This window comes from Loxodonta africana, chromosome 10, assembly GCF_030014295.1.
Source record: "Loxodonta africana isolate mLoxAfr1 chromosome 10, mLoxAfr1.hap2, whole genome shotgun sequence".
In the NCBI taxonomy this organism is placed as follows: domain Eukaryota; kingdom Metazoa; phylum Chordata; class Mammalia; order Proboscidea; family Elephantidae; genus Loxodonta; species Loxodonta africana.
Window position 1 is genome coordinate 118,771,769 of NC_087351.1, and position 140,823 is coordinate 118,912,591.

The 140,823-nt window shown below is 53.9% G+C and overlaps 6 protein-coding genes across 7 annotated transcripts in view; 2 read left to right on the plus strand and 4 right to left on the minus strand.

Moving 5' to 3' along the window:
- The window catches only part of PLD4 (phospholipase D family member 4), a 10,142-nt gene extending 8,561 nt beyond the window's left edge, over nt 1–1,581 (plus strand). Inside the window, exon 11 of the mRNA XM_023546611.2 lies at nt 1–1,581. This exon is cut by the window's left edge and continues 824 nt beyond it. The gene's annotated coding sequence lies outside the window, so the exon portion shown is untranslated.
- Nucleotides 1,582–3,154: 1,573 nt separating this feature from the next.
- AHNAK2 (AHNAK nucleoprotein 2) lies at nt 3,155–37,639 on the minus strand. The gene is made up of 13 exons (XM_064291868.1): nt 37,574–37,639; nt 36,661–36,814; nt 33,540–33,673; nt 30,424–30,497; nt 29,328–29,481; nt 27,942–28,059; nt 23,885–23,971; nt 21,385–21,443; nt 21,194–21,292; nt 19,633–19,734; nt 18,706–18,856; nt 18,171–18,355; nt 3,155–18,072 (listed from the first exon to the last, which is right to left on the minus strand). Exons 1-13 carry the CDS (start codon nt 37,637–37,639, stop codon nt 3,898–3,900), a joined length of 15,558 nt encoding a protein of 5,185 aa, XP_064147938.1. The 3' UTR covers nt 3,155–3,897.
- A 6,687-nt stretch (nt 37,640–44,326) lies between these two features.
- On the plus strand, nt 44,327–51,541 carry CLBA1 (clathrin binding box of aftiphilin containing 1). Its single transcript, XM_064291869.1, has 7 exons — nt 44,327–44,572; nt 44,639–44,860; nt 44,912–45,820; nt 46,937–47,085; nt 48,440–48,569; nt 49,607–49,720; nt 50,704–51,541. Exons 1-7 carry the CDS (start codon nt 44,327–44,329, stop codon nt 50,869–50,871), a joined length of 1,938 nt encoding a protein of 645 aa, XP_064147939.1. The 3' UTR covers nt 50,872–51,541.
- A 12,032-nt stretch (nt 51,542–63,573) lies between these two features.
- CDCA4 (cell division cycle associated 4) lies at nt 63,574–86,011 on the minus strand. 2 transcript variants are annotated; one of them, XM_064293083.1, is made up of 3 exons: nt 85,942–86,011; nt 74,677–74,767; nt 63,574–66,458 (listed from the first exon to the last, which is right to left on the minus strand). In XM_064293083.1, exon 3 carries the CDS (start codon nt 66,451–66,453, stop codon nt 65,704–65,706), a length of 750 nt encoding a protein of 249 aa, XP_064149153.1. In that variant the 5' UTR covers nt 66,454–66,458; nt 74,677–74,767; nt 85,942–86,011; the 3' UTR covers nt 63,574–65,703. The 2 variants fall into 2 exon arrangements, with proteins under 2 accessions (XP_064149153.1, XP_064149154.1); XM_064293084.1 differs by lacking the exon at nt 74,677–74,767 and having other exon boundaries at nt 85,942–85,988.
- Nucleotides 86,012–87,202: 1,191 nt separating this feature from the next.
- LOC135232494 (basic proline-rich protein-like) lies at nt 87,203–99,282 on the minus strand. Its single transcript, XM_064291870.1, has 7 exons — nt 99,111–99,282; nt 97,588–97,655; nt 94,798–95,019; nt 94,618–94,735; nt 94,286–94,419; nt 92,833–92,861; nt 87,203–87,995 (listed from the first exon to the last, which is right to left on the minus strand). The coding sequence occupies exons 1-7, from the start codon at nt 99,280–99,282 to the stop codon at nt 87,203–87,205; spliced, it is 1,536 nt and encodes a 511-aa protein (XP_064147940.1).
- GPR132 (G protein-coupled receptor 132) lies at nt 94,996–117,339 on the minus strand. Its single transcript, XM_023546612.2, has 3 exons — nt 117,180–117,339; nt 105,362–105,474; nt 94,996–100,911 (listed from the first exon to the last, which is right to left on the minus strand). The coding sequence occupies exons 2-3, from the start codon at nt 105,366–105,368 to the stop codon at nt 99,794–99,796; spliced, it is 1,125 nt and encodes a 374-aa protein (XP_023402380.2). The 5' UTR covers nt 105,369–105,474; nt 117,180–117,339; the 3' UTR covers nt 94,996–99,793.
- Nucleotides 117,340–140,823: the final 23,484 nt, after the last annotated feature.

Here is a 140,823-nt window from a genome sequence, read left to right on the forward strand (position 1 = left end):
GGCGAGACCTGGTGCCCAGAAGTGGAGAAGGCCTGCAGTTGGGACGGGAGGGTGGCACGGAGCTGGGATGTGAGCCCCACACGCCATCCTGTGGTAGCACACCCTCCCCTGGGAACCACCCAGGCTCCTGCAGAGGCAGCACCCTTACCTGGGTTTGGCGATGTCGTTTCCACCCTTTTGTTACAAGTGCTGGGTCAGCAGCTGGTCTCAGCATCCCCTGGCCTTTCTCGCCAGATGGTTCCGGCTAAGGCCTCAGGGCCCACCCGCCCTGGTGGAGGCCCCCTGGCTGCACTGGGCTGAGCTCACGATGGGCTCCCTGCTGCTGAAGGGGTATCAGATGCCAGAAGCTGGGGGTGGGCACAGACCCTCTCCTACTCTCCCAGAGCCTTTGGGGCAGTCCTGGGCCTCCGTTCCCTGCCCTCCCCAGACCCCTCTGCTCCGCGGAGATTGGTGCAGACGCGGTGCAAATCCTTCTTCTGTGTGACCAGTGCCCCCCACTTCCCACATCTAGAGGACACGTCAGTCCTCAGCGCTTCATCTTTGTGCAAGTCCCCAAACCCAGCCTGCCCCTCCGCCCTGGGGCCTATGAGGGTCTGGAGAGCGTGCATGGGAGTGCAGTGCCAGCGACCCAGGCAGCCCTCTAGGGCCCCTGAGCTGAACTAGCCAGTCTGTGTGAGCTGCACTCATCCAAGCCCCCACCTGCTGTCCACTCTACTGGGCCCTCTGCAGCCCACATGCCCCTCAGGATAGGACACCGTCGCAGACCCCAGTTATGCCATGCAGAGCTGAACGTGTGGGCTTGCTCTCTGGTTCTTGGTCCTACACTGCACACCTGCCAGGAGCTCAAAGACCACCCAAAGGCTCCAGCTGGTGCCAGGAGGACTCTGGGCTTGGGCCTGACCCTCACTTCAGAATGGGGCTGGACTATGAGCCCAGCGGCCCTCAGCCAATGCAAGGCCCCTTGCAGGCAGACTTTGGGTCTGGCCACCGCCCTCAGTGGCAGCCTTGAAGGCTGCTCCAAAGCAGACCTCTGCAGAAGACCCAGCATGACGAGGTTTGGGAGGCCCCAAAGCTCAGTGATGTGACCCCTCCTGGGCTGTGGCAGACAGCCTCTAAGATGCCCCAGTGAGCCCACCTCCTGTGTTCATGGCCTGTGTAACCCCCTGCCGGAGTGCGGGCTGGGTCTTCAACTTGCCTGTAACATGGGGTATGGCCAGGGTGGCAGTTTCACCCTTTTGTCATTACGTGGCATGAGACCGTACCACCCGTCTTGCCAGGAGACTGTCCCTTGCTGGCTGCCTGTGACAAAACAAGCTGCCTCTGGAGGGGTCTGTGTAGCAGGGAGCTGAGAGCACCTCCAGCCAGCAGGAAGCAGAGGCCCCCAGCCCTGCAGCCTTCTAGGTCTGAGGGCAGCAGGCATCCTCAAGGCCTGGGAGCAGAGCTTCTCCAGGCGAGTCTCAGCTGAGGCAGCAGCCGCAATTGACCTGATTACAGTCTGTGAAGCCCTGAGCAAACCCCAGCCGAGTTCTGCCGGGACCCCTGCCCCACTGAAACTGGATGATAAATGTGTGTTGTCTTAATCTGCGGGTGTGTGGTGGCATTGTTACACAGCCCGGGAGCCATACACGGGACACTGTAGTGGACAACTGGAGGCCACCAGGAAGTCGGGGGGGGGGGTGCTGTGCTGCCCAGCAGCTCCACATGTGGTGTGAATAGCTGCTTGCCAGCCTCTAAGGGCCACTACCCAAACTGTGACTCTAGATTCAGAGGAGAAAGCACCCTGGACCAGGCAGAGCCACTGCTGTGCTCCCAGTGACCACTCCCTCCCTCCCCACTTGCGACTACCAGGCTGCCCAGCACTGTGTCCATCCCTTTCCAGAAGGCCCCTCACTCTCCAGCCTGGGTGATCCTCCCAACCAGCCATGGGAAAGACATGGCTTGCCCACAGTGGCACAGTGAGAGGAACCCGGGCCCCTGCTTCCTGGCCAGTGCTCCGGTCTCTCCGGGTAGCCCTGGGGTGGACAGACCCCTCTGGTCCCACAGTCCCCTGGAGAACTCACTCCAGCTCTTGCTGCCACACCCATGGCTATGAGAGACTGTTGGCAGCAGCCAGCCTGGGCTGGGAGGAAGCCGGGCCCCGTGCCCAGAGTGCTGCATGCCCACAGACCAAAGCGGGGATTTGACCATGCCATAGTTGTAGACAACCTCTTGAAGCTCACTCTGCTGCCTACTGTGGACTGTGATTCCCGTGTGCGGCCCAGAAGGAGGACTGCCATGGTGGAGAAAGCGTTTGAGGACGGGCACAAGCACCACCAGGGACACAGCCACCCCTTGGGCCACCTGGCCCCTTTGCCATCACCACTCCGCGTCCTTCCCATCACAGCACTGCCTTCTGGTTGTGTGTGTGTGTCTGCGTGTGCGTCTGCGTTGTGCATGTCTCTGTGTATGCATGTGTGTGTGTCTGTGTGTCTGCCTATGTGTGTCTGTGTGTGTGTGTATCTGTGTGCATGTCTGTGTGTCTGCCTTGTGTGTCTGTGTGTACATGTCTGTGTTTGCATGTGAGTGTCTGCATGTGTGTATGTGTCTCTGTGTGCATGTCTCTGTGTGTCTGTCTTTGTGTACATGTCTCTGTGTGCCTGCGTGTGTATGTCTGTGTGTGCATGTCTGTCTGCGTGTGCATGTCTCTGTGTGTCTGCGTGTGTGTGTACCTACGTGTGTGAGCGTGTCTGTGTGTCTGTGTGTGCACGTCTCTGTGTGTCTACGTGTCTGTATGTGCATGTCTGTGTGTGCATGTCAGTGTGTGCATGTCTCTGTGTGTGCATTCTGCGTGTGTGTCTCTGTGTGTTTGTGTGTGCATGTCTGCATGTGTGTCTCTGTGTATGCATGTCTGTATGTATCTGCGTGTGTCTGCCTAATAAATGTCTTCTAGATGAACAACGGCTGTGGAACGACCACTCTAAGATCCACCCTGGACCATTTTCTAGAGCAGCTTTGTAGAAGCTCTGGATGGGGGCGGTTCGTGGCGGGAATGCAAGGACAGAGAGGGCTCGACAGCTGCTCGTGGGGTGCACGCTGCCTTCATCCCCTCCTCCTGGAGCAGCCAGCCAAGCCCGTTATGCAGGCTGGCTGCGTCACGTCCATCAAAGGCTCAGGGGCTGCAGGGTGGGCTGTGCCTCCAGAGAGAAGAGTCACTCCCAGACCCTGGCGGCACCTCAGGACAGCCCAGTGTCACTAGGTCTGTCACCCGGCTGCCCCACACATGTGCACCACCACACAGATCATCACCAAGCCTGCCTCAGCAAGGACATTCAACAAAGGAATTAGATCATGTAAATGAGGAGGCAAAGGGATCTCCTGAAATAACGAAACTGTGTTCACCAGGAAGCGGCAGGGCGGATTACACCCCAAACCACATCTACACCCACACCATTACAAACCTTCCCACAAAGGAACAGGCATCAAACTCTCATGGAAGTGTGGGCATGTCTTTTGGACTTTATTTAGCAAAGACCTCTTCCCCAGCTGTGCTTCCAAGAGCAACATTACACTGTGGACTCTGGAGTCTTGTGGGGAGTCAGAGCGCCTCCCTTGCTTGCAAGGCTTTTGGGGAGCTAGGTACATTTGGGGTCCCATTTCAGGAGGACAATGTGATGGTTCCACCGACGTTCTCATCATTTCTCCTCCGTTCTTAGTCCTATGAACGGAGGCAGAAGGGAAGTGTTGTCAGGGTGGGGTGTGCCATACAGGTGCACAAGCTGTTTTCGGGCTTCTTCTGCGGCTGCCTTCAGCTAAGAATCCCACCGCTGGGCCCTCACTTGGTGGCAGGCCTGGGAGCAGACTCACCGCTGGCTTCTTCCTCCCGCTCCGGTGGGATCGGCTCCGTTCTTGCTGCAGGCTTCAGCTCCCTCTGGCATGCGAGGCCTCTGCCAGCCCACCTTCTTCCTTGTCTTCAGGGGAGAAGCTTTCACGTGCATCAAAAAAGTCCACTCCCTCTTCCTGGAGACTTTGGTCTGCATGCTCTGCTTCGTCTTTGGCACTTTTACTCTTCTTGGTAGGAGAAGAGGAGAAGCCTAATCTGGGAAATCGAAACCAGCCCTCCTTCTCCTGTTTTTCAGGCAGCTCTGCCCCTGGTGGCGCCTCAGGCTGCGTTGGAATGGGAGGTCTTTGGACATCATCTTTGGGATCGGAACTCTTCTCATCGGCGGAAGAAGAAAACCCAATGTTCGGAAGCCAAAACCGGAACAGACCAGAAGGCTTTTTACTCGCTGACTTCTCCTCTTGGCCCCCTTCTTCATCTGCCAACTGGGCGGCCACCTCTGGGCTGTCCTCAGATGGGAACTCGAGAATTTCCGCTGGCTCCTCATCGGAACAGCTGTCGGCACCCTGCTGGCTGACGTGAGCTTCGGACAGGCGTGCTTGCAGTCTCAGCACACTGACACTGGAAGAGATGATCTCAAATGGTTCTCCAGTGTCGGGCTGCAGGTCTGCAGAAACAGGGTCCACGTCCGGGGTGGCTTGCTTGGAGGCCTCTTCTGAGCCCTCTCCCACCTGAGAGCCGTGAATGGTCACGTGCACTCTAGCCTGTGTATGGGGCTCTGGGATTTTCGCCTTTAGCAAGGAAAATCCGTAAGAAGGTGTTTGGATCTCAGATGCGGGGACCTTTGACTCCCGCACAATCTGAGCAGAGAAGTCCTCGGGCTCTGACCACTCAGTGGATGCTGGCGTCACCCTGCTGTGCGCGGTAAATGCCTGGCCTTCTACCTGAGCACCCTGTGTGTGCACCCTAACCCTGGAGATGGGGGATGCTTCTAAGGAGTGAGTTTCATCTCCAGGCTGCTCTGTGGGGACCCTGGGGCCAGCCCTCAGGATGCTGGCGCTCCACGCATCAAGGCTTTCTCCTTGCAAGGCCCCCTCAGTGCCTGTCCCCAGGCATGGTACTTCTCTCACAGAGGGGACGAAGATGTCAGCGTCTGTGCTGGGGACACGGAAAGCAAACCGCGGTGCCTTCAACTTGGGAAACATGACGGTGACCACGGAATCCTCCCAGAGCCGGTCCATCTGAATGATGGAAACCTGGGCCGGCATCTCAGTCTGCGAAGTCTTCAGTTTCAAAGGCCCTTCAGCGTGGGCAAGCTGGATTTCTGCTCGTTCTTTCACACTGGTAGGGCTCTGGCCTTCAGGTCCTGGAGGAGCAGTCTCGCCTGTCTCCCCTGGGGGAGCCTGACCCTCTGGCAGTCTCCCACCAGGCTTCTGGAGGGGAAGGGAACCTTCACCAGGATGGACCCTGGCCTCAGGAGCAGAGAGATCAGCCTCAGCTGCTCCGGCAGTGGGGAGGGACAGATTCAAGCCTGGGCCCTGGATATTGTGTTTCAGGACATTTGCGTACAACTCGGTCTTGGAGGCCATCCCATCTACCTCGGCATCTGCGGGCTTTGGGGACACAGCTGTCTCCACTGTCAACCCATGGACATGGGCCCCCTGAGTCTGCACTCCAGCTGTTGTGTCCCCACCTTGAGGTCCGGGGCCCTGAGCCTCGGCTGCTGTTGTCTCACCCTTCTTGGTGGACGTGCGTTGGAAGCCAGGCAAGTGGAACTTGGGCACTCTGAACCAGCCATCTTTCGAGCCCACTGGCACCCCAGTGGCCTCAGTGTCCCCCTTGAGACTCTCCACTCTGCAGGTGTCGGCGCCCGGTGGTGCACTGGGTGGCGGGAGCGCCTGTCCCATTGTGGGGGCCATGCCTTCCCCATGGGGTGAATGCGCTTGGCTGTCCTTGAGCCCCACACTGCTCTCCTGAAGAGATGGGTCATGCTCAGGAAGAGGAGTGGCGGCCTCCACCCAGCTCACCTGCACCACGGCCTTGGAGGGTCCATGCATGGGTTTGGTGAGGCCCAAAGTGGGGTCCCAGGCCTCTCCATCCAGGGCCCCGCCAGCCGCACCCTCATCGTGGATGGTCCTGCCTGTGGCTGCCTCGGGGCCAGAAATACAAGGCTGGAACTCCTCCTGGCGCGCGCTGGGCCCACCCTTTGCACCCTTTCCCTTGGAGAACGGGAGCTTTGGCATGGCAAAGCTCGACTTTCTCATCCTCCCCTTCAGGCTGTCTTTCTCGGGGGGCAGATCTGCATCCACTTCCACCTGTGGCACGTGAATCCCAGTCGAGTCGCCAGGCTGATCCAGGTCTAAACTCAGGCCGAGCTCTGCGTCTGCAGAGCTGCACTCGGGGTCTCCTTGCAGCCCTGCCTCCTTCTTGGGAGACCAGCGTAGTGACGGTAGCTTGAACCTGGGCGTTTTGAAGGAACTCCCCTTTCCTTCATGCTCAGTGTCATCAGGGGGTGCTTCTCCCAGCACCACAGCTGCTGTGTCATCAGAGCCAGAGTGGCCCTCCAGCCCCATGCAGACGGGGGTATCAGCTGATGGAAGAACAGTGCAGGGCAGTGGGGACGCCTCGATTTTCTCAGCTACAGAGCACCCGCCCTCAGGAACAGCTGCTGTGAGGACTGAAAACCCAAACTTTGGTTTATGGAATTTAGGAAAAGTCACCCTTCCGTAGGTGGCAGGAGCCAGGGGGCCCCCAGGGCCTGGGAGAGTTTCTGTCAAGGACTCTGGGGCTCTGTCATGGGGCTGCAGCTCAACTAAGCCTTCATGGCTGAGGAGGGGTGTGTCGGTATGTGACACAGGAATTGTATCCAGAGGAAGCTCAGCATGCACAGTGGCCACAGGGAGCATCACCTGATACTTTGTTAGGGTGATGCCCTGGCTGGAAGGGAGGACGGAGGATTCCTCACGCGGAACATGGAGATCGAGCTTGGCTGATGGAAAACCAGCCAAGCCCACCTTGGGGACTGGCAGGGACCATGCACCACTGTCCACAACCTCCTCCTGGGACAGACCAGCTGTGACATCAGGGGGCGTGGCAGAGACATGCAGAGGAGGAGGTACCCCAGAATCCTGGTCGAGGGCAACATGGTCTTTAGAGGACTTCAAGTGCGGAAAGAAGCCTTTGGACACTTTGAAGTGAGGTTTCTTCACTTTGCTTTTCTCTCCATCTTTCCCAACTGGCAGTGCCATGGCCACATCCACACTGGGTTCAGGAACATCAGGACCAGAGGTACTGAGACCCAGGTCCATGGTGGCTGTGGAGACTGTCAACTCGGGACATTTGACACTTCCTGCAACCTCAGACGAGCCCATGGAAACCCTGCTGGATGACTTCCCAAATGAAGCCATGCTCAGGTGTCGTGGCGTTTGGAACCTACCATCCTTGACCACCATGTCCTTGTCTCCCCGGGACACATCACCCTCCACCATGGTATCTTGTGTCTGGATGTCCAACTCGACACTGGGCAGAGACACCTCCATGTCTGGGGTGGCCTTCTCCCCCTTAAGGTCTTTTATATCCACCGTGGAGCCTTTCAGGGCCACCTGCGTGGCCACGAAGTCCACTTTAGTCATCTCAACGCTGGGCATCTGGAACTTAGGCAGGTGCCCTTTGAATTCTTCTCCCATGGCCTGTCCTTTGAGCTCTCCCTTTGGCAGCTGGCCCTTGGGGAGATTCACATCCACCTCACCACCCTTCACTTCCACTTCAGCAGATGAGAGTTGAATGCTGACATCACCAGTCTTGACTTCTCCCTCGAAGGAAGGAAGGGACACGTCCACCTGTGCCTCTGGCAGAGACACATCCACTGATGCTTCGATGGACTTGCTTGACGCAGATATGCCAAAGGATGGCATCTTGAAGGAGGGCATTTTGAACTTGCTGTCCTTGGTCTTGACTTCCTCGTCTCCCAGCTTTACGTCTCCCTCCAACTTCATGCCCTCCAGGGATACCCTGGGAGCCAGGGCATCCACCCTGACCTTGGGCAGTGGGGCTTCTGCCCCGGGGAGGCTGATGTCCACCTTGGTGCCCTTCAGGTCAACCTTGGACATCTTGATGTCAGGCATTGGGGCCTTGGGCATGTGCCCTTTGATTGTAGCCCCTTCAGATTTGCCCTTTAGCTCTCCAGCTGCTACCTCCACCTCTGGGAGAGACATGTCCTGCTCAGCTCCAGGTAGGGTGATGTCAGCAGATGGCACTGTGATGCTCCCCTTGGCAGGAGGGATCTCTACTTCCAGGGAGGGCAGGGATGACTCCACACCAACTTTGAGCCCTGGCAAGTCCACAGAGGTTCCCAAGTCTTTGCTCGGAGCCAACACCCCAAAGGACGGCATTTTGAACTTGGGCATCTTGAACTTGCTGTCTTTCACAACTAATTGTTTGTCTCCCAGGGACATGTCACCCTCCACCTTGGTGCCTGGCACCTGGCTGTCCACCTCCACACTTGGCAGGGATACATCCACATCATGGGTGGCCACTTCCCTCTTAAGGTCTTTCAAGTCAACTTTGGGGCCCTTCAGGTCCACTTTGGGTTCTTTGATATCCACCTGAGGGGCTTTAAAGTCCACCTTGGGCATCGTGGCCCTGGGCATCTGGAACTTGGGCGTGTGCCCTTTGATACCACTTCCAACAGCCTCTCCCGTGAGCTCTCCTTTGGACAGCTGGCCCTCTGGGACCTTAATGCCCATATCGCTACCCTTCACTTCCACTTCGGCAGATGGAAGTTGAATGCTGAGGTCACCAGTCTTGATTTCTCCCTCAGTCGAGGGAAGGGACATGCCCACTTGTGCCTCCGGCAGAGACATGTCCACGGAGGCCTCAATGGGCTTGCTTGGCCTAGATACACCAAAGGATGGCATCTTGAAAGAGGGCATTTTGAATTTGCCATCCTTGGTCTTGACATTCTTGTCTTCCATCTTGACCTCTTCCTCTACCTTCTTGCCCTCCAAGGAGATCCCGGGAGCCGGGGTATCAACCTCAACCTTGGGCAGCAACACATCCACTTCAGGAGGGCTGATGTCCACCTTGGGGCCCTTCAGGTCCACCTTGGGCATCTTGATGTCTGGCATCTGGACCTTGGGCAGGTGCCCTTTGATCCTTGCCCCCTCAGTTATGCCCTGCAGCTCTCCAGCAGCCACCTCCACCTCTGGGTGGGACGCGTCCCGCTCAGCCTTTGGTAGGGCAATATCAGCAGATGGCACTGGGATACTCCCCTCAGTGGGTGCGATTTCTACTCCCAGGGAGGGCAGGGATGACTCTGTACCAATTTTGGGCCCTGACAAGTCCACAGAAGTTCCCAAGTCCTTCCTTGGAGCCAACACCCCGAAGGACGGCATCTTAAACTTGAGCATCTTTAACTTGCTGTCTTTGGTGGCCAAGTCTTTGTCTCCCAGGGACACGTTACCCTCTATCTTGGCACCTGGCACCTGGATGTCCACCTCCACACTTGGCGGAGCCATCTCCACATCTGTGTTTTCCACCTCCCCCTTGAGACCTTTCATGTCCAATTTGGGCCCCTTCAGGTCCACTTTGGGGCCCTTGGTGTCCACCTTAGGGGCCTTGAAGTCCACTTTGGGTATCTTGACACTGGGTATATGGAACTTAGGCAGGTGCCCTTTGAGTCCATCTCCCACGGCCTGTCCTGAAAGCTCTCCCTGGGGCAGCTGGCCCTCAGACAACTGTCCTTCAGGGAGCTTCATGCCCACTTCACCATCCTTCACTTCCACATCAGCAGATGGGAGCTGAATGCTGAGGTCACCAGTCTTGACTTCTTCCTTAGGAGAGGGGAGGGACAGGTCCACCTGTGCCTCCTGCAGAGATATGTCCACTGATGCCTCAATTGACTTGCTTGGTAAAGACACACCAAAGGATGGCATCTTGAACCTGCTGTCCTTCACAACTAAGTGTTTCTCTCCCAGGGACACATCATCCTCCACCTTGGTACCCGACACCTGGATGTCCATCTCCACACTTGGCAGGGACTTGTCCACATCAGGGGTGGCCACCTCCCCCTTAAGGGCTTTCAAGTCCTCTTTGGGGCCCTTCAGGTCCACTTTGGGGCCCTTGACTTCCACCTGAGGACCTTTGAGGTCCACTTTGGGCAGGGTGACGCTGGGCATCTGGAATTTGGGCATGTGCCCTTTGAGACCACTTCCAACAGCCTGTCCCGTGAGCTCTCCTTTGGACAGCTGGTCTTCAGGGACCTTAACACCCACCTTGCCACCCTTCACTGCCACGTCAGCAGAGGGAAGTTGAATACTGAAGTCACCGGTCTTGATTTCTCCCTCAGTCGAGGGAAGGGACACGTCCACCTGTGCCTCTGGCAGAGACAGATCCACCAAGGCCTCAGTGGACTTGCTTGGCGTAGACACACCAAAAGATGGCATCTTGATAGAGGACATTTTGAGCTTGCTGTCCTTGGTCTTGATGTCCTTGTCTTCCATCTTGATGCCTCCTTCCACCGTCACTCCCTCCATGGAAATACCAGGAGCTGGGGCATCCACCTCAACCTTGGACAGCAACACGTCCACTTCTGGGAGGCTGACGTCCACCTTGGGGCCCTTCAGGTCCACTTTGGGCATCTTTATGTCGGGCATCTGCACCTTGGGCAGGTGTCCTTTGATCCTTGTCCCTTCAGTTTTGCCCTTCAGCTCTGCAGCAACCATCTCCATCTGTGGGAGAGACACATCCAGCTCAGCCCTTGGTAGGCTGATGTCAGAAGATGGCACTGGGATGCTTCCCTCAGTGGGTGCAATCTCTACTCCCAGGCAGGGCAGAGACGACTCCCCATACATTTTGGGCCCTGGCAAGTCCACGGAGGTTCCCAAGTCCTTGCTCGGAGCTGATACCCCGAAGGATGGCATCTTGAATTTGGGCATCTTGATCTTGCTATCTTTGGTAGCCAAGTCTTTGTTTCCCAGGGACACATCCTTTTCCGGTGCCTGGGTGTCTACCTCCATGCTCGGCAGGGACATCTGCAAATCTGTTGTGGCCACCTCCCCTTTGAGGCCTTTCATGTCCATTTTGGGGCCTTTCAGGTCCGCTTTGGGGCCCTTGATGTCCACATGAAGGGTCTTGACGTCCACTTGGGGCATCTTGATGTCGGGCACCTGGAACTTAGTCTGGTGTCCTTTGAGTCCGGTTGCCACAGACTGTCCTGAGAGGTCTCTCTCTGGCAGCTGGTCCTTGGGGAGTTTCATGCCCAGCTCACCACCCTTTCCTTCCTTGCCAGCAGATAGGACTTGAATGCTAAGGTCACTGGTCTTGACTTCTCCCTCCAAGGAGTGGAGGGACACATCCACTTTTGCCTCTGCCATAGACACATCCGCTGATGGTTCCATTGACTTGCTGGAGGCAGACACACCAAAGGATGGCATCTTGATGGAGGGCATTTTGAACTTGCTTTCCTTGGCCTTGAAACCCTTGTCTTCCATCTTGGCATCTCCTTCCACTTTCACTCCCTCCATGGAGATCCCGGGAGCCAGGGCATCCACATCAACCTTGGGCGGCAACATGTCCACTTCTGGGAGGCTGATGTCCACCATGGGGCACTTCAGGTCCACCTTGGGCATCTTGATGTCGGGCATCTGGACCTTGGACAGGTGCCCTTTGGTCCTTGCCCCTGCAGTTTTGCCTTTCAGCTCTCCAGTAGCCACCTCCACCTCTGGGAGGGACACGTCCAGCTTAGTCCCTGGTAGGAAGATGTCAGCAGATGACACCGGGATGCTCCCCTCAGCAGGTGTGATCTCTACTCCAAGGGAGGGCAAGGATGACTCAGCTCTCATACTGGGCCCTGGCAAGTCCACGGAGGTTTCCAAGTCTTTCCTTGGAGACGACAGCCCAAAGGATGGCATCTTGAACTTGCTGTCTTTGACAACTATGTCTTTGTCTCCCAGGGACACATCACCCTCCACTGTGGCCCATGGTACCTGGATGTCCACTTCCATGCCTGGCAGGGACATGTCCACATCAGGGGTGGCCACCTCCTCCTTAAGGGCCTTCAAGTCCACTTTGGGGCACTTCAGGTCCAGTACGGGTTCCTTGATGTCCACCTGAGGGGCTTTGAAGTCCGCTTTGGGCATCGTAACACTGGGCATCTGGAACTTGGGCAGGTGCCCTTTGAGACCACTTCCAACGGCCTCTCCTTTGGACAGCTGGCCCTCAGGGATCTTAATGCCCACCTTGTCACTCTTCACTTCCATATCGGCAGACAGGAGTTGAATGCTGAGGTCACCCATCTTGACTTCTTCCTCCTCAATGGAGGGAACGGACACATCCACCCGTGCCTCAGGCAGAGACATGTTCACGGAGGCCTCAGTGGATTTGCCTGGTACAGACACACCAAAGGATGGCATCTTGAAAGAGGGCAGTTTGAACTTGCTGTCCTTGGTCTTGATGTCCTTGACTTCCATGTTGACATCTCCTTCCACCTTCATGCCCTCCGTGGAGATCCTGGGAGCCGGGACATCCACCTCAAACTTGGGCAGTGCCATGTCCACTTCAGGGAGGTCGATGTCCATCTTGGGGCCCTTCAGATCCACCTTGGGCATCTTGATGTCTGGCATCTGGACCTTGGGCAGGTGCCCTTTGATCCTTGCCCCTTCAGTTTTACCCTTCGGCTCTCCAGCAACCACCTCCACCTCTGGGAAGGACACGTCCAGCTCAGCCCCTGGTAGGGCAACGTCAGAAGATGGCACTGGGATGCTCCCTTCAGTGGGTCCGATCTCTACTCCCATGGAGGGCAGAGATGAGTCCATACCCACTTTGAGCCCTGACAAGTCCACGGAGGTTCCCAAGTCCTTGCTTGGAGCTGACATCCCGAAGGATGGCATCTTAAATTTGGGCATCTTGAACTTGCTGTCTTTGGTGGCCAAGTCTTTGTCTCCCAGGGTCACATCATCTTCTGGTGTCTGGTTGTCCACCTCCATGCTAGGCAGGGACATCTGCACATCTGTTGTGGCCACCTCCCCCTTGAGGCCTTTCACGTCCATCTTGTAGCCCTTTAGTTCCACTTTTGGCCCCTTGATGTCTACATGGGGTGCTTTGAAGTCCGCTTTGAGCATCCTTATGTCAGAGATCTGGGACTTGGGCTGGTGTCTTTTGAGTCCAGCTCCCAAGGCCTGTCCTGCGAGGTCTCCCTCAAGCAGCTGGCCCTTGGAGAGCTTCACGCCCACCTTGCCACCCTTTCCTTCCTTGTCTGCAGATGGGACTTGAATGCTGAGGTGGCTGGTCTTGACTTCTCCTTCCAAGGAGGGGAGGGACACGTCCACTTTTGCCTCTGGCAGAGACAAGTCCACTGATGCTTCCATTGACTTGGTTTGGGCAGACACGCCAAAGGATGGCAACTTGAAAGAGGGCAGTTTGAACTTGCCATCCTTGGCCTTGATATCCTCGTCTTCCATCTTGACATCTCCTTCCAGCTTCATGCCCTCCATGGAGATCTCAGGAGCCGGGGCATCAACCTCAACCTTGGGAAACGACATGTCCACTTCTGGAAGGCTGATGTCCACCTTGGGGCCCTTCCCGTCCACCTTGGGCATCTCGATGTCAGGCATCTGGGCCTTGGGCAGGTGCCCTTTGATCCTTGCCCCTTCAGTTTTGCCTTTCAGCTCTCCAGCAGCCACCTCCACCTCTGGGAGGGACACGTCCATCTCAGCCCCTGGTAGCATGATATTAGCAGATGGTACTGGGATGCTCGCCTCAGTGGGTGGGATCTCTCCTCCCAGGGAGGTCAGGGATGACTCCACACCCACTTTGGGCTCTGGTAAGTCCACAGAGGTTCCCAAGTTCTTTCTTGGAGCTGACACCCTGAAGGTTGGCATCTTGAACTTAGGCATCTTGAACTTGCTCTCTTTAGTAGCTAAGTCTTTGCTTCCCAGGGACACATCACCCTCCGTCTTGGCACGCTGCACCTGGATGTCCACGTCCACAGTTGGCAGAGCCACCTCCGTGTCTGTGTTTTCTACCTCCCCCTTGAAACCCTTCATGTCCAATTTTGGCCCCTTCGGTTCCACTTTGGGGCCCTTGATGTCCACCTGAGGGGCCTTGAAGTCCACTTTGGGCATCTTGACGCCGGGTATCTGGAATTTGGGCAGGTGCCCTTTGAGTTCGTCTCCCACACCCTGTGCTGTGAGCTCTCCCTGGGACAGCTGGCCCTCAGGCACCTGTCTTTCGGGGGGCTTCATGCCCACTTCACCATCCTTCACTTCCATGTTGGCAGAAGGGAGCTGAATGCTGAGGTCGCCAGTCTTGACTTCTCCCTTGGAAGAGGGGAGGGACACATCTACCTGTGCCTCTTGTAGAGATAGGTCCACTGATGCCTCAATTGACTTGCTTGGTAAAGACACACTAAAGGATGGCATCTTGAACTTGGGCATCTTGAACTTGCTGTCTTTCACAACTAAGTGTCTGTCTCCCACAGACGTGTCGCCCTCCACCGTGGTGTCTGGCATCTGGACGTCCACCTCCAAGCTTGGTAAGGACACGTCCACATCAGGGGTGGCCACCTCCTGCTTAAGGGATTTGAAGTCCACTTTGGAACCCTTCAGGTCCACTTTGGTTCCCTTGATATCCACCTGAGGGGCTTTGAAGTCTACTTTGGGCATCGTGATACCGGGCATCTGGAACTTGGGCATGTGCCCTTTGAGACCACTTCCAACAGCCTCTCCCGTGAGCTCTCCTTTGGACAGCTGGCCCTCAGTGAACTTAATGCCCACCTCGCCACCCTTCGCTTCCATGTCGGCAGATGGGAGTTGAATGCTGAGGTCACCAGTCTTGATTTCTCCCTCAGTCGAGGGAAGGGAGACGTCCACTTTTGCCTCTGGCAGAGACACTTCCACTGATGGCTGGATAGACTTGCTTGGAGTAGACACGCCAAAGGATGGCATCTTGAAAGAGGTCATTTTGAACTTGCCGTCTTTGTTCTTGACATCCTTGTCTTCCATCTTGATGTCTCGTTCAACCTTCATGCCCTCCATGGAGATCCCGGGAGCCAGGGCATCCACCTCAACCTTGGGCAGCAAAACATCCACTTCGGGGAGGGTGATGTCCCTCAGTTCCACCTTGGGCACCTTGATGTCTGGCGTCTGGACCTTGGGCAGGTGCCCTTTGATCCTTACCCCTTCAGTATTGCCTTTCAGGTCTCCAGCAGCCACCTCTACCTCTGGAAGGGACACGTCCAGCTCAGCCCTTGGTAGACTGATGTCAGAAGATGGCATTGGGATGCTCCCCGCAGCGGATGCAGTCTCTACTCCCAGGCAGGGCAGGGCTGACTCCACACCCACTTTGGTCCCTGGCAAGTCCACAGAGGTCCCCAAGTCCTTCCTTGGAGCTGATGCCCCAAAGGATGGCATCTTGAACTTGGGCATCTTGAACTTGCTGTCTTTGGTGGCCAAGTCTTTGTCTCCCAGGGACACGTCACTCTCCACCTTGGCACCTGGGACCTGGATGTCCACCTCCACACTTGGCAGAGCCACCTCCATGTCTGCATTTTCCACCTCCCCCTTGAAATCTTTTATGTCCAATTTGGGACCCTTCAGATCCATTTTGGGGACCTTGGTGTCCCCCTGAGGGGCCTTGAAGTCCACTTTGGGCATCTTGACCCTGGGTATCTGGAACTTAGGCAGGTGCCCTTTGAGTCCGTCTCCCACAGCCTTTCCTGAGAGCTCTCCCTGGGGCAGCTGGCCTTCACGCAACTGTCCTTCAGGGAGCTTAATGCCCACTTCACCATCCTTCACTTCCATGTCAGCAGATGGGAGCTGAATGCTGAGGTCACCAGTCTTGACTTCTTCCTTAGGGGAGGGGAGGGACAGGTCCACCTGTGTTTCCTGCAGAGATATGTCCACTGATGCCTCAATTGACTTGCTTGGTGCAGACATGCCAAAGGATGGCATCTTGAACTTGGGCATCTTGAACTTGCTGTCTTTCACAACTAAGTGTTTGTCTCCCATGGACACGTCACCCTCCACCTTGGTGCCCATTGCCTGGATGTCCACCTCCATGCTTGGCAGGGACACATCCCCAGGCACGTCGCCCTCCACCTTGGTGCCTGGCGCCTGGATGTCCACCTCCACGCTTGACAAGGACACGTCCACATCAGGGGTAGCCATCTCCCCCTTAAGGGCTTTCAAGTCCACTTTGGGACCCTTCAGGTCCACTTTGGGTCCCTTGATGTCCACCTGAGGGGTTTTGAATCCCATTTTGGGCATCTGGAACTTGGGTATATGCCCTTTGAGACTACTTCCAATGGCCTCTCCCGTGACCTCTCCCTTAGGCAGCTGGCCCTCGGGGACCTTAATGCCCACCTCGGCACCCTTCACTTCAATGTCAGTAGATGGGAGTTGAATGCTGAGGTCAGCTGTCTTGATTTCTCCCTCAATCGAGGGAAGGTAGACATCCACTTTTGCCTCTGGCAGAGACACGTCCACTGATGGCTGGATAGACTTGCTTGGAGTAGACATGCCGAAGGATGGCATCTTGAAAGAGGGCATTTTGAACTTGCTGTCCTTGGTCTTGACATCTCCTTCCACCTTCACACCTTCTCCAGAGTACCCAGGAGCCCGAGAGTCCACTGAGACCTTGGGCAGCGACAGGTTCACATCAGGGAGGCTGACGTCCATCTTGGGGCCCTTCAGGTCCACCTTTGGCATCTTGGTTCCTGGAATCTGGACCATAGGCATGTTCCCTTTTAGCTCAGCTCCCTCGTCTTGGACCCTGGCGTCTCCCACTGACACCTCTCCCTCTGTCATTTTCATGCTGATGGCCTCTCTACTTGTGTCCACTTTCCTTGCTGGCAGCTGTGCCTTCACTTCCACAGCTTGGATGTTTCCCTCCAGGGAGGGCAGGGATGCTTCCACATCAACCTTGGGCAAGGACACATCCACAGAGGATGCCACTTCTCTGCTGGGGGCTGACACCCCGAAGGACGGCATCTTGAACTTGGGCATCTTGAACTTGCTGTCTTTGACGACCACATCCTTGTCTGCCAGGGACACATCACCTTCCAGGCTCACACCATCTGCTCTGCCTCCTGGTAGTTTTATGGATGTTCTTCGTTGTTTGTCGTCATGTTTGTGTTCTGTTTCCAGTCTACTGGCTTTCTCTTGTGGCCTTTCTGTCCCAGCTGTGACCTGGCTGCCTCTAGTTTCTTGTGGATGTTTTGCCCCAGGTGTTTTTGGTTCCTTGCTGGGTGACCATCCAAATGAGGGCATTTTGAACTTGGGCATTTTTAGCTTTCCCTCGATGCCCTCCACATCTTTTTCTTCGGCCCCGACTATTCCTTCAGCCTGCTCTGCTCTCTGCCCCTGTCTTCTCTGATCCCCGTGTTCTGGCAAGCCCTCCTGGGGTGTTCTGGCCCCCAGGCTCTCTTCTTCCCCCTCCACTTCCACCCTGGGCCCAGGCCCCTCTCTGGAGAGCCTTCCTGGCCGTGGCCCCAGCTGGGGTTCAGAGATGCCTGTTTCTGCATCCAGCACTTTTTGTTTGGAGACCCCAAAATGGGGTGTCTGCAAATGGGGGATGCGGACCCGGATTTCTGGTGGGCTGCTCTGTGTGCCACTGGCCACAGTGGCATCTTGCAAACACAGTTTAGCGATCCCGACTTCTAGCCCCCGCACTGCATCCCCATTTCCCTCCAAGGCCTGCTCGGGGGCAGGGCCACCCCTGGGGCCCATCTGCCCATCTGCTTCCTCTTGGGCCCTGTCCTCCTTGGTCTTCTTTCTGAGTCTGGCCTCAGGGCCTGACACCTCTTCTGGCAGTCGCTCCCCAAAGCCGCTGGGCTCCGTGCTCAGCGAGACCCCTGTGTCCAGGGTTTCTGCCTCCTCTAGGACTCCTGGAACTGGCTCCCCCTGGGCCCCTTTGCCTGGGCGCCCCGAGCCCGTCCGGAACCGCAGGCTCAGGAACTTCCTTGTGCGCCGGCCACCCTGCAACTCCTGCTCCTCCCCTGGAAGCTGGGCCTCCGTGTCTGTGCTCGTGGGGGACACGTCAGGGGCACCCCGCTCGTAGGCCTCCGAGGAGCTGTGTGACCGCCGGGGCCCCTGCCGATACCTGGGCCTCATTGTTTGGAATTTTGGCCAGGAGAGCCTCTCCTTCTGGGGTCGCCGACCGCGTCCCTCCCTGGCCTTGGGAAGGAGACTGTCTTGGTCCCCACCTCCTTCCAGTGTCTTTATGGGGCTCTCTGTACACCCATCGGCGACCTCCTTGTCCTGAAAGACAAGACAGGCAGGTCGTGGGTGCCTGTACCTGAAGACAGAGGCCTGGGCTGCGGACCCCATCCCAGCCTCGGCCACCGAGCTTGCCTCACCTGCTTCTCGGGTCCCTTTGGGCCGTGCTGAGCACCACTGTGGGCCCCCTCCTCATCCTCTCTGTCTGGAAGTTTCCGTTTGATTCTGAACTGCACCTTGTATGGCTCTGAGTACTGAAGGATTTTGAGAGCATCTTCATATTTGATGTTGTCAAAGAATATGGTCGTACTGAGTAGCTGGTCCCCTGGACAAGGAGAGAGCTGCCCTCAGGCCTCTATCCCCCTCGGGCCTCCGTCCCCCTGCCCCCCAGTCTCAGGCCGCTGGAAGAAAGGGTCTGCAGGAAGGGGTGCATGAAAGAGAAGGGGGGCTCCTCCCAGTGTGGGCCAGCTCCATTTAATTTCTGGGCAACAAGAGAACGCAAGGTGGGGAGTACAGGGTGGGAGGAATGACCCCATTTCACAGGTAAGAACATTGGGGCACAGCAGGTGGGACTCCAGCCTGGAAGGGCCTGAGGGGAGGCTTGGTGTGGTCCCCATTCCTCTGCAGGTCCCTCCTGGGGAGTGATGGGGACCCCAGGATGGGCAGGCACAGTACCTTCTCTCAAACTGAAGAGCTTGGCAGCCGAGGACTCCTTCAGCACTTGCTTGACGAAGATCCCCTGGTCCCCACCACCAGTGACACTGTAGCCGCTGGCTCCAACCTCCACCTCGGTCTTCAGTGTCACTTCTGTCACCCCCTGCACGGACTGGAGCAGAAGCACACGGTGGCTCCCACGCCTCCCCTGAGGACAGGGGCCCTGCCATCTGACCAGTCTCCCTTGGGGGACACCAGTTGCGGGCAATCTCAGGTAGGAGCTGCTTCTTCTTGCCCCCACCAGGCCTAAGGAGCAGCCTGACCACTGGCCACAGGACTTGAGCACAGGAGGCCAGCGCCTTCCTTCATGGCTCTTTGCTCACTGTCCCCAAACGCTTGAAGCACCAGTTCCATACTGGGTGCCTGGTGCCCAACCAGACAGGACGTGAACCCGGAGGGTGTGTGTGCTGAACAAGCGCACCAGGTGACCTCAGTATGTATGGAGCAGCTTTGGCGTCAGGGCAGGCACCAGGGAAACAGAGCAGCTGCCTGGGAGATGACAGCCTTATTGCTGGATATGCGGCAGGTCCTAGCACCTTGTGTGGCCTTAGGTTCTGAGAGCACCTCACCCCTTAGCGCAGCAGCGGGCACCAGTACCATCCCCACCATGTAGACGAGAAAACTGAGGGCCACACTCCCAGGTGCACCTGACCAGGAGTCTGGGCTCTGAACCTCTTGGTAGAAATATCATGGAGAGAAGGATCTCAGAGAAAGTCAGACTGCCACCCTCCTGGGGTTCCTACCCCTAGCCCGACAAGGGGCCCAATACCCTTCCCCAGGGCACCCTCTGTCAGCCTCCTGGACGCTTTCCCTCCCCCTGATCCACCAGCCCCTGTGGATGGAGGTCTGTGGGTACTCCTCCCTGATGCCCAGCTCCCCAACACCCACCTCTGGACGACTCATCCTGGAGAAAGTTCGGGAGTCTCCTGAGTCCCGCTTCCACCAAGATCTCCGTCTCCCTGAAGAGCCTTGCCTGCCCGGGGTGTCTTCCTGCAGCCATAGACATACGGAGTCACCACCTGCCCAGCAAGGGGAGGCTGGGTGCCAGGGCTAGAGTCCCCAGCTCAGAGACTCCCAGAGCTGCTGCAGGCCACCGTGTGCAGAGGGAGCTCGATCCTCTCACTCAGGAAGAGCAATGCACAGCCCTTGAGCTTCCTGGTGGACCCCAACCCACAGCCCCCAGCTCCCACACCTTCTGGGAAACCCCTTGGCAATTGGGATCTTGCATGGAGGGAGGAGACACAACCTTGCTTGCTGAAAGTGAAGAGGACTTGAAGCACTTACTAATGAAGATCAAAGACCACAGCCTTCAATATGGATTGCACCTCAACATAAAGACAACAAAAATCCTCACAACTGGACCAATGAGCAACATCATGATAAACGGAACAAAGATTTAAGTTGTCAAGGATTTCAATTTACTTGGATCCACAATCAACACCCATGGAAGCAGCAGTCGAGAAATCGAAAGACACATTGCATTGGGTAAATCTGCTGCAAAGGACCTCTTTAAAGTGTTGAAAAGCAAAGATGTCACCTTGAAGACCAAGGTGCGCCTGACCCAAGCTATGGTATTTTCAATCGCATTGTATGCATGTGAAAGCTGGACGATGAATAAGGAAGACTGAAGAATTGATGCCTTTGAATTGTGTTGGCAAAGAATATTGAATATATGTCAAAAGAATGAACAAATCTGTCTTGGAAGAAGTACAACAAAGTGCTCCTTAGAGGCAAGGATGGCGAGACTGCGTCTCACATATTTCGGACATGTTGTCAGGAGGGATCGTCCCTACAGAAGGACATTATGTTTGGTAAAGTACAGGGTCAGCAGAAAAGAGGAAGGCCCTTAATGAGATGGATTGACACAGTGGCTGCAGCAATGAGCTCAAGCCTAACAACGATTGTAAGGAGGGCACAGCGTTGGTCAGTGTTTCATTCCGTTGTGCATATGGTTGCAATGAGTCGGAACCGACTCGACAGCACCTAACAACAACAACGACATGGAGGGAGGTGAGAAAGAAATTCAGACTGAACCAAAACAAATCCTTTAGTAAACACTCCTCCCCAATCCCTTCCCCCAGCACCTTTTCCAGAGGCAGGTGTGTATGTCACACATGAGTGTGTGCACAGCCACCTGCCTGTCAGCCACAGCCACCACCCTTGCTGCGCCCCTGACACTGCCCCCAGACAAGAGCATGAGGTCCCTTCCCCGGCAGCGCACGCTCCTGAGCTGCAGGGTGGCTCCACCTCCACTGTCTCCTGGCAGCAGAGGAGTCGGGGTGGTCAAATGAGCAGAGCTAAGGCCCAGTGGGCAGCGGGCAGGGCAGGGTGGCTGCACAGACACACGTGTGAGGTGCCTCCACAGGGTGATGCAGGAGGCCATGTAGCCACCTGTGGCCCCTCACGTGGGTTTTCCCACTGCCTGTGGGTCTCTGTCCAGCAGCCTTACCCGGAGTCCAAAGCCGGCACCCTCAGCTGCACATTCATAGACAGGTGAGGATCCCTGTGGCTGTGGCCGAATGACCTCGTCCACAGGCCCTTCAGTCACCTGGAAGGAAGGGAGACTCTAGTTACCTGGGCCCAGGAACAGACAGGGGCAGGGCAGGGGAAGGGCGTGCTGCCCCCCCAGGCCTCACTTACAGAGTGGTCCTCTTCAGTTTCTGCATCTGGTTCCTCTGGCTGCAGCTGCCGGCCAGACACTGCAGAGAGAGAGGCTGAGTTAGTGGAAGCAGGCCAGCGGGTGGCCCAGGTGTCGACTTGGGGGTAGGGACCCATGAAGGCGGTGTGGCCCTATGCTGGACAGGTGAGAGATATTAAAGAAGACCTCAATCAATGGAAGAACATAACATGTTCACGAATTGGAAGACTCAATATTGTTAAGAGGTCATATCTCCTGAAATCGACCTAGCAATTTAATGCAGTACCAATAAAAATACCAGCAGGCTTTTTTGTAGAAATTGACGAGTTGATTTTAAATTTTACATAAAAATGCAAAAGAGTTAGAGCGATGAAAACTACTCAGAAAAAACAAAACTGGAGGACTTGACTAGGTGATTTTAAGACTAGCTGCAAAACTACAGTAATCAGGACACTGTGGTATAAACATCTAAATCAACGGAGCAGAAGAGAAGGCCCAGAAGAGACCCATGCTGACATGGTCAACTGATTTTTGACAAAGCAGCCAAGTTATTTCAATAGGAGAACTGTCTTTTCAACAAATGGTACAGGAACAACTGAATATTTACTTGGAAAAATGAAAACTGGACCTCTACCTCACATCACACATAAAAATTAACTCGAATGAATATAAAACCTAAAGCTTCTAGGAGAAAGCCTTTGCCAAGTTTGGGGAGATGGAGACTTCTTAGATAGGGTTCAAAACATGTGTAAAAGGAACACTGATAAATTAGACTTCACCTTAATTTAAAACTTCTCTTCTTGGAAGACACTGTGAAGAAAATGATAAGGCAATACATATATCTGGCAAAGGACTCGTATTCCAAGGAAGTACAGTGAGAATCCCCCTTAGAAGCAAGGATGGCAAGAATTCGTCTCATCTTCTTTGGACATGCTATGAGGAGGGACCAGTCCCTGGAGAAGGACATCACGCTTGGTAAAGCAGAGGGTCAGCAAAAAAGAGGAAGACCCTCAGTGAGATGGACTGACAAACAGTGGCTGCAACAATGGACTTAAACACAGCAGTGAGGCAGTGTTTTATTCTGAAACCGGCTGCTCAGCCATACTGAAAACCCCAATCGACACCCCGTCTCCCCTCTCTTTGTCTTGCTAACCACAAGCTTGTTTTGAGCAGGAAGTCGCAGCAGGTAGTGGCTCCGTTCACTGGCTAGCCCTAGTTACACCTTGAAGAGTGCACAGATTGAAATCACATCCTTCAACTGACCACCCCCCCGCCCACCCCCAAATATAGGCATGGGAGGGCTAAAGGCAGAAAATTCCGGGTACCAAACCCAACCCCCTGACGCCATTGGAAACAAAAAGCTCCCCAGCCCCCTTAGTCAGCGAGCACGTGGCCTTAAGGTCACTAGACCCCACGTGCTCCTTGTATGCACAGACAATAAACTTGCCACTTTCTGTTTCCATTGCAATCAGTGTCTGCCTTATTTCAATTGGGCTAATAAGACAGGACAAGGACCCGAGTGGCCTTCGGTTACACTTCGAGTCACTATGAGCCAGAACCAACTCAATGGCATCTAAAACAACAATCCAAAAGAACTCTAAAACTCAATAGAAGACAAAAAATTCAATTAAAAATGGGCAAAGATTTGAAGAGGCACTGTACAAAAGAACATATACAAAAGGCCAATAAGCACACACACAAAAAAATGGTCAACATCCTTAGCCGTCAGGAAAATGCAAATTAAAACTACACTGAAATACCAGAATACCATTGAAATACTAAAATGACTTCAATTAAAAAGATGGACAGTGACAATTGCTGAATTGAATGTGGAATAACTAGAACTCTCACACACTGCTGGTGGAAAGATAAAACAGAACAATCACCTTGGAAAACAGTTCGGCAGTTTCTTATAAAGATAAACTTATACTTACCATTCCACCCAGAAATTCCACTTTTAGGTGTTTACTCAGGAGAATGAAAACACAAAGACACAAGTGTTCACAGAAACTTTATTAATAATATCCAAAGCCTGGAAACAACTCAAATGCCTGTCAACAGATGAATCAATAAACAAATTGTGGTCTACCCACACAGTGGAATACCACTCAGCAATGAAAAAGGACGATCTACAGATACATGCAACAATATGAATGAATCTTAAAAGCGTCATGTTGAGTAAGAGTCCAGACCCGAAAAGAGTGTATAATGTGTGCTTCCATTTTTATGAAGTTCAAGAAAAGACAAACCTAATCTGTAATGACAAAAAGTAGATCAGCATTTATCCAGAGCAGGGACGGGGAATTATAGGCAAAGGGGCATAAGGGAACTTTCTGGAATGATGTAACGTTCTATGTCTTGTTTGTGGTGGTAGTTACATGGCGTCCACGTTTGTCAAAAATCAAGTAACCATACACCTAAAACAGGTGCATTTTATTACGTGTTAATTATACCTCAGTAAAGACCTGATGATCTGCTCCCCTAAAGATTACAGCCTAGCACCTGCCACACCCCCTGAGAACCCAGAAGACACGCCTGGCCTCCAGCCGCCTAGGCCATGCACCAAGACAATGTCCTGGCCCTCAAGATCTGGGGGAGAGGTGATAGGGCAGGGGACGGGTCTCCCCAAGGACTGGGCCCACTTCAATCAAGGCGTATCTTATTGTCCATCTGCAGTGGTAGAACAGGGGTGGGTAGGCTTCTGAAAACCAAGAGTCCAGGTGCATGTGGGGGGAACTAGCGGAAGGGTGCAGAATGAGGCAGGCCTCGCCCTCACTGCTCTGCTAAGGGCATCTGGTCACTTTTGTTTTCAACCCTAAGCTTCCCCAGATCAGTAATGAGGACAACAGCATTCCACCCATTCTCTGTCCCAGGGAAAGATGATGGAGGTGACGAATAGAATTTATAAGAGATGCTGTCCTAAATGCAGTATGGCACCCTGGAGTGGATCTTAGAACAAGAAAGGATGTTAGTGGGAAATCTGGAGATCTGAATAAGGCCTGGATTTTAGTAAATAGCAATGGACTAATGTCAGTCGTGGCACAGGACGGGGCAATGTTTCGTTATGATACATGTAGGTCGCCACGAGCCGGAGCCTCGTCGACAGCAACTAACAACAACAACGTCAGTCTCTTGGTTTTGACACGTGAACCATGATCATGTAAGATGCTGGCATTGAAGTAGGCTGGGTGGAGAATATACCAGAAATCTGTGTACTGCCTTTGCAACTTTTCCTGTAAATCTAAAATTATTCAAAAATAAAACTTTATTTAATTAAAAAAAAAAAAAAAAAGATTACAGCCTAAGAAACACTATGGGGTTTCACTCTGTCCTATGGGGTTGCTATGAGTCAGAATCGACTCAACAGCAGGAAACAATAATAAATAAATAAAACTTGTAGGATGCAACAAAAGCCGTATTTAGAGGTAATTTTATAGCATTAAATGGATATATGAGAACAGAAGAAATACTAAGAATCAGTGATCTAAGAATTGATCTAAAAAAATTAGGGAAAAAAACCCCCAGCAAATTGAAACAAACAATAAAAAAGATAGACTGAAAGCCTTAACAAAGAAAAATCCAGAAGTTTGTTTTCTTTGTTTGATGGGTATAAACCCTACAAAAAAGAGACTCAAGAGACTAATAAGATTGACAAATCAGTGGGAAAAAAAGAGAGAGGGCACAATTTATCAATATTAGAACTGGAAAAGAGGACATCGCTTTCTTTGAAAACACAACTTACCAAAATGGACAGAAGAAGAAATGGAAAACCTGGATAATCCTATGGCTGTTAATGAAATAGAACAAGTAATCAAAAATTTCTCTACAAAGAAAAATCCACACCCAGTTAGTTTCACTGGTGAATCGCTCCAAGCATTTAAGGGAGAAATGACACTAATCCTCACAAACATTTCTAGCACATAAGAAAAGAGAGGGCTCTTCTCCTCTCAGGTTACGTGGCTAATTAACAAAAAAAAAAAAGAAAAAAATGATCAAGAACAATTACAGACTAATTTCTCTCTCAAATACAGATGCAAAAATTCTAAGCAATTCATTAGCTAACCAAACCAGTAATATCTAAAAAGTATGATACATCATAATAGAGTTGGATTTATTCCAGGAAAATCAACCCCACATTACAAGAATAAAGGAGAAAAACAATACAATCGTCTTAAATTCTGTAAAGGCCTTTGATAAAAATCAACAACTTTTCCTTGTTCTAAAAAAATTTACAATAAAAGGGAGCTTCCTTAATCTTGGTAAAGGGTACCAAAACAAAACAAAACACCTACAGCAAACATCATGCTTAATGGTGAAATATCGAAAGCTCTCCCAGGGAGGAATTACGAAACAGAAAGCCGGCTGACATCAATTCCAAGCGCAATCATACATTCAGTTCATGGAAACTGACACAAGCTGATTGTAAAATCCATATGGGAATGCAAAGGGTGAAGATCAGCAAAGAGAATCCTGAAGAACGAAGCTGGAGGACTTACATACATTACCAGATATCAAGACCTATTACATGGCTACAGTACTTAAGAGGATGTGGTATCCGTGCAAGGACAGAAAAATAGACCCATGGAACAGAACAGAGATTCCAGAAACAGATATAGAGGTAGAGGGAGCTATGGACATAGAAATGGATAGTCTTTTCAATAAATGGTGCTGGGGCCATCGAACACCCATATGGAAAAATATTCATCTTCATCCCAACCTCAACCATAGTGAAAATCTATTCCACGTGGGCTGTAGATCCAAAGCTGAAGGCTTAGCGATAAAGCTTCCAGATCAGTGGAAATGACCTTGGGGTAGGGAAAAAATTCTTCAACAGGACACAAAACACACTCGCCATAAAGGAAACGACTGGTAATTTGGTCTATGTAAGAACTTCTGTTCATCAAAAGACACCACTCAGGGAGTGAAAGGCCAAGCCACAACGGGACAAAGATATTTGCAATACATTTATCAAGCAAAGGACTCCCACCCAGAATACATGAAGAATTCCTACAAATCAAAAGAAAAAGACAGACAACGCTAAAGAAAAATGGGCCAAACAAAGAGAAGGTGACTCACAAAAGGGGACATTCAGCTGGCCAGTAAACACTGGGCATCCTTAGTCATCAGGGGAATGCCAATTAAAGCCATGACGGCGAGGTGCTTCTGCACTCCCACAGGGATGCTGCGATGAAGAAGGCCGACAGACCAGTGGTGGAAGCGGCCGGTGAGCTGGTGCAGTCGCTTGGGAAAACTGGTCGTCTACGAAAGCTTAACATATCCTTCTCCATGGCCCAGCAGCTCCATACCCAGGTATACACCTGACAGGAAGGTGTAGGTATGTGCTCCAAAAGACATGTCCAAGCATGTCCATCTCAGCACCGTTTGTTGTGGCCAGAAACCAGAAAGACTCAACGTCCGTCAAAGTAGAAGGACAAAAATGAATGATGGGGCATTCGTCTAGGGGACTATTGGACGGCAGTGCCCACGAATGAAGCGCTTCTGTGCGCAGTGTGGATGAATTTCAACCCGGGGAGGGACGGCTTCCTTGTCCACACTCAGGCACAACCCAGCGAGTGTGAGGAGGCAGAGGGTAGACCCAGGTGCCTCTGGGGAGCGGGGCAGAGCAGGCAGAGCAGGGTCTCCTGGCTGATGAGGTTCTGCTCCACTCGGCACTGGTTACGCTGTGGCTCCACTTAGTGAAAATGCGTCAAGCTCTACGTTTAGGATTCGTACACTTTTTCAATAAAAAAGTTTTTTAAGTTCTACATAAAATCAAAAAGAGGAAATTACCAACTTCGCACCAATAAATTTGAAAGTGTAGACGAATTAGACACGCTGGTAAAAAGCACACTGCCAAAACTGCACAAGAAGAAATAGAAAATCTAAATAGTTCTTTAATGAGTTGAAAATCAAATTCCTCATTTAAAACCTTCCCACAAACAAAACTCCAAGCCCAAATTTCTGTGAACTGCATTAAATATTTAAAGAAAAAACAGCACCAACTTACGTAAACTCCAGCCTGGGCCCCAGGGACACCCTCCTGTACTGGTCGCCTAGCTCCCTACCCCACCCTGCCCTGACTGGGGGACAGAGGAGCCCCCTGGGCTGCTGAGCCTACACCTGGGGGGTGGGGCCGGCCCCTTGGGAGGAGGGCAGGAGTAGCCTGTGGAGCCCAGAAACTCTGCTCCCCTGGAGCCTCCCCCTGAGTGAGAGCCCACAGTGAGGCAGCCCCATGGCAGCAAGGCATGTCCCTGGGAGAGGGCCCACAGTCCCATACAGTTCAGAGAAAAAAGAGACCCCTCAGAACCCCAGGGAGGGTAGGGGAGGCTGGCGGGAAGCCGGGGGAGTAGGCTGGTGGGGATCTGCCTGGCCCGAAGAAGCCGCACCCCCAAATCTGCTCCAGCAGAACCCCGTGGGTGTAGAAGGCAGGGGTAGGGAAGGTGTTGACAGCTCAAGGCCGGGGGTACACCCTGCAAGGGGGGCCCTGGAGCAGGTGTGAGGTGAGCTGACCACATGTGACCCAGTTCCGTCCTCACCCACCCTCACCAGCAGCACCCACCTGGAGGTGAAGACATGGAGGCTCCCCAGCGGGTGACCAGAGCACCATATGGCTGGGGAGGTGCCACCTGTGTGTGAAGCTCTGGGCTCCTCTGCCTCCCCTCAACCAGACCCCCAGGCTGGAGGGAGCCAGACAGATGCACAGACAAGAAGGAGGAAAGTCCCCCAGCCCCTCCCCGCCAGATCCGGAGTCCTGTCAGCTGGGTCTGACCTGGCGCCTCCTCCCAGATCAGCTTTGAGAACAGCCCTGGGCACCGTCCCCCGCGCATGCCTGACAATGACCTGGCTGTTGACAGAGAATGTGGAGGTGCCAGGCAGAGGTGGCCAAGCAGGTTGGCTTGGGGCCCCACCCAGTCTCTCCTGCAGCCTGCCCAAATGCCCTTCCTTGGTGGCTCAGGGCCCTGCTGTGGACGTGCCCCCCGAGCCCCCCAGCACCCACAGCCTCTGAAACCACTCCTGTGGTGCAAATAGGCACCCCAGGGAAGACCTCGGGGAGGGATCCTAGTTCAGCCAAATTTGCTCCAGCTTGAGTGAGTTTCAGGGTCCTATGGGGGGGGGCAGGGGGGCAGGGGAGGGGGTGGGTACTGGAACTCTCTAAGGTTAGGCTGGGGGAGGAGTGAGAGCTAAGGAGGTTTGACACTGACCTGGGGGGTGGGGTGAGGGAGGTGGTATGCGGAGCAGAGAGAGGGCTTTCTGCCCAGGATGACATCCTTCACACACACCTCAGGGTCCAAGGTGAGGACTGTCCAACCACCAGCCAAGTGGGGACTCTCCAAGTGTCCAGGGCCACCTTGGGGGGACGGGGCCCCAGGCATTCATCCAGTCTGGCTGCCCCGGCCCAGCTCTGGCTTCCAGGGGGCCAGATGTAGTGGCACCTTTGCCGTCAGAGAAGTGTGGAATGTGGGGCCCAGCGGCACAATGGCAGGAAGGAGGCTTGCAGAAGGGACCCCAGATGGTGGCTCTCAGCTCCTCAGATGGTCTGAGAGGCCTCTCCTGGGTGGGCAGCACTGCTCCCTTGGGTTTGCAGGTGTGTGCCTGTGCGCCTGTGCCTGGGGGGATGCGTGCATGTGTCTGTGTGTGCCGGTGCATGGGGGGACGTGTGCACGTCTGTGTGTGTGTGTGTGCCTATGCATGGGGGGATGTGTGCACATGTGTGTGCGCCTGTGCATGGGGGTGTGTGTGCCCGTGCATGCGTGGTACCTGTACACAGAATTGTGCACATGTATGCGCCCATGCACAGGATGTGTGTGTACACGTGTGTGCCTGTGCATGAGCGTGTGTGTGCATGTGTGTCGGAGTATCCCTCCACCCACCAGTGGACAGTCCTGGGAGGCCCGGCTGGCTGGACTAGGGAGCTGTGGGAGTGGGGAGGCTGAGGCAGGCTCACGCGACTGGGCACGCTGCCCTCGGGCCCAGAGCGTGAGGCCCACATGGGACACATGCGCACTTGGGCACACACGTACGCCCAGCCTTGCCCCACCCTGGAACTTCTGGAGGAGAGCGCTGGGCTCCAGCTGGCTGTCACAAGACCTTCACACTTTCTGCAGCAACACCCACAGGCGGGAGGCGTGCCTACCCCTCCCAGCTTCTCTCAAGATAATTTTCCCAGGATGGCCTGGGCAGAGCCCAGTCTCCTGGGCTCTGCCCCTGAGGCTCCAGGTGGGCTGGGGTCAGGAGGGGGCACCAGCTTTGAACCTAGGCCTGGGGGGGGGCTCCCTCCTCCCCTGCCAGCTGAGCAGAGCCCACCAGGGTTCGCGTATCTCCCTCCAGTCACCACCTCCCTAGCCCTGCTCCCCTCATCTGCACCCAGGCCCTCTCTTGCCTGTGTCCTCTGCCAGGCTCACTCCCAGCCTGAGCCTAAGCCTGGCCATGGCCTGGCCCCCAGAACAGCTTGCTCCCCGAGTGCTTGGCCCCCTAGAACCCACACACAGTAGGTACATAGCAAATGCTGGTGCAGGGGTTGGGGAGAGGGAAGCAGGAGCCACCCAGACTGCTGGAATGGAAGCTGGAATTGCCAACTGGATGGAGCAGTTGGGTCAGGTCATCTCATTGTGCACCTGGGGAAATTGAGGCAAGGCAGGCCCGCCAGCCCACCAACTCAGAGGGGCTCAGCAGCTGAAAGAAGCAGCCCCCACGCTCCCATTCCCCAGACAGGACCAGGCTGCCCAAGCCTGCATCTCTGTCTCCGGGAGGACAGGCCAGTGCCCATATGCCCAGGACAGTGACCCGTGGCAGACCGGCCCTGTTGCCCAGCCCCCAAAGCCCACCTCTGGCCTCTCCAGGGAGGCAGGCCTGGGTGGGGCCTCTGTCCCAGGGTCCCCGTCCACCCAATGAAGACAGGGTCCACCATTTGATGGCCCCCTAGGCCTCCTGGGCACCCTTAGGGATCTGTATACCCTGGGCTGAAACGACCCTGCTGCTACCATGGGGTCAACCTCACCCCGGGACCCAGGCTCCTTCCACACCTGGGCCACTCTTCCCACCTGTCCGAGGGTGGGGGGATTCCTGGCCACACCTCGGACACCTGGCACTCAGCCTCACAGTCTGGGGCCTTCCCCTGGGTCCCAAGAGAGGGTCTGAGACAGCTCCTCCCCAACACCCCTGCCTAGCCTGACTGACCCTCTCGTCTGCAGATACCCCACTCCCAGCTGAGACAACTGACATGCCCCCTCCAGCGACAGCAGGGCAAGGAGCTGCCCACCACTCTGCCCGAGCCCCCACGTGTGCTGGCCCCACTGGTGTTGACCCAGCCCACACAGACCTGCTAGGAGAGGTGGGCAAGCGTCTTCAGGGAGTCTGGGAGGGGGCCAGGGTGCAGGACTGGGCACAGAAGACAGCGTAGCTGCTTACCAAGCGAAGTTCTCCTGACTTGGCCAGAAGTGAAAACCTCTGGGCTCTTCAGCCTCCTGCCAGCCCCTGCCTGGCCTTCCCCCTCTGTGGCCCCTCCCTCCACTGCCCCTCCCTCCAACTCCTCCGCAGCAGGCTCAGAGCCCAGCCCAGGCGCCCTGCCCATGGAGGGAGTGGGTGGGTCCCCCTACAGGCCCAGGAGCCTGGCCAGGCCCCCGGCACTCAGCTTCATGGAGCTGGGGAACCTCCAGCCCCCAGACTGCCCCCTGCCCCAGCAGCCAACTGCAACGGGAAAGGCTGGCCCCGCAGGACATCTGAGTCAATGTGGCCCAGCCCAGTGTGGACAGACAAACGTGAGACCACGCTTCCCTGGGCCTCAATTCCCTGTGGGTACCGGGGCAGAGTCCCCGAGCTGCTCCCAAGGGGTGCAAGGAAAGGCAGGTGCAGCCCAAAGCCCCCCAGGGAAAGAGATGGGGACAGAGCCGGGCTCCAAGGAGGCCTGTGTTCACCTGCCACCCAGGACCTCAGGGGGACATGGCCCCTGAGCTCTGTTGAGCCCCTACCCAGGCATAGCAAACTCAGCAAGGGGGCCCAAGTGATGGGCTGTATCCACCTGGGGCCAGGCTGCAACTGTGCGGGGCAGGGCCACGGCCCTGTCCACTGGACTGCACCCCTCCAAGGCAGCATTCCGGGCCTCTCTACCTAAACTCTGGCAGCCCCCACCCCTCACAGCTTCAGGGCATCAGATGAGCTGCGTGTGGGAGGGGCCCTGGGACCAGCATTTTTAACAAGCACCCCTCAAGTCAAGTGGTGGCCAAGAAACACACCCCGAGTTGGGCGACCGCAAGTCCCCTGCTCCCCAGAGCTCCGGCCACCTGGCCTGCCATCTCCCTATAGCCCCCAGGACTTTACTCCAGCCCCACATTGGTCCCCCCACCCAGTCCAGGGAGGTGCAGGCAGGCCTGGGCAAGACCTCTGGGGCGCTGCAATCTGAGGATCTCCTTCTGCTGGAATCCCAGCCGTCTCTCCCTGCGCCCACAGCTGGGCGGGGTGGGCACTGCAGCCTTCCAGCAGGCCCGAGCAGGCCCCAGCCTGAGGACCTGGCCCAGGGTTCCAGGGGCAGCGGGACTCCAAGCCCAGCCACGGGGTCTCGGGGAGGGCAGTGGCCCACCGCCACTCCTGACATCAGGCCAGGGTCAGCAAGGCAGACACAAGGACAGTGGCTTCTCAGGGGCGCTGGAGCCAGAGACACCCAGAGCTGGCTGGGGTGTGGCTAGAGGAGTGGGCCTCCATGGGCAGCTGAGGCGGGGGCAGGTGGTACCCCAGATGGAGTCAGGGGACCCAGCCCCAGCTGCCCCTGCTCCCTGTCTTCCTGGCCTCCCAAACAAACAACACAAAAAAAGTTGCCATTGAGCGGATTCCGACTCCCGGTGACCCCATGTATTAGAGTAGGACTGCTCCATAGGGTTGGCTGTCACCTTCACCAAAGTGGTACAAACAGTTTAGCATGCACGCACACACACACGCACACGCATGCACACACGCGCACACACATGCACACACACATACATGCGCGCGCACATGCACACACAGCGCGCACACGCACACACTCGCGTGTGCATACACACGCACACACACATACACGCACGTGCACACGCACACAGATACGCGTGCGCACACGCGCGCACATATACACGCGCGTGCACACACACGCACGCACACACGCACTCACCCAAGTGCACACACACGCACGCACACACGCAGGGCTGTGACAGCCGAGTCGACTCCACAGCAGCCAACGACAATCCTGACGGAAGCGGACCAACAGGCCTTTCCGGAAGGCGCCACTGGGCGCGTTCCAGCTGCCAACCCTTTGCTCAGTAAAAGTCAAGTGCAAACTGTTTTCGGCACCCAGGGGCCTTTGCCCAGCCTCCCACCTCCCTAAAAAGTGTCCACATTAAAACTTAACAGTCACCAGTGTGGAGAACAACTCTGTTCCCAGGACGGGGCCAGGCCCGCTGAGGCCCTCACCCACCCCAGGGTGGCCACACCCCGACGGTTCTCACCTGGAGCTCCCTGTTTACACCTCAGCCTTTGCCCAGGGCCTGTGGAATGCCGTGGGGGGCTGGCAGGGGGTGGGGTCGTGGGCGGAGCCTTGGGCAGGGACACTAATGCCGACATCCCCCCATTCTCTCCTGAGCCCGGTACCCCAACCCAAGCCAGTCAAGCAGGCAACCCCCACCCTCCTGAGTCCACAGCCCACCACTGTTGCCTGGACCACCGCCTCAGGGTGGCCGGAGGGAGCCTGCCTGCCCACTGCAGAGCCAGCCAGGTACCCCTGTGCAAACCCCTCCCGAAGCCGCACCGCTGCCAGTGTTCCCAGCCTGCCTGGGATCCCCTTCTGCCCTGGTCTCACCGCTCACCTCTGCTCCCCAGGCAGACCCACTATGCCCCCCACGCACCCCCGTCTGCCCCAATGCTCCCAGCTCAGACCCTGGACTCTCCGTTCCGTGACCCTGAAGCAATCCCTCCCCCCTAGCAGCAGTGCCAACAGCGGTCAGGGTGACAGTCCCACCAGCTCCTGGTCATCAATCAGGTGGGGCTAGAGGGTGATGCAGGTGGGTGGGAGGCACTCCTGGTGGGAAGTGAAGGGCTTAGGCTGCCGAGGGACTCTGGCTCAGGACGACTGTGACCTGGGGGCCACCCTCACACCCTGTCCCCAGGCTGGTGTCCAGTGCCACTGGGGACCCACTTGCTGGACGCTTGCTTTGGGCTCAGTGGGAGGGCAGGTGCTCGGCATCTGGAGGGAGGGGCAGTGGGGCAGGGCTGAGGGCTTGAGGCTGGAGGCCTGCTCTTTCTGCGCTTCAGGGTCCAGTGCCACGAACCCTGAGAGCCAGGTGGTTGCCTGAGTGCAAGGGGCAGTCATGGCCCACCTTGCCTGGACCCAGGCCCTGCTGGGAGTCCCGTGGGAATTTGGGGTGGGGCGGTGGCGGCCAAGCGGTGGGGGGAGACAGTGAATCAGCTGGGGCTAAGCAAGGCCAAGGCTGCGCATTGCTGGGGGTTGTGTCATGGCCGGCCGGAGAACTGGTGCTACCAAAGCAGGGCTGACCAGGAGGGGGCAGTTCGAGTGGGGACCCACCCTGGGGAGCCATCCTCTGCCCAGACCACAACGGGGGCTAGCTGGGCTTGCAGGTCTCAGGAACCAGGGCACCAGCCATGTGAGTGGGCACAAAACATGCACATCTGGGTCCCTCGGAGACTGCAGACACAGCGCCACCCGACCACCGTGGGGCAAGCAGGGTTCCCCAAACAAAGGGGCCTTGACTTGGTTGAGTGGGCTGAGTCACCACGGCCTTCCCGCTCTGTGGCCCCCGTGCAGGGTGGCCTGTCCAGTGCCCAGTGGGCTGGGCTCAGCTTAGGATTAGGTCTTCTCCACTCAGCACAACTCCCCCCGTGTGGAGAGGGAGGCCCAGTGAGGGGCCCCCAGGCGTTCTGGCCTCCTACCCAAGCCTCTCTAGGCCTCAGCCACCCTCTCTGAGATAGACACGCCCGGTACAGTGCTCAAGACCCCTTCCAGGACTCCAGCCCCTGTCAGGCTCTGCAGGCTCTGAGCCCAGCCCCCACCTAAAGTTCCACCTTCACCCCTGGGGCCTGGTGTGCTACAGGGAGTCCCCCACAAAAGCTCCCTGTGGGAGAGGCCCCACTGTGGCCCCCCTACACACACTGGGGTCACCGAGGCCTCGTCTGGTCCTGGGTGGGCCACGAGCTGAGCCCAGAAACCCGGCAGCATGCAGGAGGGGCGGTGGTTGTAAACATTTCTGCAGCATCTCGGGAAGCCACACCACCCGCCCCCAGCCCCACCGGACTCCTGGACACAGCTCCATTTGTCCATTTTAGAAAGTGCTTCTGAATATTAAATATTAATCCCAGCAGGCGGCTGTTGGCTCCGGGCCGGACTGTGGCTTCCCGAAAAAGAAAAACAAAAGGAAACCTAGGCATGGAGGGGGCGGGGGGAGAGCTTGGGGAGGACGCCCCTAGAGGCTCCCAGCCGCCACCCAGACCCGCAGTGGAGAGGGTGGCTGCCCTTAGGGTGAGGTGGGGGGCCAGGGGAGGGTGGCCCACACCGGAGCCCCCTGGGCCCACAGACCTGCCCTCCCTCAGTCACCACCCCTACCCCAACAGGCCAGGGCAGTTCCCCAGACCTGGTCTCATCTCATTCCTTCCCTCTGAGGCTGCCCTAAGACCCCTGGGCTCCCAGCACCCTCAGAACACAGCCCCCTCCCAACAGCCTGGCCTGGCCTCCTCTCCAGACCTGCATGCAGCTCCTGGTCTCTGTCTGGCTGACCTTCCTCTCCGAAGTCCCCCTGGCCAGGCTGGACACCTTACCGAGTCCTCTGTCCACCCCAGGCCCCCTGACCCCAGCAACTGGTGCCTGCCTCACTCATGCCGGGTATGTAGCCCCCTAAGTCTCACGCGCTCCCGGAGACACAGACAGACGGGCAGGTGGACACCCACACCTCACATTAGCCCAAGCATAGGGTCTGCCTCCCTGCCCTGCCCCCACCAGGCAGAGAACCAGGCCTGGAGATCTCGGGTTTTCCCTCCTGCAGTGGGTAGCAGGGACCCCCAGATTGCTAGAGCCCCGCCTCCACCTGGTCCTACATTGCCCAGGCAAGCCAGCCCTGGCCTGAATCTGGCACACAGAGGCCCTTGACAAGGAGGGGTGGAGTAGGAGGACAGATGTGGATGCAGGAGAGTGGGAGGCTGAGGGGAGCTGGGGACTTCCTAGAAGAGGCAATTCCCAGCCTAGCTCAGGACGGAAGGCTCAGGGGGGCGGAGCAAAGGGAAAAAAGAGTCAGGGGTGGGGCATGGTAGCTTGAGGTCCAGCCAGCTCTGACCCTCCTGCTGGGCTTTCCCAGCCCCCATTTCAAACCTTGCCCAGGGAAGGGCACCAGGGGTGCACAGTCTGAGGTTTCAGACGGGAGCCAGGCCAGGCCACCTAGCCTCAGTTTCCCCACAAAGGAAAGAGCTGGGGGTACTATTGGGAATACGGGTCCCACAGTCATGGCTTCTGAGAAAATACTTCATTAATGGGCGGGGGCGTTCTCTGGGGATCCCAGGTCCAGGGCGACCTCTCCTGCCTCCCCATGGAGGCCCATCTCTGCCACGGACACTTCTAGGCTGGAGAGGGGCATGTGAGCTTGTCCCCAGGGCTAGCACCCGTGGGTCTCCTGCCTGGTGGGCAGGGCCAGGCAGAGCCAGTATATCACCCCTCAGTGTGGTCTTGTCCACCAGACCCCTGTGGAGTCCAGAGAGGCCCAGCTGGGTGCAGGGCTCTACCCCTCCTGTTTGGAGCCTGTGTCCCTGTCTGCAAAGTGAGGACCTGACCCCCAGCGTGGGTGATCGCGGGGAGAGTGATCAGGGGGCAATAGCTGGGGTGCTGGCACTTGTCCTACCATTTCCCACTAAAAACCCAAATCTCCCACTACGAAGCTCTAATTCCCTGCCATGGTGACTTCATCCACACCTGCCAGCACCAGACCCCAGGCTCCCAGCAGCCCCAATGTGCCCGACCTGCCCAGCCCTGCCTGCAGGGGGCGCCAGCCCCACACAGACAGAGGGTGCCTCCGAGGCTGCCCCCACATGGCAGTGTCCTTGGGAAATGCCCTTGAGATGTGGTGGCCCCACTGCGAAGGAGGCTGCACCAGATTCCCCCCCTCACCGGGTGTCACCGCACCTGGGACTGCCCCTCCCCTGGGCTCTCCCTTCACCAGCGACCTCTCCTCACCTGGAATCTCCCCTCACCTGGGACCTCTCCTCACCTGGGATCTCACCTCACCTGGGACCTCCCCATACCTGGGACCTACCCTCACCTCGGACCTCCCTGTACCCAGGGAGGGCATCTGGGGGTGGGGTGCTAGGGAGGCTCAGGCCAAGCCAGGGTTTGCAGGTGCAGGGCAGGGCCAGGGCCAGGGCCAGGGCCAGGGCCCAGGACAAGCTTTGCCCCTGAGTAGGAGCCAGGCCTCCCTGGAGACAAGAAGATTGGGTGTAAAACCCAGTGTCCAACGGGGTGAAGTAGCTAGTATACTAACAACAGTCAGGAAGCCTGGGTGTTAGCCCTGCACCTTAGGGAGCTCCCTTCCCAGGGGGGCCTCCTGAGACCAGCCAGGAAGGTTGGGGGCCAGAGGGTGAAGGACCAGGGCTGGTCAGCTCGAGCTGGACTGCCGCCAGCTGGGCGGATCCCGGCGCCTGCACCACTGGGTGTTCCCGACGCAACCACCAGAGGGTAGCCTCTGCAAGCAGACTGGCTGTGGAAGATGGCTCTCTCCCTGGGCCTGGGGCCCAGGCAGGCTGTGGAACCTGGGGTGCATTGGGGACCTAGCATGGCTGGCACAGGAGGGTAGGTTTGGACTGGGGAGAAGGACGACAGTGGGGAGAGCCTGCCCATGCCTGCCCTCTAGGAGAGGACTGCTTCTGGAAAAGGCCTGACTTGGAATCACGTAGTACCATTGTCAGAATGCATATTCCTGGGCCCCAGCCTACGAAGGTGAGGGAGGGCCTGCCCACAGTTTCCGATGCTGCAGGTCTCCTGCCAAAGCCACAGGAGCCACTGGTCTTGCTCCTCAAGGGGAGCTAGCCCTGCAGGCTGGAGAAGAGGAGGGGCTTCCTGAAAGGCTGGGAGGTACAGCAGGCACAGGCCTCTTCAGAGGCAAGAGTGTGACAGGATGGGCAGCTCCGGGGGAGGAGGAGGCTGGTGTGCAAGGGCTCCACAACCCATGCCCCCACCTTCTCCTGTGATGCCACTGTGGGTCCAAGCAAAGGAGGTGGGGGTCCACTGACCACTAGGGCCATCATTCTCCTGCTGGCTTCTGAGGCTTCCATCTGACTAGGGGGAGGCCGAAGCAGGAGGATATACGGGGACCCTGGAAAGGCCGTGCCCTCGCAGCCCCATCAGAACAAGCCCCCACTCTGCCTTACTGGTGACAGGAGGGGCTGTGGGAGACCCAGCAGCCACCTGAAGCATCAGGAGTGAGATCCAGGCCTGTACCAATGCAGCCTGCTGTTGGCCAGGTGCCCTGGGTGTGGCCAGGCTGCCGCAGTATTGACCCATAAACAGAGGGACTGCCCCTGCCCCGCCCCACCCACCCTCTCAAATGCTGAGACACACAGGCCCTGGAACCAGGCCCCAGTGCAGGGACAGATGGCCAACCTGACAGACAAGTGCACTGGGCACCCACAGTGTGGCCAGAGGCTCAGAGAGAAGAGTACTGACCATTCCTGGGGATCACCCCATAGGCAACACCTGCCCTGCCTTGCCCAGCACTAGAGGGCCGTGTAGACTGATCTCTGACCCACTCAGACCTGTACCAAGCTCCTGAAAGCACAGCCCTGCCATGGCCACCACCAAGCTGTGTGACCCAGCCACACTGCAGCCACACCTGGGACCCAGACCCAGCCCAGTCTGGCAGCCCCCAACCGAGGCCAACTGCCCTAATGCCCATCCAGCCGTCTCCCAAAACAGGTCAGAAGGCCGGCCAGGCGGCCTATCCCCAGAGTCCTGGTGGTGCACAGCCCCGCGCCCCACGCAGACACACAGCCCTGCGCAGGGACACAGAAGCATGTCCGCAGGCTGGGCTTCACGGGACAACATCCCAGAGGGTTACAGCCGGTGGACAGAGACAGGGACAGTGAGCGGCAGAGACAGGGGCAGGGAGCGCAGAGTGAGTGATGGACTCAGAGGCCGGGGAGACAGACTGGGGGGCGGGAGGGGGACGGAGACAAGCGAGAAATTAGATGCAGGAGGGGAGACCCGCGAGCAAGAGCCGGCGGGCGGGTGCCGAGCGCCCACCGCCCGCGCCGCAGCAGATCCGCACTGCGCCCCGGCCACGCCCCGCGCGCCCCGCGCGCCCCGCGGAGCCCACCCGCCAGGAGGGGAGCGGGCTGCAGGCGGGAGGGCGCACCGCTGCCGGGGGCTCCGGGCCAGGTGGGCAGCACCAGGTGGAAGCAGTCGCACATGGCGGCGGCCGGCGGTGGGGCCCGCAGCGGCCCGGAGCGTCCAGCCTCAGATCCCGGCTCCGACTAGGTCCGGCTGCGGTCCGGGGGCCTGGCGGGCGGCGCCGCGCCCTCCTCTGCTGCCCTGGCGCTGCCGCGGGCGGCCGGGCTCGGACTGCGGACGGAGCCCGCAACCCGCGACCCCGCTGGCCCCAGCGGCCGAGCCCGCCCACGCCCCGCCCCCGCCCCGCCCACGCGCCGGCCACGCCCCGCGCCGGCCACTGCGGGGCTCGCGCGAGCACAGCGCCCCGGCCTCACTCCGCCCATTGGCCGCCGCGCAGTCTCGACCCGCCCCGGCCCCGCCCCTGCCCCGCCCCGGCCGTCCGGCCCCGCCCACGGCCGGCCAGCCCCGCCCCCGTCTCGCCCCCAGACCCACCCCACCCCCGGCCCTCTGCGGGCCAGCCCCGCCCCGGCCCCGCCCCTCCCCGCTAGACCCCGCCCCACGCTGGCTAGCCCCGCCCCCGTCTCGCCCCCAGACCCACCCCCACCCCCGGCCCTCTGCGGGCCAGCCCCGCCCGGCTTCCCTAACCAGGCTTTGCTGGGTCGGCGAGTTGAGTTCGGACCCCTGCCGGGAAAGAGCCTGAGCCCACCACCCGGTGAACCGTCGTCCTCACCTCCCCGCTCAGAGCCCCGCATCTGGCCCCGGGCGGGTGGGTCGCAGGAGGAGACCCTCCCACCGCAAGCTGGGTGCAGACTGGAGGGTTCGGGCGGCGGCGGCTTTGAGCTGGACTCGTGAGAATGGATGGGGCTCTCTGGGGACAGGGACGGAGGGGGATTCCACGTGGGGCCGCAGTAGACAGAGGGTGTGGGCTGAGACTGTGTTCAGGGGGACAGGGTGCCCTGTGCCCAGCGCCCCCGCCGTGTGCTGTGCAGGTGGGGGTGCCAGCGCAGGGGTGGGCTGAGCCGCGACCTCCAGCGCCAGGCCAGACCCATGAATTCAGCCTTTCCACCCTTCTTGTTAAGAGCCTGGAGGCACCCCCAGGAGGACTGGACAAGGGGACTGGGTCGGTGGTGCTGGGCCAGACAGACACACGCACACTGACACGCACATACATACTGACGCACACTGACACGCACTGACACACAGTGACACACCGATGCACACACTGACACGCACTGACACCCACATACACACTGATGTACACATGTACACACACTGACACCACACAGTGACACACACTGACACACATACACACTGATGTGCACATGTACACACACTCTCACACTGATGCACACACAGCGACACACGTACACGCTGACATGAGCATTCACACACCATTTTTCCTGGAGCGGAAAGAGACCAGGCTGCGACAGGAAGGCCACACATGGCAGGCACACACACACTCACAGACAAGATCACACACTCACACGAATGCACAGATCAGATGTACATGGTCATGTCCCTCAGAGACAGCCACACATTCACATGTACACACAGGTGCACACTGCCATTCCAAGACACCCTCAGACACACTGACGTGCATGCACAAACTCAGGTTCAAAGAGCCCAGAACACCCCAGCAGAGCCCCAGGTGAGCCTGCCAGGTGGTGACTCACACCTAGTTCGTTATTGGGCTGCAGTCTGGCGAGCTTCCAGCCTTAGGTCGGGTGGGGCCGCGTCACTGCTGGGAAGAGGCTCTGCAGCCGCCCCCTGGTGCCCTGGTGTGATGGCACACAGGCTTCAGTGGGGACACGGCACAGTCTCAAGCCCATGTGTCTTTTTCTGGGGCTAGAGACCCTGCCTTCTCCCTCCCTCTCTCCTCTGTCAGGGGAGGCAGTCACTCCTGAGCACAGGGGTGGAGAGCTGCCAGCATGCATGGGTGTGCCTGGGCATGTGTCTCTGGGTCCATGTCTGTGTGTCTTCTATGAGCCTGGTGTGGGGACCTGGGGGTGGGGGCCTGGGAGTGGGGCAGCCTGGAACCAGGACCCTTAGGGCATAAGCTGCAGTGTGCCCCCCCACCCCCCACCCCATTAGGTTGCGACCTTGGTAATGTCATGTGGCCTCCTGGGCTCCGTCCAGATGAAGTGGCCTCACTCTATGTGACATTTCCTGATGGTCTGACTTTGTGCAAAGGGCGATGTCGGCGCCCTGGTAGAAGTCGGGTGCGGGGTGGGGGGCGTAGGGGATGGGCGTGAGGGTGGGGAGGAGGATCTCCTTTTCCCCTTCAGCAAAACAGGCAGAGGCCACGAGGTGGTGAGGACTGGATGAGGGGTGACCTCAGTGCTGGGGTACCAGTGAGACACGAGTGCTGGAACACCACCCTCAGGAGAGGACCTCACCCCTCGATGTTGGCTTCTCACCCTGGACTGCAGGCACCCTCTCTGAGTGTGTCCCTTGGGCTGCCCACCCTTCCCTCAGAGGCATGCCCAGGGCCTGGCCTTGATGCACCCAGGGTGAGGAGCTGGGGTCACTGTGGTCTCTGTCCTCTGTGGGGCCACCTTCCTGCTGGGTCCTGGGGGGCTGGGCCCAGGGCTGGCCCCTGAGTCTCCGAACACCTGGTCTGGGGCCCTGGGCAGGTCCCTGCCCCCTCCCCGGGGCTTGGATTCCTCTTCTGTAGGTGGGGTCCTGACACTAGCTCTGCTCATGGTGAGAGAGGAGGGGGCCAGCCAGGAAGATGCCTGGTGTTGGGGGGGAGGTCCACGACAGGCCTGGTCCCCACAGTCCCTGCACCTTGCATGTCCCTCCACCTGGAAATCCCTGCCCCTACCCCACGAGACCCTTCAGGAGCCCCCACCCACCTCAGCAGGAACACAGCCATAGCCACCATAGCTGCCACACTTACTGGGGACGGAGCCTGCTGCCCTCCCGGGAATCCTTTGACCCCGGGACACACCTGCGAGGGTGCAGACTGGCTGGTTGCCCCATCCCAGCTGGAGGCCATGAGGAGGGGTCTCAAGTGGCTGCTGAAGGAGGGGACAGCCCCTGCCCTCGCCCAGCCCCTGTGCAGTAGGTGGTCCCCTGGGGCCCCTGGGCTAATGCCCTCTGGCCAGCCAGTGTGGGGGTGGAGGGTGGGGAGGGGAAGGCAGCGAAGCAAAGCAAAGCAGGCCAGTAACCTGGCCCCCATCTTGGCTGAAGCTGTCTGGTAGAACTGGGGACCCTGCCCTGAGGGCCACACCTGCCACCACCCTCCAGGGCTCTCCCCTAGGTTGGGGGAACAGACCCTGTGGGGTGTCTTCCTAGGCCACACCCCTTACAGGGAGCTCCCCGCCTCCACCTGCTGTGCTAACCCTCAGGTGCCGCCCCAGGGTCCCATGGGTTCACCTCACTCCAGCCATTTCTGGGGGCCTGGTCCCTTGGGCAATATGCCGCTGGCACTGTGGTTAGAAGCTCCTTTGCCCCATCCTTGACTCTCCCTGAGACCCAACTCCCAACCAGCCATTCTGGGGGGCAGGTCTCACTCAACGGTTCAGCCAGGATCCCTCTCCTGCCCACCAGGGCCCCTGACTGCCCACCCCTGACCCCAGGGAGTGGGGCCCTTACAGCCAACTGTACCTGCCTCCTCCACGTGCCCCTGCCCCACCGCAGAGCCCTGAGCTGCTGGCCTTCCTGCAGGCCCCTACTTTCCCGTCATCACTCCCAGCTCCCCAGACCCCCTTGGGAGGATGCCAAGCTGGGCAGGCATGGCACTGGGCCTAACTCAGGACTTGCTGCCCCCGCACCAAGTGAGGACGTGGGCCCAGCTCACAGCCATCCCCAGGCACAAAGGGCCCCACCCATAGGTGGGGCCTGCAGACAGCTTTTCAGGTCCTCAGGCTTTCTTCTGCTGGCCCCTCCCTGGGCCCGCCATGACAGGGACACCTGGAGAGTTTGGGACCCTGCTCTGCGGGTCCTAACTGGGATGGGGTCTCGGGTTTGCCCTCAGGGCCTCGGGAGGGGCCTGTGGCTGCCAGCAGTCTCCACTGCCCCGCCGGTCCACTGGCTGCCCTCCGCCTCTTGGCAAGCAGGGACACCCAGAGCATCAATGATTGATGCCTCCAGCAGCAGTGCTGAGTGAAGCCATGGCAGCTGCCTTGTTCCCGGAACCTTCCACCCTGCGGTCACGGTGCCTCTCGCCCCTCCCCTGGGAGAGGAGGGGGGAATTGCTCCATGGAGAGCTGGTCCCAGCCCCAGCTCTGCTTCGGATGTAAGTGTGTGGACATGGGCCTCATTTTCCCCACCAGTACATAAGGATAACACTCCCCCTACCCATTTCCAGCTCCCTGGTTTGGGGGATGGTCAGGACAGTGGATGAGAGGTCCAAGGAGGGGGAGGGGAGTGATGGCAGACAACTACTGGGCTGACCTACACCCTGAACCCTAGTGACCAAGGGGCAAGCTGAAGCCAGGGACTGAGCTGGGGCAGAGTCGGTGGCTGGTCACTGTCCAGCAGGGCTTACAGAGCCCCCAACCTGCCCCGACCGGCTGTGTGGGCCAGGTTGGGTGGATGGAGGAAGAGGAGCCCTGACCAGCCAGAGGGACCACAATGGCGGGGGGGTGGAATTCCTTTGTGACCTCCAGCCCTCAGCCATCACGTGTCACTCAGACATTTGGATCACCCTCCCACCTGGCGAAGACAGGTCTCACTGACACCTCCCAACACCAGCTGTCCCTCCATCCAACAGGGGACTCAGGTCACACGGTGGTGGCAGTGAGACAGCAGAACCTGCACGCACCCTGCCTTACCCAACTGTCTGCCTCTCACTGAGCGGAGCGGGCAGGAGGCTTCGGGTCAGAGTCCAGAGAGTGATCTCATCATGCAATTTTTGAAATTAAAATTTTGGGTAGTTTTGCTGAGAAGGAAGGGGGGAGCGGGTGAGTTATGGAAGCAGGGCAGGGCCCAGGTAGGGTCCTAGGAGAAGGGGGTGGGATGATGCATATTCAGGGAGGTTAGGGCAGGGCCAGATGAGGTCAGCCTGGGGGAGGCAACTGGGATCACACATCCAGGTCAGCTTCGGGAAGACGTGGAGGGAGGAGGGGCCTGGAATGCCTGGGGGGCTGGCAGAGAGGCCGGGCTCACTCCTTAGTGACCCTGGGGGTCTGCAGGTGGGCCGCCCTACAGAGAGTGGCTGTCCCTGCCCTGCAGCAAGGTCTGGAGGGAGGGGACGCCCCCTGCCCTACAGGCAACAGACTAGGGGCTGGGTGCAGCCTGGGGCATCCAGTCCAGTGGAGAAAGCATTACACGGCTGCACCGGGTCCCTGCTGCAGCGATGCAGGATGGGAGGCCAGGCTGGCAGCCTTCAGAGGCTCAGGAAGGCGTCCTGAAGCGAGTTGCCAGGATCCGGATGCAGAGCGGGTGGCTGCGCACTGGCCGTGGGGGCAGTGTCCCAGGACAAGGTGCATGCGGGTGTGGGCCGAGGCTCCGATCTGCTGGGGCGGTGGGGGGCCTGCTGAGGGGTCCATGCCCCAGGAGGGGTGATGGGCGAGGGACCTAGGGGCGCTAGGGGCTGCTAACAGTGCAATGGAAGCTGCTGGCTGAGGAGCGCTAATGAGTAAACAGGGAGGTGGAGGATGTGCGGGCCAGGCTCGGGGTCCGCGGTCGAGGTCCTGGGGTCGGAATCGGGGCTTGGGGTCTGGGGTCGAGGTCAAGAGGTCGGAATCGGGGCCTCGGGGTCCGGGGTCGGAATCGGGGTCTCGGAGTCGGGTCCCGAGGTCGAGTTCTCGGGGTCCGGGTCCGAGGTGTCGGGGTCTCGAGGTCGGGGTCCAGGGTCTGAGTGCTCGGACGCGACCCTCTGGCTGCAGGGAGAGCCCGGAGCGGTGGCGCGCGGGGCGGGGCGGGGCGGGGCGGCCAGGGGCGCGGCCTGGGGCTGACCACGCCCACAGCGGAGCGCGCTGACGTCACAACGTCGGGGGCGGGGTAAGCGGGGACGCCGGAAGCGGGGCCGGCGCGGCGTTGCCGGGCAACGGGCCGCGCGGCTGGAGGCGGTGGGGCTCTCGCTCTGCGGCCGCTGCGCCGCTTCCGCCCTGCTCGCCCGGTGCGGCGACGGCGGCGAAGGTGGGTGCGGAGCCCGGGCCGCTCGGAGCCTGCCCAGGGGCGCCTCCGGGGCCGGCCGGCTGCGCAGACCTGGCCCTTAAGCCCCGCGACGGCGAGCCTAGGGCGCCGCGCCCGTGAGCGCCCCCAAACCCCGCTCCGCGGACCCCCTCTGGGCGCCGCCCCCTCCGCCTCGAAGGGCCGCCTGGACCCTCGCCTCTGGCCCGAGCGGACCCGGGCCCTCCCCTCGCTCCGCCCGGCGCGCTCCCGGGAGCTGGTTGGTGGAGCCGAGGGCCACGTCCTCCCGGGTCCCCTCTGGGACCCACCCCTGCGCCCGCCGTGTCGCCTGGGAGCTCGGAAGGAAGCCAGGCAGGCTGCGCTCCCCGGGCGGCGGGGCCAAGGAGGCCACCCTCATCCTTGGGCAGCGTGGGCATGGCCGCCCCTCGTGGGGCCACCACGGTCCCCCCAGGCGCTGCCCAGCAGACAGGGCGAGGATGTGGCCACCCCGGGCAGCTCCAGTGCAGTGGTGTGTACGTCTCCTGAGCACTTCTTCCTCGGGTCTCTCCCCGCCTGGTGGCACCAAGATGCAAGACCCGTGGCAGCTAGCGCGGGTGCCTGGCCCCCGACATCCTTTTCTTGGTCCTCAGAGTCACCTCAAAGGGGGAGCAGGTGAGCTTTCCCTCCGCGAGGGCCCTGGGACACTAAGTGATGGCAGGCTTGAAGGGCTGGGGCTCCCCTGGGACCAACTTCTGCCGGAAGGGCAGGCCAAGCTCGCCAGGTCCAGCGAGGGCTCCTCTGCCCGCACCTGTGGCTGTCCAGACCCAGGGGAGCATAGCAGTGCCTGGGGGGAGTTTGAAGGCTTTCGGGAATCTTCACCCAAGTCCAAGCAGTTCTCTCAGTCCCTTGGATTCCTGGAGAAGTCCTCAGAGCCTCCGCTGCCCAGAGCTGCTTCTGACCAGGAGGAGCAAGGTTCTCTCCAGCCTCACCAGGGTGGACCTGACCAGACAGGCAACGCTGCTGTCATTCCTTCTGAGGTATTTCCAAAGTACCTGTGGTCACCCTGCCAAGTGAGACATGCCTGACAAACTCCGAGGCTTCAGTGTGACTGCCAGCCCGCAGGGCCTGTTGCTTTCCAGGCCTTCGTCCCTGGCCAGAGGCTGGCCACCCCACACTGGGGGGAGATGCACACCTGGGTCCCTTTCTCTGACCACTTCTCCCTGGACCTGCCCACTCTCCTTCCTTCCTCGCACCTCCATTCTCTAATCCTCCCTCTCTCTTGTGGCCCCAAACCAGGACACACAGAAAACGTGCAGTGCCGAGTCAGCACACCCCTGCTCTGCCCTTCATGGGGCCAAGAGCCTTGTCTTGTAACGGCCGCTGGTCTTTTTCTGTCTTCCTCTTCCTTCCATTGCTCCCCTCTTTCTGTCATCTCTTTCCTTCCCAAATGGTTCCCCCAAGATCCTCTAAGGACAGAAGGTAAGAAGTAAAACGAAAAAAGGAGCCAGGAGTGCTGCTGGTTGGTAGGGCTGGTCTGTGTGTCTGACCATCCAGTGTTCCCCTGGACCTCTGACCAGACCCAACCTTAATAAGGCCAGCACTGCCCTCATACTCTGAAACAGAATTTCTCTAATGTGACGTGTCAAGGAACAGTTTGAGGATAATGGGAATTTCACAAGAAACACGAGGTGGATGTGCTTCTCTGCACCAAGTGTATGAATACATAAAGCACACACACACGTCAGACACCCACCCACACTGCGGTGCACCTTCCCGCCCCTTCCCAGACGATCCACCCTTCAGGGAACTCACACTACAGCCCTCCAGCTCCCCCTCCACAGCAGCCTCGGGCCTCCTCAAGGTCAAGCTCATGTGGATTGCTTAACCAGTTAGCACGTGGGCACTGCGCCAACGTCTGCATCAGTGCCTGTCTTCCTTCCATGTGTCCCTGATGAGGTTACAAGTGTTGGGCCCTGGCCCCATTTCCCCAGAAGGCCTGTGGATTTTATGGCGTAATTTTGCACAGCATGGTGACTTTTAGGAATGATTGTGTCATGTTACAGTAGCCCAGCCACTTGAACCAGAATCGTGCACTTGGAATAACACATGCGCTTCTTCTAACTTGGGTGTTTTTTGGTTTTTTTTTTTTTCAGTCTATTCGCAGCTATGAGAAAATTTTTAAGTTTGCTTTTCAAGAACTACTAGTCGGGTCGTCACCTGAAGGTGTTTCCACCTTAAACCATTGTTTGGAAATGAACCATGAAGAAACAGCTGACCTGGGACCTACACAGGAGCCATTCTGGTAATCAGCCTAACTGGAGCCGACATTTCTCACAACAGCTCGTCCTTCAGACTGGGGCTGGTCAGCCGATGCAGAGGCGGGTGGTCTTCCCTCTGTAGGTGGTGCTGTCCCCCTGGCCCTGTCCTTGTCACCTCAAAATGTCCCTTGCTCCTGGCAGCACCACCCTTCACCGCTGAGCCTCGTCCAGCCTTCCCCCCGTCCCCCCGGGGGGAAGACTGGCCTGAGTGTGAGCTCCCTGTACCTCTGCTGTGTCTTGAGGAGAGGGCTGGGGAGGCAGAAAGACCTTGTGGGCCTGAGCAGTGGATCCGGGGCCTCTGAGGGCCTGGCCAAGTTGGTCCGCAGCCTCAGTGACCCTCAGCCACAGTCAGAGAGAATAGCCCTGCAGCAGCAGAGGCCACCCCAGGGTTCTGCCCCCAGGGCCTTCTCAGCCCCTAGGGTCAGCCTGTGCTGCCTGTGAGACGCAGCTGTTTGCAGAGGGCCGTTTCCTAAGGCCACACTTTGACCTAAGCACTGAAAGAAGCGTGGGTAGCCATGGGTACGTGTGGCCGTGAACAAGAAGCAGCTCCAGATGAGGCTTCAGGGCGGGAGAGCAAGGTGGTGGGTCCTGGCCGACTTGCTTTCTCAGTGGACTGTGCTGGGGGACTGCCCAGGTCTGAACAGACTGGACTTGGTCAGAGAGCCAGGCAGGGCATGCCCCAGCCGGGGGCCCCGAACGGTGGCCCAGCAGCACAGATCTCAGCAGTCTCAGCCTGAGGCCCAGAGGCCTGGGCAGCCATGGTGACCAGCTGGGCTGGGTGTCCTTGTGAGCCGGGTCTGTGTCGGCTTGGGGTGGAGTGGGACACAGTTTACGTGCAGTGGCAGGGGCTCTCCTGCTCTGTCTCCCATGGTGGTCACCTGCATGCCTGCCTTTCCTTTCCACTCAAAGGGTCTCCCTCAGGCAGAGCTGCCCTCTCCCTATCCCCTCTGAATGCCCCTCAGCTCCTAGCAGTGGTGTCCACAGAACAGACCACGCCCAGCACGGCCCTAGGTAGACCCGGCCCTAGATACACCTGGCCCTAGGTAGACCCCTGACCAACGGCTCGTGGGGCTGACGTTGTTCGGAGGAGGCAGCGGTAGTGGTAACAAAACCTGCCTGAGTGGACATCCCGTGGAGCACAGGGAGCGGGATGAGGTGCGGGGACCTCTGCAGGAAGCGAGGGTTTGGGGTACGGTCTGCACAAGAAAGCCCAGGGCTCTCCAGCAATCTTGCTGCCGTCTGGACTCGGCTTTGCCTCCCACGTGAGGCACTCCTTCACAGTGGATTCTGAACAGACTGTGCCTGGTAATTAGGTTTAATTACTACGTGTGTTCCCAGTCCCGAGTCTCGAAAACTCTGGAGAGCTCTTCAGAAGCCCCCTGACACGTCTACTTTCCGGGGCCTCTGGAACGAGTCCCGCTGTCGGGACAACTTCTTCCTCGTTCTCGGAATAGATGCTGCTCAAAAGGTATTTGGTGCTGAGGCAGGGCTCCTGGAAGAACCCCTCCCCCGAGAGTGTAAAGTGGGGGACCTGCACACCCCTTCCTCAGAATCAGGAGGCCAGGGCGTGGGGAGCCCGAGAGGCATTGGAGGGGCGGGGCCGTGGGGGTGGGGCCTGTGGGGCACAAGAAGGCAGCCAACAGGGTGGGGGGAGACTAGCGCAGGGGCCTGGGGTGGACGAGCCCTGGTGGGGAGTTGGCGGCGGGGGAGGGGGGGAGCCTGGTGTGTGGCAGTGACAGTGCAGGTAGGAGCTTGGGGCTTACCCAGGTGTCGGTCGGGGTGAAGCACAAGACCCCTGAAACCTGTCAAGGCCCCAGAAGGAACCCCCTAACATCTGAGAGAGGGGCCCTATCCTGAGGTGTGGTCAGAGTGGGGACGGAGCTTGGGCAGGAGTAGGGCCAGGGAGGCTGTGGCACCAGAGAGTGGGCCACAGGGGACCCTCCGAGGGTGTGTCTTTCCCTCTGGGAGGTCCACTGAGGGAGGCAGGTGGTCAGTGTTGCCACAATGGCGTGGAGGGCTCGGTGTTCCTGGGGCTCTGCCCTGCCACCCCAGCAGGGGCACTTGGGCTGCACCAGCCATCTGGGTGCAGTGAGGCTGGAGGGGAGGGGGCTCCTGTGGGGTGAGCCTGAGCCTGAGCAACAAAGACAGCTGGAGGGGGTCTCTGTGGAGAGTGTCTGAAGAAGGGGTTCAGGGAGGGGTCAGCTCCAGGTGGACGGGCAGGACTGATCCTGGAGGTGCATCAAAGGCCTTTCTGTTGCCATGAACAGAGATCTCCAGTTTGGGGGAGGGCAGTGATGGGGGTGGGGTGAGTGCAGGGCTGAGGGGTACACTGGGATGGAGACCAGGATCCCCAGAGGAGCCCGAGTGCTTGCTGGTCACTGCCATCTGTTAGCGAGGTTCAGGGGAAACGGGGAGCAACCCTGGGGTCCCCCTTCAGCCTGTGAACCCTAACCCTGACTTCTGAGTTGGCGGGCCAGCTGGCGTGTGACAGCATTTCTCCCTCAGAGCCTCTCGAGGGGCGGGGGCCCCGGCTTGGAAGGTCTCGCCCTCACGGAGCCTGAGGAGCCCCAGGGCGTCACCCCGCACTGGAACCCCTGCAGTGCCCTGATCCAGACCCAGGTGAGGAGCACCTCCCCACCCCCGCGCTGCCACACGGGGACCAGGCTGCCCGGCGAGGGCTGGGACACAGCCAGCAGAAACCCCAAATCTGACTCGGCTTCCTCCTCATGTCGCACGCCCTGGAGGCCTGGACGGGGGTTCGGGGGGGAGGTTCCCAGAGCAGCCTGCACCTGAGGCCCTGAGTCCAGGGGGGTACTCCACACGCTCAGGAGACGGTCTCCACCCAAGGAGCTGGCTTTGGCTGACAGTCACCATGTGGAGAGTGAGTGGGGGGGACAGGCACAAGGCTGCTGCAGCAGCCCCCAGGAAGTGCCAAGGGCTGGAGCCGTGGGGCGGTGAAAGCTGCATCTTTGCACCCTGCCCCTGAGATGCAAGCAGGCCCTCTCAGCAAGCCTCCACAGGCAGAGGAGAGCAGGCGTGGCTGGTTCTGGGTGGTATGGTGCAAGCGGGCTACTTCTTGCAAACAGGGCAGAAGCCAGGGAGCATGGTGAGGCTGCAACTGTGTGCGCCAGGATGCCAGGGACAGGCCCTCGGTCACTGGCAGCACAGGCCTCTCCCAGGGTGCCCAGGGCTCTGTGCCATTCTGCTTTTTGGACAACACCACAAGCAGGAGGAGATACAGAGCAATGAGATGAATAAAGACGTGAGAGCATCATCATCCGAGACCCCAAGCACTGGGGGAGCGTCTGCCAGCAGTCATTTAGCAGACACACCTGGTCAAGGGGCAGGGGCACCCCTGTGGGTGAGCCGCAGAAGGATAGTTAGCTCAGGGGCCAGCGCTGCTGCAGACCTGGGCCCCTAGGTCATGGGGAGAAGCTGGAGGCCTGCGAGAACTGGGGAAGGGAGCCCTGAGGGCCTTGGGGCATGGGGGCCAGCGTTCCCCTGGGTGGGGTTCGCATGTTCTGCTTGGAGATCCTCCTGAACACCCTGCACTGACCATCTGGGCACGCTTGGCTTGACTGCTGTCCTTTCTTGATCCTCAGCTCTCGGGGACCCCCAGCCACAGACAGGGGGCCCTGATCACATGCAGCCTCTTCCTGAAGAAGACCCCCTTTCTGGGGCACATGCAGCACCTGACATCACCAAGGAAAAAGAAGCTGTTCACTCCACACAGCCTTGCCAGGATGCTGTTTAAGAGTGACGTGTGCTGAGCGCAGAAGGGGCTTCATGTCTCCTGAGGACTGTCACTCTGTTGCTGCCACGGAGCCACATCAGCGTCCCAGGGTCCCCGTGGGTCCATTCTGGGTTCTGTCAGGATGGAGCCACTATTGGTGCGTCACTGGGTGCTGTGGAGCAGAAGCCCACACCCAGAGGGAGCGTGGGGCACTGGGTGTCGGTTGGGACCTTCCGCCCAGTGTCAGCGTTGCCCCGCACCCCGGGAGACCTGTGACAGACCCTAGAACCCAACTGCCCCGGGGGCCCTGTGGGGCACCACCTCATCTTGGTCAGCTCCTGTGAGAGTCAGGAGGGAAGGGCAGTGGGAGAGAGCTGGTCAGTGAGCTCAGAGCCCCCTGAGTACGTCCCTGTCCACTTAGCACCAGCCAGGCTCTCAGTGGCACGCTCAGGTTCGTCCCCCAGGGTGGCATCTGCTGTTTACTCTCACAGGTGCCTCTGCCTGCAGCTCTGGGTGGGTTTTCATTGCTGTCAAGGGGCTGCACTGGCTGCTTCACACCCTTGGGCACTCGTTGGTCTGAGCTCTTAGGGGCCTAGAGGGCACCCATGTTCCCTGGGCTTCTGCCAAGGAGACAGTTCTCTCCTGGTGCCCATAAGCAGGTGGCATTGGCTTTTGTTAAGTTTACAAAATAAAATGGCCTGGGCAGACCTGTGTTCTTGCTCTTCATTGCTGCTCTAGAAGGACGAATGCCCAGAAACCCGACATTCCGTCTGCCACCCCCACAGGTCACCCCCTTAGCCAGGCCCTTGGGGTCACAGGTCCAAGGTGGCTGTCAGAGAGAGCCGAGCGGGTGGAGTACTGGGGTGCCTGTGGCACAGGGCCATACCACCCAGCTGCCTGTCCAGGAGGCCAAGCTGTGCTGGCCCAGCCCAGTCACCAGAACCATTGGTGTCTTGTCCAGACCTGAATGAATAGTGGCAAGGAGCAACCCATCTGTTCTGATGGTGTTTCTTATCCTGAAAGGGGGAAGAAGCCACTAACCCTGCCACACACTGCCAGCCCCCACCCTGGCTGTGCGGAGTCACCGTCCTGTACGAGGGCACTGAGGTTCATATTAAAGGAGAACTTGGATTTTTTACCTGGTGCCAGATGTTTGAGAAATCTGCCTTAATTTTTCATTTTCAATCAGAAAAGAATGGGAGTTGGAAACTGATTTTCCAACAATGCCAGTTCCTTCAAAGGGTGGGCAGCCCACCTGTGGCCTTCAGGGACACTGCTGTGGTTTCCTGACCTGTGGTTTAGAAGTTAAACTTTAACAATCCAACGTGTCCCACCCTGGATTCTGCCTCCTCCCACCCAAAGGTTCAAACTCAGATTCCTGAGATCCACCCAGAAGAAGGCAGAAGAGGAGGAACAAATCATAAATAAAAAAGAATAGAAAACAAATACCAAGATGAGAGACTTAAATGCAACCGTATCAGTAACTGTGTCAGATACCAATGGCCTTCCACATAAGTCCTGCCAGCTGATTTTTAACCAAGGTGCAATTCAGTGGAGAAGGATTCCAAAAACTGACATCCATATGCAGAAAAATGAATCTTGACCTAAACTACAGTCCTTATTCAAAAATTAACTCATATTTGATCATAGATTTAAATGTAAAACATAAAACTATAAAACTTGTAGAAGAAAATCTTTGGGACCCAGGGCTAGGTGAAGAGTTCTTACACATGGCACCAAAAAACATGACTGTCTTAGTCATCTAGTGCTGCTATAACAGAAATATCACACGTGGATGGTGTCTTAGTCACCTAGTGCTGCTATAACAGAAATACCACACGTGGATGGTGTCTTAGTCACCTAGTGCTGCTATAACAGAAGTACCACACGTGGATGGCTGTCTTAGTCACCTAGTGCTGCTGTAACAGAAACACCACAGTGGATGGTGTCTTAGTCACCTAGTGCTGCTATAACAGAAGTACCACAGTGGATGGCTTAGTCACCTAGGGCTGCTGTAACAGAAATACCACAGTGGATGGTGTCTCAGTCACCTAGTGCTCCTATAACAGAAATACCACAGTGGATGGTGTCTCAGTCACCTAGTGCTGCTATAACAGAAGTACCACAGTGGATGGCTTAGTCAGCTAGTGCTGCTGTAACAGAAATACCACAGTGGATGGTGTCTCAGTCACCTAGTGCTCCTATAACAGAAATACCACAGTGGATGGTGTCTCAGTCACCTAGTGCTGCTATAACAGAAGTACCACAGTGGATGGTGTCTCAGTCACCTAGTGCTGCCGTAACAGAAATACCACAGTGGATGGTGTCTCAGTCACCTAGTGCTGCTATAACAGAAATACCACACGTGGATGGTGTCTTAGTCACCTAGTGCTGCTATAACAGAAGTACCACACGTGGATGGCTGTCTTAGTCACCTAGTGCTGCTGTAACAGAAACACCACAGTGGATGGTGTCTTAGTCACCTAGTGCTGCTATAACAGAAGTACCACAGTGGATGGCTTAGTCACCTAGGGCTGCTGTAACAGAAATACCACAAGTGGATGGTGTCTTAGTCACCTAGTGCTGCTGTAACAGAAATACCACAGTGGATGGTGTCTTAGTCACCTAGTGCTGCTATAACAGAAGTACCACAGTGGATGGCTTAGTCAGCTAGTGCTGCTGTAACAGAAATACCACAGTGGATGGTGTCTCAGTCACCTAGTGCTCCTATAACAGAAATACCACAGTGGATGGTGTCTCAGTCACCTAGTGCTGCTATAACAGAAGTACCACACGTGGATGGCTGTCTTAGTCACCTAGTGCTGCTATAACAGAAATACCACACGTGGATGGTGTCTCAGTCACCTAGTGCTGCTATAACAGAAATACCACAGTGGATGGTGTCTCAGTCACCTAGTGCTGCCGTAACAGAAATACCACAGTGGATGGTGTCTCAGTCACCTAGTGCTGCTATAACAGAAATATCACACGTGGATGGTGTCTTAGTCACCTAGTGCTGCTATAACAGAAGTACCACACGTGGATGGCTGTCTTAGTCACCTAGTGCTGCTGTAACAGAAATACCACAGTGGATGGTGTCTCAGTCACCTAGTGCTGCTGTAACAGAAATACCACAGTGGATGGTGTCTCAGTCACCTAGTGCTGCTATAACAGAAGTACCACAGTGGATGGTGTCTCAGTCACCTAGTGCTGCTATAACAGAAATATCACACGTGGATGGTGTCTTAGTCACCTAGTGCTGCTATAACAGAAATATCACACGTGGATGGTGTCTTAGTCACCTAGTGCTGCTATAACAGAAATACCACAGTGGATGGTGTCTCAGTCACCTAGTGCTGCTATAACAGAAATATCACACGTGGATGGTGTCTTAGTCACCTAGTGCTGCTATAACAGAAATACCACACGTGGATGGTGTCTTAGTCACCTAGTGCTGCTATAACAGAAGTACCACACGTGGATGGCTGTCTTAGTCACCTAGTGCTGCTGTAACAGAAATACCACAGTGGATGGTGTCTTAGTCACCTAGTGCTGCTGTAACAGAAACACCACAGTGGATGGTGTCTCAGTCACCTAGTGCTGCTGTAACAGAAATACCACAGTGGATGGTGTCTTAGTCACCTAGTGCTGCTGTAACAGAAACACCACAGTGGATGGTGTCTCAGTCACCTAGTGCTGCTGTAACAGAAATACCACAGTGGATGGTGTCTTAGTCACCTAGTGCTGCTATAACAGAAGTACCACAGTGGATGGCTTAGTCACCTAGGGCTGCTGTAACAGAAATACCACAGGTGGATGGTGTCTCAGTCACCTAGTGCTGCTGTAACAGAAATACCACAGTGGATGGTGTCTCAGTCACCTAGTGCTGCTGTAACAGAAATACCACACGTGGATGGTGTCTTAGTCACCTAGTGCTGCTATAACAGAAGTACCACACGTGGATGGCTGTCTTAGTCACCCAGTGCTGCTGTAACAGAAATACCACAGTGGATGGTGTCTTAGTCACCTAGTGCTGCTATAACAGAAGTACCACAGTGGATGGTGTCTTAGTCACCTAGTGCTGCTATAACAGACATACCCCAAGTAGATGGCTTTAACAAAGAAATTTATTCACTCACAGTCTAGTAGGCAACAGGTCCAAATTCAGGGAGTCAGCTGCAGGGAAAAGCTTTCTCTGACAGCTCTGGAGGAAGGTCCTTCTTGTTAGTCTCCCCTTGGTCTGGGAGCATCTCAGTGCAGGCACCTCAGGTCCAAAGGACGCACTCTGCTCCCAGCACTGCTTTCTTGGTGGTATGAGGTCCCCACTCTCTGCTTGCTTCCCTTTCCTTTTATCTCTTGTACGATAAAAGGTGGTAACAGGCCACCCCTCAGGGAAACTTCCTTTACATTGGATCAGGCATGTGACCTGAGCAAGAGTGTTACATCCCACCCTAATCCTTTTAACCACAGGCAGAGATTATGAGTTATAATGCATAGGAAAATCACAAAATGGAGGACAACCACACATGGCCTGACCAAGTTGACACATTTTTGGGGGACACAATTCAATCCATTACAATGATCCATGAAAGAAATTTGAAAACTGGTAAATCAAACTTCATCACTATGAAAAACTTTTGCTCTGCTAAAGACTTCTAAGAGGATAAAAAGACTGGGAGTAAATATTTGCAAACCACATTATCTGACAAAGGACTAGTATCTAGATTATATAAAGGACAGTTAAAAACACCTGGTTAGAAAATGAACAAAACACATGAGCAGACATTTCACCAACGAGATGATGCAAATGGCAAATAAGCTCATGGAAAGACTTTCCACACAGGGACCAGCACTTGGGGTTTAATGATCTGTGGGCGCCACCTAGAAATTCTCAATTTTATCTTTGAACTTACTTTGTGAGTAACATCCGAAGGGACAACTGGAATGTGTTCTAGGGCTCAGAGCTCAGCTTATGAAGTCCCACCTCCCGCCGCCGCCCCAGGACAGATCCTAGGTCACCTGCTCCCCCATCCCTGGTAGCACCCTGAGGGTCCACCCCCACCCAGTGACCAATGCCGCCCTCTGCCTCTAGTGGAGACCCAGGAGTGGGTGCGGGGAGGGTGCAGGGAGGGAGAGGGAAGGGTCAGGGCATGGCGGCAGCTGGCTCTGCCCAAGCTGGTGAAAGCATAGCACATTCAGGGGCAAATCAGTGGGGTAAGCTTCTCGCCCACCCCGATCATGTACTTCAAGTACTGGCATGGAGGCTGGGTGTTGCCCATCTGCCAGGAGTTGAGACACCTGGCCCACGAGAAGGGGAGGTGCCTAGTTTGACCTCCCAGCCCCAGCAGGGCCCAGCAAGTTGGTGGGAGGCTGGCAGACAGTGGGATGCCCACACCAAGTCATGGGCCAGTACCCCCAGGTACCTGTGAGGGTCGGCACTGGCCCTGCAAGTGCCCTCAGGCTCGACAGAGCACATTAAACAGCAGGTGAGAAATACGAAGGCAGCTTGAGAGACTGAGGAAGGAAGGAGGTAGCTTTATGTTTTAGGACCTGCTTTTTGAAAAAGGGGACTCGCATTTTCATTTTGTACCTACCCTATGAATTTTGTAGCTGCTGCTACCATGATCCTTTAGGGAAATGCAGATGAAAACCGTGCCTGCACACACCTGTTAGAACGACAACGTGAAGGAGTGACACGACCACACACTGCCAAGGATGCGAAGACTGGGCCTCTCATACACTGTACAGACATCCCAGCAGAGTTTGGTAGTTTCTTCAGAAATTAAACATACATGTACCATAGGACCCAGTAATCACACTCCTGGGCATTAATCACAGAGAAAGGAAACCCTGTATCAGAAAAACGTGTTCACTAATGTTCACAGCAGGTTGATCTGTGATGTCCAAGACTGGAACCAACCCAAACAGTCTTTCAAAGTCAGCTGACCTCTCAGAGGCTGGCAGGTAAATGGTTAAAGTGTGGCTCATCCATGCCATGGAGGCTACCCAGCAATAAACAGGGATGATGCACACAGCACCTTGCATGGTCTCCAGGGCGTTGTGCTGAGTGAAGGCAGCCAGTCTCAAACAGTTACGCCCTGCATGGACCGGAGCTGGGGGACAGACTCATGGTTGCTGGGAGAGGAGGGGCTGGGGTAGCCACATAGGAGCAGCAGAGAAAGTCTTGTGGTGATGGAACGCGTTTGTATCTTGACTGTGGTGTTGATTCCACATGTGTGACAGAATTGCACACAAGCACACACACACACACGCTGTGGACTGCACACCCTCAATTCCTAGTGTTACTATTGTACCGCCATTATTTAAGTTGTCACCTTTGGGGGAAACGGTGCAGCGAAACAGGGCCTCTCTGCACTATTTTTGCAATTTCCTGTGAATCTATAATTCTTTAACAATAAAAAATAATAGATACATAACCAAAAACCAAACCTGTTGCCACTGAGTTGATTCCGACTCATAGTGACCCTATAGGACACAGTTGAACTGCCTCATGGAGTTTCCAAGGAGCACCTGGTGGATTCGAACTGCTGACCCTTTGGTTAACAGCCACTTAGCCACTATGTCACCAGGGTTTACATCCATCTATCTATCTATCTATCTATCTATCTATCTATCTATCTATCTATCTATCTATCTATCTATCTATCATCTATCTATCTATCTATCTATCTATCTACCTACCTACCTACCTACCTACCTACCTACCTATCTATCTATCTATCTAATCTATCTATCTATCTAATCTATCATCTATCTATCTATCTATCTATCTAATCTATCTATCTATCTATATCTGGAGATACACATATCTCCACCCCTCTGTCAGTCTGTCATACTATGGTGGCTTGCGTGTCACCCAGCAGGGTCACCTGCGGTAGACAGATTTCAGCTGAGCTTCCAGACTAAGCCAGACTTAGGAAGAAGGGCCTGGCGGTCTACTTCTGAAACGAATTGTCCAGTGAAAACCTTATGAATAGCACTGGAACACTGGTATAGTGCCAGAAGATAAGTCCCTCAGGTTGGAAAGCACTCAAAAGACTGGGGAAAAGCTGCCTCCTCAGAGCAGAGTTGACCTTAATGATACAGGTGGAGTCAACCTTTTGAGATGTTCATTTGCTGAGGTGACTCAAAATGAGAACAGCTTCAAACATCCATTAATAATTGGAACACGGAATGTACAAAGTATGAATCTAGGAAAATTGGAAGTTGTAAAAAATGAAATAGAATGCATAAAAATAAAAATCCTAGACATTAGTGAGCTGAAATGGACTGGTATTGGCCATTCTGAATCAGACAATCATATGGCCTACTATGCCAGGAATGACAAATTGGAGAGGAATGGAATCGCATTCGTTGTCAAAAAGAACATTTCAAGATTTATCCTGAAGTACAATGCTGTCAGTGATAGGATAATATCTACACACCTACAAGAAAACTAGTTAACACAGCTATGATTCAAATTTATACACCAACCACTAAAGCCAAAGATGAGAAAATTGAAGATTTTTACCAACTTCTGCAGTCTGAAATTGATCAAACATGTAATCAAGATGCATTAATAATTACTGGTGATTAGAATGCAAAAGTTGGAAGAAGGATCGGTAGTTGGAAAATATGGCATTGGTGATAGAAACAACGCCGGAGATCACATGATAGAATTTAGCAAGACCAATGACTTCTTCATTGCAAGTAGCTTTTTTCGACAACTATACGCATAGACCCCACCAGATGGAATACACAGGAATTGAATCGACTACATCCATGGAAAGATGATGCAGAAGCTCAATACTGGGAGTCAGAACAAGGCCAGGGGCTGACTGCGAAACAGACCGTCAACTGCTCATATGCAAGTTCAAGCTGAAGCTGAAGAAAATTAAAACAAGCCCATAAGAGCCAAAGTATGACCTTGAGTATATTCCACCTGAATTGACAGACTATCTCAAGAATAGATTTGACGCATTGAACACTAATGACTGAAGACCAGACAAGCTGTGGAATGACATCAAGGACATCTTACACAAAGAAAGAGGTCATTAAAATGCAAGACAGCAGGAAAAGATCAAAATGGATGTCAGAAGAGACTGAAACTTGCTCTTGAACGTAGAGTAGCTAAAGCAAAAGGAAGAAATGATGAAGTAAAAGAGTTGAACAGAAGATTTCAAAGGAAGGCTTGAGAAGACAAAGTATTATAATTACATGTTCAAAGAGCTGGAGATAGAAAACCAAAAGGGAAGAACACACATGACATTTCTCAAGCTGAAAGAACTAAAGAAAAAAGTCAAGCCTTGAGTTACGATACTGAAGGATTCTATGAGGAAAATATTACACAACACCAGAAGTATCAAAAGAAGACGGAAGGAACACACAGAATCACTGAACCAAAAAGAATTGGTTGACGTTCAACCATTTCAGGAGGTAGTGTATGATCAAGAACGGACGGTACTGAAGAAGTCTAAGCTGCGCTGAAGGCATTGGTGAAAAGCAAGGCTTCAGGAATTGACAGAATACCAACTGAGATGTTTCAACAAACAGATGCAGCCCTGGAAGCACTCATTCCTCTACGCCAAGAAATTTGGAAGGCAGCCCCCTGGCCAACCAACTGGAGGAGACCCATGTTTGTGCCCATTTCAAAGAAAGGTGATGGAAAAGAATGCAGAAAGTATTAAACAATATCATCAATATCACACACAGGTAAACTTTTGCTGGAGATCATTCAAAAGTGGTTGCAGCAATACGTCAGCATGGAACTGCCAGAAGTCCTAGCTGGATTCAGAGGAGGACGTGGACCAAAGGGTATCACTGATGTCGGATCTTGGCTGAAAGCAGAGAATACCAGAAAAATGTTCACCTGTGTTTTACAGACGATGCAAAGGCATTTGACTGTGTGGATCATAAAAAAATTATTGATAACATTATGAAGAATGGGAATTCCAGAACACTTAATTATGCTCATGAAGAACCTGTGCATAGATCAAAAGGCAGTCATTCAAACAGAACAAGGGAATACTGTGTGGTTTAAAGTCAGGAAAGGTGAGAGTTGTATCCTTTCGCCATACTTATTCAATCCGTATGCTCAGCAAATAATCAGAGAAGCTGGACTATACGAAGAACATGGCATCCACATTAGAGGAAGACTCATTAACGGCCTTTGATATGCAGAGGGCACAACCTTGCTTGTTGAAAGGGAAGAAGACTTGAAGCACTTATTGATGAAGATCAAAGCCTACAGCCTTCAGTATGGATTAACATAAGAAACAAAAATCCTCACAATTGGACCAATAAGCACCGTCATGATAAGTGGAGAAAAGATTGAAGTTGCGAAGGATTTGGTTTTACTTGGATCCATAAACAACGCCCATGGAAGCAGCAGTCGAGAAATCAACCAATCCATTTCACTGGGCAAACCTGCCGCAAAAGATCTCTTTAAAGTGTTAAAGAGCAAAGATGTCTCTTTAAGGACTGAGGTGTGCCTGACTCAAGGAATGGTGTTTTCAATCACCTCATACGCATGCAAAAGCCGGACAATGAATAAGGAAGACCAAAGAATTGATGCCTTTGAATTATGGTGTTGGCAAAGAATACTGAATATACCACAGACTGCAGAAGAACAAACAAACCTGTTTTGCAAGAAGTATAGCCAGAATGCTCCTTAGAAGCAAGGATGGAGAGACTATGTTCCCCATACTTTGGACATGTTATCAGGAGGGACCAGTCCCTGGAAGGACATCACGCTTGGTAAAGTAGAGGGGTCAGTGAAAAATAGGAAGACCCTCAAAAAGATGGATTGACACAGTGGCTGCAACAATGGGCTCAAGCAAACAACTGTGAGGACAATGCAGGACCAGGAAGTGTTTCGTTCTTTTGTACACAGGGTTGCTATGAGTTGGAACTGATTCAATGGCACCTAACAACAACATTGTAGGGGAGGCCTCCTGGCAGATGCAGGAGCAGGCAGCCACCTAGTTGCCTAGCACCCCAAGGCTGTCTGGTCCTCTGGGGACCCAGCGGGCAGCTGCTGGCCGCTCCCAGGCTTCTGGCCACTTGTCCAGGGGCCACCTTCTCTCAGCTTGCACACAGCTCTTCATTCTTCTGCGGAAAACACCTTCACCAGCTTCCTCAAAAGAAGCCAACATTTATTTAGGAAAATCCATTTTATCATCAACCAAATGTGTGATCCTGGCTTTGCTCTTCAGCCCAACAATGCGTAACAAGCCTTGTGGATACTTTGCGGGAAACGTGGACGGCAAGTGGGGACTGAATTTTCTGGATGTGACAGTGGCATATGGTCACGTTTCATACAGGCTGTACGTGCAGACACTTAGGTCCATTCAGAAACAGGTAAAATCAAAGATGGCTGCGACTTGCTTTAAAACATCCCAGGAAAAGTAAAATTGGGGTACGTGGTGAGAGGAAAGCGAAGGCCAGGACGCTGTTAGCTGCTGAAGGTACCATCGGGGTTGAGGCTCTTCTCCGTATATTTAAAAGATTCATAACAGAGGGGGATCCAACCCCAGTCTCGGGCCCCTCTGTCACAGGCTTCCTGGAGCTTTCAGCTAATCCTGACTGCCAATCCACTGGTTTTTCTAACTTCAGGCAGCAAACTGAAAGAACTGTGACAGGTTCCAACTTTCTGTGGGCACTCCGGAGTGGGTGCCACCGAGGTCCTGGGGTCCTCAGTGGGACGTGGCCAAGCCCAAGGGACCCAAGGACTGACCACCTCCATTTGCAGGAGACTGACCCGTGCAAGCTCGCCAAGTCCCCTCTGGCCCCAGATGGCCCAACCTCCACGAGGCAGAAGACCACAAGGACTGGTACCAGGCGGTGGGCAGCCTTAGAACTGAGGGTTTGTCTCCCACAAGCCCAACACCAGTGCAGATGGGGGTCAGGTCCCGTGAGGCCCCAGGAATCTGCCTCAGAAGGGCAATCTGATGAAGGGCAGTGCTGCCCAGCCAGCGGGGGTTGATGGGGGGGTCGGCATCTCAGTTGGGCTTCATTCGCAGTTAGATCTTTGAGACCACCACTCACCAGTCCTGACAGGGTCACAGAGGCTTATCCTTGTTAACCTAACTCCTAGAAATCCACACCTCCCTGCCCCCTCCCCTCCGTGCCTCTTGACAACACTGAGCAGACTGAGGATGGTGTACTGTGCAAGGCCTCCAGGCATGTTTTAGGGTGTTATTTGTAGGGTCTTGTCAAAACACCCCCACGAGCAGAGCACGCAGAAGAGAACAGGGACATTTCCCCTGTAACCACCACCGACTGCTGCCCTGCAAGCCACCTCACTCAGGAAGTGAAATCCTGGGAAGGACCTAGCACACTTGCTGCAGATGGAAATTTCTAGAATCCCTGGACACAAATTTTGACAGACCTCATGAAGGCAATAGCCCTAGATATTGAGACTGCTAGCATGGGACCAGCTCCGCCATCATCTGACATGTGTGGCCATGGGAGGGCGGTGGAGGGGCTGGGGAGGTACAGACATCACCCCCTCACCCCACAGTTGGCCCCACCAGCACCTTCTGACGGCTCCTTAAATGAATCTGGTCACCCTCCCCAACACCCACTCGTTGGGCGTTACTGCTGGGCATGACTAAAGCTTGTCTCAGGCACTGCTCCCCAGCTCTCTGTGCCCACAGTGGTAGGCCGGTGGACACCCGCTCCACAAAGGAGCCACCACCCGGGCACCCGGCCTCGCCAAGGGGGACTGCAGACAGGAATCCAGCTACCTTCAGTGTCGATTAGCTTGTCAGGCCCATCACACAGGTCTATGTGGGTCCTTAAACAGAGGCATGATACCCCCTTTCCTTATCAGGATCCTAAAGCCACCGCTTTTGTAAGTCACAGTCCCTATTTTCCGCTCTCCGCACCTCTACCGTCGCCCCTGCAGCCAGGCTGCTAAGAGACACAAACCTGACGCTGAGGAAACGAACTGGTATCAAGAACTCTTCCTGGGAAGCACAGGAGAGCCAGTCCCTTACAAACAGAAATGTTACAACAGTGAAATGGAGACCAATCAGGGATCTGTCTAGAAAATGAAAAACATTAAGAAATGTTTATTTTATATGTAACAGAATTTCGTTTGCAAATTCAACTACATACCAAGCCTTCAAATAATCTGCCAAATTTCGACGATTTTTCCAATAAAACTGATAACATGAAAAAAAGAATATACATTATAGCTATCTCTGAAACTGGGCAGATGTGGTTTTAAAATGACCTAACTGCCATAAAGTGCAGAATACTGCTTCAGGTTCACTGGTACAAACACTTCCAATTCTTCTCCATGAGGAAAACCTTCCAGTCAGAAGGAAGCCATCGATGGACGGTGAGACCAGCATTTCTTTCACAGAAGCGCAGACAACCAGAGCACCTTTTCGGTCCCCCCAGGGCTGCCCACTCTGCAGCCCCTCGCTTTGCAGCGTGCCACCCAGCCCCACCACAAGCTCTCACGGGACCTGGCCTCATCAGCGTGAAGCGTGTCCCCGCTCAGGTCTTCTGCTCCAGGAACAGGGGAGGGGGTGCAGGGGTGCTGAACAAGGCCCAGGGGAGCTTAGCTCTGGAGCCCCGTGTGGTCAGGAAAGTAAAGAGAACCCCACTGCCCTTTAACTCATGCAGTGATTCTTCTTCCCCTCAGCAGAGTAACTAACTGTTATACAACACAGCTGAACTGGAAAGATCCTCTCCGGGGTCAGCACACGGCAGACAATCAATGCAGAGCTTCTTTTGTTTGTCAAATACTTTTAATTAACGTTAAGCGTTTACATCACCGATATTAAAGAACGGCCATATGCACAAAGGAAAACAGCTTTTTCGGCTAAGGGGTGGGCAGGGCAGAATGCGTGTGAGAAACAGGAAATGTCCATATGTGGACCGGGGAGTAGTCCTTGTCAACCGGCAGGGGGACTCAGAAGGTGCACCCCAGCTCACGTCCAGGGTGAGTCCATCCACCCCCACCACCCATTTGCCCTCTAGACTAGAGGCCCACACACACATGGATCTGAGCCTCTTCAATTCCAGGCTTAACTTTAGTTATTAAGTTTGGTCCCAGCACCAGTCTGATGCAGTAAACCTGGGCATTTTCACTCCCTGGGGCATGGGCACTTGTCAACTCAGCAAGCATGAGTCCTCCGTGGCCAGGCCGGCTGAGGACACTCTACGAGTGCACAGTCCCCACATGGAGCAGGACGGTGGGTGGGGGCACCCTCAGCACAGGGTCAGCCGTGGGCAGGACGGGGCCCTCCAGGAATGAGATCTCGAAGAGCAGCCAGCAGCCAGCGGCCAGGATTCCCAAGTAAACAAACATTCCACTTTTGCCTTCAATGACAGACAGTCCTCTCAGTGGCATTACATATAAATAGGCACAAATAAGACCCTCCACAATCTACAGGAAGTTTCATAGCTTCCCAAGGACACTCAGGAGAACACAGGTGTCAACTCTGCCTGTGACATGCGTGATGGAGAAGCACACATGGTCGACTCCGACTGTGACACGTATGATGGAGATGCACACATGGTCGACTCCGACTGTGACACGTATGATGGAGATGCACACATGGTCGAGACTGACTGTGACACACGTGATGGGGACACACACACGGTCGACTCTGACATGCGTGATGGGGAAGCACACATGGTTGACTCCGACTGTGACACACGTGATGGAGACACACACGATTGACTCCGACTGTGACACGTGATGGGGACGCACACATGGTCGACTCCGACTGTGACACGCGTGACGGGGAAGCACACAGGGTGGACACTGTGACATGCATGATGGGGAAGGGCAGTTGACACCAGCTGTGACACACGTGATGGGGAAGCACACACGGTCAATACCGACTGTGACACACATGATGGGGAAGCACAGTCAATACCAACTGTGACAGGCATAATGGGGAAGCACACACAGGTCACTACCAACTGTGACACGCATGATGGGGAAGCACACACAGTTGACACCAGCTGTGACACATGTGATGGGGAAGCAAGCACGGTCAACACTAACACGCATGATGGGGAAGCACACATGGTCAATACCAACTGACACACATGATGGGGAAGCACAGTCAATACCGACTGTGACACACATGATGGGGAAGCACACATGGGTCAATAACAACTGTGACACGCATGATGGGGAAGCACACACAGTCAATACCGATTGTGACAGGCATGATGGGAGATGCACACATACATCAAAGAAAAATCGTGATATTGTTACATGGTTGGCTGAGTGGAGGTGTGGAGCTCGTAAAAAACCTTTAAACCTTAAAAAAATGAAGTACGCCAACTGCCATTGCTGAGGCTGTGGGGTTTCTAATACAGCAGCAGGACAATTATAGAAAAATATACTTTTAAGAAAATAGCTGAAAAATCTAAACAGATAACAAGTATAAAAAGTTTAAAAATATATCTTAAGACAAAATATTGCCCAAAACATATAAAACTTAATTTTAAAAAATCCACCTATCTAACTAATGAGGTTGGGTGCGGCCAGCGGCTCCTGTCCTCTGCAGGGGCTGCAGCTGGGATAGAGAAGGGGCGGGGTCCAGGCAGTAGGGATTCCACAAATGGCCCAGAAATAAAGCAGGCTTGAGGATGACGCCTGGTGCCCACTGCGCTCAGCCTCTGCCCTGCTACGGGTGAAAAGGGACCAGACCAGGGTGGAGGCCTGCAGCCTGCCAACGACAAGCTGTCCCAGAACATTCTCCTAACCTAACCGAGCGGCTGCAGGGTGTTGGGAAGACCCCTCACAGAGCCGAGCGCTCCAGGTGTTGCTTCTGGGGTGCAAACACACCTGTGGGGCAATCTGGAGGTGGGCTCACACACTCGGTCGGGTCCTGTCTCAGGTCTCCACCAGGATCTCCACGATGTGGTCGAGCTCGCCCAGGTCAGCCTTGCAGCCAGGGCCAGGGGGCGCAGGGGCCAGGGGCGTGAAGCCCTCAAGCGTGTCACAGGGGCCAGCCCTGGAGCTGCCCATCATGCCCGTCAGCACTGTGTCAAGGTCATAGTAGGAGCTGTCGACATCCGAAAAGAGGTCCTCCACGGAGCTGGGGTTTTTACTTTCCAGGGTCTCAAATATCTGATCCAGTGACTTCTGGAAGCTTCCTCTGTTTTCTCGGGAGCTGTCCAGGTCCCAGACGCTGCTGGGAGGGTGTTCCGGTGCCTGTGCTGCCGTGACCGCGGGGGCATCACAGGTCAGGTCTGGAGCCTGGTCCTCTTTGAAGCCTTTGGGGAAGGTGCTGTCCTCAGGACCAGGCTTCCCATGCTCCTGCTCCTGTGCTGATCGGCACAGGATGTCTGTGGAGACGAGGCGGTCGAGCGGCGCCAGCCCCGCGCCCTGTGGGGCCACCATGCGCCAAGCCCCGTCCTGGGTCATCTCCTCCTGAATCTGCCGCACCGTGTTGGCGATGAGGACTGAGCGGCAGAGGTTCGGCTCCACCAGCATGTGGCACAGCTGCAGCTTCACCAGGGACATGTCCAGGAGCGACTGCCGCTGCAGGTCATAAGGGGCGACAGCCCGGACGCCGGCCGGGGGCCCATCCGCCTCCTCCTCGTTGTCAAAACACTTTCTCTTTAGTCCTCTTCCAAACATTTTGCCTGTTGAAACCAAGCAAGAGGCCACTTAGTGCAGTTCAGATGCTCTCCCCCAATCCTAGTCATCACCCATCAGGGAGAGAGGAGAAAGAGAGATCACCCATGGCCAAGGCCCAGACCCTGGAGGCGGAGCCGAGCAGGTGAGGCAGGAGGACAGACGTCCCCCTCAGAACAGTGATCTAACTGTGCACACATCTGTAGTGCAAACACAGTCAAATCAGCCAGTAGTTTTACCAACTACAGATCTCTACGCTGTATATTTTTTTCATTAAAAAAGAGAAACGAACCGGATCCCTTCCCGGGAGGACAGTCAGCTGACACAGCCACCCCAGCGTGTTGGTCTCAAACGTCTTTCACATTCACCTCTCCAGTGTGCAAAGGTTTGAACAGGTGCCCTCTGCTTTACCGCAACGTTAGGTCCAATTCTGCCAGCCCCGAAACCTCCAGTCTGGGATTAGCTTGCACAAACTCGGCCTCAGCTCACTGCCTCTGCCCCTTTCACACCTCTCTAGGGGGCTGCCTCCTGGCCAGTGCTGTGTGACAGGATGCAGCTAACAGAGGTGCTGTCTCTCAGAGCGGGACTCAGAGCACGGTGGTGCTGGCTGAAAATGCACATTCCTGGGCCTCAACCCAGACTATCTGAAGCAAGCATGGGGGGGGGTACCTAGAGCCCCAGCTGGAGGACCGACTGGCACTGTTATGAAGGTACCTGTCCAATGCACGGCCCAGCAGCAAACCCCAGCTCATGGCCAGTGTTACATATGGAATTGTGTCTCCTTTAAAATTATGTGTTGTAAAGCCTAATCTCTGCCTGTGGGTATAACCTCATTTGTGAATGGGCTGTGTTGTTATGTTAATGAGGTAGGCTTAGGTTTCCTCAAAGAGGATTAAGCCAAACCAAACCCACTGCATCTAGTCAATTCTGACTCAAAGTGACCCTAAAGGACAAAGTAGAACTGCCCCACAGGGTTTCCAAGGAGCACGTGGTGGATTCGAACTGCTGACCTGTTGGTTAGCAGTCCTAGCACTTAACCACTATGCGACCAGGGTTTCCCAGTGAGGATTAGGTCATGCTTATTATGTTAATGAGGCAGGATTAGGGTACATTTTGAGATATAAGACCTTAAACAAGAAAGCAATAGAACGAAAGGATAGCTATCCAAGACGCTCATCGAACCCCATTTAAGATTGATACAAAAAGAAAAACACCAAGACATATTATCATCAAACTCACCAAAACCAAAGATAAACAGAAAATTTTAAAAGCAGCCAGGGAGAAAAGAAAGGTTTCCTTCAAGGGAGAATCAATAAGAATATGTTCTGACTACTCAGCAGAAACCATGCAGGCAAGAAGGGAATGGGACGACATATACAGAACACTGAAGGAGAAAAACTGCCAGCCAAGGATCATATACCCAGCAAAACTCTCTCTGAAATATGAAGGCGAAATTAAGATATTTACAGACAAACACAAGTTTAGAGAATTTGCAAAAACCAAACCAAAGCTACAAGAAATACTAAAGGATATTGTTTGGTCAGAGAACCAATAATATCAAATATCACCACAACACAAGGTCACAAAACAGAACGTCCTGATATCAACTCAAATAGGGAAATCACAAAAACAAACAAATTAAGATTAATTAAAAAAAAAAAATACACATAACAGGGAATCATGGAAGTCAATAGGTAAAAGATCACAATAATTAAAAAGAGGGACTAAATACAGGAGGCATTGAACTGCCATATGGAGAGTGATACAAGGTGATATAGAACAATACAAGTTAGGTTTTTACTTAGAAAAATAGGGGTAAATAATAAGGTGACCACAAAAAGGTATAACAACTCTATAACTCAAGATAAAAGCCAAGAAAAACGTAACGACTCAACTAACATAAAGTCAAGCACTATGAAAATGAGGATCTCACAATTTACTAAGAAAAACGCCTCAGCACAAAAAAGTATGTGGAAAAATGAAATTGTCAACAACACACATAAAAAGGCATCAAAATGACAGCACAAAACTTATTTATCTATAATTACCCTGAATGTAAATGGACTAAATGCACCAATAAAGAGACAGAGAGTCACAGACTGGATAAAGAAACACGATCCATCTATATGCTGCCTACAAGAGACACACCTTAGACTTAGAGACACAAACAAACTAAAACTCAAAGGATGGAAAAAAATATATCAAGCAAACAATAAGCAAAAAAGAAGAGTAGCAATATTAATTTCTGACAAAATAGACTTTAGACTTAAATCCACCACAAAGGATAAAGAAGGACACTATATAATGATAAAAGGGACAATTGATCAGGAAGACATAACCATATTAAATATTTACACACCCAATGACAGGGCTGCAAGATACATAAATCAAATTTTAACAGAATTGAAAAACGAGATAGATACCTCCACAATTACAGTAGGAGACTTCAACACACCACTTTCGGAGAAGGACAGGACATCCAGTAAGAAGCTCAACAGAGACACGGAAGATCTAATTACAACAATCAACCAACTTGACCTCATTGACTTATAAAGAACTCTCCACCCAACTGCTGCAAAGTATACTTTTTTTTCTAGCGCACATGGAACATTCTCTAGAATAGACCACATATTAGGTCATAAAACAAACCTTTGCAGAGTCCAAAACATCGAAATATTACAAAGCATCTTCTCAGACCACAAGGCAATAAAACTAGAGATCAATAACAGAAAAACTAGGGAAAAGAAATCAAATACTTGGAAAATGAACAATACCCTCCTGAAAAAAGACTGGGTTATAGAAGACATCAAGGAGGGAATAAGGAAATTCTTAGAAAGCAACGAGAATGAAAATACTTCCTATCAAAACCTCTGGGACACAGCAAAAGCAGTGCTCACAGGCCAATTTATATCAATAAATGCACACATACAAAAAGAAGAAAGAGCCAAAATCAGAGAACTGTCCCTACAACTTGAACAAACAGAAAGTGAGCAACAAAAGAATCCATCAGGCACCAGAAGAAAACAAATAATAAAAATTAGAGCTGAACTAAATGAATTAGAGAACAGAAAAACAATCGAAAGAATTAACAAAGCCAAAAGCTGGTTCTTTGAAAAAATTAACAAAATTGATAAACCATTGGCTAGACTGACTAAAGAAACACAGGAAAGGAAACAAATACCCCGAATAAGAAATGAGAAGGACCACATCACAACAGAACCAAATGAAATTAAAAGAATCATTTCAGATTATTATGGAAAATTGTACTCTAACAAATTTGAAAACCTAGAAGAAATGGATGAATTCCTGGAAAAACACTACCTACCTAAACTAACACATTCAGAAGTAGAACAACTAAATAGACCCATAACAAAAAAAGAGATTGAAACGGTAATCAAAAAACTCCCAACAAAAAAAAAGCCCTGGCCCGGACGGCTTCACTGCAGAGTTCTACCAAACTTTCAGAGAAGAGTTAACACCACTACTACTAAAGGTATTCCAAAGAATAGAAAATGACGGAATACTACCCAACTCATTCTATGAAGCCACCATCTCCCTGATACCAAAACCAGGTAAAGACATTACAAAAAAAGAAAATTATAGACCTATATCCCTCATGAACATTGATGCAAAAATCCTCAACAAAATTCTAGCCAATAGAATCCAACAACACATCAAAAAAATAATTCACCCTGATCAAGTGGGATTTATACCAGGTATGCAGGGATGGTTTAATATCAGAAAAACCATTAATGTAATCCATCACATAAATAAAACAAAAGACAAAAACCACATGATCTTATCAATTGATGCAGAAAAGGCATTTGACAAAGTCCAACACCCATTCATGATAAAAACTCTTACCAAAATAGGAATTGAAGGAAAATTCCTCAACATAATAAAGGGCATCTATGCAAAGCCAACAGCCAATATCACTCTAAATGGAGAGAACCTGAAAGCATTTCCCTTGAGAACGGGAACCAGACAAGGATGCCCTTTATCACTGATCTTATTCAACATCGTGTTGGAAGTCTTAGCCAGGGCAATTAGGCTAGACAAAGAAATAAAAGGTATCCGGATTGGCAAGGAAGAAGTAAAGTTATCACTATTTGCAGATGACATGATTATATACACAGAAAACCCTAAGGAATCCTGCAGAAAACTACTGAAACTAATAGAAGAGTTTGGCAGAGTCTCAGGTTATAAAATAAACATACAAAAATCACTTGGATTCCTCTACATCAACAAAAAAAACACCGAAGAGGAAATAACCAAATCAATACCATTCACAGTAGCCCCCAAGAAGATAAGATACTTAGGAATAAATCTTACCAAGGATGTAAAAGACCTATACAAAGAAAACTACAAAGCTCTACTACAAGAAATTCAAAAGGACATACTTAAGTGGAAAAACATACCTTGCTCATGGATAGGAAGACTTAACATAGTAAAAATGTTTATTCTACCAAAAGCCATCTATACATTTAACGCACTTCCGATCCAAATTCCAATGTCATATTTTAAAGGGATAGAGAAACAAATCACCAACTTCATATGGAAGGGAAAGAAGCCCCGGATAAGCAAAGCACTACTGAAAAAGAAGAAGAAAGTGGGAGGCCTCACCTTACCTGACTTCAGAACCTATTATACAGCCACAGTAGTCAAAACAGCCTGGTATTGGTACAACAACAGGCACATAGACCAGTGGAACAGAATTGAGAACCCAGACATAGATCCATCCACGTATGACCAGCTGATATTTGACAAAGGATCAGTGTCAATAAACTGGGGAAAAGATAGCCTTTTTAACAAATGGTGCTGGCATAACTGGATATCCATTTGCAAAAAAATGAAACAGGACCCATACCTCACACCATGCACAAAAACTAACTCCAAGTGGATCAAAGACCTAAACATAAAGACTAAAACGATAAAGATCATGGAAGAAAAAATTGGGACAACCCTAGGAGCCCTAATACAAGGTATGAACAGAATACAAAACATTACCAAAAATGATGAAGAGAAACCCGATAACTGGGAGCTCCTAAAAATCAAACACCTATACCCATCTAAAGACTTCACCAAAAGAATAAAAAGACCACCTACAGATTGGGAAAGAATTTTCAGCTATGACATCTCCGACCAGCGCCTGATCTCTAAAATCTACATGATTCTGTCAAAACTCAACCACAAAAAGACAAACAACCCAATCAAGAAGTGGGCAAAGGATATGAACACACATTTCACTAAAGAAGATATTCAGGCAGCCAACAGATACATGAGAAAATGCTCTCGATCATTAGCCATTAGAGAAATGCAAATTAAAACTACGATGAGATTCCATCTCACACCAGCAAGGCTGGCATTAATCTAAAAAACACAAAATAATAAATGCTGGAGAGGCTGCGGAGAGATTGGAACTCTCATACACTGCTAGTGGGAATGTAAAATGGTACAACCACTTTGGAAATCTATCTGGCGTTTTCTTAAACAGTTAGAAATAGAACTACCATACAACCCAGAAATCCCACTCCTCGGAATATACCCTAGGGATACAAGAGCCTTCATACAAACAGATATATGCACACCCATGTTTATTGCAGCTCTGTTTACAATAGCAAAAAGATGGAAGCAACCAAAGTGTCCATCAACGGATGAATGGGTAAATAAATTGTGGTATATCCACACAATGGAATACTACGCATCGATAAAGAACAGTGACGAATCTCTGAAACATTTCATAACATGGAGAAACCTGGAAGCCATTATGCTGAGCGAAATTAGTCAGAGGCAAAAGGACAAATATTGTATAAGACCACTATTATAAGATCTTGAGTAATAGTAAACCTGAGAAGAACACATACTTTTGTGGTTACGAGGGGGGGAGGGAGGGAGGGTGGGAGAGGGTTTTTTATTGATTAATCAGTAGATAAGAACTGCTTTAGGTGAAGGGAAAGACAACACTCAATACATGGAAGGTCAGCTCAATTGGACTGGACCAAAAGCAAAGAAGTTTCCGGGATAAAATGAATGCTTCAAAGCTCAGCGGAGCAAGCGCGGGGGTCTGGGGAACATGGTTTGAGGGGACTTCTATGTCAATTGGCAAAATAATTCTATTATGAAATCATTCTGCATCCCACTTTGAAATGTGGCGTCTGGGGTCTTAAATGCTAACAAGCGGCCATCTAAGATGCAGCAATTGGTCTCAACCCACCTGGAGCAAAGGAAAATGAAGAACACCAAGGCCACACGACAACTAAGAGCCCAAGAGACAGAAAGGGCCACATGAACCAGAGACCTACATCATCCTGAGACCAGAAGAACTAGTTGGTGCCCGGCCACAATCGATGACTGCCCTGACAGGGAGCACAGTAGAGGACCCCTGAGGGAGCAGGAGATCAGTGGGATGCAGACCCCAAATTCTCATAAAAAGACCAAACTTAATGGTCTGACTGAGACTGGAGGAATCCCGGCGGCCATGCTCCCCAGACCTTCTGTTGACACAGGACAGGAACCATCCCTGAAGACAACTCATCAGAAATGAAAGGGACTGGTCAGTGGGTGGGAGAGAGACGCTGATGAAGAGTGAGCTAATGATATCAGGTGGACACTTGAGATTGTGTTGGCAACTCTTGTCTGGAGGGGGGATGGGAGGATAGAGAGAGAAGGAAGCAGACAAAATTGTCAAGAAAGGAGAGACTGAAAGGGCTGACTCAAGAGGGGGAGAGTAAGTGGGAGTAGGGAGTGAGATGTATGTAAACTTATATGTGACAGACTGATTGGATTTGTAAACGTTCACTTGAAGCTTAATAAAAGTTATTAAAAAAAAAAAAAAGAAAGCAATAGAAGCAGATGGGGGAACAGAGACACCAAGCCACGTGAAGATCACCAAGGACCAGGAGCTCAGAGACAAAGACCTTTCTCCAGAGCCAACAAAGAACGTTTCCCCTAAAGCTGGCACCCTGAATTTGGACATCTAGCCTCCTAAACTGTGAGAAAGTAAATTCTGTTTGTGAAAAGCCACTCACTTATGGTATTTGTCACAGTGGCACTGGATAACTAAGACAGCCAGGGAGGCCCTGCTAGGGGCGCCAGGTGCTGAGGGCTGGAGTCCCACCACGGCTGCTCTGCCACCAGGCCCACCGACACAGATGCCCCGAGTAAAGGCCCTGGGCTGTCAGCCCTCTTCAGGCCCTGTGAGCACTTTCACGAGGGGCCAGCGGCTGAGACTAAGGCGGCAGTGCACCAGCAGACACGGCGACGGCCGAGGTTTGGCCCCAGCAGTTACTCCAGAGGAGCGTACAGTGCTTCAAGAGAAAAAAAAGGTCCCATCTGATGAGGCAATGACAAAGTCTAATTATACCAGATGTCCTGGACTACAATCATGTGACCTTCAAACTGTTTTTTTCAGGTTTGACACACACATCTACCTTTAAGTACCTTTGAATAAAAAAAAAAAAACCATTGCCGTTGAGTCGATTCCGACTCCTAGCGACCCTACACAGACAGAGTAGAACTGCCCCATAGGGTTTCCAGGGAGTGCCTGGTAGATTTGAACGGCCAACCTTTCAGTTAGCAGTCGTAGCTCTTAGCCACTATGCTACCAGGGTTTCCCCCTTTGAATGGGCAGCCATAAAAACAGGCCCCGTGCTATCTGATAACTATTAGGAATTTCAGAGTGCACATGTGAACCATTCCCCCTAAGGTGTAAGTCAAGACAAATGAACCGAAGAAAGGCACGTGACTCCACAAACATGGATTTGGACCCACACCACAGTCATCCTCACCACAAAATCCAGGCCCTCAGCGTGTCCTGCAGGCTTCCTGACATATCCCCTGGCCGTCTAGCTGTCCGTCCAGCCATCCCTGTCTGTCCATCTGGTGGTCTACGCTGCTCACCTCTGCCCAAGCAGCAGCCCTTTCCCATCCAAGTGCCTCACCTGGCCCATGGCTGTCCCTACTCCCTCCAGATGCCAGGTGCCCCCTACTGGACAGTCCCAGAGAAGGGCTCTCAGCTGCTGGCTCAGGTGAGGGCCAGCTCCTGGCACGTGAGGTCACTCCCATGTGTGCGGCACGGTTGAGCCCACTTCACTAGGGGACTTACCAGCGACATATCTGTCCTCAGATGTAAAAAGTGGAGACTGTTCTTTTGAAACAATTCTAAGTTGGGAAACCTTAGGGGTGAGAACAACAAAGCAGACAGGAGTGAGGGCTTTAGTTTCTTACCTGGTGTGCGGCTGGAGGATTACACGAGCTAACTCAGGGACCCACTGGCCAGCAGGTTGGCCCTGCTTCCAGTAGCCCAAGGAGGACCTTTCTAGAACAGGAAAGAACAAAAACAAAAACCTGTTGCCATCAAGTTGATTCTGATTCACAACGACCCTACAGGACAGAGTAGACCTGCCCCACAGGGTTTCCAAGGAGCAGTTGGTGGGTTCAAACTGCCAACCTTTTGGTTAACAGCCGAGTTCTTAACCACTGAGCTACCAGGGCTCCTTCTAGAACAGAAAGGAAAAAGCAAAGCAGTGACCCATAAGCTTCTCTCCTTTCATGTTTGAAATACAGCTACCATGTTTATTTTAAATAATTTTTATTCATAAAAGTGGAATCTTAAATATGCAAATTTTAGGATTTCTGTTAAGAAGCGCGTAGGCTGCTGCTGACTGCTGGACATCATGTTTCCAAGTGCTGCGTTAGAACTGGGGGCAAAGGGTGATCCCGCACTCGGCCCAGGGACCAGGAAGGGAAAGGCCTGCAGGGAAGAAGACCCACCCTGCTGCCCCCACCCTCCCGGAGCCTCCTCCACCGCTGGCCTCCCACCAGCCCCACCCTCAGACACGGACAAAGCCCCCACCCGCTGAGTCTCCACACTGTCACAGGGCTCACCTCTCAAAAAAAAAAAACACCTCTCAAGTCCTGGCAAAAACGTGTGCCCAGATGTTACGGCAGCTCTATCCCTAACAGCCCCAGACTGGAAACTACCCAGGTATCCTTCCTTCAGTGTGTGAATGGTGAACAAACTGTGGTCCATCCACACCCTGGGTGCTACTCAGCAAAAAAGGGATGAATGATTGACACACAGCAACGTGGGTGGGTCTCAAGGGAGCCATGCCGAGTGAAACAGTCCCCAGCAGTTACAGACGTGACTCCGTGTCCACAGCATCGGTGGCTGCCAGGGGTCAGGGATGAGAGCAGGGCTGGGTGGGTGACCTCTGTGCTGACAGGACAGTTCTGTACCTGACTGTGGTGATGCCATGAAGCCACACGTGTGCTACAAGTACAGAGGACTACACACACCCCCCAGGGCAGGCTCTACCCTAAGTTCTGTGAGAGGCCAGTGCTGGGAAAAGCAGGTACGGGGACCTGCCTGGGGCCTTCCCACACATTTCTGGGGAACCTCCTGTGGGTCATTAATCATTTTAAAAGAGGAAGTTACAAAGTACTAAGCGTCACAGCTGATTTCCCTACACTTGTCAGTGTGGCCCAAGTCTTCAGCATTTCTGCAGGATGTCCCACACATGCCAGCTTACCAACTATCTTAAATCAAAGTAAGCATTTACCACCAAAACACACAAAAATATTTCACTTCCAATAATAAAAGAGGAGCCCTGGTGGCACAACGGTTAAAGCACTTAGCTACTAACCAAAATGTTGGCAGTTTGAATCTGCCAGGCGCTCCTTGGAAACTCTATGGGACAGTTCTACTCCGGCCTATAGGGTTGCTATGAGTTGGAATCGATTCGACAGCACTGGATGGTCGGGTTACTAACCAAAAGGTCAGCAGTTCAAACCCACCAGCTACTCCACGGGAAAAAGACGTGGCAGCCTGCTTCTGCGAAGACTTCCGGCCTTGGAAATTCTATGGGGCAGTTCTACTCTGTCCTACAGGGCCGCTGAGTCAGAATCAACTTGATGGCAGTGGGTGCTTCTGATAATAAAATATGCATTTTTTTTTTTAGCTTGGTTTTTTTTTTGTAAATTACTAGTTCAAAAATCACTGGTTTATATACTCAGAAGTGAAGGCAAGAACACAAACGGAATCCTGTACACTAATGTTCGCTGCAGTCAAAAGGTGGAAAACAACCACAATGCCCATCAACAGATGACGGATAAACAAAATGTGGTATACTACATACCCTAGTGGTGTAGTGGCTACAAGCCACGTCTGCTAACCAAAAAGGTCGGCACTTCGAAGCCACCAGGCGCTCCTTGGAAACTCCAAGGGGCAGTTCTACTCTGTCCTATAGAGTCGCTATGGGTCGGCATCGACTCGATGAGAATGGGTTTGGGTTTGGTACATACACACAATGGAGTCTCACTCAGCCATAAAGAGAAATGAAGTCTTTACGTAGGCCACAACATGGACGAACCATGAAAACATCATGCTGAGCAAAATAAGTCAGTCACAAAAGAACAAATTCTGGATGATCTCACTTATATGAAAGAAGCAAACATACAGAAACCAAAATTATTAGTGGTTACTGGGGTGGAAGGAAGAGGGAAGGTCTGCTCAGGTACAGTGAGTTTAAGTTTGTGGTGGTGGAATGGTTTGGAAAAGAAGAGCGAGAATGGTTTCACGACTTGAAGAATGGATCACTGCCACGGAATTGTACGAGTAGAAGTTGCTGAACTGGCATATGTCTTACTGTGTATATGGCCCAGCAGTCCCCCAGGGTGGGGAACAGAAGATTCCAGCACAGTCCTGGCCAGATTCTGAGACCATACGGCTGGGATGGCTGGGCCAGCCCCAATCTCGACCTGAGTCCTGGCCACCATCATGGCTGGACCTCTAGCCACCACCACCTCCAGAAGTGGGTCCACAGCCTCAATTCCAATTTCCGTAACATAATTAGGTCCGCTTTGAAACGCTTGACAAAAAGCCCCAAAAAACCCACTGCCATTGAGTCGATTCTGACTCATAACAACCCTGTAGGACAGAGAAGAACTGCCCCATAGGGTTTCCAAGGAGCGCCTGGTGGATTTGAACTGCCAACCTTTTGGTTAGCAGCCACAGATCAAAGAACAGGGAAAGATGGAGCAAGCACAGTAAAACCCTGCACAGTGCTGAGTCAGTGATGGGCACATGGAAGTTCGCTATCTAACTCTTGGGCTGGTCTGAAATTCCTCATGAATAATTACTATTACTTTCAAGTACTTTTGCTACTTGGAATGAAATTCTGGCACTTTCTTTTGCTTGGAACTATGCTCCAAAGGCACTTGAGGGAAACTTCGTACGAGACTTCCCGAGACAAAACATTTACTCTTCCAAAAAAGAAAGCAACTTTTTATTCTGATCTCCATTTTAATTATAAAATATGCTAAGACTTGAAATACAAAGCAGTTGTATAAAAGTTTATAAGGCAAGGATAAAAACAAATAAGTGTAAACTGAGCAACACCTTGCTCAAAAACTACAGGGTTATAGAAGAAATTAAGGACAGAATAAAGAAATTCACAGAATCAAATGAGAATGAAAACACATCCTACCAGAACCTTGGGGACACAGCAAAAGCAGTGCTGAGAGGTCAGTTTATAGAAATAAACGCACACATACAAAAAGAAGAAAGGGCCAAAACCAAAACATTAACCCCACAACTCGAACAAGCAGAAAGAGAGCAGCAAAAGCAGCCCTCAGGCACCAGAAGAAAGAAAATAACAAAAATTAGAGCAGAATTAAATGAAATAGAGAATAGAAAAACAACTGAAAGAGTTAATAAGACCAAAAGCTGGTTCTTTGAAAAGATCAAAAAATCAGTAAACCATTGACCAAACTGCCAAAAAAACAGGAAAGGAAGGAAATAACCCAAATAAAAAATGAGATGGGTGATATCACAACAGACCCAACCGAAATTAAAAGAAATCATAACAAAGTACTATGAAAAACTGTACTCTAGCAAATTTGAAAACCTAGAGGAAATTGACAAATTTCTAGAAACACACCACCTATCTAAACTAACACAAACAGAGGTAAAACAACTAAATAAATCTGTAACAAAAGAAGAGATTGAAAAGGTAATTTAAAAAACTCTCAACAAAAAAAAGCCCTGGCCCTGACAGCTTCACTGCAGAGCTCTATCAAACTTTCACGGAAGAGTTAACACCACTACTACTAAGGTATTTCAGAGCATAGAAAAGGACGGAATACTCCCAAACTCATTCTATGAAGCCACCATATCCCTGATACCAAAACCAGGTAAAGACACCACAAGAAAAGAAAATTACAGACCTATATCCTTCATGAACATAGATGCAAAAATCCTCAACAAAATTCTAGCCAATAGAATTCAACAACATAAAAAAGACAATTCACCATGACCAAGTGGGATTCATACCAGGAATGCAGGGATGGTTCAACATTAGAAAAACAATTAATGTAATCCACCACATAAATAAAACAAAAGACAAGAACCACATGATCTTATCAATTGATGCAGAAAAAGCATTTGACAAAGTCCAACACCCATGCATGATAAAAAAAAAACTCAGCAAAATAGGAATAGAAGGGAAATTCCTCAACATAATAAAGGACATTTATACAAAGCCAACAGCCAATATCATCCTTAATGGAGAGATTCTGAAAGCATGCCCCTTGAGAACGGGAACCAGACAAGAATGCCCTTTATCACCACTCTTATTCAACATTGTGGTGAAGGTCCTAGCCAGAGCAATTAGAGAAGATAAAGAAATACAGGGCATCCAAATTGGTAAGGAAGAAGTAAAAGTATTCCTGTTTGCAGAGGATATGATCTTATACACAGAACACCCCAAAGAATCCACAAGACAACTACTGGAACTAATAGAAGATTTCAGCAAAGTATCACGACACGAGATAAATGTACAAAATCAGCTCTACACCAACGAAAAGAACTTCAAAGAAGGAATCACCAAATCAATACCATTTACAGTAGCCCCTAAGAAAATAAAATACTTAGGAATAAACTTAACGAGGGACGTAGAAGACCTATACAAAGAAAACTACAAGACACTACTGCAAGAAACCAAGAAAGACCCATGTAAGTGGAAAAACATACCTTGCTCATTGAGAAAACGTCAGTTCTACACAAAGTGATCTACAGATACAATGCAATCCCGACCCAAATTCCAATGGCATTTTTTAGTGAGATGGAGAAACAAATCACCAACTTCACATGGAAAGGGAAGAGGCCCCAGAAAAGTAAAGCATTACTGAAAAAGAACAAAGTGGGAGGCCTTACACTATCTGATTTTAGAACCTATTGTACTGCCACGGTAGTCCAAACAGCCTAGTTCTGGTACAACAACACATACATAGACCAAAGGAACAGAATTGAGAATCTAGATGTAAATTCAACCACCTATGAGCAGCTGATGGACACCCTGGTGGCGTAGTGGTGAAGTGCTATGGCTGCTAACCAAAAAGGTCGGCAGTTCAAATCCGCCAGGCTCTCCTTGGAAACTCTACGGGGCAGTTCTACTCTGTCCTATAGGGTCGCTATGAGACGGAACTGACCCGACGGCAGTGGGTTTGGTTTTTGTTTTACGAGCGGCTGATATTTGACGAAGGCCTAAAGTCCGTTAAACGGGGAAAAGACAGTCCTTCTAACAAATGGTACTGGCATAACTGGTTATCCATCTGCAAAAAAAATGAAAACCCATACCTCACTCCATGCACAAAAATGAATTCAAAATGGATCAAAGACCTAAATCTAAAACAATAAAGATCATGGAAAAAAAAATACAGACAACACTAAGAGTCATAATACAGAATACAAAACATAATAATACACAAATACTAGAAGAGAAACTAGATAACTGGGAACTCCTAAAAATCAAGCCCCTTATACTCATCAAAAGACTTCATCACTGGAGGAAAAAGACAACTTACAGACTGGGGAAAAATCTTTGGCTACAACATATCCGATCAGGGTCTAATCTCAATATACTGCAAAACTTCAACCACAAAAAGACAAAAAACCCAATTAAAAAATGGGCAAAGGATATGAACAGCCACTTCACCAAAGATGACATTCATCCAGCTAACAGATACATGAGGAAATGTTCACGATCATTAGCCATTAGAGAAATGCAAATCAAAACTACAATCAAATACCATCTCACCTCAAAAAGGCTAGCATTAATCGAAAAAAACACAAAAAAATGCTGCAGAGACTGGAACACTTCTACATTGCTGGTGGGAATGTAAAATGGTACAACCACTTTGGAAATCGATTTGGTGCTTCCTTAAAAAGATAGAAATAGAACTACCATACGATGCAGCAATCCCACTCCTTGGAATATATCCTAGAGAAATAAAAGCCTTTACACGAACAGATATATGCACACCCATGTTTACTGCAGCACTGTTTACAACAGCAAAAAGATGGAAGCAACCAAGGTGCCCATCGACGGATGAATGGATGAATTATGGTATATTCACACAATGGAATACTACGCATCGATAAAGAACAGTGAGGGATCTGTGAAACATTTCATAACATGGAGGAACCTAGAAGGCATTATGCTGAGTGCAATTAGTCAGTTGCAAAAGAACAAATATTGTATAAGACCACTATTACAAGAAATGGAGAAACAGTTTAAACAGAGAAGAAAACATTCTTTGATGGTTACGAGGGTGGGAAGGGAGGGAGAGGAGCATTCACTAGCTAGACGGTAGACAAGAATCATCTTAGGTGAAAGGAAGGACAGCATACAATAGAGGGTAATTCAGCATAACTGGACTAAACCGAAAGCTAAGAAGTTTCCTGAACACAACCAAACACTTCGAGGGACAGAATAGCAGGGACGGGGGTCTGGGGACCATGGTTTCAGGGGACATCTAGGTCAACTGGCAGCACAAAGTTTATTAAGAAAATGTTCTGTGTCCCACTTTGGTGAGTGGTGTCTGGGGTCTTAAACACTAGCTGCCACCTAAGATGCATCAATTGGTCCCACCCCCCCTTGGAGCAAAGAAGAATGACGAATACCAAAAACAGAAGGAAAATATTAGCCCAAGAGACAAAAGGGGACACATAAATCAGAGACTCCATCAGCCTGAGACCAGAACTAGATGGTACCTAGCTACTACTAATGACGCCCCTGACAGGGAACACAACAGACAGTCCCTGATGGCGCAGGAGAAAAGCGGGGTGCAGAGCTCAAATTCTAGTAAGACCAGACTTAACGTTCTGAGACTGGAGGAACCCCAGAAGCCACGGCCCCAGACTGTTAACCCAGAATTAAAACCACTCCTGAAGCCAACTCTTCAGACAAAGAAGGCATAAAATACTTGTAAAAAGTGTACTTCTTAGTTCAACAGATATGTGAGACTAAATGGGCAGCTCTTACCCAAAGGCAAGATGAGAGGGCAGACGTGGATAAGAGCTGGTTGAATGGACACGGGAAACCCAAGGAATGTGTGGTCACAGTACAGGGACAGCAACTAGGGTCACATAACAACGTACGTATAAATTTTTGTATGAGAAACTAACTTGAGCTGTAACCTTTCACCTAAAGCACAATTAAAAAAAAAAAAAAAGTGGTAAAGAGGCACCACGCCAGGAAGAAACATGGCGACCAAAAGTGGGAAAGAGGCACCACGCCAGGAAGAAACATGGCGACCAAAAGCAAAGTCACCTTGTAAAAAATAGCTTTTTATCCAAAAAAAAAAAAAAAGTTTATTCAGCCATGTAATATATGAACGCAGACACAGATGTCAAATAATACCCGAGTGTACAGAATAAAAACAGGAAACCCTACTTCTCCTTTACCCTAATCACTGCACTGCAGTTTTGTGCCACTGTGTTGATTCTGACTCATAGGGACCCTACAGGGCAGGGCAGAACTGCCCCATAGAGTTCCCCAAACTGTAATCTTTCCGGGAGCTAGTTTTTCTCCTGCAGAGCCACTGGTGGGTTCAAACCACCAACCTTTTGGTTAGCAGCTGAATGCTCACCCATTGCACCAGCTGGCTCCTTAACCATGGCACTACCCATAGGTAAATACTTGTAACAGATTATTATGGATCTTTTCAGATCCTTGTTCTATTCATTTGTGTCTACTTATGACTGTATTATATACAAATATACACATATGTATACCTACATATTTGTATATAATACAGTCATGATTAGACACAAATGAATAAAAAAAAAAATACATACCAAAAAATAGGTAAACAAACCCATTACCACTGAATCAATTCTGACTCACAGCGACCCTATAAGACAGGGTAGAACAGCCCCATAGGGTTTCCAAGGGCAGGCTGGTGGATTTGAACTGCCGATCTTTTGGCTAGCAGCCGAGTTCTTAACCACTGTACCACCAGGGCTCCATTTATATATAATACACATATATATTTTACATAAATGCTAAAATTTTTAATATTGTGAAATGTTTCAGACACAGGAAAGTATAAAAACGGTCTAACAAGAGCATATACTACCATCCAGCTTAAAATTTAAAACCTTCCCTGTTGTGCACCACCATCCCCAAGCACAGCAGCTACCCTCAAACACAGAGATAACTACTATACTGAATTTAGCCATTATCATTCTGTGTGGTAAGAAAGTTAACTATTCTCAAATCTGGGCTTTGCCCTAAGCGTCTGTGAATGTCATGCCTGTTTTATCTTTGTTTGCCTGGGTCCTTGAGTCATATTAGGTAATCAAACAATGTAATTTAGAGTAGGGACTGGTCACAACGGCTAGTCCAACAATGTGATTTGTTGTGGGCACTTTAGGTCAGGTAGTACCACACCACTTCCAAAGGGTCTGGAGACTGAGATCAGTCACACGGACAGTCAAGCGTGCCTACATGACAGAGGCCCAATAATAGCTCTGGACACCAAGGCTTAGGTGAGCTTCCACGGTTGGCAATACTCTAGGCATACTGTCACACACCACTGCTAGGAGAGCAATGCTCTTCACAACTCCAGAGGGGGAGACCGGCTGGGAGCTCCACATTTGCTGTTTGGGGCTTTCCGGGACTCTGCTCTATCCACCTTTTCCCTTGGCTGATTCCAGCCTGTTTCCTTTAAAGCTATAATAAACTGTAACTGTGTGCATAGCAGGAAAAAAAAAAGTTTATAAAAAACTAAATTTTGTAAATGGGCAGTTTTGCCCTGTGGCTCCTATGAAAAAAATGTAACTTAGTCCTGTTGTCCTGTGCACCCAACACAAACACCACCAGGAGAGAAAATGCAACCGAAAAACCCTCTATTTGGACTTTCCCTGGCCATCTGTTTTGGACACAGCAAGCTTTTAAAACTCAAGAATGAAGCTTGTTGCCGGTGTTTTTCCACATCCACCCCATGAGTGCACTAGGATGGCCTAAGAGGCTCACGGAGGCTCAGCGGACTTACCTACCCGAGTCCTGGGAATCATCTTCCCACATTTGCTTCCCTCCCCGCGGTGAGCCTCCATCTGACTGGGCGGCTTAGACTAGATCGCAAGGGGAGAGGCAGAGCGCTGCCTTTAAACCACCTAAGGCTGGCAGCACTTGCTTCCTGAAGTCCCTGGACAAGCTTAAAGAGAAGCTGGGTCTTCTGCCGCGGGGTGGGGGGCAGAAACCACTGCAAAATGTACTTAGAATGCTCCTTTTAAAAGCAATTAAGACAAAAAAAAAAAATAATAATAAATAAGGAAAAGAATTAACTGAACACTGACCAGGCCAACAGCCAGCCTATCAGGGCTCCAGAGAAAGGTGTTCCAGGCCCTGCCATTTTGGAAAGTGGCGTTCTTAAGAGCAAAGCCCAGTTTTAATAAGAGGCCCTAAAATGACATTCAAGCGTTCCATCGCTGGCAACGGCTTTTTTTTTTTTTTACACACCCCCTTACTGTGCCAGGAATGAAATTTAGGAGTGAAATCTCGAGGACGGCATACAGCCAAAATGCATGGATAGGTGGGTGAATGGATGGGTGAGTGGGAAGGAAGAGGGACAAATAGATGGACAGATAGATGGACAGGCAGGCAGATGGATGAGGGGATGGATGCAAGGATGGGCAGACAGACTGGCAGATGAACATAAGTACAGAAGGAAGAACAGGCTGTAGGATGGATGGCTGAGTGAGACCGGGGCTGCTAAGAGCTTTCTCCTCTGGGCTATAAATTCAAGTTGGAGACAAGAGGTTCCAGGCTGAGTGGACACTCCCGCTGGTCTTCGGCTCGGGCCTGACAGGGGCTCACTGCAGGCTACTTCCAGGCCCTGGGTTGGGAGAGGGAAGAACCTACCCTACCTGCACCTTTGCGTAGGGTAGGTTCTTCCCTCTCCCAACTCAGGGCCTGGAAGTAGCCTGCAGTCAGCTTTTCCAAACCAAAGGTTAAGCGGGCGTTTGGGCTTCTCTGCGAGGCAACCTCTTCCCAAGCGGCCAAATAAATCCACTTTTTGTTTTTTTAAGCCACCAACTGACTAAGAAAGAGCATCGCTTTTTGATTTAAAATGGTAAAAAACAGGGCAAGTTAGGGCCGTGGCCCACAAAGGTATTCCCACAAGGCTGATGACTCAGGGGCAGGGGAGGCGCCAACGGCACTGCCGCAAGCTCGTCGCTGGAACGCGCTCCGGACCCCCGCGCCCCTCTGGCCCCCGGACGTCGGGAAGGTCACCACCAGGCGCCCCGGGCTGCCGGTCCCCGCGGGCACCCTCCTCGGGGGGCGCGGTCGGCAGCCACGGGGCTCTCCCAAAGTCCCACCGAGGCAGGGGACCGGCCCTCCCCGCGCCGCAGGGATGGGGAACGCAGCGGGGACGGCGAGGCGTCGGGGGCGCGGGGACGGCAGGGCGTCGGGGGCGCAGGGACGGGGGCCCGGGGACGGCAGGGCGTCGGGGGCGCGGGGACGGCAGGGCGTCGGGGACGGCGGGGCGTCGGGGGCGCGGGGACGGCGGGGCGCCGGGGTCGCGGGCGGCAGGGCGCCGGGGGCGCGGGGGCGCGGGGACGGCGGGGCGCCGGGGGCGCGGGGACGGCGGGGCGCCGGGGGCGCGGGGACGGGGGCGCGGGAACGGCAGGGCGCCGGGGGCGCGGGCGCGGCAGAGCGTCGGGAGCGCGGGGACGGGGGCGCGGCAGAGCGTCGGGAGCGCGGGGACGGGGGCGCGGGAACGGCAGGGAGTCGGAGGCGCGGGAACGGCAGGGAGTCGGGGGCGCGGGGACGGTAGGGAGTCGGGGGCGCGGGGACGGGGGCGCGGCAGAGCGTCGGGAGCGCGGGGACGGGGGCGCGGGAACGGCAGGGAGTCGGGGGCGCGGGGACGGGGGGCGCGGGCACGGCAGGGCGTCGGGGGCGCGGGGACGGCAGGGCGTCGGGGGCGCGGGGACGGGGGCGGGAGGGGGCCGGGGGCGCGGGGACGGGGGAGGCAGGGCGCCAGGGTCAGGCCCTCGGGGTCTCCGGGTCGTATGGCGGCGCCCGCCCGGCCTCCGAGCCGCACAAAGGCCGTCGCGGAGCCATCTCGAGCCCCCGCCCCGGCCCCGGCCTCCCGCCCCGACCCCGGCCTCCCGCCCCGACCCCGACCCCGACCCCGGCCACTCACCTGTGCCCAGGCCCGCGCCGGCCCGATCAGCCGCGAGGTCTGCCCGCCGAGACCGCCGCCGGGGGAGGGGCCGCCGGGCCGGCGCGGGGCGGGGCCGGGCCGCCATTCGGCGCCCACAAAGGGTCACCAGCGCCGGCCGCGCCCCGCGCCCGCTGATTGGCTGAGGCGTGGGCGGGGCCTCCGTTTCAAACCCTGGACGGGGCGGGGCCTCCGGCAAATTCCGGACAGGGGCGGGACCTCCGGGCAAATTCCGGCTGGGGGCGGGGCCTCTGATTCAAACTCAAGGCGGGGCGGGGCTTCCGGCAAATTCCGGGCAGGGGCGGGACCTCCGGGCAAATTCCGGCTGGGGGCGGGGCCTCCTATTCAAACCCCCGGGCGGGGCGGGGCTTCCGGCAAATTCCGGACAGAGGCGGGACCTCCGGGCAAATTCCGGATGGGGGCGGGGCCTCCGATTCAAACCTGGACGGGGCGGGGCCTTCGGCAAATTCCGGACAGGGGCGGGGCCTCCTATACGAACCCCGGGCGGGGCGGGGCCTGGGGCGCGTCTTCCCGCGCGAGTGGCGATGGCCGTTGGGTTCGCGCGGGCGAGCGTTGCTGCGGGCACCTCGGCTCCCGTCTCTCCTCACGTACAGAGCCCCTGGGCGCCCAGGGTGGGCGAGCGCGAGGCGGCGGGGTGGTGAGGGGAGAAGGTCCGGAGAAGGAGGGGAGCAGGCGGGCAGGGACGGGAGCGAGAGCGGTTTAGGGGTTTGGGGTAGAAGCGGGAGGAGGCGGGGAAGGAAGGGAAAGGTTGGGGTTGTGTGAGAAAGTCGGGGGGCCGGGGAGTCAGGGGGCCGTAGGCCGGGGAGTCAGGGGGCCGGGGAGCCGGGGGGGCCGGGGAATCGGGGGACCGTAGGCCGGGGAGTCGGGGGGCCCGGGAGCCGGGGGGCCGGGGAATCGGGGGACCGTAGGCCGGGGGGCCGGGGAGTCGGGGGGCCGTAGGGCGGGGAGTCGGGGGGCCGAGGAATCGGGGGACCGTAGGCCGGGGAGTCAGGGGGCCGGGGAGCCGGGGGGGCCGGGGAATCGGGGGACCGTAGGCCGGGGAGTCAGGGGGCCATAGGCCAGGGAGTCGGGGGCCGTAGGCCGGGGAGTCGGGGGCCCGGGAGCCGGGGGGGCCGGGGAATCGGGGGACCGTAGGCCGGGGAGTCAGGGGGCCGTAGGCCGGGGAGTCAGGGGGCCGGGGAGCCGGGGGGGCCGGGGAATCGGGGGACCGTAGGCCGGGGAGTCAGGGGGCCATAGGCCAGGGAGTCGGGGGCCGTAGGCCGGGGAGTCGGGGGCCCGGGAGCCGGGGGGGCCGGGGAATCGGGGGACCGTAGGCCAGGGAGTCGGGGGCCGTAGGCCGGGGAGTCGGGGGGCCCGGGAGCCGGGGGGCCGGGGAATCGGGGGACCGTAGGCCGGGGGGCCGGGGAGTCGGGGGGCCGTAGGGCGGGGAGTCGGGGGGCCGGGGAATCGGGGGACAGTAGGTCAGGGAGTCGGGGGGCCGTAGGCCGGGGAGTCGGGGGGCCGGGAAATCGGGGGACCGTAGGCCAGGAAGTCGGGGAGCCGGGGAGTCGGGGGGGGGCCGGGGAATCGGGGGACCGTAGGCCGGGGAGTCAGGGGGCCGTAGGTCGGGGAGTCGGGGGGCCGGGGAGCCGGGGGGGGGGCCGGGGAATCGGGGGACCGTAGGCCGGGGGGCCGGGGAGTCGGGGGACCGTAGGCCGGGGGGCCGGGGAGTCGGGGGACCGTAGGCCAGGAAGTCGGGGGGGCCGGGGAGCCGTAGGCCGGGGAGTTGGGGAGCCATAGGCCGGGGAGTCGGGAGGTCGGGGAATCGGGGGACCGTAGGCCAGGGAGTCGGGGAGCCGGGGGACCGTAGGCGGGGGAGTCGGGGGGGCCGGGGAGTCGGGGAGCCATAGGCAGGGGAGTCGGGGGGCCAGGGAGCTGGGGGGCCGTAGGCCGGGGGGAAGGGGAGTCGGGGGGCCGTAGGCCGGGGAGTCGGGGGGCTGTAGGCCAGGGAGTCAGGGGGCTGGGGAGTCGGGGGGCTATAGGCGGGGGGGCCGGGGAGTCAGGGGGCTGGGAAGTCGGGGAGGCCGTAGGCCACGGAGTCGGGGGGCTGTAGGCCAGGGGGACGGGGAGTCTGGGGGCCAGGGAGTTGAGGGGCCGGGGGCCAGGGAGTTGAGGGGCCGGGGGCCAGGGAGCTGTAGGCCCAGGAGCCACTGTAGCCCTGGTGGCGCAGTGGTTAAGAGCTCGGTTGCTAACCAAAAGGGCGGCAGTTAGAATCCACCAGCAGCTGGTTGGAAACTATGGGGCGGTTCTCCTCTGTCCTGTGTACGGGGCGGCTCTCCTCTGTCCTGTGTATGGGGTGGTTCTTTTCTGTCCTATATATGGAGTGGTTCTCCTCTGTCTGTGTACGGGGCAGTTCTCTGTCCTGTGTACGGGGCGGTTCTCCTCTGTCCTGTGTACGGGGCGGTTCTCCTCTGTCCTGTGTACGGGGCTACTCTGTCCTGTGTACGGGGCGGTTCTCCTCTGTCCTGTGTACGGGGCGGTTCTCCTCTGTCCTGTGTACGGGGCGGTTCTCCTCTGTCCTGTGTACGGGGCGGTTCTCCTCTGTCCTGTGTACGGGGCGGTTCTCCTCTGTCCTGTGTATGGGGTGGTTCTTTTCTGTCCTATATATGGAGCGGTTCTCCTCTGTCCTGTGTATGGGGCGGTTCTCCTCTGTCCTGTGTACGGGGTAGCTATGAGTTACAATCAACTCAGCTGCAACAAGTTTGATTTTTTTGTTTTTTGGCACGACTCCTGGTAAAAGATGATGGTACCTGGATAAATGTATCTACTAGAAAATTGAAATGTGTGCATGTCAAAAATAAAGTGAAAAGATTCGTGGAGAAAAAACATTCTTAGCTATATCTCAAAGGGTTAATTGCCTTTATATACAGACACCTGCAAATGAGAAGTAGATCAATAAACCAATGGAAAATGGGAAAAGAATATTAACATACAGCTCCGAGCAAAGAAAATAGAAATGTTCTTAAACAGCTGAAAAGATGCTCAGCCCCACTCAGAATGAGAGCAATGCAAGTTAAGCTATGCTAGGATGCCATTTTCCACGTATCACCTTGACAAAGATCAAAAGCACTCTCTGGAGTAATGTATCTGCCAGAACCTCTACTCTTTTTCATTCAAAATGTCCAACATTCAATAGAAAATTAGCTGGCATGCCAGGACACAACACCAAAAAGTGACAGAAAAAAAAAAAAGATTGTAAAAAATAAATCCATAGGTGACCCAAGTATTGGTGTTAGATTTTTAAATAACTATTATCAATGGATTCATGAAAACTGATGACAAGGAGAATAAAAGTCTATTAAAAAAAAAAAATCCAAATGTGGAAAATAACATCAGTCTTATACAAAGTCTTCCAGAGAAAGAGGACACTACGCAGCCTGTTTTACAAGGTCACCGTAACTGTCGCTAGGATGTAAGAAAGAAAAGTTCCATGAACTCTCATGAACATAAACTTTAAAATTCAAAACAAAACATGAGTGAATCAAATGCAGTGATGTATAGAAAAGATAACTGTGATGGTTAAGATTAAGTCAACGTGGCTGAGCCATGATTCCCAGAGATTTGGCAGCTGTGATGTGTTTTGGCAGCTACGTAATGACGTAATCACTTCCATGACGAGATCTGCTATGAGCAGCCAGTCAGTTGAAAGGAAGTTTCTCAGGGGTGTGGCCTGCATCCAGTATATATGGACTTTCTGGCAAAGCTCGGTGGCTTTTGCTTGTTCTGGATCCTGCATCCAGTTTGTCATCATCTGACCTCCAGTCCTTGAGACCAGCCAGCAGCTTACCTGCCAACCTTGGGATTTGTCAGCCTCTGAAACATGTGAGCCAACAGCTTGCCATCTGACCTGCTGACCTTAGGGTTGCCGGCCCCTGCAGCTATGTGAGTCAGAATAAGCCTCCAGCCTGATGCCTGATCCACGGACTTGGGACTTTCCAGCCTCTACAACTGCCTGGGCACTTCCTTGAGATAAATCTCCCTGTGTCTTTGTCTATCTCCCACCCTCCCCACCTTCCTCCTTCTCTCTCTCTCTATATATGTAAGGGGCCTGGGTAGCTCATCGGTAGAGCATCACACTTTTAATCTGAGGATTCAGGGTTCAAGTCCCTACTCAGGGGTTCTTTCACTTGAAATACTGGTAGTATAGTGGTTAAGAGCTATAGCTGCTAACCAGAAGGTCGGCAGTTCGAATCCACTAGGTGCTCCTTAGAAACCCTATGGGGCAGTTCTACTCTGTCCTATAGGGTCACTATGAGTCAGAATCGACTTGACTGCGATGAGGTTTTTTTTTTTTTAATGTGTGTGTACACACACACACACACACACACACTGGCTGTGCTTCTCTAGAGACCCCAGCGTAAGACAACAACCAAGCTGGTTTTATTCCAGGAATGCAAAATGGATTTAACATTCCAAAATCAACCAACATAATCCACCCCATTAACAGAATGAAGCAAAAAAGTAAAATTTCAATAGGCACAGAAAAGGCAAAAATCCAACACCCATTCATGACAAAATAATAAGCAAATTAAATGTACAAGCACAAAGTTAGGAAACAGTCCACACGGACACTCTAACTTCTGACACCAGTTGCAGGTTTGGGGGTCACCAACACTACTGTCAGATTCAATAATTGGCTAGGGTTCAAAACGCTGAAAGCTGTTATACTCAGTTACGGTTTATTACAGTGAAAGGATACAAATTAAAATCACCCAAGGGAAGAGACACATGGGGGAGAGTCCAGGAAAGCTCCAAGTGCAGGGCTTCTAGTTGTTCTCTCCCGGTGGAGCCAAGGACAGCACTGCTTTTCCTGGTAGCAGTGTGTGACAATATGCACAGAGTGTTGCTAATCAGGGAAACTCACCCGAGCCTTGGTGTCCAGAATTTTTATTGGGGTTCTGTCACATAGGCAGGCTTGACTGCCTATGTGGCTGAATTTAGACTGCAGTCCCTCTTGAAGTCAAAAGTCAAGCTGATAACTCATGACCCAAAGCACCCCGGATCTTGGTTTCTAATACTGTTCTCCAATAAAAGGAATCAGGGCTCCTTGAAAAATGGCTGATTCTAGAACTGGGGCAAGGAACATACAAGATGCTCATCTTGTAGTGCCAGAAAGCAAGGAAGTGTTCAAAAAAATAAAACACATTGCTGCGGGTATGTCAAGTGATACAGGCATCAACTAAAAGACCTTCCACTGACCAAAGCTGGAACAAGTGACGCGACAAAATTAAAGTATTATTGGATTATAACCAAAAGTATAAAGCAAATATTCATGAGTCCATAATGATATAATAAAATGATTGAATAAATAGGTGAGAAGAGCCAACTGTCCTGTGCAGAATTCCAGATAACTTATGTAGACACTCTGCCCTCAGGGAGAGGGAAACATCACTCCCCATGCCTTAAGTATGGGCTGCACAGAGTAACTTCCCTCCAAAGAGGACAGCGTGGAAAGGGGGAAGAAGGGGTAAATTTACAGTGAAGAAACCTGACAACCGCTACTTCAGCCAAGCGATCAAGGCCAACATCAACAGTGGTAAGTCATGTTGATACTAAGTACTTGATACGATGTGATGAGAAGGGCATTTTATTCCGTGATCTTCCTCCCAAAAACCCATAAGCCCAGTCTAATCATAAGAAAAATATCAAATAGAGGGACATCCTACAAAATACCTACCAGTACTCTTCAAAACTGTCAAGGTCATCAAAAACAAGGAAAGTCTGGGAAATCATCACAGTCAAGAAGTGCCAGGTAGATAAGACAGCTAGATGTAATGTGGTGTCCTGGATGGGGTCCTGGACCAGAAAAAGGATGTTAGAGAAAAATGAAGGAAACCTAAACAAAGTACGGACTTTAGTTAGTGAAAATGTGTCACTGGCTGTGACAAACGTACCACACTTATGTAAGATGTTCATAATAGGGGAAACTGGGTCTGGGGTATATGGTAATGCTCTATACTATTTTATCAATTTTTTTTGTAAATCTAAAACTGTTATAAAAAAAACTATTTAAAAATTGATCTATCAGGACCCAGAAAATCATCTCTGTATCTACTAGAAGCACACCTATGTGCCCGGGGCAGTCAGTTCAAGGATACTCACTGCAGGACTGGTAGTTAGTAACTAAGAAACAGGGAACTAAATTAAATGTCTGTCAATAGGGAATGGCCAAATGAACTGCGGACTCCTGTGCAGCATTTTAAAAGAATCCGATCTATTCATACCAGCATGAGTGGGTCTCAAGTCTTATTATTGACAAGAAGGACTAGGAAAAGCAAATTGCAGTCACACACACAGGGTATGCTATTTTCACATAAAAACTAAGAAACATATACTCAGTGTTGAGGGGCAGTTCTCTTCCGAGCAGAGGCATCAGCTCTCTCTTCAGGGAAGTTTGTACAGCAGGTTATCTGCTGTACAAACTTCCCTGAAAAGAGTAACCTTGGAAGACAGAGAGAGAGTCTCCCTCCAGGCAGACGACTGATGCAGACGCTGTCCAGGATGAGGAGAATGTTCCCCTCTGGGGCAGAGACCCGGCAAGTTGGCCAGCCCAGTGCCCGTTGCCGTTGAGTTGGCTCTGACTCCTGGTAACTCCACGTGCATCAGAGTAGACAGTGCTCCACAGGGCTTTCAGTGGCTGATTCTTCCAAAGTAGATTGCCAGGTCTTTTTTCCGAGGTGCCTCTGGGTAGACTCGAATCCTCGGCCTTTTGGTTAGCAGCCAAGTGCATTAGCCGTTTGTACACCCAGGGACTGCAAGTTTGCTGGCAGTCCCTTTGACAGACTGGAGATTACTAAGCTCAGGGTTCCCCACCTGAGCCACTCTACATTGTCCCCTGGGACCTGGGGGAAAAGGGGAACCAAAGTGAACACGAAGCTCATGCTGTAATGAAGATCTTTGTCTCTGATCCCGGAGTTTCGTGTCTTCCGCCAATATCCATGAAACCGTGGCAGGTGCATCTGCTAGCTTACAAGTAGGGTAAAATCTGACCTTTCCATTCTTAACACCTAGCTTCCTCTTTCCTCCTTCCCTTTTTTAGCCTAGAAGGGGAGGCAGGGCTGGGCCTTTGGCTTCAAGGCCAGAGGGGAGAAAAGGCTGAGCGAATACGTAAATACATTGAGAACAAAAGTGCTAGGTTCATCTCTGTTGGAAGGGGGGGCTGCAAACAAGGAAAGGGGCTGGCTAGAACAGTTGGACTGAAGCTGGAGCTATCACTACAAATTCATAGTTTTGCATATAGGTAACTATAGAAATAGATACAGATGTGTGTGTATGAATGTCATGGTTAGTTGCTGTTGAGACGGCCCGACTCACCGCAGGCCCGTACAGAAAGGAATGAAATGCCGCCCAGTCCTGTGCCACCTCCATGATCAGTTGTGGGTCAGGCCCCTGGGATCCAGAGCGTTTTCACCGGCCGCTTTTCAGAAGTAGATCACCAAGCCTTTCTTCCCAGCCCACCCTACTCTAGAAGCTGAACTGGAATCTTTTCAGCATCATGCCAACACGCAAGCCTCCACGGACAGAGGGGCAGCGGCTGCATGTGAGATACCTCGGCCAGGAACTGAACCCTGGTCTCCCTCAAGGAGGGTGAGAATTCTACCACTGCCCTGCGTGTGAGTACGTGTGCAGGTGTATACATACATACATTTCCCAGCTCTGGAAACAACGTTATCCTGTTAGCAATGGGCGCCTCTGGGGCCTAGATCTTGTTTTCTCACCACTGCTTCTCCTAAAAGGAACCAGGGCTCCTTGGAGAGATGGCCGGAGCCAGGAAGTAAGGAAGTGCTCAGAGTCAGGGACAGTAACCCCTTGGCTGCAACAGAAATCCGCAGGCCCACACCTACACAAATACAAACACATGAACGTGCACACGTGAGAGGGAAAACCCTACCTCACAGGGGATGCCTCAGTTTCTCTCCCCACAAGCTACTCAGTATGTACTTATTAATTAATGAGTACAAAATACTAGTTAACTTTAGAGGGGAACCTTGGCTGGCTCCATCCTAGCCAAGTGACCAGCATCATCAGCACCAGCAACGGGACAGACCTGCACCCTGGGCTCAGACCGTCCCTGTAGGGGTGTGGGGGCTGCGGTCTCTAAGGAAGGGGGTCTGGACATGTCTGAAAGAGGTTTGCACAGGGAGCACGGTCTGGACTTAGGCGCCTGCTTATGGGGGTGGTTGTGGGCGGCTGAAGCGCCGCTGGCTAGGTGCCTCCTAGGGGGGCTTCCCTGCTGCCACCGCCTCGGTCACCACCACCAGTGCACCTCTGCCAAGCCTTCAAGGGCTGTCGGGGCCACAGGGGCCTGGGTCTGCTCCGGACCCGGGTCCACAGAGGGCTCTGGTCTGCGGGTCTCCACCCGACCCCTCCCAAGGCCAGAGGAGCGGCCCGGAGGGCTCGCTGAGATGTGTGGGGGATTGCAGCACTGATGCCCGCCCCCCACCCACCCCCACCCCCACCCCACCCACTATCTACCCCCACCTCCCACCCCACCCCCACCTCCCACCCCACCCCCACCTCCCACCCCACCCCCCACTCCCACCCCACCCCCCCACTCCCACCCCACCCCCCCACCTACCCCCCACCTCCCACCCCCACCCGCCACCCCCGCAGCTTCTCCGGATTCTCGCCGAGGACCAACGTCACCGTCCCGTCCGCGCAGACGTCGCCAGGCCACCGCGCCTCCCTCCTTTCGGAGCCGCTTTAGGCTCAGGGGCTGCAGGGTCGGCAGTGGGCCCGGCTCCGCATGCCTTTCTGTATGGCCCCCTGCTTCCTCACCTGGAGAACGTGCCAAGGGCCCAGGTGTGCACGGGCCACGCAGCCCGGGCGAGGTGGTGGGCGAGGCGGTGGGCGCGGCTCCCCAGCCTGCGCGCTTCCATGGCGGACTCGGCTTCGGGGCGTGCTGCCCCCTGGTGGCCGCGAGGAGGCGGCGCGCAGGGGAGTTGAACTCGCCCGCAGGGAGGTGGCGCCCTCTAGGGGCGGCGCTGGGAACAGCGGACTCTTAACAAGGGCCCCGAGACGTTCACCGACTGGGGGCTCCAGCCTGGCTGAGGCTGGGGGACGCGCAGGTGTGGACAGGAGACTACTACCTAACTCCACTACGGGACACTCACTCCGCGTCAGGAACGGTGATGAGTGGGGGGCTACATTTTCTCAACCGCGCAACAACCTTATGGGGCAGGTACGTTGTCATTCCCAACCTACAGATGAGCAAACTGAGGCAGGGAGAGGCGCTGGCTCCACCTAGTCTCGGCTTTGTCCAGCCCTGACCTCACCTGCACCACCTGGCCCCCCGCGCCCGGCCCCGCCTTACCTGGCCCCGTCCAGCCACTCTCCACCTGGCTGCACACACACACAAAAAAGACCAAACCAAACCCACTGCCATGGAGTGGATTCCGACTCATAGCGACCCTACAAGACAGAGTAGAATTAGTGCAGAGAGTTTCCAAGGAGCGCCTGTCGGATTCGAACCGCCGACCCTTTGGTTAGCAGCCACAACACTTAAACACTACACCACCTGCCTGCGCAGGTGATGGAATTAAAATTGCATGACTGGCGTCCACGGAGCCCCTGGCACAGAGCTGGCCTTTCCTCCTCTAAAACACTGGTGGGAGGGCGCACACGCAGCGTGGTGGCTGCGGGATGGGAGGCCCTGGCTCTGGGCTTGTGTTGTCATGGGCTGCTTCTCAGGCCCCAGGGTGGACAGACCTGCTGGAGGTTTGGGCCCTGTCCAGGAGGGCTGCCTGACCCCCAGGACCGGCCAGTGGGGGGACTTGGGGACAGGCACTTGTGATGTCCAGCAAGACCAGGGCCAGCCTTGTCACCCTGGAGACAGGCCCCCAGCTTCCAGAAACGAGCAGAAAGGGGTGACTACAGCCACTGGAGGGGCTGGGGGACAGTGAACCCAGCCAGGCCCAAGCAGCCTTGAGAAGGGGCTGCTGGTCTGACACCCTGCCCAGGACACTGGGCTCACCCTTGTTCCTGACTCCCCCCCTCAAGCCCAGGAGACCTCTGGGGCCACTTTTGCTGCTGGCTAGAGAGAGGTGGGTGGGCGACAGCCTGGCCTGGCAGTGAGGGCAGTGGGGCAGGCCCAAGCCAAGCCCAAGGGGCCGAGCTGAGGCCAGGCGGCCCGGACCCACCCTGTAAGCACCCCTGCAAGCAGTGGAGGGACCACAGGGAGGAATGTGGCCTGGGCGGGGACAAGTGAGGACACCAGAAGCTGGAAGAGGAAAGGATGAGCTCTTCCCTAGAGTCTTTAGAGGAAGAACCGCTCTGTGAACACATTGGTTTTGGACTTTGGGCTTCCAGAACTGTGGGAGAATAAATTCCTGTTTTAAGACACCAGTTTGGGGTCTTTGTTATGGCAGCCCTAGATAACTCACTCAGTGGGGAAATGGGGCCCCCTCCAGTGCAGAAACAGGGATCCCCCCTCCAGTGGGGAAGTAAGGACCCCCCCTCCTGTGGGGCAACAGGGACACCCCTCACATGGCCCCAGTGGGGAAACGGGGCTCCCTCCAGTGCAGAAACAGGGATCCCCCCTCCAGTGGGCAAGCAAGGACCCCCCCTCCTGCGGGGAAACAGGGACGCCCCTCACATTGCCCCTCTGTCTGCTCAAAGGCACCCTAGCCCTTAATAGGAGCTCCGTCTGTTGTGGAATCATGTCCTCCAAAAGTGTATGTTCAAGTTCTAGTCCTGGGAACTGTGAAGTGGGCTGTTTAGAAATAGGGTCTTTGAGGATGTTATCAGTGAACATGAGTGGTGTGGGCTTTCATCTCATCCTTATGTCCTTATAACAGAGAAGAAGAGACACAGACAGACACAGACAGAAGGACATCCATGGAGGATGGAGTTACCCCGTAGCTGCAAGTCAAGGAGCCGAGGCCACAGGGGCTGGAAGACACAAGGACTGGAGCAGACAGAGAGAGTATGGCCCTACAGCACCCTGGATTCAGACTCCCAGCCTCCAGAACCGTGAGAGAATACATTTCTGTTCTTATAAGCCTCCCAGCTTGGGGTGTTTTGCTATAGCGGCCCTAGGAGACCAATGTGCCAGCTTCATTTCCGCCACTGAAACTGGAGGACAAAATGCCAAACCCCAGGTCAGGTGACGCATAGACGAAAAGGTTCCTAGCACTAACTGCAGATTCTGGGGGGCAGGGGTTCACTAGAGGAAGGCCCATGGGCTCACAAACAGTGGGTCCCGGGCTTGAACTTTTCCAAAAACTGCCAGGGAAGTGCCACGGGGCTGCCAAGCACAGGTACTGAGAAAAAGCAGATTTTAGCAGCCCACAGAACAGGCTCCCCTGGGTGACGCAAAGGGTTAAGCACTACTAGCTGAAAGGTTGGTGGTTCAAAGTCACCCGGAGGCAACTCAGAAGGAAGGCCTGGCAATCTGCTTCCAAAAGGCCGCAGCCTTGAAAACCCTATGGAGCAGTTCTACTCTGCACACGTGGGGTCACAGTGAGGTAGAATCTACTCGACGGCAACTAACAACAGCAAGAATCAAGGAGGCTGGGACACAGTGGTGCCTGACGCTGCCGCAGAGACTTGTCTTCTGGGCACCCGCACCTGGGCCTGGGCCTGCAGCAGGACCTCCTCGGCCTCGTTTGCCGGCAGAAGTGCTGTCTTGGGCAGGGCTGAGTGGACAGCAGGCAGGTGTGGAACGAGCCTGGGCTGGGGGTCAGTCTGGGGACTGTTTGTCCAGGAGGGCTGAGCTTTCCTGGACTCCACTCCCTCTTCACTCTGTGTGGGGGACACAGCTTTGATTCATCCCTGCTATTTATAATGGACTGAACGGTGGGTCCCAGAAAGATACATCTGTGTCCTAACCCCTGGAACTTGAGAATGGGACCTTTTTGGAAATGAGGCCACTGCAGGTGTGATCGAGGTCAAGATCTGGAGATGAAGTCTTTCGGGTTGTAGGGTGGGCTCTGAACCAAGATAAATATCTAGAGATGAAGTCATTTGGGTTGTAGGGTGGGCTCTAAACCCAGTGACAAGCATTCTTGGAAGAAGAAGAGAGGACAAAGAGTCAGACACCCAAAGCAGACGGCCACATGACGACGGAGGCAGAGATCCAGGTGATGTGGCCACCAGCCAAGGAATGCCGGCAGCCACCGGAAGCTGGGAGAGAGGCCTGGAACAGGCTGTCCCTCAGAGCTTCGGCAGGAACCAACCCTGCTGACACCTTGATTTTGGGCTTCTCGCCTCCAGAACTGTGAGAGAATAAACTGTGCTGTCTTAAGGCTCCAGTTTGTGGTACTTTGTCACGGCAGCCACAGGGAAGTCACACTCGGTTGGAATACTGAATGACCTGTCTGACATTTTGCTCCCACCCCAGCCTGGCTGCGTGGACATTCCACACCACCCCCAGGACCCAGTCCATCCCCTCCTGTGGCAGCCTCGGGCACCCCTCTCAGGGCTCGGCCCCCAGAGAGCCATAGAGGAAACCTTTACTTGGAAAGGTAAAACCACATTGTTTCACATTAAAAGGGAGCTGGCGCTGACATGCATTTGTGTCTTTATTTCTAACGTGTATTTTCTGGACTTCGTTGACAATGCAGAGTGATGCTGCCTCACAGGAAGAACACAACAGCCCTGCCTGCTTCTGGCTGGAACAGATACTTGAAATGTGCTAGGATGGTAGCTGGCCCCCTCTTCCATCCACAGTGGGCAGCCGGCCAGCCATGTGTGTGTTTGTGAAGCATCCGGGGCAGTGGTAGCAGGTGGGGAGGAGGGTCAGCCAGGATATGATGCAGTGAGGTAGGTCCCATCTTACAGATGAGGAAGACAAGGCAGCCATGTGTCCTGGCCTAGCCCAGCCTCATTCCGAGCTGGGATCTGGCTCCGGGCTGTTTCTGGGGGCAGACCTGATTCCACACGAGTCAGAGGTTTGTGGGGAGGACGGGACAGGCAGGGGGCGAGGGTCACTGCTTGCTCCTGATTTGCTCAGTTCAGAGCCTTTGGCTGGCTTCTCGCCAACAGTGAAGCTGGGATGTCCCAAATTGAAGGGATTCCAAGCCACCCGGTCAGACCCCTCCACACATTTCCAGTGGACAACGTTTCCAACATGACTGTCTGGGATTCCCTACGGGTGGGCACACGGCTCCCTCGAAGGGTCCCACAGCAGCCTGAGGCATCAGCCTTGCTCAGCACCGAGGGCCCCGGCGGTGGGCTCCTGGCATCTGCTGGGTCCTGGGCAGTCCTACTGTGACCGGGCTCTGCGATGGTGCAGGTCACTCCCAGCACCGTTTGCTCTGACATTCCAAGGCAAAGGCCCAATCTCTCACACAACGCTTGCACAAAAGCACAGAAAATGAAGTTATCACTGGAGGCTGGCCTGGCACCTGCCCCATGTGGGGATGCTGCCATCTGCCCACAGTGCCAGGCAGACCTAGGGCCCCTGCCAAAGCCCCCGTTGCTCACTAATCACTGGGCGTGGGCTCACCAGTCTGAAGACTGTGAGGAGAGGCCCTGCTGCCTCCCACGCTCTCACCAGCTCCCTGGCGTCCTGGAAGCACCACCGTTGCCCTTGGCACAAAACCTCTTCCCTGTGGGCATCTGTGCCCGTGGACAGCCTGGGGTATGGGAGCCCTGAGGGGCGGAGGCTTATGGAGGGAATGGCTCTGGAATGAGAAAACAGTGGCAGGCTTTCTAGAAAGATCTCCGAGGCCAGAGCCACAGATGCTGTGCTGGTGAACTCGGTGGAAGGGGAGCCCCCGCTGCTGTTCCCCCAACTCCGGCTCCCGCCATCCTCTCTGCAGGTACACAGGGCTTAGCAGGATTCCTCGCTCAGCCGCTCTAGGGAGCGTGGGGGCCCTGGTGGATGAACAGACCTGGGGTACTCACAGCAGCACACGAGCACAGGGGGAGACTTGGCCTCCTCCAAGTCCTTGGAGTACATGAGCTTGCTGAGGTCCGTCTTTGTGGCCCACACTTTCCATTCCTTGTGGATTCGGGACACTTCTTGCCTGGAATGGTCGGTAGCCAGCACGTAGATGATTGGGTCAGCCACGCTGTTGGCTGTGGACAAGCACAGGAACACCGTGGACACCTTGTACAGGCTGGCTTCGAAGGCACATAGGGTGTCTGTGTCCCCTCCATAGTAGGAGAAGGCGATGGCTTTGATGAGGAGCACCAGGTGATAGGGAGCAAAGCAGACCAGGAAGATGAGGACAATGGCAGCCACAGAGTACTTCACCTTGGCCTTTTGGGTGGCATTCAAGCCCACGCTCAGCCTGATGCTCCTTATGATTCGGTGGTTGGTGAAGGCGATGATGGAGAGAGGTATGGCAAACCCAGCAGCAAATCTCAAGTAGTGGTACCGGGCAATCCTGCCGTCCGTTGGCAGTGCCTCGAAGCAGGTGCCCTGCTGCTGCTCCATCTCAAACACTGGGTAGTGGACAAGCCCCACGAGGATGAAGACAGATGCCGAGATGAATATGGCAGTCTTCTGGTGGCGGTGGCCTCGGCTCTCCAGCGCGTACACCACCGCCATGAAGCGGTCACAGGAGACGCAGCACAGGAAGAGGACACTGATATATATGTTACAGAAGAAGACGTAGGCAGTCACCTTGCAGGCCTGCAGGCCTAGCGTCCAGCGGTGCTGGTTCTGGATGTAGATGACCCAGAGTGGCAGAGTGCTGAGGTAGAGCAGCTCGCAGAGCGCCAGGCAGAACAGGTAGACGGCCAGCACGTTGCCCTGCAGGGCCTGCAGTAGCGTCAGCCACGCCGTCAGGCAGTTGGCTGGGAGACCCACTGCACACACCGTGCTGTACACCACCACCAGGAGCACTTGGCTCTCCTTTTGGCTCTCCTCGAAGAATGACTTGTTGCAGTACTTGGCCAGGAGGCCCGAGGAAGCCTGAGGGATGGCTAGCAGGGTGGTGTTTCCTGCAAAACAGAAACAAAAGTGAGGATGGGGTCCCTGGAAATCAGCTGGAAGGGACTACAGTGATAAGAGAGAAGATTCAAACTAGAGACACCAGATGTTTTAAAAATTTCCAGGTGGGTTTTTAAAGTGACTGTTTGATTATTGATTTCCAAGCCAAGCCATCATGGATGGAGAACACAGGCAGTGCTATATAAGTCTTTGCAACTCATCGAGGTCAGTTTTCAAGAATGTTGCTTCTATGATGGCGACTGCAGAGTGCTTCACCTTGACCTTTTGGGCACCACTTAAGCCCACGCTCAACCTGATGCTCCTGATGATTTGGGGTTGGTGAAGGCAACGGAGAGAGGAATGGTGAACCCAACCGCAAATCTCTAAAGAGAATGTTTATCCTCTTGTTGAGTGGGTGCTCTTCTGTCCACCATTCTCAACAGTCTAGAGTTAGGTGCTCCCTCTACCCTCTTCCAGGGCCTGTGATGCTTCTACCCCATCCCACCCCCAGCTTGTCCTTTGGACGCAGCTTGGGCACTGTCTCCTCCTAATCTCTAAGCTTACCTCCTTTTTGTCTGCTTGAGCTATCAATTACTGGGAAAGGCGATGAACATGTAGGGTGGGTTTATCCACTTCTTGTACTTCTAAGTTTGCTTTATATATTTGAGCTGTTGTTAATGAGTGCATACGAGTTAAAAATGGTTCTATTTTCCTGGTGAATTGACACTTCTGTCTGTGTCAAGATGTGGCAGTCTGCGTCCATAAAGACTACAGCCTGGAAAACCCCATGGAGCAGTTCTACTCAGTCCTATAGCGTCACTATGAGTCGGAACCAACTCGAAGGCAATGAGTTTGGTTGTTTGGTTTTAGAGATTACCTTAGAAATTCTAACCTGCATATTTAATAAAATCTAACATTAATCAAAACCATTACCTTCTTGAGCATACAAGGACCTCTGAAGGCTGTTAACTCAAATCTAGCTTTTTTGCTATTATCGTCCAGTTATTCTGTCATGTTCTTTTATTTTTAACACTCGAGTTACAGCTATTATTGTTGTTGTTGTTATTTCGAATGCTCAGTACACACAGGATAGCCACCACTGTGTAAACTCAGCAGAAAGTCCAAGGCAGCTAGAAAACCTCTAGGCTATAGGGCTCCTGGGACCAGGGAGCCACCAATTCCTCGAGGCCTCCCCACTGCCCAACGTGGGCACGCGTCTCCACAGCGCGCTGGTGACCCCTTGCCGCCTGCCTTCGCCTCCTGCTTGGCCCCTGGCCTTGGTCTTTTTTACCCTCTCGTGAGCTCCTCCAAGCGTTGGCAACAGTGCCTCAGGTGCTTAACTGGGGTTGGGGTGGTTTGTGGCAGGAGGGCTTTCAGGGCAGTCCCCCAGCAGGCTGGTTACCAAGGTGGCTCAGTCCCGTTCCATGTCCGTCCGTGTCCTCGGCTGGCAGGAGTCGGGACACTGCGCCCACTCTGTCCCAACTGCCCTTCGTCCAAAGCCAGTGGCACTGCCCCATCCTACAGCGAGTGGAGTCACTCGAAGCTGTGAGCTGGGGACACAGACCTGATGCCCACAGCCCAGACCTGCAGCCTCCTCACCTGTGGAGCACCACACCGTACCCTCCAGGTGTTCCTGAGGAGGAGAAAGGAGCGAGTTCGCAGAGCCACATGCCCAAAGCCCTGGGAACCGTAGTCTGACCGGCTCCCTCAGAGCCCCATGGGCATTACTGGCAGCTGGTCCTGGGCAGCCCCCAGGATCGGGACCCCGTGGCTCTCTTGGTGCCCTCAAAGCTGCCTGCCAGCCGGCATTCACCCCACTCTCCCTGTCAATGAGCCGACGCCAGACAAGAGCCCCAACACGTCCCAGGCGGTCCCCACATCTGGGGCCTCCTAGACCCTCAATTCCCTCCCCACCACATCCCTGTGCACCAGCACCTGACATCTCTTGGCGCCAGAGCTCGTCCTCTGTGGCCGGGCCGCTGGCATCATGCAGGATGTCACAGGGACACACAGCTTTCCCAGCCTGGGCTCCTCAGCTGAGCTTCTTAGCCCCAAGACAACAATATCAATTGTTTGCATTACCAGGTAATAAGACCTGCTTTATGTAGGGCACCAGTCATTGCAAGGAATTCCCAAACTGGAAAACACAGCACAAAGATGTCTTCAACTTCGATTTTCACGAGGTTTGATTTCACGATCTTGGGACTTGTCCACTTTGGGCACAGCCTTCTGCTCCTGGCCCGTGGAATGTTTGAATGTGTGGTGAGGTGTGACGTCGGTTGCCATCGTTTAGGCCCCTGACTCATGGCGACCCGTTGCACAAGGGAACAAAACGTTGCCTGGTCTTGCACCGTCCCCACGATCCATTGAAGATGCACGGTTGTGGTCCACAGGGTTTTTTTCATTGGCTGGTTTTCAGAAGTAGATCACCAGGCCGTTCTTCCTGGTCCATCTTAGCCTGGAAGCTCTGCTGAAGCCTGTTCAGCACCCCAGCCACACACAGGCCTTCACTGACAGACGGGTGGTGGCTTTGCTCAAGGTGCATTGGCCAGGAATCAAACACAGATCTCCTACATGAAGGGTGAGGATTCTACCCCTGAACCACCACTGTCCTGGCCCCGGGGGAGACACCGTGATTTCTAGGGGCCAGTGTGCACTCCCCTCTCTGGCTGCACCCCTGGGTTAGTGTTCTCTCTGATTATAGCTCCCCGTCAGGTCAGCAGGAAGCTGTGGTCAGACGCGAGCTCAGTGTCCAAGGGACAGACGGTGCTTTATGGTGGTTTTTCCAGCCTGGGTCCACCCAGTAATGCAATCTTTATGACCTGGCCTGGGAGGGGACAGCCCTAACTGCACGCTGGCTTGTCACAGGGCACCTCCAGCCCCAGCCTCAGGGATGACACTGGAGGTGGCATTACCCCTGAGCATGTGGACCTCTTGGTCCTCAAAGGCCCCTGGTTGTTACAGGGAAACACAGGCCTGGGGAGTATCGGCTTCACTTGTAGACAGCGTGCATTTTATCACGTCCGCTCCTCAGATTAGGGTGGGGTGCCTGGCCACCACCCTCGGAGGTGCGTCCAGTCTCCTAACTGTAGGCACCACCCATGGCCAGCCTCTGCCCCTTGACCTCTTTCTGGAACCCACATGCCCGCTGCCCCTTTGACGTCCAGCCTGGACGTCCAGCTGGCAGGTGAAACTCAGCATGTCCCAGATGCTGGCATCTCCTTGGGTGGCTTCGGCCGCCTGTCCAGGGATCCCTCGGGCAGTGTGTGCCACCTCCCAGGGCCCGTCCACAAAAGCCAGTGTTGCAGCATTGGCCGGTGGCCAGAGCAGAGCCCATGAGGGAGCTGCTGCTTTCTTAGTAGGAGGTCAGAGTGGCAGAGGGAGGGGTCGGTCCCTGGCAGTGTGATCCTGGGCCCCTCAGGCACCTTCCTGATCACCCCACTTAGAGACGGCGAGACATCTCAGTTCTCAGTTCTGCACTCGAGCACCTGGGCTGTGATGTGCCGGTGAGGAAGAGGTCGTGGAGAAATCAGGGCCACGGGGGCTGTTCTCGGGGAGGCCTGTGAGCACCCTGTCTTTGCAGGAGGTGCTCTCACCGGGGAGCGTTTGCTCTACAGAGCGCATCCCCACTGCCTGGGTCCCCCAGCACAGCCCCCATCCCGTGATCTGTTCATGGGTTATACACCAGAGCTGTGAGGCTCCGTGGGAGGTCCCCTAGCACTCAGCCTCTGTTGTGGGGTTCTGGTCACCTCCCACTTCCTGCCGCTCAGGGTCTGGCCATCCTGTGGCCACTGCTCCCCAGCCCATGACGTGTGGTGACTGGATCCCTTGGTGTAGTGGCTCGAGACACCCACAGCCAGCCAGGGCGAGCTGTGTCCAGGTCTTCACCTTCCCATGGCCAAGCCCCAGCACCCTGGATGCCCAGGTGAGGGCATGCCCCCTAGGCACTCCCTGCCGATAGGCACACACAGTGGACCCTGACCACCAAGAAAGAGCCACTGGGATGGGCAGAGTGCCCAGGAGAAGGGAAGGGAGCGGACCGCAGGAGCAAAGGCGTGAAGGGCGAGGCTGATGCGGCTGCTCCTCACTGCCACACACCCCACCCCGGACAAAGTATAGTAGCAGGGCCCCGTGGCAGCTCTGTGGCTCAGCTCTGGGACCCTCATGAGAAATGGGGGTGATACGAGCACACAAATGGACTCCTGAGACCACCAGTCGTCCCCTCACTCCCATTCCTGGGTTTTTCCAGCATTTTTCAAAAGCATTATGAGATAGACATGTTCCGGATTCCTGGTGGAAGCCTTATTGTCCCTGAGTTAGTTTTTATTCTGATGAAATGATTTTTGCGTGTCCATTTTTGAAGGGATTATCCCCATTATGAGACCAAGTGCATTGTAGGAGGAATTCCTGTGAGGAAATGCTGCTGCCTTTTGAATCTTTAGGGTGAAAGGAGTCACTCACTTTGCATATTTATGGGGGTCCAGTTTCAGGGTGGTTCTAAAATAAGCGCTCCAGTGCACTGCATGTGTCCTGCCAGTCTTTTTGAGAAGTTAATTCGCAGAGTTTAAAATGACCTGGAAAAAAAAAGAGGTTGGAATTGCTTTAAGGATTTCAGGTTAGGCAACAAATTAATTAATTTGACAAATGGCTATCAAGCATTAATTATGTACCAAGTCTTCTATTAATCCTGTGGGATACAATAGCAGGTCCTTAATATAGAAAGAGCTCCTACAAATCAACAAAACACAACCTAACAGAAAAATGGCCAAAGGCAAAGAGCAAATAATTCACAGAAGAAATAAAAACAGCCCCTAAAGCAAAAGATATGAATAGACACTTCACTAAAGAAGACATTCAGATAGCTAACAGATACATGAGGAAATGTTCACGATCACTAGCCATTAGAGAAATGCAGATCAAAACTACAATGAGATTTCATCTCACTTCAACAAGGCTGGCATTAATCCAAAAAACACAAAATAGTAAATGTTGGAGAGGCTGTGGAGAGATCGGAACACTTCTACATTGCTGGTGGGAATGTCAAATGGTACAACCACTTTGGAAATTGATTTGGTGCTTCCTTAAAAAGTTAGAAATAGAACTACCATACGATCCAGCAATCCCACTCCTTGGAATATATCCTAGAGAAATAAGAGCCTTTACAGGAACAGATATATGCACACCCATGTTTACTGCAGCACTGTTTACAACAGCAAAAAGATGGAAGCAACCAAGGTGCCCATCGACGGATGAATGGATAAATAAATTATGGTATATTCACACAATGGAATACTATGCATTGATAAAGAACAGTGAGGAATCTGTGAAACATTTCATAACATGGAGGAACCTGGAAAGCATTATGCTGAGTGAAATCAGTCAGTTCCAAAAGGACAAATATTGTTCAAGACCACTATTATAAGAACTTGAGAAACAGTTTAAACTGAGGAGTAAACATTCTTTTGTGGTTACAAGACGGGGGAGGGAGGGAGGATGGGAAAGCGGTATCCACTAATTAGTAGATAAAAACAACTTTAGGTGACGTGAAAGACAGCACACGATACAGGGGAGATCAGCACAATCGGACTAAACCAAAAGCAAAGAAGTTTCCTGAATAACCTGAATGCTTCAAAGGCCAGCGTAGCAGGGGCAGGGGTCTGGGGACCGGTTTCAGGGGACATCTAAGTCAATTGGCATAATAAAATCTATTAAGAAAACATTCTGCATCCCACTTTGAAGAGTGGCATCTGGGGTCTTAAACTCTAGCAAGCAGCCATCTAAGATGCATCGGTTGGTCTCAACCCACCTGGATCAAAGGAGAATGAAGAACACCAAGGACACAAGGTGATTACGAGCCCAAGAGACAAAAAGGACCACATAAACCATAGACTACATCATCCTGAGACCAGAAGAACTAGATGGTGCCCGGCTACAACTGATGACTGCCCTGACAGGGAACACAACAGAGAACCACTGACCAAATTCTCGTAAGACCAGACTTAATGGTCTGACTGACACTGGAAGGACCCTGGTGGTCATGGCCCCCAGACCTGTTGCCCCAGGACAGGAACCATTCCCGAAGCCAACTCTTCAGACATGGATTGGACTGGACAATGGGTTGGAGAGGGATGCTGGTGAGGAATGAGCTTCTTGGATCAGGTGGACACTTGAGACTATGTTGGCATCTCCTGCCTGGAGGGAGATGAGAGGGTGGAGGGGGTTAGAAGCTGGCGAAATGGACACGAAAAGAGAGAGTGGAGGGAGAGAGCAGGCTGTCTCATTAGGGGGAGAGTAATTGGGAGTGTGTAGCAAGGTATATATGGGTTTTTGTGTGGGAGACTGACTTGATTTGTAAACTTTCACTTAAAGCACAATAAAAATTATAAGAAAAAAACCCTAAAAATTAAAAAATACTCAGCTCCACTTATAATCAAAGAAATGCAAATATGAACACCTAAAAGATTATTTTTGCTGATCCGATTGGCAAAGATAGAGCTTTAGTTGTTAGTGCCAGCAAAAGTCAGGAAGTGGGCACTCTTACTCTGACGATGGGAGCATAAATTGGGACAATTTTGAAACACGCTTCCAAAAATCTTAAATGTGCTTAATTCTTGACCCAGTAAAAACCTTCTGCGGAATCTTTCCTGGTGAAATAATGACCTGAGATGCAGCCCTCGTTAGCTGGGTCCCCACTTGTGTGTACAGTGTAAAAGGACAAGGACATTTGCAGGTGGCTCGGATCCCCGGGGCACTGAGTGCCCGGGAGGGTATTGGAGGGGGGGCATTCAGGTGCTCCCTCTCTGCTTCCTTCCCTGACCACACTTGGGGCGTCACTGACGATGGCGCCCTTTGCACAGGCTCCATCCAGATCAACCAAGAGTGTTCTAAAATCCACCCTCAGATAGGATGGCACACACAAAGCCATGAGATGCCTGTGGTTCACTCTGTGCTAGGAGGCAGGCCCGGGTACTTCTCTGTCCTGGGGCCTAGAGGACCTAGACTCTGCCAGGTGCCAGGGTCCAGGCCCCACCCATGCCACCTGATGCCGCTCTAGGTCAGACCAAAACCCTCCAAGGAGCAATGGGCCTCAGGGGCAGCTGCCTGGAGCTCTCTGGAGTCGCACCCACACCAAGCAGAGCTGAGGACCTTCCTGCCAAGTGCTCCCACCCTCCATGGGCCTCCCTGGGTCAAGCTACCAGCCGTTTAGCACCACGGCCATCTTTTCTTCGAGCGTATATCTAAAAACTGGAAATAACAGGAAGCTAAGACTTTTTTTTGAGACTTTTACTTGTAATGACAGGAAGTTCACTGGCTGAGGAAGCGTTCTTAAACAATACCCTGAAAACACATTAAAAGGTGAGACGCGGAGGTCAGAAAGAAAGGAGAGAAGAAAGACATGGAGGTCAGAAAGAAAGGAGAGAAGAAAGACATGGAGGTCAGAAAGAAAGGAGAGAAGACAGCTCTGATACCACGTTCACCTTTGGAACTGGGTATCCCTCGATGGGCTCGTGGTGTGGAGGGGCAGAGGGGACCCTGAGCTCTGCGGTACCCTTCCATTCTGAGCAGGGAGTTCTGGGTGATGAACACAATTGGCCGCTAAATGAAAGGTTGGAGGTTTGAGTCTACCCAGAGGCACCTCGGAAGAAAGGCCTGGATAGCAACATCCAAAAAGTCAGCCTTGACTGGACGGCATGTGAGCAGGGTGAGCAGCGCTGGCAGCGGATCTGCAGCCGGGTCCGTGTGGACCTGGGTGTGGACTCTGCCATGGGGAGTACGGCCACTCATGCACCACTCAGCCTGGACCGCGTGGCGGTGCCATCTCTCCGATGCACTGGATCCGTGCTCTGCGAAATGGAGGCCTCTTGGGTCACCCAGATGTGGAGGCCCAACAGCTTGGGGTGGTGGGGAGGGAGCAGCTGGGGCCAAAGGGGGCATCAGCCAACTGGTCACCACATGGGAGCAGCTCTGGGTGGGGGGCACTCCAGCTCACCCTTGCCCCATTGCTTGCCCAGCTGCCGAGCTCCTCCCTGCCAGCCCCACCGCTCTCTCCTTCCTAGGACTGCAGATGGGACTTTGAAACCAAGTAACAGGCACGTGGCTGTGCAGACAAAAGTGGTGGCCACCACACACCGGGCATACACAGCAGATTAGCGGGTCCCTGGGCCACACCCCTGGGCCGCCAGGTCAGGGCTCACAGTGAGTCTCCGAGCCAGGGAGACACTCGCCTTCCACCCGGAGGCCGCCTTCCCGACGTCCTGGCCACCCAGCCGCCCCACTGTCTTTGCAGCCACTTATGCAAAAGCCAGGGGAAGTGGCTCCGACTGACAGCGCTGGGTTCCTCAGCACAGCCAGAAGCCACTGGGATGGCCCCGGGGGAACCATTGTGGGACAGGACCGGTGCCCAGGGGGAAAGCCCCGCCTACCCTTGGGACACCCACAGCATGGGGCCACCTTGAAGCAGAGCCTCAGGCTGGGCCCCACAGGAGCCAGGCAAAAGGGCCTGGCCCTTGGTTGGCTCTTGGTCGCTCCTCATGGTGGTGGCTGCCCTCGGACCATCCCAGCCCCACTGCTCCCCAGGCCCTGCACTTGCTCCAGCCATGCCCTGGGGTCCTTGTCTGGCCTCCGCTGCCTGGTGGACCCAGCTCAGGCCTCAAGTAGCAGCTCCTTGGAGGGCAACCTCCCGGATCTGGGCCCATTGCCGTCATCACCTGACCTCCTCCACCTCCTTCCTCCCACCGCTTCGTCTGTGCCCAGAGGGTACATGGAGCGGAGCTCCCCCAGACCTCAGGGGCTGGGATGCAAGCCGAGCAGGAGGGCTCCTGGAGGGTGCAGGGCTGCCTGCCTGTGGAGTGGGGGCACTGGCCATAGCGTCGGCCCATGGGGAACAGCAGTAGGCTGCCCCCTCTTAGCATCCTGCCCCCACCAGCTCTAGGGAGCCGTGGCTGGATTTTCTCAATTTCTTCCACAGAAAGGGGCTGGGCCATCTCCAGACACAGCCTTCTCCTGGGTGGGGGGAGCAGGGGTCTGTGAAGTGGTGGTCCTCAGTCAGGATGCAGCAGGAGCGGCTCACCACGTGGGCTGGCCTCCCTGATCATGGGGGAGCCTTCTGGCCGTGCACCAGAACCTGGTCACTCCTCTTTACTGGCCCCTCGGGGTCCACAAACAGAGGTAAAGGACACCCACTGGGCAGCCCTGGGCCTAGGGGCCTTGCTGCCATCCCCATCACTGCCCCCTCCCCCACAGCTGGGATGGGGCAGTCCCTAATGTCAGGGTGAGGCTCCTCAGGGTGGGCAGGGGTCAGTCCTGACTACCCCAGGCTCCAGCCACACCACCCCTGTGGTCCTGGATGCCACCCTGGTCATCACCCCAAAGGTTACAGCAGTTGCCTAGTCTCCTGCCCAGCCCTGCGCTCTCACTGCCTGTCTTGTCCATCAGGGTCTTCAGACCACACACCTGAGTCCAGCCCTTCCTCCCCAAGGACCCTGGATCCCTCGTCTCCACCACCTTTCCTTGAGGTGTCACAGCACTGCCCTTAGCACACACTCCCGGCCACTGTTCAGTACATTTCAACATAATGTTAACTACATCTGTCCCTTCTCCAGACGACAAAGGCAGGCCACGTTCACGGAGGAGCTCTCACACGGCACAGCAGTGACCCCCGCTCCCCCCAGTGATCCGTAGGGGAACAGCTTGCCGTTTGTCTTTCCAGACTTTAAAAATACACATTTCAAGGTTTTAAAATGTCCCTGGGTGCTGCAAGCGAGAAGCCCTGGTGGCGCAGCAGTTAAAGCGGTCAGCTGCCAACTGGCTGCTAACCAAAAGGCCGGTGGTTTGAACCCACCACTCACTCCTCAGAGAAAGACGCGGCATTCTGCTTCTGTGACGATTCACAGCCTTAACAAATATTGTATAAGTACACTACTGTAAGAACTCAAGAAATAGTTTAAACACAGAAGAAAATATTCTTTGATGGTTACAAGAGTGGGGGAGGAGGGAGGGAGAGGGATTTTCACTAATTAGATAGTAGACAAGAACTATTTTAGGTGAAGGGGAAGAAAACACACAATACAGGGGAGGTCAGCACAACTGGACTAAACCAAAAGCAGCGAAGTTTCCTGAAGAAACTGAATGCTTCGAAGGCCAGTATAGCAGGGGCGGGGGTTTGGGGACCATGGTTTCGGGGGACATCCAGGTCAATTGGCATAATAAAATCTATTAAGAAAACATTCTGCATCCCACTTTGGAGAGTAGCATCTGGAGTATTAAACACTAGCAAGCTGCCATGTAAGGTGAATCAATTGGTCTCAACCTACCTGGAGCAAAGAAGGATGAAAAACACCAAAGACACAAGGTAATTTTGAGCCCAAGAGACCGAAAGGGCCACATAAACCAGAGACTACACCAGCCTGAGACCAGAAGAACTAGATGGTGCCTGGCTACAACCTGGGGGAGCAGGAGAGCAGTGGGATGCAGACCTCAATTTCTCATGAAAAGACCAGTCTTAATGGTCTGACTGAGACTAGAAGGACCCCAGAGGTCATGGTCCCCAGACCTTCTGTTAGCCCAAGACAGGAACCATTCCCAAAGCCAACTCCTCAGACAGGGATTGGACTGGACTGTAAGATAGAAAATGATACTGGTGAGGAGTGAGCTTCTTGGATCAAGTAGGCACGTGAGACTATGTGGGAGACTCCTGTCTGGAGGGGAGATGAGAAGGCAGAGGGGGTCAGAAGCTGGCTGAATGGACACAGGAAAATAGGGTAGAGAGAAGGAGTGTGTTGTTTCCTTAGGCGGAGAGCAACCAGGAGTATATAGCAAGGTGTATCTAAATTTTTGTAAGAGAGACTGACTTGATTTGTAAACTTTCACTTAAAGCACAATAAAAATTAAAAAAAAAAAAAAGAGATTTACAGCCTTAGAGACCCTGCAGGCAGCTCTAATCTGTCCTATAGGGTTGCCATAAGTTGGTATCAACTCGACAGCAACGGGTTTTGTTTTGTTTTTGATGTGGGTGGTGCAAGCAGGTTGCACTCAACTGTGCACCTAAAGGTTGGCAGTTCAGTCCAAATTCCAGTGGCATTTTCTAATGAGACAGAGAAACAAATCACCACCTTCACATGGAAAGGGAAGAGGCCCCGGAGAAGTGAAGCATTACTGAAAAAGAAGAGCAAGGTGGGAGGCCTTAGTTTACCTGATTTTAGAACCTATTATACCATCACAGTAGTCAAAACAGCCTGGTACTGGTACAACAACAGATACACAGACCAATGGAACAGAATTGAGAATCCAGACATAAATCCATCCACATATGAGCAGCTGATATTTGACAAAGGCCCAAAGTCAGTTAAATGGGGAAAAGACAGTCTCTTTAACAAATGGTGCCGGCATAACTGGATATCCGTCTGCAAAAAAATGAAACAAGACCCATACCTCACACCATGCACAAAAACTCACTCAAAATGGATCAAAGGCCTAAGTATAAAATCTAAAACAATAAAGATCATGGAAGAAAAAATAGGGACAATGTCAGGAGCCGTAATACATGGCGTAAACAGTATACAAAACATTACTAACAATGCACAAACACCAGAAGAGAAACTAGATAACTGGGAGATCCAAAAAATCAAATACTTATGTTCAACCAAAGACTTCACCAAAAAAGTAAAAAGACAACCCACAGACTGGGAAAAAAAATTTGACTACGACAAATCCAATCAGCACCTAATCTCTAAAATCTACGTGATACTGCAAAACCTCAACAACAAATGGACAAATAACCTAATTAAAATATGGCCAAAGGACTCCACAGACACATTCAAACTCCCTGAGGGACCAAATTGCTGGGCTGAGGGCTGTGGGGACCATGGACTCAGGGAACATCTAACTCAATTGGCATAACATAGTTTACAAAGAAAATATTCTACATTCTACTTTAGTGAGTAGCGTCTGGGGTCTTAAAAGCCTGTGAGCAGCCATCTAGGATAATCCACTGGTCTCACCCCTATGGGAGTAAGAAAGGATGAAGAAAACTAAAGATAGAAGGGAAAGATTAGACCAAAGGACTAAAGGACCACATCTACCACAGCCTCCACCAGACTGAGTTCAGTATAACTAGATGGTGCCGGGTTACCACCACCACTGATGGCTCTGACAGGGATCACAATAGACAGTCCCGGACAGAGCTGGAGAAAAATGTAGAACAAAATTCTAACTCAAAAAGAAAGACCAGACTTGGTGGCCTGACAGAGGCTAGAGAAACCCTGAGAGTATGGCCTCCAGACACCCTTCGTAATGAAGTCACTCCTGAGGTTCGCCCTTCAGCCGGAGATTAGACAGGCCCATAAAACAAAACGAGACTAAATGGCACACCAGCCCAGGGGCAAGGACTAGAAGGCAGGAGGGGACAGGAAAGCTGGTTATAGGGAACCCAAGGTGGAGAAAGGAGAGTGTTGACATATTGCGGGGTTGTTAACCAATGTCATAAAACACTATGTGTACTGTTTAATGAAAAACTAGTTTGTTCTGTAAACTCTCACCTAAAGTACAATAAAAAAAATTAAAAGGGGGGTGCAAAAGCCCCTGACCTTTAAAAAAAAAAGGAAAGAGACCTTACGGGGCAATGAGTTTACGTTAATGGGGGAAGAACAACTCAGAAAAGGAGGATGAGAATAGTTGCACAACCTGGAGAATGTGACCAACGTTACTGAATTGTCCATGTAGAAACAGTTGCATCGGTGTATGTTTTGTTGTGTACGTTCTCAACAACAACAAGAAATTACCAAAAAAAAAATGGGCAAAGGATATGAACAGACACTTCACCAAAGAAGGCATTCAGGCAGCTATACAGATACATGAAGAAATGCTTACGATCATTAGCCGTTAGAGAAATACAAATCAAAACTACAAAGAGATTCCATCTCACTCCAACAAGGCTGGCATTAATCAAAAAAACACAAAACAATAAATGTTGGAGAGGCTGTGGAGAGATTGGAACATTTATACACTGCTGGTGACTGCACTGGGTTTTTCGGGTGGGAATATCAAATGGTACAACCGCTTTGGAAATTGATTTGGCACTTCCTTAAAAAGCTAGAAAAAGAACTACCATACCATCCAGCAATCCCATCCCTTGGAATATATCCTAGAGAAGTAAGAGCCATCACACGAACAGATACATGCACACCCATGTTCACTGCAGCACTGTTTACAATAGCAAAAAGATGGAAGCAACCAAGGTACCCATCAATGGATGAATGGATAAATAAATTATGGTATATTCACACAGTGGAATACTACGCATCGATAAAGAGCAGTGAGGAATCTGTGAAACATTTCATAACATGGAGGAATCTGGAAGGCATTATGCTGAGTGAAATTAGTCAGTTGCAAAAGGACAAATATTGTACGAGACTGCTATTATAAGAACTTAAGAAAAGGTTTAAACACAGAAGAAAACATTCTTTGATGGTTACGAGGGTGGGGAGGGAGGGAGAGAGGTATTCACTAATTAGACAGTAACAAAAACCCAAACCAAACCCACTGCTTTCAAGTCGATTCCAACTCATAGCGACCCTATTAGATAGTAGACAAGAATTATTTTAGGTGAAAGGAAGGTCGACACATAATACAGGGGGAGGTCAGCACAACTGGACTAAACCAAAAGCAAAGAAGTTTCCTGAATACAACTAAACACTTTGAGGGAGAGAGCAGCAGGGGCAGCGGTCTGGGGACCATGGTTTCAGGGGACATCTAGGTCAATTGGCATAACAAAGTTTATTAAGAAAACGTTCTGCATCCCACTTCGGTGAGTGGCGAGTGCTGTCTTAAAAGCTAGCAAATGGCCTTTTAAGATGCATCAATTGGTCTCAACCCACCTGGAGCAAAGGAGAATGAAGAATACCAAAGACACAAGGAAAATATGAGCCCAAGAGACAAAAGGGCCACATAAACCAGAGACTCCAACAGCCTGAGACCAGAAGAACTAGATGGTGCCCAGCTACCACCAGTGACCGCCCTGACAGGCAACACAACAGAGAGTCCCTGACGGAGCAGGAGAAAAGTGGGGTGCAGAACTCAAACACTAGTGAAAAGACTAGACTTAATGGACTGACTGAGACTGGAGGGACCCCAGAAGTCATGGCCCCCGAACTCTCTGTTAGCCCAAAACTAAAACCATTCCCGAAGCCAACTCTTCAAATATTAGACTGGACTATAAGACATAAAATGATACTGGTGAGGAGTGTGCTTCTCACCTCAAGCAGACACATGAGACTATGCAGGCAGCTCCTGTCTGGAGGCGAAATGAGAAGGCAGAGGGGGGACAGGAGCTGGTTGAATGGAAACGGGGAACACAGGGTGGAGGTGAGTGTGCTGTCACATTGTAGGGGACCAACTAGGGTCACATGACAATGTGTGTATAAGTTTTTGTATGAGAAACTGACTTGAACTGTAAACTTTCACTTAAAGCACAATTAAAAAAAAATAAAGGTTGGCAGTTCAAATTCAGCTAGAAGTGCCATGGAGGAAAGGCCTGGCAATCTACTTCCAGAAACTGAGCCATTGAAAACCCTATGGAGCTCGGTTCTACTCTAACACACGTGGGGTAGCTGTGAGTCAGGTCAACTTGACGACAATGGGTCATTTTAATATTTTATTTTATTTAAGTACAGAGTGAAAATGGACCCGGGTGCCTACCACACACGCTGTCCTTATCCTGCCTTTTCTCATGCGGCCTCTTTAGGGCGCACTTTCCCATCTCGTTGCATATCGGAGGAGTTTCCTGTAATTCCTTTAGCCATGTCTGCACAGCTGGGCACCTCAGGTTGTTTCCAACCTCTCACTCCCTGCCTTAGCCATCTAGTGCTGCTATAACAGAAATACCACAACTGGATGGCTTTAACAAAGAGAAATTTATCCTCTCACAGTCTAGTAGGCCAGAAGTCCAAACTCAGGGCATTGGCTCCAAGGGAAGGCTTTCTCTCTGTGGGTTCTGGAGGAAGGTCCTTGTCGTCAATCTTCCCCTGGACTAGGAGCTTCTCCACGCAGGAACCCCAGGTCCAAAGGCCTCACTATGCTCCCAGCACTACTTTCTTGGTGGTATGAAGTCCCTAACTCTCTGCTCACTTCCTTTTGCCTTTATCTCTTGTAAGATAAAAGGTGGTGCAGGCCACACCTCAGGGAAACTCCCCTTACATTGGATGGGGGATGTGACTTTAGTAAGGGTGTTACAATCCCACCCTAATTCTCTTTAACATAATCTAATCTTGCCTCATTAACCACAGGTAGAGATTAGGATTTACAACGTACAGGAAAATTACAATCACAAAATGGAGGACAACCACACAATCCTGGGAATCACAGCCTAACGAGCTGACACATGTTTTGGGGGGACACGATTCAATCCATGACACTCCCCTACCCCAGGTGCAGGCCTGGCCTGGCATCTGCCTGCATGAGGAGGGGGTTTCAGGGTTGCTGGCACGACAAGGAAGCTTCTAGTTCTGCAAACCCACGTGCTTTCCAGAAAGGAGGACCTGGGGATCTCTGTTGTACGGCCCCCTTCCAACAGCAGTGAAAACTTCTAAAGAGCAACGTTTTATTTTCCCTGATTCAATAGATTTTTTAATGCATCTTTTAATAAAAAGCTCATTTGCATTTCTTTGATTACTAGTGAGGCCGAACTTTCCCTCAGATGCTCCTTGGCTGCTCTCAGTTCTAATCGCACCCCACCCCTGCCCTCTCGCTTCACCCTGAAGACCCCCGTGCTAGGAAGAGAGACACCAAAGGTCCCCAGTGATCACCCACCTAGAGGGTCCAGCCTGGTTTCACGTGCCCAGCGGTCTACTGAGTGTCTGCACTGTGCTGGCCGCAGCGATGGACACCCGCCCGAGGACAACATGCATGACCGAGCTGGCCCTGCCATCCACCTGCACCTCCTCCTGTCCCCACATGTCTCCTTGGCTGTTCATTCCCTATCCACCCTATGCCCAGAATCCACCACAGCACGGCTCCCACAGATGTCCCTGAGTGCCTCAGAAGCTGGCCTTCTGGGACCCCAGCCCCCTGGATGGTCACCAGGGGCAAGGGGCTTCCATAGGATAGCCTCAGGTAAAGGCCTGAGGGTCTGATGGAAGCCATTTGTCCTCTCTCCTAAACCCATATTGGTGGGCCCGTGCCCCTGGGCTCTCTCTCCTGAGGGATCCCAGGGTAGGAGCCCTTGACCAAGCCCCACCACCCCTACAGTTAGGCCAACAAACCACGGAGGCTTCCAGGCACCCACCTGTCCTCGGGGCCAGCCCTGGGTCTTCCTCTGCCCGCTCTGACCGCTCATGCCTGCCTCCCTCTCTGCAGCCCCACTGAGGGTTTCAGGAAGCGAGCTGTCTGTCAAACCCCCCTAAGCGCAGAGCAAAGTGAGACTCTGGCAAACTGGTGTCATTTCGCTGGTAGTGACAAAACCGCCTCACCACATTCCTGGAGGCGGGGGCAGGAAGCACCCCAGATGCACTTCTCTGTGTGCTGACAATACCCAACCTGCTCTCACTCGGGGTCCCCCCAGCTCGGGATGAGGTGGACAGCTGGCCATGCCCTCCCCAGACAGACTGGAAGGACACCCGGGGTGGGGGTGGGGGGGTGGGGAACTGCACCAGTGACTTGGCCTCCCCAGCCCTGCTGCAGCTCCAAGCCAGGCATCTCAGCCCCCGGCCAACATGGCCCCCGGCCAACACGGCCCCTGGCCAACGCACAGAGGCCTTGTCCCCTGGGACGCTCACATGGAATGGCTGGAGCTGCAGGACAGGCCTGGCCACTTCACCTGGGCCCTCCAGCCCCTGTCACCCCCTGTGTCCAGAGTCCAGCTGGAGGAAGGCCAGCACACTCTTTCCCTTGCTCTGGCTCCAGGCCCCTTTTCCCTGGACATGCGTCCTTACTAGCCTCTGAGGGAGGGGCCTTGCTGTGGAGACCGGGGGACCCTGGGACGAAGCCTCCCTCACCTGCCGCAGGGCTCAGGCCATATCATCTCCCCCATGCCCCAGGCTAAGAACCCCTTGGCGCCAACACAGGCCACCCCTCGTTTTATCCTGACCTTGCTACGGGCAGGAGTCTCTGGGCCATACAAACCTTGAACACACTCGATTTGCTAACATCAGGGCTGGAGGTGCAAGGTACCTGGAGGTGCCTCAGAAGAAAAGGCCGGGCGATCTACGTCTGAAAAATCAGTCACCACGAACCCTGTGGAGCACACGTCTGTCCTGACACACACGGGGTCACCAGGAGTTGGAATCAAGTTCGTGGCAACTGGTTTTATCGATTTTCCCAATGGTGCGTTCTGGTTTCAGGGCGAGGCACAGGGCGCTGATCAGACCACTTCCTGTGCTGCCCCCACAAGGCTCAGTTGGGCTTTCGGAGCCCGTAGGGGCTGGGCAGGGACAGGAGAAGGAGTCGGGGCCGCGGATGTTTCCAGTGACATGGAGCCAGGCCTGTACTAGGGATGCACGGCGTGAACTAAGACTGCCTCCCCCCACCCCACTGTACCCTCAGACACGTTGTCGCCTGCATCCCAGGCTGAAGACCCACATCTTCTCCCTCTTGGCCCCACCCTTCAGTGATTTCAAAGGGCTTCACATGGGTGGGCCCCAAGGACCTAGAAAGCCAGGCCTACTGGGCCTGGGGAGGAGCATGGTGGGTCTGAGGCCAGCTCATCTCAGCCTTCTGGAAGAACCTGCGCCAGGGGCTTCTATCCCTGAGGGAGTCCACCACGGGCCACTTCCCAGGAGGGTCACCGGCCTCCCAAATGGGGGTTGAAAATGGAGCCTGCACTTTCTGGGAGCCCCAGCAGCCAGCCAGGCCCGGCGGGACAGCCCAGCCCCCACCTGTGGGGTCTGCTCCTGGCCTCACCCTGCTGGTGGCTGGGAGAGGCCACGTGTGTGGCAGCCTCCTCAGTATCCCAGCTGGTGGGTCCAAGGGTGGTGTGCAGCTCTCCTCCACGCCCTCTGGCCACTCTTGGGGTTCCAGTGGTGGTAGCTAATTCCATGAGGTCAGTAGGAACCCTCCGCTTGGGCTCTTCAATGGGGACATGGGGAAGGAAGGTGGTGCCCACTTGTGGAGGGAGCAGAAGGGTGTGAAGCTGGGGGATGTTGGCAGCTGTGCCCACCCCTAGGTGGAGAAGCCAGGCTGGAGGTGGTGGTGGGGGGAAGCCCAGGAGTCAGAGGTCTGAAAGCTGGGGGGTGTGGACACTTTTGGATCAGCTGGGCACACGGGCACAGGCTGCGGGGGGCATGGCCCAGACTTGCCCTCCCGCTGGCTGCCCTGCTGAGAGCTCCCCGTGGTCTGGCTAAGGGCTCTGAGGTTCATGGAGTGGATGGGGGCCCTCCTCATGGCCCTGGGTCTGAGCAGCAGGACTCATCTGCAGGCCACACCCTGTTGGACCTCTGATAGCCTCCCCAGGCCTCGCCTCCTTCCTTTCTGCCCTCAGCTCCCCCTGGAGTCTGTGCTGGCCCCCCAGAGCTAGAGGCCAGGCCCCTCGTGTCCCAGGACAGTGGCACAGCTGGGGCAGCCCCAGGTATACCCCAAAGGCTGCAGGGCCCCAGGCTGCCTCAGAGAAGCCTGTGCTAGAGACAGGCCCTGCGCTGACCAGGGGAAGGAGTCACACCCCAGAGCTGCGCAGCTTCCTGGGCTGCTGCCCTGCTCAGCAATAGAAAAAGCAGGATTCAAAGCACAGAGAGAGATGCCAAAGCTTCCAGAGACGGCACCAGTGCCACAATGATCTGTCAGCCCAGAGCAGCTTTTGGGGCTTCCTTGCCTCACACCCACTGTCAACTGGGCCTAGACAGACCTGCAGGCTGGAGAGTAGGCAGAGCCATCCTGCTCTGTCCAGCAAGGAAGCCAAAACCTTGAAGGACAGCTTTTCTGGGAGGGTCTAATCACATCTCTCATACAAACATAAAATGAACTCATGTCAAAGGTTTTCATTTAGCTCATTAATGAGCAGGCCAACAAGCTGTTATAACCTGTTTGGAAGAGAATCCAAAGTACAAAAGTATGCTGTCAATCAGGAATGCTGACCTGAACTGACACACAGATACAAAAACGCCTTTCTTCCAGGGAGGGGAATCGATTGCATTCCCCACCCCCTCAGTGGGCAAGAATCACACGCTGTGCTCTGGGCTACCTGCCGCCTACAGGGTCACAGAAGACACAAAGACGAGGTGTGTACACCAGAGGAGCCAGGCTTCACTGAGGACACCCAGCAGCGGGTTTGGTCTGTCTCAAAGTCTTTTTCAGTTTTTCCCATCAGAAACTGACAGTTGTAACAGGCCTGACTTAGACCTGGTCCAGTCAGTCCGGGCAGACAACCAGGCGTGGGGGATGAAGCCTGTTGTGAGGCAGAAGAGGGTGAGTTCGAGAAACGTCCAGGGGCAGAGCTGGCTGGAGCTGGTGACCCCGGGGGTGGGGAAAGGGAAGAATTCTGTGGAGGATCTTGTCATTTGTACCCTTCATCATAAATCTGTAAGTACAGTGCTTTCCCGAATTCTGTGAGTCATCCCAGTGAATTATCGAATCTGAGAGGGCAGGGGAAACCCCCCAGTCTGCAGCCAGCAGGTCAGAAGTGAGGGTGTCGTGGGAACTTCCAGCCTGTGGCTGGCGTCTGAGGTCTGGGGCAGACCCAGCAGTCTGGAGGACAGTGCTCTTTACCTTGTGACATTTGACCTACTTCCAGGTGGTCAGAGCAGAGGGGGACATGCTGTCTGTGCAGCTGGCAGAGCAGAAGTGGGACAGAGGGGGCAGAATCAGAGAGTCGGGGTCCTCCCTGGAAGATGGGGGCCCAGGAAGGTGGGGCTGCTGCACCGTGTCCCCTAAGCCAGGCAGAGCCTCCCTAAAAGGTGGTCTTTGGAAGGACTACTGGCCTTGTTGGGGAGTAAGCCCCGAGGTATGGGAGGTGCCAGGTGGGGGGACAAGAGGTGACTTGGGCTGGTAGGGATGGGTGGACAGAAGATGACTCAACAGGACTTAAAACACTGGAGACAGACACTTCATGATCAGATAGGAATGGTGCCTGGGCAGGACAGTACCAGGAATGGGCTTACCTGGGACCAGGTGTCCTGGGCACCTTTCCTGGTCGCCTGCCCACCGGGTCACCCAGCAACCACTGGCATCTGTGCCTGCACCTCCACCTGGTTGTTTTTGTGCGTGTGGCATATACAACGTCTACATCTAACTGAAGTATTTCATTGTTTATGGTCCCTTTTTTCATTTGAGCAGCTGGCGTTCTAGGAGCACAATCGTGCCACCCTCAGGTAATGACAGGTGTACCCCCCCCCACTTCCTCTCATCCAGCTGGGGTGGCTGGTGTCTCAAGAGCCCCTGACAGTGCTTCAGGGAATGGCTGTAATGGCCCCATTAGCACGACGCTGCCTTTATGGCCGAGTCTGATGTATGTTTGATCATGTGAAGGAAAAGTTCACCTAAACCTAACTTATTCAGAACTCCTAACAAGAATTGATGTGAAATACCCGTGGGGATGATTGTGCGGTTTGTCTCCTTGGGTTTGCTATGGTGAATCATGCTCATGGATTTCCGGGCGTCCAGGAGTGGGCCCTGCTTCGTCAGGTCTGCTCTGTGCTGCTGGGCCCTGTTGGTGAAGATGACAGCTGTAGAATAAGGAATCCCAGGCTTCCCTGACTGTTCACTCTTGGTGGAATCCAGAGACGGGGGAGTGGAAGGCAGGGTGTGTGGAAGGGCCGAGCCTCCAGAGGGAGAAGGGGCTGAGGCGGAGCAGGGCTTTTGAGAAGCATCAAACCAAGAGCCTGATGGCTCTGGAACTCCTCTCTGTGGGCCAGAGTAGCCCCTAATGTGAATCATGGGAATAGTGGTTTCAGCAAAGCTGTAGTGCGTTGTGTTACTGTTACAGCCGAGGATAGACTTCCTGTAACTCAGAAAGACAGGTAACCAAGCTTAACCTCAGGGTTCCTCCCTTTCGGGGCTGGTGTGGCAGAAACCAGCCATCGGAAACTCCAGGCCAACCTCATGGCCAGAGATGGCAACTTGAGTTCCAGTCTTCACATCTGTGTTCCAGGTGTCAGGAAGGCAGAAAAGAGAGGGCAGCGCAGCTCCTCCCATTGAGGAGACTTCCCAGAAGCTCCACCAGGACTTCTGCTCCATCCTCTTGGCCGACTGGGCTGCAGGGTAGGCAGGAAACAGTCTGGACAGCTGCATGGCTGGTGCTGGTGCTGCTCCTGGCAAGTGCTGTCTCAGGCACACGCATCAACTGGTAAGAGGGTGAGGGAGCACCTGGCCAAGCCCAGGGACGGCACTGCTCGAATGAGGGGAGATCTGGGAAGAGGAGGGTCGGGCCAGAGGCCAGAAAGGCTACAGACAAGGGATGTGGGAGAGAGACGCAGAAACAGGTATCCAGGGCAGAGAAGGAAAAATGGACACGAAGTGGAGCAGCCCAATGGGGAGGTTGGATCTGGTTCGCCGTGAGGGCTGCTGTCTTCCTACGGAAACCCCAGGAAACCCGTCGCCGGCAAGTCTCTGGAAACAGAACCAGGGTGCAGAACCCCAACCATCTACCCCACAGGCTGATGGTATCCTGACATTAGCAGGAGCTTTGCCACCGGTATTTAAAATACCAGCAGGGCCACCCATGGTGGACAGGTTTCTGCAGAGTCTCCAGACTAAGATAGACTGGGAAGAAAGGCCTGGAGATCTACTTCTGAAAAGTAGCCAGTGAAAACACGATGGGTCACAACAGAACATTTCTGACTCCTTTGCTTTGGACACATCATGAGGAGGGATCAATTGTTATAAGAGAACACCGTGTTTGGTGAAGTAGCGGGCCATCGATGGTGAGGGAGACCCTCAGTGAGAAGGACTGGCAACCCTCTCAACGATGGACTTGAACATGCTAATTGTGAGGGTGATGCAGGACCAGGCAACGTTCCATTCTCTTGTATGTAAGGCTGCCATAAGTCAGAGTGCAGCTTCCTTCCTCCCTCCCTCCCTTCCTTCCTCTCTCACTTCCTATCTAGCTTCAAACAACACTTTATACCCCAAGACTCTGAGCCTTTTGCTTCAAAATTCTCCCCTAAACTATCTCATCGTGGTCTGCATCCAGTCCTAATCACCGCTTAAAGCGGATGTCAAAGCCCCAGGTGCACCCGGCCTCACCCCTTCCCTCAGCCCTCTGCCAAGCTCTGTTCGGGGTGAATCCCCCTCTCTGCAGCAAGAGAGAACCCAGGGTTGTCTTCTCAGCAGGTTATCTGCGTGATATTTCAGGGAGAGAGCAGAGACTCCTGGAGGGGGTTCCAGGTCCCTGTGGTTACGGGCAGCCCAAGTCCTGCTGGTCTGACAGGACCTTGCCTCTGGAGGTTTGGAGCTTATTTATTTTGACATCTCCAACCCCCATGCCTGTCCCTGGGCCTTACACTCTGTTATGGATTGAATTATGTCCCCCAAAATATGTGCTGTAAATCCTAACCCCTATACCTGTGGCTATAATTCCATTTGGGAATGGGTTTTCTTTGTTACATTAATGAGATGGTGTTAGTGTAGAGTTTGTCTTAAGTCAATCTCTTTTGAGATATGAGAGACTAAACAAACAATTGAGCAAGCAGAGATGGGGGAAGAGAGATGCCAAGCCACATGAAGATCACCCAGGAGCAGAAGCTCAAAGAGACAAGGACCTTCCTCCAGAGCCAACAGAGACAGAAAACTTTCCCCTAAAGCCAGCACCCTGAATACAGGCTTTTAGCCTCCTAAGCTGTGAGAAAATAAATTTCTGTTTGTTAAAGCCACCCATTTGTGGTACTTCTGTTATAGTAGCACTAGCATGTGAAAGCTGGACCATGAATAAAGAAGACCGAAGAATTGCCTCCTTTGAATTGTGGTGTTGGAGAAGAATATTGAATATACCACGGACTGCCAAAACAATGAACAAATCTATCCTGGGAGAAGAACAACCAAAATGGTCCTTAGAAGCAAGGATGGCAAGACTATGTCTCACATACTTTGGACATGTTGTCAGGAGGGATCTGTCCCTGGAGTAGGACATCATGCTTGGTAAAGTACAGGGTCAGTGAGAAAGAAGACCCCCTATCATGGATTGAATTATATTCCCCCAAAAATGCGTGTATCAATTTGGTTAGGCTATGATTCCCAGTACTCTGTGGTTGTCCTCCGTTTTGTGATTGTAATTTTATGTTGAAAGGATTAGGGTGGGATTGTAACACCACCCTCACTCAGGTCACCTCCCTGATCCAAGGAAAAGGGAGTTTCCCTGGGGTGTGGCCTGCACTACCTTTTATCTCTCAAGAGATGAAAGGAAAGGGAAGCATGCAGAGAGTTAGGGACCTCATACCACCAAGAAAGAACCACCAGGAGCAGAGCACGTCTTTTAGGCCTGGGGTCCCTGGGTAAAGAAGCTCCTTGTCCAGGGGAACATTGATGAGAAGGCCAACAGAGAGAGAAAGCCTTCCTCTGGAGCTGATGTCCTGAATTTGGACTTGTAACCTAATAGACTGTGAGAAAATAAATTTCTCCTTGTTAAAACCATCCATTTGTGGTATTTCTGTTATGGCAGCACTAGATGACTAAGATACCCCCACTGGGGTGGACTGACACAGGGGCTACAACAATGGGCTTAAGCATAACAATGATTGTGAGGATGGCGGAGGACCAGGCAGTGTTTCGTTCTGTTGTACATGGAGTCGCTATGAGTTGGAACCAACTCAATGGCACCATTCAACAACAACAAACACTAAATAACTAAGACACACTCCATGAGTGAAAATTGCTTACAAAGGATTAGATTTAAATCCAGCCTCTTGTTGTTGTTGTTAGGTGCCATCAAGTCAGAATCAATCGTTGCAAGAGAACACCATGTTTGGTGAAGTAGAGGGCCATGGAAGGTTAGGGAGACCCTTGGTGAGATGGACTGGCAACTGTCTCAACGATGGACTTGAAAGTGCTGACGATTGTGAGGGTGTACTCCGTATACCACAGAACAAAACTGCCCGGTCCTGAGCCATCCTTACAATCCTTGCTATTCTTGAGCTCATTGTTGCAGCCACTGTGTCAATCCATCTCCTTGAGAGTCTTCCTCTCTTTCCCTGACCCTCTACTTTACCAAGCATGATGTCCTTCTCCAGGGACTGGTCCCTCCTGATAACATGTCCAAAGTATGTGAGACAAAGTCTTGCCATCCTCGCTTCTAAGGAGCATTCTGGCTGTACTTCTTCCAAGACAGGCTCATTCATTCTTCTGGCCGTCCATGATATCCAATCTTCTTCGCCAACACCGTAATTCAAAGGCATAATTCTTCTTCTGTCTCCCTTATTCGTTGTCCAGATTTTGCATGCATATGAGGCAATTGAAAACCCATTGCTTGGGTCAGGTGCACCTTAATTCTCAAAATGACAACTTTGCTTTTCAACACTTTGAAAAGGTCTTTTGCAGCAGATTTGCCCAATGCAATACCGCTTGGATATTAACAATTATTCATGGGTGAGTAAAAGTTAAAACCAAAACTTTGACCAAATGACATTTAAAAAATAATGGAGGGTGTCTTCATGCCACACAGAAAGACCAAGTGCAAAGAGTTATAGAGCTGGAAGGGAGAGCAACACAATACAGCTCTCGGAAGAAAGCAGAGGAGGAAATCTCCGTGTCCTCGGAGTGCTCAGCAGGCACCAGGCATGAGAAGGTCTAAAGGAAGATCACAGGTTGGGTTGCATTAAGATTAGGAACACGTGTTTGTCAAAAGACATGAAGAGTGACACAGTGAGCCCGCCGATGTGGAAGACGTTTGAACTCTAGATATCCAACCAAGAGCTTGTTTAGAACATAGGAAGAACGCTTTCCCATCAACTAGAAAGAGACAGCCCAGTAAAGGAACAGGTAAAGACTTGAACAGACACTTTACAACACAGACACTTCACCTTCGTCAGTCACCAGCAAAGTGCAAGTTACGACCCCAGGAAGTCTCCCCTGAGGCAGAGGGTAGGGACCTGGAGGCGGCCGGGTGAGGACAGGTGGCAACAGCAGCTGAGCCCTGCCCACCTCCCCACTGGTGGCCTCTGGCTGGTCACTGCTGGCCCCTCACTGCAGGGGTGAAAGGCAGAACTATACAGTGAAAAAGCGTATCTGGGTGTCCTGGGACCGAGAAGAACTCCTTAAAGTCTTTAAACAAATTCCAAAAACACACCACGGCGGCTGGGGACGGGAACTGATGAATTTGGAGGTGTCAGAAGCGAAGACTTCTCTTCACCCAAGGACGCCAATACTCGGATGACAGACAGGAGGATGACTTTGCTGTGTATAAAATCAACCGGAAATGAATACCAAACCCACACCTGGAGCTTCTGTAGTAAAGAGGAAGGAAAAGCAAAGCAGAGAACAATGCGCAGGGGGCCGGGGGTGGGGCGGGGGCAGCTTTCATGTGGATGCACCCCATGGAGTGTTTATGAAGTGGGTTATGAAGTGGGAATCAGAGGCACTGGGCCAGGTACAGAGCAGCTTGGACGGCTCCTCCAAGCACAAGGCTGGGTGGAGAAAGGAAGAAATACAAGGCACATACCACAAGAGCATTTACTTAAAAAAAAAAAAAAATCCTCATATGCCGAACAACACATTTTGCAAGAACACATACAAACAGAAAACACATCTGATAGGAAGATGGCCTACACCCAGGGCTGCACGGGGCAGAGTGGGGGAGCCGCAGCAGTGAGTGACACGCTTAGTGAAGGAACCCCGGCACCCCTGAAGTGCTCTGTGGCACTCTCCTCTGCAGGTCAGATACACAGCAGGAACTGCCACTACTGAGCTGATCACAATGGGGGTGATTCAGTCTCGGGGTGGCAGGGCCAAACGGCAGCACTTAATCACCAAAGACAAGGTGGGCGTGGTTACCATAGTGGACCAGAGTCAAAGCACTGATCAGAACAGCCTGACTTTCGTGGACTTATGGCATCGGCTAGTTGGTTGTGGTGTCCCTAAGAGTGAAATAGTTTGGAAGCCTACTAAGCGGAAGAGTTCTAGATCAAAGGAACCCTCACTGGAATCGCCAAAACAAAGAGTTGCAGCCCCTCAACCAACTCCCAGACTTGAGCCAGTTTACAGACCCACTGTCCCTTGAATGAACGGGAGGTTGGGTCCCCCTGAGGAAGAGCTCCACCACACTGCCAAAAATGTTCACTGTTAATCCTCCTCCCAGCCTTCCCCAAAGGGAGCCACGGCCTTTTCCAGGAGACCAGGAAATGCTCAGACCTTTCGGGGATGACTGGACACTGGCTCAGAACTGACTGTAGTTGCAGGAGACCCAAAGCATCACTGTGGTCCAGCAGGCAGAGCAAGGTGTACGGTGGCCCGAGGGGTCAGCTCAGGTCCGTGTCCTGGTGGGCCCAGTGGATCTCCAAGCCCACCCTGCAGCGATATCCCCAGTTCTGGATGCACAAACAGAACAGACAAACTCAGCCCCTGGCAGAGCATGAGGGGGTGCCGGCAGGGTCATAGGCATCCTGCCTTCACTCCAAGCCCAGTATGGCTCTGAAGGGACCGAGGCAGGGAGGACAAGGGACATGGAGGCCAGCTGGAGGTGACAGTAGGAGACCACACTGGGGATGTGGGGGCCCTGGTGGGCAGTGGGCAGTGGTGGGAGGGGCCAAGGGGCAGGCAGCCCTTCATCCTCAAGGAAGAAGAGCTACAAGCTGGGAAGAATGGGACCTCGAGTTCAGGGCGTGGGGCCGCTGTCTCAGGAGGACAGCAATGAGGAGGGGAAGGGGTGGCAGGGAGAACACACAACACAGACCTGTGCCAAAAAGAGCAGGAGAGGGCCAGCAGGGAGGGGAGCCAGTGGGGAGGGGGCCAGCGGGCCTCCGTTCTCAGTCTCCTTCACAGCCTCACCCCACCTCTGCCCAGCCAGTGGGTGTTGTCCCATGGCATCATCACCCCAGGGGAGTGCATTCACCCCAGGCCTTTAACCTCCAGCTGTGCTGACAACTTGCCACGTGGCTCTCTAGGCCCAAGAGGGTGTCAGCTCACCCAGCATTCTAACAGACACCCTCATCAGACATCCACAGAGGAACCCCCAACCCCAGACTCTCCACTCACCCCTCTCCCAGTGGACACTCACCACCACCCAGCTGGCAGCCAGGTCCCCTCAGGCCCCTGGAGCCCTCACTTCCTCTCTGGGATCCAGCCAGCAGGTCTCTGTCCCCAGGCTCTGAATCTTGGTCACTGCACAAGCTCCCCACAGGCCGCCTGCCCCTGAGTGGCCCCATCCACCCAGCCCCTGAGACGCAGGGCGTGTTTGTAAATCCCGGTCCACACCCCACCGCCTGCAGTCTCTCTGGCCTACGGGATCACTCCGATACTGTTTCCTCCACTCCAGGCCCTATCTCCTGCTCCCCGTGACTGGCACTTACTATCCTGAATGACTTTGCAACCCTCAGATCACCCAGCACTCTGGGGCCCTCACTCCAACCTCTGTGAAGCTTAACCTCTCTCTGGACACTCTGTTCTCCTCCTGCCCGGCTTTGCCTGTTTCTCAGTCACCCTTCAGTCTCAGCTCAAAGTCCTCGCTTCCTGTGGGAAGCCTTCCTTGACACCCTCTCAGATAGGGACCTCTCACCTGGCTACCCACAGCCCCAGGGTCCCTGTCCCTCTGGGGGTCTTCATCAGCTTGCCTACCCCTGCTCTGGAAAGGACTCCTCCCAGCCCAGGGTCTGCTGCCAGTAACCTGCGGCCGAAGGAAGGGGTGTGCTTGTCCCTGGCTTCACCGCGCACTGGCCAGGGCCCTCACTGTTTGCTGGATGCCTTGAGCCTAGTCTCCTCTTGACAGCACCGGCCCCATTGGGCTGTTGGGAGGATGCAGTGAGCCAACAGTGTCTGAGTGTGGTGGGCACACCAGGGTTGCAGTCAGTGGTTCTTGCAGCCCAGCAGGCTCAGGGAGGGGAGGTTTCAAGAAAGGTCATCAATCAAGGGGCGGGAGAGAGTCCCAAGGAGAGTGGTGCAGAGGCAGAATAGCTGCTGGGCTGAGGATGGGAGGGGTCTGTGAGGACACGTGAATGGGGGCCTTCGACTTCACAATGCTCAGGAAGTTCCAGGAGCAGAACCTGGCCAGGACCAGCCAAGCAGAGCTGAGGTTCCCAAGCCCCTGTGCAGTCTCGGTGTGGAAGACAGACTGAAGGCCAGGTGCCCTGAAGGCCCAGTGCTTGTAAGCAGAGCTGCACTGAGCCTGCTTTGGGGTGGGGGCACCAGGAAGGATACTCTTCTGAACTTGGCTCTTCCTCCCTGACTGCTCTGCCCTGTGCTGAAATCCGCAGCTGTCTGTGCCCACCTGGTGCCCTGAGAGCTGCCTGGAGAGGGGTACAAAGGTGATGGTACCCCAGGGTTTGAGTTCTGTAGTGCTGCTATAACATTTTAAAGAACAGAAAGTCAAAGGTCCCTGTGTGGCACAAACGGCTTGCACTCGGCTGCTAACCAGAAGGCTGGCAGTTCAAACCCACCCAGTGGCACGTTGGGGGAAGTGGATCTGCTTCTGTAAGGGTTACAGCCAATTCGACTCTGAAATAGGTGGGGTCTCTCCAAAGGAACATCGCAACAATACAACAAAAACAAAAGTCAACAACAGTAAAGACCAGAAATTCATTTCCTCACAGTTCTGGAGGCTAAAAGTCCATGTCAGGGCCTCAGCCGTGTGGATTCCTTCTTTGGTTCTTTGGCTTGAAGGTGCTCCTCACATGGCACCTGTCTTCCCTGTGTGTGTGTCTGTGTCTCTTTACAACTCAGAAGGGGCTAGGTTAGGATCCATCCTATGCTGGCATAGCCTTGTTAACACAACAAAAGAAAACAACTTCCAAACAGGTCACACCCACAGATGCAGAGGTTAGGACTTCAACATATATTTTGGGGGGACACAATTCAATCCATAATACCCGTGTTCTGGGATTCTGGAACTGGGAGGGCTGAGTGGGCCCCGAAGCTACCACTCGGTGACCCCATCTGTTAAATGGGGACCCTTGGGAGGACCAGGGACCCGGGTGAGGGCCTGGCAAGTCATACAGGCTCCGAGCCTTGGCAGCTGGTGTCCTTGTAGAGGGATAGTCGGGGTAGGGGCTGCCCTCCAGCTTCACTGCTGGGGACGGTGACTGGCCACACTGAAGCTGGGCCCTAGATGGGGAGGAGCACCCAGCCTAGAGCCGGTCAGCCCCTCTACCCCTCCCCTGCATTGGGCAAATGCAGACGTGAACTCCCCCCCTTGTGTCCAGGGATACCTTTCCTGTCTCCCGGCATCCCACCCCACCCTGGGGCTCTGGTTGAGGCCTAGTTGGCCCTGGGGACTTTCCCAGTTGCACTTCCCTCACTTCTCTGGAGACTGCCATTCCTAGTTCTCTTTTCTGGAACCTGGGGGTGTCCCCCTTAGTTCTGGGAGGCTCAGGTTGGAGAATTGGCCCTGAGGATGGGGGTGGGGGAGGGGGCTCTCTGAGGGCAAGGCCTGGGTCTTGTGCCAGGACACCCTCCACCTGCAGCTCAAGCCCCCAGACCCAGCAGTCCTACCTGCGCATAGACCTTTCCATGGGCCCCAAGGAAGGGCTTGGTTCCCTGGTGGAGGCTGCATACTCCTTGCTGACCAGCGGCCCAGGAGCCCACTCCCCCATGCTTCTCCCTGGTGGAGGGAGCAGACAGGGCCTGTGGCCCTCAGCGGGTCAACCAGGTCAGCTGGGCCAGGCGAGTCAGCCCAAGTGCCCTGTCCAGGCCACCTTCCAGGACTTGGGAAGGAGTGTATATCGGAGGCAGCCTCCCTCAGGGCCTGGAAGAGGCCACTTGCTGGGCCAACAACTGTTTATTAAGTGCTTGCTGGATGCCAGGCCCAAGGCAGGGGTAGGGACACTTGCTTCACCCCAGGTGGCTCTGCCCTTTGGATCCACCCAGGCCCTCTCCAGGCTCCCCCTGCCATGGACCTCCTATGACATCTCTGCAGCCCCCTCTTTTCAGAGAGTGACCCTCAGCTGGGTCTGAGAATGTTTTTTCCTTAAAGGTCCCTGTGACATGGGAAGTGTTCCCAGGAAAAGGGATCCCCAGACCTTGTGAAACACGGTCCTAGCCCCTCCCCCTGTGGAGGAAACGCAGAATTCAAAGCTGGTGCAGGGCAGATGTAGTGTAGGTGTAGGTGCAGGTGTAGGTGCAGTGCTGGTACAGGGCAGGTGTAGGTGTAGGTGCAGTGCAGGTGCAGATATGGGTGCAGGTGCAGGGCAGGTGTAGTACAGGTGCAGTGCAGGTGTAGTGCAGGTGCAGGTGTAGTGCAGGTGCAGGTGTAGTGCAGGTGTAGGTGCAGGTGTGGTGCAGGTGCAGTGCAGGTGTAATGCAGGTGCAGGTGTAGTGCAGGTGTAGGTGTAGTGCAGGTGTAGGTGTAATGCAGGTGCAGGTGTAGTGCAGGTGTAGGTGTAGTGCAGGTGCAGGTGTAGTGCAGGTGTAGGTGCAGGTGCAGTGCAGGTGTAGGTGTAGTGCAGGTGCAGGTGTAGTGCAGGTGCAGGTGTAGTGCAGGTGTAGTGCAGGTGCAGGTGTAGTGCAGGTGTAGTGCAGGTGCAGGTGTAGTGCAGGTGCAGGTGTAGTGCAGGTGTAGTGCAGGTGCAGGTGTAGTGCAGGTGTAGTGCAGGTGCAGGTGTAGTGCAGGTGTAGTGCAGGTGCAGGTGTAGTGCAGGTGCAGGTGCAGGTGCAGTGCAGGTGTAATGCAGGTGCAGGTGTAGTGCAGGTGTAGTGCAGGTGCAGGTGTAGTGCAGGTGTAGGTGCAGGTGAAGTGCAGGTGTAATGCAGGTGCAGGTGTAGTGCAGGTGTAATGCAGGTGCAGGTGTAGTGCAGGTGTGGTGCAGGTGCAGGTGTAGTGTAGGTGCAGGTGTAGCTGCAGGTGTGGAGCAGGTGCAGTGCAGGTGTAATGCAGGTGCAGGTGTAATGCAGGTGCAGGTGTAGTGCAGGTGTGGTGCAGGTGCAGGTGTAGTGCAGGTGTAGTGCAGGTGTAGTGCAGGTGCAGGTGTAGTGCAGGTGTAGTGCAGGTGCAGGTGTAGTGCAGGTGTAGTGCAGGTGCAGGTGCAGGTGTAGTGCAGGTGCAGGTGCAGGTGCAGTGCAGGTGTAATGCAGGTGCAGGTGTAGTGCAGGTGTAGTGCAGGTGCAGGTGTAGTGCAGGTGTGGTGCAGGTGCAGTGCAGGTGTAATGCAGGTGCAGGTGTAGTGCAGGTGTAGTGCAGGTGTGGTGCAGGTAGAGTGCAGGTGTAATGCAGGTGCAGGTGTAGTGCAGGTGTAGTGCAGGTGTGGTGCAGGTGCAGGTGTAGCTGCAGGTGTGGAGCAGGTGCAGTGCAGGTGTAATGCAGGTGCAGGTGTAGTGCAGGTGCAGGGGCTGCCCTCATCTGCTCCCTCCCTGAACCCGGTGGTTCTCAACAAGGGCGTGGGGAGTGGGGGCGATCTCTCCCCCTGAGAATGTTTGGGACGTCTGGAGACATTTTTGGATTTCACAACTAGTGGTGGCAGCTCAGACCCCCGTGCTGCTGGCACCTGGAGGGTAGAGGCCAAGGAGGCTCCTGAGCACCTACCATACACAGGACACCCACCAACCCACCAGAGAATGATCCAGCCCCAAGCGTCCACAATGCCCAATGCAGAAGTCCCAACAGGGTGGGGGCAGGATAGAGGGGAGGGTGAGGAGCAGGTCCCCCACCCCCCCATGAGGAGGCGGTGGCGGCTGGGAGGGAGAGGCTGAAGGTTGGCGGACTGACTGACTGGCAAGACCAGGAGGCTGTGCAGTGGGTGGCCTTCCCTCGTTCCTGGCTCACCCACCCTGGTGCTTCGACCCAAAGGACTGCTGGGAAGGGCTGGCCCTGGGATCCTCATCTACGCCTAGTTCTAGGGAATCTGCCAGGCTGTGGACCCTATGGTGCAGCTGAGACTGGGGTGGTAGGGATGGCAGAGTGCCAGCCCAGCACCCCTGCAGGTGAGCACACCTGGTGCACCTTCAGGGTGAACTACCAGGGGCTGTCTCGGGGGGGGGGTGGGACCATATGGCCTCCTCCCACCCAAGCGCCCTCCATTAAGAAGCAGAAGTGTTCTGGGGGAGGGACAGCAGAGGGGGGCAGTTGGTGGGGAGCAGTCTGTGGGCGCTGTGACAAGGCCCCTCCTCTCTCCACCACCTCCACCCACACCTCCCCCCCAGGCCCCAGAGGAACACAGCTGCCCTTCGTGGAAAAACCCCAGGGACGTCTGCAGCCCACGACCAGGCCGGAAACAATCAGGTTCCTCTGCAGGCTGTCGTGACCCCAGCAACCTCAGCTGGGGCGGGGCGTGATGGGGAGGGGCACGAGGCTGGGGGCTGGAGGCCTGCCTCATCACCAGTACTAGAACTGGGGCAGGGGACCTTAGAATCAGCTCCACCCCCCCATCTCCGAAGGAGACCCTGCTGTGAGCCACCCTGGGAAGACTCCGGAGGGTGGGGGCTTGGTCCTCCAGGGCCTATAGACCAGCAGGCACTGTGGGAGACACCTGGAGGAAGGGCTTCCAGAGGGAGGCTCTAAGGGGTCAGAGGGTCTGGTGGGTCCCAGAGCCCAAGGCCTCAGAGGCCAAATGAGGCTGGTGTTCCACAGTCATGTGCCCAGATGAGATGTGGAGGTCCCAGGCTGCAGGGGACCTTGGGTGGGATGGGGAGGAAGCCAGACTAAAGGAGCTTGAGGAGGAGGTGGGGGGCGAGTTCACAGCACAGTGGTGGCTGACTGGCTGAAGAAGCTGTGCTCAGGGCTGAGGGAGAGTGTCAAGGCAGTTGCTAGAGCGGAAGGGTGTGTGTGTGTGCACACAGCGTATGTGTGCATGAACACGGGGGTGCATGTGCATGTCTGTGCTGTCTACATGTGTGATCAGTATGTATGTGAATAAGGGTGTGTTAGCATGCAAGTGTACACGTGTGACCGTGCACGTGTGTGCATATGGTGTGTTAGCATGCACATAAGTGTGCGCGCGTGTGTGAGCATGCATGTGTGCATATGGTAAGTGTGCACGTGTGTGCCTGAGTGTGGGTGACTGCACGTGCATGTGACGACCACTGCCACACAGAGTGGCCCCCTCCCGGGCAGTAGCAGACACTCCTCCCAACTTACAGGTCCTGAGGTGTGAGCTGCCTCCGCTTCCTGTCCCCTCACCTGCAGACTGCACACCCTTTGCCTCCATCATCCGCTCTGAGGCTAAGGCTTCCTTCCTGGGTGCAGGTTGAGCCTCACTCATACCGCGCCTCTCTCCATTAGTCATGTCCTCCTTCCAACACTCACTGCCTTCCTCACCCCAACTGTGGGATCAGGTTTCACTCATCCTTACACACACACACACACACACACACACACGCACGCAAATGCACGTGCATATACACAGTCATGCACAAACGAACACAGGTGAATGTGCACACACACACATGCACACACACGCGCGCACACACGTGCACACACACGCGCACACACACGCACAATCCCACACAAAGACACACAGATGCACTCATGCATGTACATGTACACACACCTGACTCCAGAGCCATCCTTGGTTCACAGCATCAGGCTGTTGGAGCCTGAGGCTTTTCCAAGGGTCCCGTGAGCCAGACGCCCCCAAGCCATTCCTCAACACCCCAAAGGCTTTGTGTGGGGAGCAGTGGGGGACCATTCTAGGAGGAACAAAAGTCCGCATGCTGCCACAACGCTGCACAGGGGCCCTACCTCGCCTTTGGATGTTATAAGCAGGCTGTGATTAACCGTGGGTGTGGTCCCAGGCCAAGCTCTTCCCAGCTCAACCCAGGAGAGGGACGCTCACTCCGGGCCTCAGAAGAGGGGGTCTTCACAGTCAGGAGAGCTGATCCTCCTCTGGCTTTGTAAAGTGGGTCCTTCCAGCCCAAACGCTGCACATAGGGAAATTCTTTCTCTAGTGCCTCAACTTATTTGATAGTTATAGGACTACTCACACTTTTCCTTTTTTCTGGCCAGTTATATTTTTCTACTGATTTGTCCATTTCATCTATGTTTTAAAAACTGACATACAGTTGTTGATAATATTCTCTTAGTACCTTTTTGGAATTGGTTGTTTTTGCATTCAGAAAAATTTTAATTTACATGCAGTCAAAGTCACTCTGTGGTGTTCAGTTCTGTGTTCTGACAGGTACAGTATCAGAGGCCTGCCATCAGAGTCATGACATAGAACAGTATCACCTTCCCCAAGATTTCCTCATACTGTCCTTCTGTAGCCAGCCTTTCCCCTCATCCCCAAACCCTAGCAACATCTGAATCTATCTTCTGTCTCTCTAGTTTTGCCTTTTCTAGAAAGTCATAGAAATGGAATCATACCTCCCCAGTGCCTTTGAGATCTAAAACGTGCTGTGAATTTGTGATCCTTTTTCTTGCTGAGTAGTATTCCATCGTGTGGTTGGACAGGACTGCCTCCTGTCAGCAGCCTTGAGAGATGGGCTCTACCCTCCCCTGTGCCATGAGGGGAAACTGAGGCTCAGAGCTCCTGCGTCTCTCTGGGGAAAGGCAGGGGGTGCACTTTCAAGCTGCAGCTGGACACTACCCAGTGCTCCCACAGAGGACCACCTCCACCCTATGCCCATCAGCCAGAATTCCTGGCTTTGGAAGAGTGAAACTGACCCTTGGCAGTTCCCTCCATGGGCTCTGGGCTTCTCTACAAAGGCCCCAGACGCCCAACAACCAGCAACTTCCCCTTCTCCACTGCTCTGGAGCTCAGAGCCATCAGACGCATCCTCCCCGGTCCCCTGCACAGAGTTGGACCCTGAGTGGCCAGCGCCAGGCAGGGACAGGTCAAGTGGAGTGGCTACCCAGGGTCAGGGGACCATGGTGAGGGCAATGAGCTTCTGTGGAGGAAAGCCCAGTGCTGGGGGCCCTGGGGGATGCACTAGTTAAGACACCTGAGGCTGGTCTCAGGGGCAGAGCCCCCTCAGCCCCTGCCACCCCTCCAGAGGCAGTGACCTCCCATGCAGATGGGGGGGCGGGAGGGTCAGACCCAGGCCCAGGCTCCCCCTTGGCTCCCCAGACAGTGAATGACTAATCGGTCAGACTGCTGAATGTGGGGAATTTTCTTGGTTCAGAGAAACCCCCACCTCACCACGCTCCCCCCTCCGCCGAGTCAGAAAATCTCCCAGGTCAGTTGTTATAGCTACTGAAGTCCCCCAAGCAGTAGAGAGGGGAATGCAGGACTCCCAGCCTAAGAAGCTCAGGTCAAGGGCAGGTCAGGGTTCCTTGCCTCAGTTTCCTTGTAGCACCTGTGGGTACCTGTGACACCTGTGCCTGCCTCCCACTCTTTCTGAGTCCATGCTCCGTGGGCACAGGGAGGTGCAACTGTGTCCTGGCCCCCACTCCAGCCTTCCCATGGCACCCCCTTGGCTGAGTCTGTGGGGAGCCTGCCATGCATTCCTGCTAAACCCCAGTGCCTGGGACAGCAGGAACTGTGCCCCAGGCCAACGAGGCCATCCCAGGCAGAGCTCCTTGGGGTCAAGTGAGTCTACGCATGCTCAACGGCACCTCCAGGAGGCTTGGGCAGAGGCCAGGTTCCAAGGCCAAGCGGGTCTGGGATAGCCAGACCCTGGTGGACATGTGTCCTCCCACTGCCCAGCCCCAAGCTCAGGGGTCTTTGGTTTCAGGTGGCCCTTGCCTGGCTCAGCCATACCCTAGATAAGCCCTGGGTCAGGTGTCTATCCTTGCTCCCTCTCCACATCCAGTCTCGGCCAGCAGTCAGTTCTTCTTCCCCTCCAGATAGAGTTGGGGAGCTGGCTGTTGTGGACTGAATTGTGTCCCCAAAGGGTGTGTATCAACTTGTCTAGGCATGATTCTCAGTGTTCTGTGACAGTCCACCACTGCATCATCTGATGTGGTTTTCCTATGTGTTGTAGATTCTGCCTCTATGACGTTGGTAAGGCAGCATTAGAGGCAGTTATGTTGGTGAGGCAGGGCTCAAACTACAAGACTGGGTTGTGTCTTGAGTCACTCTCTTTTGAGATGTGGGAGAGAGAGGTGAGCAGAGAGACAGGGGGACCTCATACCCCCAAGAAAGCAGTCCTGGGAGCAGAGTGTGCCCTTTGGACCCAAGGTTCCTATGCTGAGAAGCTCTTAGACCAGGGGAAGACTGATGACAAGGACCTTCCCCTAGACCCAACAGAGAGAAAAAGCCTTCCCCTAGAGCTGGCACCCTGAATTTGGACTTTGAGCCTCCTAAACTGTGAGATAAGTTTCTCTTTGGTAAAGCTATCCATCTGTGTTATTTCTGTTACAGCAGCAGTAGGTAACTAAGCCAGAATTTGAATTTGTACAAGGAGTGGGGTGCTGCTCTAGCAAATACCTAAAATATGGAAGCGGTTTTGAAAATGTGAATGGGTAGAGCCTGGAAGAGTTTTCAAGTGCCCAACAGTAAAATTATAGATTGCCTTGAACAGACTGTGGAGATCAAAGACATATCCGTTAAGGACTCAGAAGGAAGTGAGCAGAGCTGTTACACTGGAGATGGTCCAGATGGTGAGAAAAACAGCAGCAGCAGAACCAGGAGACCAGCATGAGACACCACTGTGGAGCCGACCCATGGAGCAAGAGAGCTGAGTGCCTTTGGCAACAGGATTCCTGGCAGAGTGGGGTGCCTTGGGGCACTTATCAGTGGAGCTAGGCTTGCCGACCCACAGAGCAAGACAGCTGAGTGCCTTCTGGCTGAAGTCTACTCATGGAGTACCTCCAGGCACTTATTGGTGGAGCTAAAGAGCTTTGGAACACTCTCCCCAGCAAGGCAGATGCAGGCGGCAGGCCCAAGGGCCGAGAGGTCCAGCAACCAGGAAGGTGAAGCTGAAGAGACAAGGAACACAGAAGCAGAGCTGCCTCCGTCTCATAGGGTGGCGTCATGACCTCTGGGGTCTCAAAGGGTGGAGCCATGGCCTCTGGAGTTTCTAGGGGTGGGGCCACAGTCTCCTGGGTTTCAGAGAGTTAGATATTCGCTGCTTTGGTTCTGGAGTGTGGGGCTACCTTTCACGAGTGCCAGCAGAATGGGGCCAGATCCGCTGCCCAGGGCTGAGGTGGTGGAGCTGCCATGCCTGGGGGCAGAGAAGTGGGGCCTGCAGGGGCCAAAGAGGTGGAGTCACCACTCATATGGACTGGGTAAGTGGGGCCGCCCAAGGCGGAGGGAGCAGAGTTGCCATTCCAGTGGACCTGGAGGGCAGAGCTGAAGCCCAGGGCCAAGGGGCCCCACACAGAATCTGGAGAATGGCCAGTGCCCAGGGTCTGGAGGGCAGGGCCATTACCTAGGTGGTCTCAAAAAACAGGATTATTTTCAAGCCCTAAGAGCTAATGTAATGTGTTTTGCTGACTTGCTGGGTGCCTGTCATCCCTTCTTTCCCTCCAGTTTCTCCCATTTGTAATGGAGATATCCACCTCGTGCCTGTTCTGCCGTTGTACTTTCCCAGATGAAGAGGAATCTTTTGGATTTTGGACTTGGAGTTGATTTACGACTTCTGCTCTATATTATGTGGGGAGTGTGTTTTACATGTGGCAAGGATATGAATTTTGGGGGGGGGGGCAAAGGATGGAATGTTGTGGATTGAACTGTGTCCCCCAAGGGTGTGTATTGACCTGTCTAGGCATGATTCCCAGTGTTGTGTGACTGTCTACCACTGCATGATCTGATGTGGTTTTCCTGTGTGTTGTAGATTCTGCCTCTATGACGTTGGTGAGGAGGATTAGAGGCAGTTATGTTGGTGAGGCAGGACTCAGTCTACAAAATTGGGTTGTGTCTTGAGTCAATCTCTATTGAGATGTGGGAGAGAGAGGTGAGCAAAGACGGGGGAACCTCATGCCACTAAGAAAGCAGCAGAGCTGGGAGCAGAGTGTGTCCTTTGGACCTGAGATTCCTATGCTGAGAAGGTCCTAGACGAAAGGAAGACTAATGACAAGGACCTTCCCACGGAACAGACAGAGAAGGCCTTCCCCAGAGCTGGCACCCTGACTTTGGACTTCGAGCCTCCTATATTGTGAGAGAATAAATTTCTCTGTTAAAGCCACCCACTTATGGTATTTCTGTTACAGCAGCACTAGATAACTAAGACAGGGCACCTATGGCCCCCCTCAAGAGAGCTGTCTCCCTGTCCCCCTCCTGCCACAGGGACTCCAAGGCGCGGCGCGGCTGCCAGGGGCCTAGGTCTCCTTTGGTGACACCACCAGGCTGCCCCGGTAGGGGTGGGCAAGGCCGGAGACAAACCTCGGAGCTGGGTCAGCCCTGCGCCTCCCCGCCGCGCCGCCACCCCAGCCCTGCCCCCTGGTGGCCGCCGCGCCCGCGTCTCCTACCCGGCCTCCTGGCCGCTCAGCCGAGCCGGGCGCCTCCCACGCCCGCAGCTCCGCCGGGAGGCGACCCTGTCCCCTGCCGGCCGCAGTTCGGAAGGTGGAGACTGTGCTCCAGGACCGCCCGCTCGGCTGACGCTCAGGACTTGCTCCTGGGGGCATTGCTGTCAGCGCCCCCTCGCTGGCTCTTCGGGGATTCCCCCCAGCACCCTATCAGCGGGGACGCTCTCTCCGCCTCAAACGCCCTCCCTCCACCAGGCGCGCTGCAGACCTGAAGCCCTGGTTTCCCCGGCGGTGAAACGGGCGTGCTGCGCCCAGGTAAGCAGGTAGCGGCGCCAGCGGTGCGCCTGAGGGGCGGGTCCGTCCAGGGCCAGGTGAGTGGGTGATGTGGCTGGCCTCTACGCTCCTCGAGCCTCCCTGCATCCCCCACCCCGGCCCGAAGACCCCCGCCCCTCCCTCCAGTCTGGCCGGAACCCCAGACCCCCGTCGCGGCAGCGGCCCCGCCCCCGCCCCGCAGGGCAGGATCCGGGCAGCCCAGCACCCGGGGGAGCGCCTGTGCCCACCCTCATCCTGCGCGGGGCGGGAGTGGAGCCCCGGTCCGGGGGGCTGGGAGGGGTCGCCGGCCAAGCTCCCCCTCCCAGCCAGCCAGGGCGCGCAGGGGCGGGCCCCCAGGGCTGGCTGGCTCTACAGCCCGAGTCTCCGCCCTCGCTGTCCGGTTCTGGAAGGCTTGGCCAGCTCTGGTTTCCTGTGGTGCCGCCGGCTGTGGGGTCTGCTAGTGTCTCATTATCCAGACGCGGGAATGCGCGCCACTGAGTTTTGCGCCCAGACTCCGGACACTCCCCCCAGACACCGCCCCCACTTGGGGGCTGCACAGAAACACGCAGTCTTAGTGAGTTCACCTGTCGGCAGGGCTCGTCCGCCTCTTTGGGTGGTGGGAATTTCGGGCGCACGTGCCAGTGCCCGGGGACAAAGGCTTCCTGGCGACCCAGGCCCCTCTCCTGGAACTCTTCCCCCCATCGGAACCCTCCTGCCCAGCCCGCCCCAGCTCCCTCGTGGGGAAATGTCGAGCCCTCTCCGCTCGGAGACTGGGAGGCGCTGGAGGGGAGACCGGTTCCCGTTTGGCCGCCCTGCGGGTGGAAAGGAGAGGGACCCTGGGAGCCGCCCCCCGTCCCAGCTCCCTGGTCTGAACCACCGCCGGATGGGAGTGGGGTGAGGCCGAGGCGCTGTGACACAAGGGTTCGGAATTCCTAGGAAAGCCACTTGGGGGTAGGGGGGCGAGCCCTCCCTCGCTAGGCTGGCCCCAGCCGGCAGGGGGAGTGGATGGGCTCTCCCGACCGAGGCAGGGTGCACCCTGACCTCGCTCCTCTGGTTGGAGTCAGCCCCATGGGCATCCTCCCCAGGCGCAGGGATACCAGACACACGTGACCACATCACCCCATAGCCGCCTGAGATTGCAGTGACTCAGCTCAGGACCCGGGCCGAACACCATCTGACCTGGGGACATTATCAAACAAGCATGCCTCAGTTTCCCCATCTGGGCAAAAAGCATCACCTCCCTCATAAAGGGCATCTGGAACAGTGCCCTGGAAAT

Bases quoted from the DNA above. Each gene is read 5' to 3' on its own strand.
- AHNAK2 (XM_064291868.1), bottom strand. From the start codon at position 37,639: ATGGCCCTAGTGGTCAGTGGACCCCCACCTCCTTTGCTTGGACCCACA. The intron at 18,857-19,632 runs GTGGGTGTTGGG...CTTCTGCTCCAG, and splicing joins CCAGGATGAGTCGTCCAGAG to TCCGTGCAGGGGGTGACAGA. The intron at 18,356-18,705 runs GTACTGTGCCTG...CTCCTTGTCCAG, and splicing joins GCTCTTCAGTTTGAGAGAAG to GGGACCAGCTACTCAGTACG.
- CLBA1 (XM_064291869.1), top strand. From the start codon at position 44,327: ATGTGCGGGCCAGGCTCGGGGTCCGCGGTCGAGGTCCTGGGGTCGGAA. The intron at 44,573-44,638 runs GTGGCGCGCGGG...CCACGCCCACAG, and splicing joins TGCAGGGAGAGCCCGGAGCG to CGGAGCGCGCTGACGTCACA. The intron at 47,086-48,439 runs GTAATCAGCCTA...GTGTGTTCCCAG, and splicing joins CCTACACAGGAGCCATTCTG to TCCCGAGTCTCGAAAACTCT.
- CDCA4 (XM_064293083.1), bottom strand. From the start codon at position 66,453: ATGTTTGGAAGAGGACTAAAGAGAAAGTGTTTTGACAACGAGGAGGAG.
- LOC135232494 (XM_064291870.1), bottom strand. From the start codon at position 99,282: ATGTCAGAGCAAACGGTGCTGGGAGTGACCTGCACCATCGCAGAGCCC. The intron at 94,420-94,617 runs GTGGGGGTGGGA...CACACATCTCAG, and splicing joins AGAAGCTGCGGGGGTGGCGG to CGAGCCCTCCGGGCCGCTCC. The intron at 87,996-92,832 runs GTGGGGAACCCT...CCCCGCCTATAG, and splicing joins GACAATGTAGAGTGGCTCAG to CCCCCCGACTCCCCAGCCCC.